We start from the raw sequence: 110,900 nt of genomic DNA on the forward strand, positions 1-110,900 counted from the left end.
AGTGTAACTATGTAAGAAGGAAGGAAATGAGGCTCTGGAAAAATGAGTCTAGCATTTTAGACACTTTGCCCCTGGAAATATCTATTGATTCTTTTAAAGACTACTAAGAAGAAAACAATTTGAATCACATTTTGACAACCTTACAGGGCTGGATGGATAAAAATTAGAGTTGAGGACCTGCTAAGGTGGCAGGTCTCTGTTAAACTTCTGCATATTTTTGGTTGAAATTTTTTTTTTTTTTTTTTTTTTTTTTTTTTTTTTGCGGTACGCGGGCCTCTCACTGTTGTGGCCTCTCCCGTTGCGGAGCACAGGCTCCGGACGCGCAGGCTCAGCGGCCATGGCTCACGGGCCCAGCCGCTCCACGGCATGTGGGATCTTCCCGGACCGGGGCATGAACCCGCGTCCCCTGCATTGACAGGCGGACTCTCAACCACTGCGCCACCAGGGAAGCCCTTTGGTTGAAATTTGAAAGAACTATATCCTGGAAGAGAATGTGCACTCAATATAAACTGGCACTTTCAGGGACTGTAGTCCAACTTCAAATCAACTCAAAAATTTTCAAATATACATGGTCAAAGTAATCAGGAACACATGGCCACAGAATGCATGAATTGCATCCAGCATAAACAAAATGTAATAGAAGCCTATTCAATGGAGCTCCAGATATTGAAGTTGGTAGACCATTTTAAAGTAATTATTCTTAATATATTCAAATAAATAAAAGACGAAAGTCTATAGAGTAGAAATTCTACAATTAAAAGATTTTAAAAGAAAATTAATAACTTAACAATAGAATTTAATAATTTAGACACAGTTAATAATAGAATTTAATAATTTAGACATAGCAGCAGCCATATGTGGAGATAATAGATGAGAATTATCCGGTGATAAAATTTGAGAAGGTATGTGTGATCCAAGCAATTCTGACCTAACTATATTTTACTGATATTCCTGAAAACTGGAAACAATAACAGTGTGTAAAAGAAGCTAAAAGCACACACACAAAAATTTTCAAAATAGCAACAATTGGACTGAGAGCTGAATCTTCAACAAAAGTAATAAAATAAAATAAAATGAAATAAAAAACTGTGAAGTATACTTTTACAGTACTAAAATAAATAAAAATCTAGATTGCTATATGCAGAAAAGCAAAATAAAACAAACATTTTCAAAAATTAATGTGAAATAAAATTACCTTCATATAAATAAAAATTATGAGAATTTTTCTCAACAGATAAAATGAATTACAAGGAGTATTTTTCAAGCAGAAAGAAAATAATTTCAGATGGAAGATCAGAGATACAGGAAGGAATGAAGAGCAATAAAAGTGGTCAATATCAGGCTGAATCTAAAAAACATTGACTATATCAAATAATAATAATGCCTTAGGGTACATAGAGAGAGAGAGAAAGAGAATTAAAATATGTAACAATTGTATTGAGATGAAATGTAGTGGTAAAAGGAGTTAAAGTGTTTTTAAGTCTCTTGGATTTTTTCTTAAGGTAAAAGTGACAGTTAATTTAGACTAAGTCAAGGACATTGTATTCCTAAAGTATTCACAAAAAGAATAACTACGTAAAAATATGTAAAAGTTTAAAAAAAAAAAGAATAACTACAAATAATTTTCACCTAACAGAGAAAAAAAATGGAACCAGATAAATATGTAATCTCCCCAAAAGAAGCAGAAGGTGGAAACAAGAAGAGAGGAGAGATAAATAGAAAGCAAATAGGAAGCTGACAGATTTTAATACAACTATATCAATAGTTATATTAATAGTTATATTACTATTATAGTTATATTACTTATAAGTAGGTAAGTGCTCTAATTAAATAGTTATATTACTTATATATTACTCTTATAAGTAGTTAAGTGCTCTAATTAAAGGAAAGATATAAAAATAAAAAAATAATAATATACTAACTACAAAAAACATTTCTAAAATATGAGTACTGCAAGGTTGAAGTTAAATTTTGGAAAAAGATATAGAATACAAACACTAACCAAAAGAAATCTTCTAAGTTCTATCCGTATCAAAGTAGATTTTAGTACAAAAAAAGAAAATTTTGAAATAAAGCCAGACACATCAAATGGTAAAAGGTTACCCACTAGGATCATAGAGAATAAAGGCATAAAATATACATTTTACAAAGTGTCATTGTCTCAAAATATGTGAGAAAAAAATAACAAATATACAAAAAGAAACAGACAAGTGGCAGGGGATTTTTTTTTTTTTTTTTTTTTTTTTTTTTTGCGGCACGTGGGCCTCTTACTGTTGTGGCCTCTCCCATTGCGGAGCACAGGCTCCGGACATGCTGGCTTAGCAGCCATGGCTCACGGGCCCGGCTGCTCTGTGGCATGTGGGATCTTCCCGGACCAGGGCACGAACCGAGTCCCCTGCATCGGCAGGCGTACTCTTAACCACCGCGCCACCAGGGAAGCCCAACAGGGGATATTTTAATGCAGCTTATTCACTAGCTGATAGAAAAAACAGGAAAAAACAAATCAGTAAATATAGAGAAAATTTGAACAATGTGATGAGCAAACTTGACCCAATGAAATATATGGAACACTGCACCCAACACCTGCAGAATACACCTTCTTTCAAAAACACTTGGAATATCCACAGAAAATGACTAAACAAAATAATTTGAGAACACACTATTGGCATTTTCTACTAAAGTTGAAATAACATGCCCTACCTTATGACAGAGGAATTCCACTAGTATATTTTTAAAAAATCATACATAGAGGCATCAAAAGACACATACAAAATTATTCATAGCAGCAGTATTCATAATGGTCAAGAACTGGGAAATACCCAATAGCAGAAGAATGGCTATTTAACTGAGAGCACATTTATACACTGTAATAGTATATGGTAATGAAAATAAACAAACTACAGCCAAAGGCAACAATGTATTCGAATATCACTAACCTAATATTTATCAAAAGAATTCAGTCAAGGATAATATATACTGCATGTTTCCACTGGTACAAAACTCAAAAACTAAAGGGTAGTAAAAGCTAAACTAAAGGTAGTATTAGAAATCAGTATTATCATTATGTTTATTCAGAGGGAAGAAATAGTGAATGAAGGGAGAATGGGTGCTGACAATATTCCATTTCTTGAACTGGGTGATGATTACACAGATGTTCTCTTTGTCATAGTTAATTGAACTCTGCAAATATGTTTTCTCTGTGTTTTTTTCATATATGTGTTATGCATTACAATTATGTATGGGAATGTATAACTACATATGTATATATAAAGAAAAAATATATGCATATATGTATATACATATTATGGAGTAAGAGATGACATTACTTTCTCTAATTGAAGTCAACATACTATCAAGTCTCTATGACAAGTGATAATGGACAGCACTTGACCTTGACAAATAAAGGTGTCTCAATCTCTTCTTTTTAAAAATAGTCTATTTTGGGTAGTTAGACTAGATATAGCACCAGCTGTCCTCTCTTCTTTGGCCCAGAGCCCTCCCCTCACACTGTAGTCAGCATCTCCTCTAAATTAATATTGAACACATATTTAAAGGCTATAATATTTAACCAGTGCTAAAATAGTAGGCTACATAATACACCTACATGACTTGGTTGAGGCTATATATAAACTATCCGAATGTACCTATTCTAGTCCCAAAACCAATATTATTTCCTTTAAGTGCAGGTTTCATATCTAACATTCCTTTTATTTTTGATTCTCTTGCCTAAAATAATTTACTCTACAGACTAGGCATTCATCAAATTTTTGTATCAACCATTGTCATATGATTTTTAAGTATTAATATCTACATGTTGAATAAGAGGAACATAAAATTTCAAGAGATAAACTACCCATGAGCACACAGGTAGAAAATGGCAGAGTTCATATTCAAAGTCTGACTCCACAGCTTAGGTTCTGTCTTCCAAGTTCTGTACCCTCCCTAAACAGAAAGTTAGACTCAGATCTTTTTTTTTTCTTAGTCCTCTCATTAAGACTCAAGAACATGTTCACAAGAGAAAGGACAAGAAAAATTTCCTCTTCCAAAGAGATTTGAACTAACTTTTTTACACATCTCAATCCACTCTGCTACTCAGAGTTCTTTACTATAAAACTCTTTGGTTTTCCATGCAAAGAAATTCCAGATGAGTTCCTACCATTGATCTTCCAGACGTCCCAAACATGTCTAAATCCTCTAGTGACAGTTTATGCTAAAATATAAACTGAGTCCCTAATACATAAAAATGAAGTTTGTTTTTCTACCACCAAAATAGAAATTTAACTTTGCATCATGTGAATTATTCTAGTATTCTTATTAAAAACTCATCTTTTCATCTGTGTCTCTTCTCCCTCTAGCTGGTGAATTTCTCAAGAGAAGAATGTTTGTTCTGATTTTTCTAATCATTTTCAAAGCACTTAAAACAGTGCCTAGTACAAATAAACATTCAGTTAATGTTTTTTTGCTCAAGTTTTCATAGAAATGAAGAGAATTAAGTCAAGTCAAAAGAGCAACAGGAAAATCCACTGTTGTGTCTTTATTATTAAGGTTAATTTTTTTGGCTTTTATGCTAAATAATCGAGATCATTTTCTTTCATTTTCACCTGCTTTTCATGTGTCAACATATTTAAAAAGGATGCTAAAAATCACCCCTAGTAATACGTGTAGAAATATTTCCTTAAGCAATTATATTTGCAAGGTTTTTCCACTTTTACCCTAAGAATTGGTAGTTGATGGAACAAGAAGGGCCAGTAATAACAGTTGCTAATGGTAACATATCCTGAGGACAAACAGAAGGGAGATCCTGGGAAGTAGCTTGGAGAAAACCATAGCGTTAAGGGAGGATATCAAAGTAAAAATAGAATATGTTAGAAATCGCCATCTTTCGTTGAATGGATATCTTGGCAGTCAAAGTCCATAAACAGTAGCAACTTGAGCCAAGACTTCCTTTGAAACCACTTCTATTTCATGGAAACTAATTTTTAACATGCTCAGTGGTTTAGGAACATGAAGAGTCAGTTTACAAATCATTATGCACTTCATGAAAAGAAAAATAAATTGTCAAGAACCCAGATTTTAAAATCATATAATGGAGTTAAACATTAAGTCATGTGACAAATTAGAGGGACACTAGAGTAATTTCAACACAGTCAAATCATCAGCCTTCAATCTTCATAGTGATTATGCTCTCAGCTTACATATATCTCTACATTACTGTGGTGTCTTAATAACATCTGTTAAAAATCCTGACATGTTGGTAATATGAGGAGAGAACATCCTTCAGTGTACCTATGCCAATAAGCAAATGTCTGTTCTAGTTACTGAGGTTTTTAGTCTTTCTGAGTATATATAGCTCATACTTCTCTGATCTCTTTACTTCAGAATAGAATGTAGTGAATAGCTCAATGAAAATCAGCAAGTTGTGATTATTAACTAATTCATATGTTGGTTTGAAAACCCAGGTCTATGATAAAATGCTCTAATAATAGGAGTGAGGCAAGTATGTAATAAATCTGGCCTTGGTAGGATAATTGCATTAAATTTATCTTAAATATAAGGCAACCATCTTGTTATTTGTTAAGATTTTTTTATTTTCCATTTCTGATATTAAGAAATTACACAATTATTTTATATTCTGGACCAAATATAATACCTTCTTCTTCTAGAACGTGCACTTTAATCCACAAACACCTCTGTATGTGTTTCTCATCACTGAGTACTTGTACACATCCTTCAAATCTTAACTTAACTCATGTATCTCCTACTTTATGAAACCATCGTCCACTCCCTCAGGCAGAGGCAGTTAGGCTACTTCCTTTATGTTACCATTGAATTTACAGCAGCCATAGCACTTGTTATAATAGTGTGCTTATTTTTCTCTTCTTTCGGAATGAGTTTCTCAAGTGTAGAAGTGGCTTGTTTAGCCTAGCTGTGGAACACAGTTGAGAAAAATAATAATTTTTTAAATGAGCCAATCTGCCTTCTGGATCTTATCTCCCATAATACCTCACACCAGTACCATGTATGCATTTCATTATGCTTCAGACACAGAGGAATATTTACCATTTTAAAATCTTTCCACTTTTTGTTACAATAGTTTGGTTCAAAAAGTTGTTTCAGTCTGTATGGTTCATCTCTTGACTGAAACAGAAGACATTCTTTGATAGACAGTACAAGACACCTGTTCTCTGTCATCTTTAAGGAACTCTAGAGAACTGCCTCGGTTGCCAGAGCTTCTTCCATCAAACGTCTTCATTTCCATCACTGCTCAGTCCTATGGTAACTTGCAATTACTTCTGAGAAAGACCAACCATTAATTTCCCTGCATGGTAGTGTGTTGATACTTTCCAAAATGCATATTACCTGAGAGTGAGACCACAATTTGCTCAAAGTTCAAGACGATCTCTACACTGTATTGGGTATGTGATTTGGAGCCGGCAACTTAACTTCACTTTGTCTCGTCATCAGCTGAAAAATTATGATACGGACAGTAACCACCTCAAAATACTACCTATTTTATAAAATTTGACTTAATGTGAAACTGCAATGATAGTCACCATTTATTGAATACATATTAAGCATTTACATTTGCTTTACATACATTATTACATTTAATCATCCCTACAGCATTACAGAATAAGTATTGGTATCCACTTTCTACAGAAATGTGTGTGTATGTGTGTGTGTGTGTGTGTGTGTGTGTGTGTGTGTGTAGGAGACTATATCTAGTATAGTAATCTGGTCACAGTTAATTGAAATATGACAGGTTGGAGTAGGGAGATAAGACCCCTCAACTAATATGGATTTTTATCAAGTGTAATAATACAGTTGTTAAGACAATAAACCAGCAATCAGCTTTCAATTGCGAGCTGTTTTTTTTTAACAAAATAATGTAAAATCTAAGAATATGTTAGCAAATAATCTGGTTTTTCATGCCAGTTCTTTGGATATTTTTCTTTCCAAGCACTATCCCCCTACTTTCTTCACATATCTTACTCCACCTCGTAAAGGAAAATAATAATTTCTATCCCCTTGTCAGATAGAGTATGCATGAAAGGTGATTCCAGATAGGACATGTTCCCTATGACTGAAATAGAGCTCAGAATGGGAAACTTTTACCTTGATAACTTGAAAATAGGGGAAAGATTCCAGAAGTCATGCACCAAAGTTTAAAATACAATGGCAAGTAAAAAATCAAATAGTCAATCCAAGTAGAAAGGTAACCAGTGGAATCAGTAACAAAACCAATTTGTGGTTTAAGAAACAAGAAAAACTAAGGATAAAAAGTTGTGGAGTAGACAAAATGAAGTTATCTGGAAATGTTCCTGAAATGGAGCAAGCATGGCTCCAGTAGCCAAACCCAAGGCAGATAAGGGTTTTGTTGTTCGGGATTGTCTGATTGAGACTGAGAAGAACAGAAACCATATTTATCCTTCATATCAGGAGATATGAACAGTGTATGCCAAAAAGAAAGCCACCTTTTCAATTTCAGTTTCCATGTATTAGCTTGTCTACTTGGTCTGTCTACAGAATCCTTAGAAGCAAATCTCTTCTTGAAGCAGATGCAAGCCTGTCTTTTAAAGAAACATTTGGAGAATCAAAGTTTTTTCTCTGCCCCAATAAGGGTGGTAGAGAAAACAAGGCTTCTGAGAAAGTAAAAGCTAATTTTTTAAGATGGTCTAAATAAGATGAAGTAATAATAAAAGAATTATACTGATTATCATGTTTATACTCCCTTTTAATATTTTTGAATTTAAGCATAAAATGCTACATTTTGAGCCTAGAATCAGTATTTTTAAATCAACTAAGAAAATACTAAATTAAATAAATCAATTTTTGCTTACTAAGTTAATTCAATCAATCAATCAATAAAGCTTTCATTTTAAGACATTAAATGTAGAAAAACATTTCAAATAAACACTTATTTCAGAGTAGTTCAATATACTAATAGTCCTTGCATTCCAAATCTCCAGTTCTACAGAGAGCTTCCTACCTGAGATCTTGAATTCTTTGGACCAAGGTAAAGAGATACTGGGCCAGATTCTATATCCCTATGTCTAATTTTTCCTTCCTTAATCTAGCCAGCCTTGTTTCTAAAAAGAGACTTTTATACACATATGTGATCAGTATATCCTCTTCCATACACTTTCTCCTAATTTTCCCAAATACTTTCTTCATCCTAGCAGAAGGTTTCTGGAAAAAAGAAAAGAAAGAATGAAAAGATACATGTGTAATTCTAGGTAACTTGCTCTGGTTTAAAGGGTGAGTAGAAATTACTTATATTTAGGAGGTTTAAAATATGTAGTTAGAATATGGGCTGTGAAAACATCAGGTTTGAATCTCAGCCCCTACCACTTACTAGCTGGTAAACTTTACTAAGGCATTTAAGCATTCCATGCCAAAGTTACTTCTTTTCAAACTTATGGCTAGTAGTAATACCCGCCTCTTAAATCTACTTTGAAGATTAAACCTGATACGGAATGTAACACTATTAGCAGAGTACTGGCTCTGAGGAAGAACTGAATAGATGTTAATTGTTATTACTATTATTACCAGATGTCATATTGTGGTAATATGGAAATGAGCTATTCTTTGCTTCAATTTCTTTTGTCTTAGTCTAAATATCACCCTTCTGTACACAGGAACAGCGGGGTCATGAAGCTGTTTAGATTAGATAATCATAACCAAATAATTAAATACATAGATAATTTTTCCTCAATAAGACAGGGTTCAATAAATCATGATTATTTAACAGTGTCATGCTCAAAGATCCATGAATAAAATAATTAAGGGAAATATGTTATTGGGAGTTTCATTGCTTAGTGAACTCAGAATCTTTGAAAACTTCAACGTTTATCATCTTGACTGATTTTTACTTGCTTTTGTTTGTTTTACATAAATAATGAAATTAATATTCTTCCAATAATTTAACCTATTTTTGCTGTTATTTCATGTTAGACTTTAAGTATGAGTAAAAAGCAAAGATGAGATGATAGTTCCCCAGTGCTGCTCAGAGAGAACTGGACAAAATTGGAAAGTATTATGGGACAGACTGGGAAGAGGGTGGTTTTCCTCCCAGATTTGACTTTCACTGTCAACCCTCTGCACAGTTAAACTCCAACTTTACATTCAGCTTCATTACCATGTCCACATTTATAATTAGATTTAAGACCAAAGTCTACATTTTAATGAAATGTAGATAGATCTGCTTCACTTTGGCAGGTCAGTGAATTCTAATACCTTGGCAGGCAACTGAGTGAGAGTTTATTTCAGATAATGAGCAAGGTTCACAAATGATGAAACAAAAGTTCAATGTGAAGAGTAAGAAACAGTATTTTTTTTAATATTCTAAGAAATATAAAGGAACAAGGCTAAGCACATGTGATTTCTATTTAAGTAAATAGTTCGTGGCGATAATTGTAGGTAAGACAATTTTAAGGCTGGACTTTAATTTATAGCTTCATTTTTTTACATCCATGGACGCTGAAAGACAATGTGAATCTTGAATATTAAAAAAAAAAGTTATTTTTGCTAATTTATGATTGTAATAATGTGGACCTTAAAGGCTTCTTCTAGTTTTGGCCTGTGGATGGTAAGATACATCCTTATTCAAAAAACATGTGTGCACATACCTAATGTTAGGGTGAGATCTGTCAGCCCTGGCAACTTCAGGTACCCTGGCAACTAAAATAATACGATAGAAGGTAAATATCTCAAATCGTGTTTAAAATATGCTTCTATAAAACTTTTGTTATACCATTTGTATAGCACCAATCACATTGAAATGTTATTATTTTTCAAATTAACCCTCTCCTTGGCAAGACCTTAAATTGAGGTCTTGAAGATGTGGGCTATCCTGTACAAACTCTTTACCCTATACCTTGACTTTCTCAGGACCTGGTACACAAAAGACTCTAAGGAGTGTTCCTCTGTGGAAATGAACACTCAATCACGTAGTCAATGTAGGCATATTTGCAAGTAAGCAGTTATCTGACTTGGTAAGTCAAAGACATTTGACAATTGGAAAATTCCTTAGAGATCACTTGAATAAGCTCCTGAGTTCACAGATGAGGGGCTGGAAGCCCAGAAAATGTAAGACTTGTCCAAGACCTGCACAAGGCAGGGAAGAGCCAGTCTCACTTCCCAATCCCAATTACATCAGTCTGTGGAGGACCAAATGGAGGCAGGGGGGCCATTGTTCCAGTAAGTATTTTACTTCTAATCTGCAAAGGGAAAGCCTGTGGGATACTCCTAAATTAAATCATGCTGGCAGCCAAAAGTCCAGTTTTGCAGAAGACCATGGGATATGAAGATTCTGCATGAAGAAAAAGGTAACTTGCTTGCCTCTGCTAAATATCTACTCACTTCCAGTTCACAAAGTCATAAAAACATTAAAAATGCTAGCGTGTGTGTTTGAGAGAGAGAGAGAAAATGAATGAAAGAGAATAAGATTTGGATAAGAAAATATTTCCCTCAAATAATATTAATTAACTATACAAAAATAAATTAATAGCATTTAGATTAGACATAAACTTTAACTTTAAAAAAGGAAAATATTACCTTTAGTAATTCCTGACTATTTTTTTATGACTGAAACCTATTTCTATTCCAGCTAAAATTGACACTTGTCACTTTCTTGGCACTATGCACTTTCTATATCAATAAAAAGTAATGGCTAGGAATCTGGCCTCTGAACCATACTGAACCTGTTGACTAACCTCAGTATACTTCAGTTTCCTTATTTTCAAAATGAATATAGTAAAAGAATTAACCTCATAGGATTATTGTAATGATTTTAAATAAACTGGTACATGTAAAACACCTTAGAGCAGTATATGGTTCATGGTGAGTGCTCAGTAAATGTTAGATATGTATTTAACATGTATTTAAATAAATAAATAAAATATGTATCTTAAAATTTATTTCCAGTTCCTAAACATTGAGTTATAAACCCTTCCATATACCTCCTAACTTGAAACTTGAAAGGAAAGGAAATTCGGAATTTAAAGAACTTCCAAATCATTTGTACGTCATTCCTTCCTTTGTCCTCAGTTTGAGTTCATTATTAAAAAGACAGAGAGAACTACCATGAAACATTTGTTTTATCTTGAGAAAACAATGAAATCAAACACAAAAAAATTTACTGTAGATCCATTTGCTTGTGGTTTGAATAAATCACTGTTATTTAATATATGGAGGTAGTCATCAGAGAGATGAGTGAAATCTGACAACAAATATTCTTGCCTAGGGCTTACATTCATACCTACACCTGTCTACCCCCATTGGGAATGAAAATATAAGTTTGTGAGCAAATATAGTTTAATAAGAGAACTAATGCTGAACCAAAAGAGATGAACGATTGTATCACATATTACATGTATGTTTTATTCGACCAGTGTATTTGCTTAGGTAGCAAGGTGTAAATTGATTATAGGGCAAAGATGAGCATTATCAATGAAAATTTAGTTTGACTTGCCCAATATGTCTGTCAACCTCACTAGGGTATACGTTTTATATTTTAAAACTTTCATATGGTAATAACTTTGATCAATATATGACAGGTTATATAAGCAAGCCACCTCTTTATCTATTTGAAAGTAAGTCTGTATATACTTTTCAATTTTTTGTTAATGGAATCAAAAAGCTTAGAAGAACATAACTAGTTCTCTAATCTGAGATTAGAAGTGATAATCATTTCTGCAACACCTGTAATAGATCCACTTTTTCTTAAGTATCTTTTGATGTGGAAGATCTTCTTTGAGGGAAATAATTCTATCATCAAAACATCTAAATAAAGTGTTATTGACAGTCTTTTTGCTCATATTGAATTCAAATCTCTCTTCCTGTACTTTATGACCCAAGATAAGGATGAGGACTTTGTATATTTTTTTTTTGTCCTTCAAATTAAACATATCCATTCTTCTAAATTGTTTTTAGAGTAACTGTTTTCCAGATGCCACCCTGACATGGGTCCCCATTTTGGGACACTCTAGTTTACCTGTATCTCTCTCAAAGTATGATACACTCTGACAAGCATAGAGTAGAGTAGGATGATTACCTTCATCCTTTGGATATCATCATGTTGATATCAAAAGTTTTTAGGCATCCATATTATAGTTAATTTGCACTGGGTGTTTTACTTAGAGTAAAGCTTTACTTTATTAGATGCCTAAGAGAATTTAATAATCTTGTTAGTTGTTGTATGGTCACCCAAGATGGCTCTTCTCTTGTTTTCTGTACATCCCCTGCTCCACCAGTCAGTGCCTGCTTCACCTACACCCTACTTACATGACTGGCCTTCCTACATACTTGCCCCAGGCCCCAGCTAGTGACTGTTCTTATCAAAGGGGAGGTGAGGGGCATACCCTTCTGCTAGTTTCCTGGTAACCAATGAGGCCACCTGACATCACTTCCCCCAGAGCTGGTAACATCTCCCTGCCCCCAGAGCAAAGCTTGCCGCCATGTCCTGACCTGCATCCACAGCGCCGGTGGGGTGTTGCTCCAGGGCCTTGCTTCAGACATGTAAGCTCCCCCATCCATTAAACCATTGATATCTCTGTCTCTGACACCAGGCTCTTACTTCAGTCTTGAAGCTGGGCAAGCACAGGACCTGTAGACCTGCAGGGTGCAGCCCAACAGTGGCATTTCCTACTTACATAAGAGGTTCCAGCTTACTTATCTTAGTTATCACAGTATATTGAACAAAATTTATTTATTTTGTGATGCCTGAGGCTTCTTCCCAGTGTGAACTCATAGAGATGAATTTAAGGGATGTATAATTCAGAGACATGACTTCTCCACAATGATGGAAGTTGATGGCCTATATAGATGCATTCCAGGAATGTCAGGGATACCCAGGACTGTCAACAACATCATTGGTGTAACACAGTGGAAAACAGTGTTGAAGAAGGTTTAAAGAAAAGGTTTTGGAGGAGTCACTCATGAACACAAATCCCAGCTCTCGCATTTATACCTGCATGACTTTGAACATATTCCAAACCTCGTTTCCCCATGATTTAATTTTGGATAATTCCTACCTTATAAGATGTGTCTAGAATTAGATGGAGAGACAATATAGTGTAGTTGTTAAAAACATAAGCTTTTAAGGTCAGAAAATTTTGATTTAAATCTTGGCTTTACCACTAACTAGTTTATTCACTTTAGCTACGTTTTGGTTTCTTTGGTAAAAAGAGGATAATAGTAATTTCTCCTTCACTGTGTAGAAGCGAAAATTTAACAATAACACTGTCACATGGTAAGTTCTCAATGAGTTATGCTGATTATTACAATGACCGTTTAAAAAACTGTAATACAGTACCTGTCTCATAGAAGGTCATCAAAAATGGTTATTCTTATTATACAGTGTCCACCCCTATAATTTCCTATAACTTTAACTTAAAATAATAGTTCCTGACTCAACATGAGAGACAAACACACTTGATATGATAATTGGTGAAAAACTTTCTAGAATATCAGGTGATCCATTAGGAAAAGAAGCCCTAAAACAAAGATACAAACAAGAGCTAATCAAGGGTTGAATTCCTCACAGGATAGTATGGAGTCCATCCTAGAGTTATTTGCATTTCAACTTTGCCTTCTCTATTAGAATATATGTTCCTAGAGAGCAGAGTCACAACGTCACAGACACAGCAGAATTCCTTGCACATACAATGGGACAGGTAAATACAATTCTTTAATATTCAGAATTTTCATCTGTATAATGGTGTTAATAGTAGTTGCCCTATTATCTAAGAGTATTGTATCACCAAGAAAACAATGACTACAGCAGTAATATAACTTATAAACAGATTTGTAAATTTTGTTGTGCTATTTGTTGATAGGTTATTATCATTATATTAGTACATCATTGTACTAATATAATAATAATAAAGTTATTTTCTCCTGGAGTGTGTGTGTGTGTGATAAAATGACAGTTTTGTCTTCTAGTGTAGCTTCTGGTGTTCCCTACATTTCCATGTCCTTAAACTGATCAAGTCAGTGATTTGAACAGTTACAATTTAGCAGATAGAATCCTGTAGTTAATGTAACCAGTAGGGGTGATCTTAATAAAGGAAGGGTGTAAAGGGTGAAGGTATCAAATGGCAAGGGCATTCCATCAGGGTCAGCCAATGTTGTGCGGTAAAAACAGTTCTTGAAATAAGGCCAACGAGTCTAGTCGAGGCTCTAGGCCCATAAAATAAAGGTGAAAGCCAATGCACTTTGGCTCAAAGGTGATCTGTAAACCTCCAGTTTGTTTTAAAATCTCCCACAACTGCAACTACATAAATACAGTGTGCCCTAGACATGGGATACATCCAAAATCAATGCAGGGACTTCCCTGGTGGTCCAGTGGTTAAGACTCTTCACTCCCAATGCAGGGAGCCCAGGTTCGATCCCTGGTCAGGGAACTAGATCCCACATGCCACAACTAAAGATCTCTCATGCCACAGCTAAAGATCCCTCACACCACAATGAAGATCCCACATGTTGCAACTAAGACCCAGTGCAGCCAGATAAATAAATAAATTTTTTTTAAATCAATGCAGACCAGAGTAACATGAGGTGTTCTATAGAGTCTAGAGGTAGAAATAAGTCTTCTGACCTGGGAGATTAGAATATGGAAATGTAGCCTTTTGGAGTTCACTTCAGGATAAATACAAGGGAAATATGAGGAGGCTTGTGAATGCAGATCTTACACCTCTGAATTTCATCTTTAAAGGGATGAGTTATACAGATGAAAAATGCAGTGGAAAAGGTAGGACAGGGCTTCCCTAGTGGCGCAGTGGTTGAGAGTCCGCCTGCCGATGCAGGGGACACGGGTTCATGCCCCAATCCAGGAAGATCCCACATGCTGTGGAGCGGCTGGGCCCGTGAGCCATGGCCACTGAGCCTGCACGTCCAGAGTCTGTGCTCCGCAATGGGAGAGGCCACAGCAGTGAGAGGCTGTTTTCACGTCTAAAAAATTGGGATGATAATAAATAGAATATTGTCCAAAAAATGTAAAGGAATTATTGAAATATTGTTATACAGAAAATTAAGCATAACAATATAAGGAAGAAGACTTGTGTTTCCTTTTAGTATATAGGAAGCCACAAGACAACATCACTTTCACTAAATCATGCAAAACTTTTAACTTTTTTTGAGACCATCAGGGATTTGAGGTCAATAGATAACCAGGGTTAATAAATTTCAAATACTTGCAGTTCCTCTGAGGGGAGAGAGGTCACACAAATAGTTTCACCCTTGGTAGAACATTTGAAGAAAAGGAAGCCAACATAAGAGTGGTGAAGAACAAAAGAACCGTTGAAATTTTAACAAATTTTTAAAGTAAATGTGTCAGTGGCATGAGAGTTTAGAGTTCCAAGAGGCCCAAGATATAAGTGAAATCCTCATTCATTTGCTAGGCCTATAATATACTAAAATTAAACACATACACACACACACACACACACACATGCACACACACACATACACTACTAGAGATTAGAATAAGAATAGGAAACAGTAAATGAATTTAAAGCTAGGTCAATAGAAACTATTTCAGCTGAATTATAGGGAGAAAAGATATTAAAAAAATCAGACCTTCCAAGAGGTGTAGGACAATATCAAATGATCTAACATGCATGTAATTAGAATAACAGATGAAAAAAGAAAGAATGAAACAAAAATATCTGAAGAGATAATGGCCATTTTTTTTCCCAAAATTAATGAAAGAAAACAACCAGGAAACTCAGAAACCCTCAGGATAAATATAAAGAAAAATACAACTAAGCACATCACAGGTGAAGAGGCTTCCAGTCAGACTACAAAATACTAAAGAAGAAAAGCTGTCACCTCAGAATTCTACCGTGAGCTATAATAAAATTTTAAAATGAAGATAAGTTAAACACTCTCTTGGACAAAAATACTATGAGAAATGTTAAGGAAAGTTCTTCAAGCAAAAGGAAAGTAGTACTACTTGGAAATGTAAATCTAAACATACACACACACACACACACACACACACACACACAAAGCAGCATCAGCAATGGTAAATATAAGTTTAAATTTTTTTAAGTCACTAAAACATTAACTGTGTAAAACAAATATAGAAAAAAGAATTGGGTTTATAAAATGGAAAATTAAAATGTGTACAATAATACCATAAAGGATGAGAGGGATAACGTGGAAGTATACTACTGAAAGATTGTTACACAATATGTGAAGTGGAAAAATATGATTTGAAGGAAGGCTGTGGCAATATAATGTTGCATACTATAAATCTATAACAACAACTTAAAAAATAAAACACAGGTATAAACTATAATCCAAAATAAAGTAGAATGAGAGGAAATAGATGAGACAAAAAAATCCCAGTTTTTAAGATGGTAGTTTTAAAAATAAGTATATCAATAATTGCAGTAAATGCAAATGATCAAAACACACCAGTTGCAATTTAGAGATTGTCAGATTGGGGAAAAAATAGCAGAAACCAATTCTATTCCATCTATAGGAACACATTTTAAATGTAATGGTACAGATTGACTGAAAGGAAAATGATGTGGGAAAAGATATACCACGCCAAAAATAATCAAAAGAAAGCTATATGAACATATTAATATCACACAAGGTAAACTTCAAAACAAAGAATTTTATTAGGGTTAAAAAGATAAATTACATAATGATAAAGAGATATGCACCTAATAAAGAGTTTAAGCATTCATAAAGCAGAAGCTGATAGAACTGAAAACAGAAATAGAGAAATTTCTCAATGTACTTGAAGAGTTCAACAAGTCTTCCTCAGTAATTGAAAGAACAAGTAGACAAAAATCATTAAAAATATAGATTTAAACATCATCAGCCAACTTAACTTAGCTGAGAATTATAGAACACTCCACTCAATAATAATAGAACACATGTTCTTTTTAAGCCCACATGAAACATCACCAAAGTAGACAGCTATATTTTCAGCCATAAAATAAATCTTGACAAATTTAAAAGAATTGAAATAAAACAAAGTGTGGTCCCTGAGTACAAAACAATTAAACTAGAAATCAATAACAGAAAAATGTATGGAAATCACCAAATGTTTGGAAATTAAATGAAAAATATCTAAATAACCAATAGTCACAATTTTAAAGAAAATTAGAAAAAATTCCAAATCAAATAAAACCTGAAAACAGAGCATATCAAAATGTGTAAAATTTAGCTAGATCAGTGCTTAGAGGAAAATTTATAGCACTACATGCCTATATTAGAAGAAAAGAAATATCTGTAATCAAAAATCTAAGCATCTGTGTTAAGAAAATTGAAAAAGATGAACAAAGTTAACCCCCATCAGAAAAAAAGGAAGGAAACAAAACATAGCCAAAATTAGTGAAATAAAAGGATGAAAATTGAGAAAATCAATGAAACAAATGCTGATTCTTTAAAAAGACAAACAAAATTAATAAAATTCTAGAATGACTGATCAAGAAAAAAAGACTGAAGAAAAAGAATACCAGAATTAAGAAGAAAATAGAGGATATCATCACAGATTGTACAAATAACAAAAGCAAAAAACAGAATAATATAAATCATTTTAATATCATAATTTAATGAAATGGACATATGATTTGAAAAATGTAAACTATAAGAGTACACTCAGGAGAAAAAGATAAAATGATTAGCCCTACACCTATTAAAGAGTTTGAAATTTAGTTAAAAACCTTCCCACAAAGGCAACTAATGTCACAGATGACTTCATTGGCAAATTCTACCAAACATTTCGGGAGAAAATAACACAAATTCCATACAAACTCCTACAGGAAATAGATAAAGGTTGTTATGGGCTGAATATTAGTCACCCCCCCCACACAAAATTTATATGTTGATATCCTAACCCCCAATGGGATAGTATTAGGAGGTGGGGGTATTTGAGAGGTGATTAGGTCATGATGGTGGAACCCTCATGAATGGAATTAGTGCTCTTATAAAAGACACCCCAGAGACCTCTCTCATACTTTCTGTCATGTGAGGACACATTGAGAAGTTCATCATCTATGAACCAGGAACTAGGCCCCCAGTAGACTCCAAATGGTCAGACACCTTATTCTTGGACTTCCCAGCTTCCAGAACATGAGAAATAGATGCTTGTTTTTTAAGCCTTCCAGTCTATGGTATTTTTGTTATAACAACCTGAAGGGACTAAGACAAGGGTATAATTCTTCCCAATCATTTTATGAGACCACCATAACTCTCAAAACCAACACCTAAAAAAATATATTTTAAGGAAGTGAAAAGCCTATCTCCTATCTCCCTCATGAATAAACATCCTTAAAAAGTTTTAGCACTCCAAATCCAGCAATGTAGAAAAAGAATAATATGTTGTGATCAAATAGAGTTTATCTCAGGAAAGCAAGGTTACAATTCACTTTCAGAAAACTAATAACAGAAGGGAACTTCTGCAGCCTGATAAAGGGCAGCTATAAAAACCCTACATTATCATATTTAATGGTGAAAAATGAAAGCCTTCTTCACCCCAAGATCAGGAACAAGGTGGGGATGTTCACCCTCCACTTCTATTCAGTATTGCACTGGCAGAGCTGGCTGAGGCAATAAAAAATTACAAAGATATAAGAGACATACAGGTTGAAATAGAAGATACAAAACAGGTTCTCTTCCCAAACAAGAGAATTTTATATACATAGAAAATTCTGTTTAATCTATAAAAACCTACTAGAACTGATAAATAAGTTTACCAAGATCACAGAATAAAAGATCAATATACAATAATCAATTGTATTTTTCTAAACTAGGAATGTCCACTTGGAAATTGAAATTTTAGAAACTACATTTATAATAGCATCAAAAAACATCAAATAATTAGTGATACGTTTAACAAAATACATACAAGATTTGTACCAATTTGAAATTTAAAGAGAAATCAAAGATCTAAATGAAAGAGAAGTATACTATGTTCACACATCAGAATACTTTTAAGATGTCATTTTTCCTCCGATTGATCTATAGATTCAATGAAATCCAAATAAAATCCCAGCTAGTTCTTTTTTGTACATTGATAAGCTAATCTTAAAATCTATACGGAAATGTAAAGGACCTAGAATAGCAAAAAGAATTTTGAAAACTTCTAGAAAGAAACACAAGAAAAAAATCACTACAAACCTGAGTGAGGGAATGATTTCTTAGGGTATATAAAGCATACTCCATTTTTAAAAGATGGCTAATTGTACTTCATCAAAATGATAAATGCCTGCTCTGTGAAATGAAACTGCTATGAGAATGAAATGACACGCTACAGAATGGGGAAAAATTCGAAAAAACACAAATCAAAAAAATTCTTGTATCTAGAATATATAGCGAACTCTCACAACTGAATATTAAGCAAAAGTTTTAAATAGACACTACACCAAAGAAGATATATGAAGGGGAAGTAAGTATGTGAAAAGATTCTCAACATCATTAGTTTTTATGAAAATACAAATTAAAGATACCAGTATACATTTATTAGAATGGCTAAAGTTTTGAAAATGGCAATGACTGTCCAATGCTAGCAAGGATGCTGAGTGATTGGAACTCTCATTCATTTCTGGTGGAAATGCAAACCGGTAGAGCCACTATGGAAATCAGTTTGCTATACCCTATCAAGTTAAACATACACTTGCCACATGATCTAGGAATCCCATTTCTATGTATTTGCCCAGGTGAAATGAAAACATATATCCACTCAAAGACCGCTATATTATTGTTTATGGCAGCTTTATTCATAATCACCAAAAGCTGGAAGCAACTCAAATTTTCACCAACTGGTAAATGAATAAGCAAATTGTGGCACATCCATCCAATAGAACATTCTCATTATTAAAAAGAAACCAAGTGCTGATACATTTAACAATATGGATAAATCTCAGTCAGAAGCATTATTCTAAGTGAGAGAAGCAAGACACCAAAGACTATATACTGTATAATTTCTCACAGCCTTCTGGAAAAGGCAAAATTATAGGTACAGAATTCAGATTGGTGGTTACCAGGACCTGGGGGTGGGGTAGAAGCTTGCCTGTAAAGGGCAGGAGGGAAATTTGGGAGGGGGGATTATAGACATGATCTTTATCTTGATTGTAGTGGAGACTACATACTGTCTACATTGGTCAAAACTCATCAGACTGTGCACTTTAAAAGGGTGAATTTTGTGTATGTAAATTATCTCTCAATAAACCTGACTTGAGAAAAAGCATTAGGAAGTATGGCATAATAATGTGGGTAATGGTGGCATTTGCAGTCATGTTGATCTTTACAAAGGAACACATTTGTATGTCTCTTAGCGAATTTTGAGGTTAAACAATGTGCTGGGTCCTTTATCTCTCAGGGTTTGACCAGAGGTAGACACAACAGGAGATTGTATCCAGGAAGCAAAGTGAAATCTCAGTGTTTGTTTCCTAGGTTCCCTCCCCTGTAGATCACTCTTGACTACCTGTGTCCCTTGATGAAATGTTACACTTCTGCCAGGCAACTTTCTCCACTAGGATCCCTCTGTTCTGGGTCCCTGTAATCTCACTTTTAATCCTTCAGGTTTAGGAATACCTAGCTATTAATGGGGGTTCAGTATACTGCATGATACTTTCTGGTTCCTCCACACCTGCCCACATTAAATTATTCTCAAATTTCTCAATTTGAATGTGCCACCTCTAGAAAGAGGTGCCAGAGTCCTGACTGATAAAGAAAGCGAGATTCAGCTCCTGTTCTCATCATCAATTTTAAGCTGTGAGCACTTGGGCTATCCCTTTCAAATATTTGAGCTTTAGTTTTCTCATCTGTTATATATGAATAATAATAGCTCATTAGCAAAGTTATTATGAGAATTAAATAATGATATAAGTTTTCAGTAATTTTTTAAATCTTTTTCATCTTAATCTCTTCATCTATTATTGGGTGTTTATTCTCTTTCTATTTCTTCATATGCTTCTATTGTAGTATCTCTTTTAAGTAACAGAATTTCTTTATCATGTATAAATGCATAAGTCATTTACCTAGGGCTTTATAATGTGCAGAAGCCCATATAAATGGCTTAAATGTACCATGGTTATGTTCCTGGAATAAACTGTTGCTAAAGAACAGTTAAGTCGAACTTTTGAATTAGGTCAACGAAATCCACAAATAGGGTGGAATCTTTGGACTGTTTAAGCAGGGACAGATCTGGAATAAATCAGCCACAGATATCACTTGTCAGCATGCTAACGGAGGCATTTCAAATAAGGGTAGAAGGTACGTCAAGAATATTGGCTTCTAGTAGCATTATGATGAATCCGTTAAATCTATATTGAGAGCTTTCCAGCATGTGGATTCAAGTTAACATAATTGTTTTATGGCAGTAATGTCTAAACAAGGACATGATTAGGCTGTATTTTTATCTTGACTTGTGAACTATCACTGCCAACTACTCAAATTTCAAACTTGTTGAGACATATGTTATCCCTGGAAGCCCTTCACAAAAATGAAGCATTTTACTGTCCCACCAATTCAGTGTGCTCTGGTCAGTTTTCCATCTAGATCTAAATTAACCATGTACTAGTTCCTATACAAGTGAGTAGTATTTTAAATGCCTTTTAAAGCAAAACAAAAAAGAACAAATTTATTTCTATTTGTGAAAAAACATAATCTGATTTGGATTCTCTTTTCCAGCTTTTTAAATAGTGAGACAGAATGAAGTCGTGGGAAGAAAACTGGATATGGAATTACGATCTGTGTTAGAAATCTGGCTCTGCTGCTACTTCCCAGCTGTGTGATCTCATTAACTCACGAGACTCAATCTATTTATCTGTTAAATGGGGATCTACTGGTGAATTAAATGAGCTAATAATCATCTGGCAACATATTACCTTTAGGACTTAATAACTTATAACAACTTATTTTTTAGAATTTGTGTATGTAAAGTTACAAATCTGATTAGTAGGAAATGGGAATGAAGGAAAATTTCAGACACAAGCAGGTATGTTTTGGTTAAAAGGAAATTAAAATACTGGAGAACAAGAACAAGATAAAAATGATTACAACGACTGCATTTATAGCCCACATGTCCAGTTCAGTATTTATAGGTTTGTTAGTGACAGCCTTCCCAGTATAGCAATGTTAATTACAAAGTAGCTGTCAGTTTCACTGACAGGGCTGCACACCTGACTGAGGCTGAAACTACTCACCATTTCCATACATGATCATTTAATTTAAGGGTCCAAAATATACATCAATAAATCAGTTTGCATTTCTGATTTTGTTTCCCTAAACCTTACATTGAAATATCCTAGTGACTTTCTTTTTAATAAATCTTAGTGCATCTTATTTCCCAAATGTGATTTGTAATTATCAGAGCTGGACTAAAACCTCAGGAAGAAGTGATGGGTCTAAGCCTGAACACAATACTAAATGTATACTTAAATTTTCCAGAGCCCATGCGCCTGTTGTTACTTAAATTCCATGGTCAAAGCAGTAGATAGAATAAATATGGAGAGGAAGAACAGGAGAGGGAAACAGAGAAAGAGAGATAGAGACTGGGAAAGACAGAGAAAAAAGGATGAGAGAGAGAGAGAGAGATTGAGGAGAAGCTTGGGAAAATGTTCAGTGGAAAATCTGTAGAAATGATGTAAGAGAAAACAAAGGCAGGGATTGGAGTAAGGGGTGTATAACTGAGACTATAAAAACTCAGAGCAAAAACTCACCATCAGAGCTGAGTTTGGGAGAAACTGCACAGACAGGACTCTAAAGTGAGAATCTCCTGATTTTTCACAAGGTAAGTTAAATATAAAAGCTGATAAAGAGTTAGGCTTTTTCCTTTTAACTTTTAAAAAAATTTTCACATACTTTTTAAATGTTTTGATTATATCTTGATTTAGCTAAAGTCAGAAATGTTTTTGGAAATATTTTCCTCTCTAAAAATGAGTAAAAAATCTAAGATATTTTTGTAATACAAACTTAGGGTGGAGATAATTGTTTGCTCAGGCATTTTATATTTATTACATTATTTTTGCTTTTATATTCTATTTTAAAACAAAGAGAAAGGGAACTCAAGATAATCTTATAAGTGTGTTAGATGTATTAATTTTGCTTTCATCAAATATATCTAGTGTTAGGAATTTTCTAAATGTACAAAGTGGCCTAATTTTAAAAACCTAGCTAGAAAAGAAAGATTTTCTCTTATCTGTATTTCTATTATAATTGGAACTTAGGAAACATCCCTAAACAAATAAAATTCTGTATTCTATATTCTTCAAACCCATATTATCTGATTTTATGCTTACAAAACTCAAATAGGCAAGTATAATATTAATAACATAGCTTAGAGTAGACTTAGATCAATGTCTATTCTTCAGTATTTGAAGTGCTCTTGCTATTAAGTTATTGAATTGAGTTAATCTGAAGCATACATTTGAGTTCTGTTTAAGAAGAAATTTAAAATTTTGTTTCAGGTTTTGATCTGTGGAAATAGTGTACACTCAATAAATTAAGTTCTATCAAAGCAAAATATAGCTCCTTTGAATTACAATTATAAATATTATAGGTTTAGGAATTAGATTATTATTTATTTCTGAGTTATCTTTCTAGAAATTAGATAATTTAAACAATGATTTATGATGATTTTATTGTTCATTAAGCTATAGAATTGGTAGCACTGTATTTAATGTTCTCCCACAAACATCAGCACATTTTGTGTCTTCTCTTTACTTTGGTACTACTCTTCATCACTCTTAATAGAACTTTTCTAAGAAGAGCTTCCTGCAGATATACATTCATCTCCTCTTTATAAGTTAATTGTACTGTGGCTTCATTCAATAAGTTGTTTAAGGTATTTAAGGTTATTTGCTTTCACCCTTTATTTCTCAGAATTTTAAACTGATTCCGATACAGTGAATCATGGGCAGTAAAGAAGCAGATATGTTTAGTAGACTAGGTATGGGGACCTCAGGGCTATAATTTTAACGTCTTATTCAAATAATTTCAATGATTTGAACATTAATTAATAAAATTAGATTGGTTGAGCTTGTCTCAAATGAACAGAACTCAAAGTAAGCAGTCTCAAAATATTACCCCAACTGTGTCACTATGTAGATGTGCAACTTCATGCAAGCTTAAGCACAGAGTAGGGCTCGACAACAATTTGTTAATATTGAAAGAGACAAAAGAACTAAAAGCGCCAGTGATACTGAATGTGAGAATGACCTGGGGAAGGTCCCATATCAGTCACTTTTCCCTATATTAGAGAATGAGGACTCAGCATCACAGAATCTTGGGGCTAATCCTTAGACATCATCTAATTTAATCTCCTTGCCAATATTTCATCCACTGTGATCTCTACACATCAGACAATGTTTGCTTAGGTTCAATGGTGTTATCAGAGGAACACATGATTTGGAGTCAGGAAACCAGCTTTCTAATCCCAGTCCTGTCTTCAACAGCTTTTACTCAGCTTCCTAGGGGCATTTTTCTCTCCTCAGTAAAACTAGAGTCTGTGTAGGTACAAATGATGAGTCACAAGTTCCCTCCTAGGCCTAGGCACCTCTCTACACAGGCCAACTCCCATGTGCCTAAAGATCTCTCTGACTAGAGATATTTTTAGCTGAGTCCTCCTTCTCCTTTCTGCAAATAATTTTCAGGGTACCTCTCTGGAGCAGTGGTTAGCATCACTAGCCAGTGATTGCTGGTGCCTTGGCTGGCTTGAACTGGCTGTTGCTCAGCCTTGCCTCTTCACCCTTGTCGATGTCTCATCAGCTCTGGTCTCAGAACAAAGCACCTGCTCTCTCCAGAAACAACCACTCTGCCATGCCTTCTCCTCTTAATCCATTTTACATCTCCCCTTTATTTCCTCTCCCTCGGACAAGTTAATTACCTCTGAGTCTGGCTCTCTCCATCTATTGAGGATGGCAAATTCCACAGTTTCTAATGAGAGCCTCCTTCCCTTCTAAAACCCTATGTTCCTATGACACATAAGACTCTAAACATGTGAAAAATGCACCTTTAAAATATCACCTGGTCCACCACTGAGAACATGGCTGCTGACCTACCAAGTAATAGCTGTGGCTTTCCATGGACCTCTCCGTGGCTTCCCTGTGGTCCCACTTTGGTGGTTGCATTTCCTTGCAAACTCTGACTTGTCCATCCATGCTGGGGCACTAAGAGGTTTAGGAAGTGACATCTCCTCCTCTACCTCCTTGGCAGTCCATCCCTCCCTGACTACTCCCATGCTTCTGTAAGGTCTAGTTCCTGTAACAAGCTCCTTAATTCCCATAACACTCAGGCTGGCTCTGTTTCCACGACACAGCCTGACTATGCTACACTGTCAATATTACAAAAACTATGGGAAAATCACGACTGTAACAACATAATTAGTGATTTTTTAAAAAAATATTTAATAGAGATATCTTATGAACTATAAAACAAAATATAAATCATATAAAATCATATTAAAATTCAATTAAAATTTAGTTTTGTTAATATAATTAGAGTTTGAAGAATAATTATGTTATAAGTATAATAGATTTCTTCCTTTTGTTTTCTTCTCATTATAATATTCTTTATAGTTGTATGCTAATATTTTCATAAAATATTGCGGCTGAAATTAATGATAATGCATAACATACTGTAACATTAAATGTTAAGAGTGATTGCCATTTATAACTCTCTTTAGTAAAATTTCCTTCCCCCAATCAATATTACTTTCTTTATTATATTTTATTTTCTATCACCCTGCTATAATTCTATTTTATTAAATAGTATATATAAGTACAAAGTGGGGTAAAGGGTGAAGGAGGTGGTAGTATTCCACATTACCCTGATGCTAATATATGCCATGTTTAACTGCAGTTATCCAACTTTACCCTTTGAAAGCCTTTTTATACCACATAAAAATGACCTAAGTATCAAATGGCTAAACAGAATGTTTATGTGCAACTCTACCAGCCTTTCCCTATCTCTAGTTTTGAAGATTCTTATTTTTCCCATTATTCATTATTAGAATTAAAGAACAAATTCCCTTACCAGAATTGCACACAATCATACACAAAGTTCTCTTGTCTTTCTAGATAACATAGTTTTATATGAAGAAACTTATAATAATTCAGGGATCTGAGCACAAATTGGTGTTTGATAAGGAGAAATCTTAAACTTTACTGGTATAATGATTAGGGAATAATGATGCAGGTCTCTTTCATTAGAATGAGAATCTGTGATGTGAAACATTAATGAACATACCGGGATTTTGGCATGAACTTCATCATATATTACTGTAGATGTAAAACTTGGGCAAATCTCTTCCCATCTCTAAGCCTTAGTTTCCATATCAATAAAACTGGGAAGTTAGTATCTGTCCCGCATTTCTGTTTACCTACCACATAGGGCTGCTTCATTCATTCATTCATTCAACACATAATGTTGACTCTCTGCCAGGCGTTATGTTGGGTGCTGAGATACAATAGTGAACATGTCATAGTTCCTAGCCTCAAGGAGTTTACAGTAACATTTAAATAGTTTGTTAAACATACATACCTGGGCTTTATGATAGTGGGATCTTACTAGTGTTATTGTAGGTTTCTGCCTTCTTAACTTTGTGCGAGAAAGATACTAGTAGTATGAAAATTCCATATAGAAAAGAAAATTGAGATATTTAACAACAAAATTTTGATTTTGGAAGGCAGTAGTGTCTGAAAAGGAACAAAAATAGTGCCAGACATAATAAAATCAGTTAACACATGTATACCGTAAATAATCATTCTTCCTGAATTTTAGCGTTCAGGGAAATTCATTTCAAATAATTTTTTTTTTTTTTTTTTTGGTTATGTTGGGTCTTCGTTGCTGTACGCAGTCTTTCTATAGTTGCGGCGAGCGGGGGCTACTCTTCGTTGGGGTGTGTGGGCTTTTCATCGTGGTGGCTTCTCTCATTTGGAGCACAGGCTCTAGGTGCACGGGCTTCAGTAGTTGTGGCACTCGGGCTCAGTATTTGTGGCTCGAGGGCTTAGTTGCTCTGCGGCATGTGGGATCTTCCCGGACCAGGGCTCGAACCCATGTCCCCTGCATTGGCAGGTGGATTCTTAACCACTGCACCATCAGGGAAGCCCCCCAAGGAAAGTCTTTTTAAAATGCAGGTGTTTGCCACATTAAGAACACCTCATCCATAAACATTTGATTTTATAAGCAATTTGTTTTGGAGATGGGAAAATGTTTATACTTCTACAAATAAGTTATAATTGAAGAAACATGAAATTGAGAGTCTGAAAGCATTACATTATTGTTCTGGCTCTTCTTCTAACTGGCTATGTGGCTTCGGAAAATTGACTACTGCCAATGGAAGAGCAATGAGAAATGAGAAAGAATACATTCCTGACATTTTCATTTCTTAAAAAAAAAAGGAAATGTTAAATTTCTCAGTCTTAATTTGCACCTTCCTTTCAAAATCATACTCAAAATATAAAGCAAATACCCATCACACAATCTACTGAAAATAGCAAATTTCATAAAGAGAATTTTAAACAAACGGCTAAACACCATGAGTATTTCTCAGATGTATTTCTGTGAGAATGATATAGATGATATGTATGCTAGTGACAGAAACTACCAGTTGTAATTCAGTTGCTCTTGGGTGAAAATCCTCAATGATTTTAAATCTAATATTTGACTTTATGAGGATCCAAAACTAATCCCCACTTCTGAAGTTCTAAGTGCCAAAACCACACTGAGCTCTCTTGTTTGTGGAGCCGATTACATCATAGGCAGTGGAATTGCAGCACCAATAAAGAAGAGACTCCAGCGTCCAAGTCTCTGCATTCTAGCAGGAAAGTGTCTCAAGCATCTCGTTGCTTCTCTCATCAATGAAAACTAGACACAAACTTAACACCCTGTTCAAATGTCACTCATTGAAATATCAAGATTATCTGTATCATGTCAAACTGTTATGTATCCTCTTGATTGTTTAACATAAGCTTTGCTGATTGTCTCTATGAATGGCCCCAGATTCCCTAGGTGGTTGTTGAGCATAAGCTTTACTTTCCTTGGAAGGACTTGTCGTCAAACACTTGCCTTCAGCTCAGAAATAATCATTTTTATATCATGTAGTTAATCTTTCCATATTATCTTATAGTTTTCAAAATGTTTTCATGCAAAATTTAGAGTCTCCATTGAAAAGTTCACCTATGATAAAATAAGAATAAAAGTGATGCAGTGTTTTTTCACAGATAAGTGTATATCTTTGTATGTTTTAATAAATAATATTAAATATGAAAATAAATGTTTTTATTGCTCTTATTTGGCAAACAAGGCAAATCCATAATGATTTGTGTTATTTTTAAATTAATTAAATAATTTTAAATTAAACAAAATTAATTAATTAAAATGTGAGTTTATAAAATGAGTTTTATTAGACAATTTTGACAGTTTAAGCATCTTACTCAAGGTTACCAAGCACAGCAAGGACACTTATCCTTATCCTTCAAGTCTAATTCTGAGTTTTTCCTCACCATCATAGAAATATTTTTCTGATGATGAATGTCTATTTATTGACTGAAAATTTTTATTTTTAAAATACTCATTAGTTTATCTAAAGATTTTTAGAAAAACATTATGTGAAAAAGATATGTACATATGTGAAAAAATATGTGTATATGTGAAACTGGTGGTGTTTCAGATATCTGAAAATTTCTACTTTCAAAAATTCCTATTTTGTAACCAAAATAGGAGCTTTTGATAATAGTGATTTTGTATCCACTAATACTAAGACTTGTGAGTACTCTGAAAATATTCAAATGATTATTTTCCTTTGATAGACTGTTAACTACAAATACAAAGGAATAAGGAATCAATCAAATCTTTAATTTTTTTAACATTATGTGATTTTTAAAATTTATAACTGATAATGTGTTAAATATTGTACAATGCTTTCTTTCTCTGACCCCAAAAGAGCAGATATAACTGCTACATGTTAGGGTATCTGGATCCTCCCTTAGCTCTAACAATGTTTGTTTGAAAGTATGGGGGAATTGAGTATACTATCTTAAGCATGATGAAAAAAGAATCCAAGTAAACATTTGAAAGTAAATATATATAGCATATTTCATCCATTCTGTGCACATTAACATCTTTGAAATTGGAATGTCTTACACTTGATAACATGGTATAATTTAATCGGTAGCATTTTTTCTTTCTTAAAATACATTTATAGGGGCTTCCCTGGTGGCACAGTGGTTGAGAGTCCGCCTGCCAATGCAGGGAACACGGGTTCGTGCCCCGGTCCGGGAGGATCCCACATGCCGTGGAGCGGCTGGGCCCGTGAGCCATGGCCGCTGAGCCTGCGCGTCCAGAGCCTGTGCTCAGCAACGGGAGAGGCCACAACAGTGAGAGGCCTGCATACTGAAAAAAAAAAAAAAAAACATTTATAAAATGGGATTGCTTACCATAAATGAAATCTTAAAATCAAAGATTTGAAGGCCCTGTCTTTTCAGCTAGAAATACTTAAAATTCAAGAGGAACATATTTATGTGAAAACCTAGATGCAAAATCTTATGCATAGACTCAGCTGATTTGAGGGACAGCAGAAAGGTTTTCCCAGCCAAACCTACACCAACTATTATCATTACCTACATACAGAGTCTGTGCTTCCACCAGAAAAGAGCCGGATTCAGAAACAGACTTTACAAAAGCTAGAAGCAACTTTAGAGATCAGGGAGACTAACCTCAATTTACTCAGTCTAGAGAGGAAAGGGTTTGCCCAAAATCATACAGTGAAATAGCAGCCGAGCCAAAGCAGAGCCTGAGTCTCAGAAACCCTAGATCAGGTCTCTTTCTATCACAGCGAGCCACACAGACTTTGTGGTAACCACTGTCCCTTTTACGCCCGTCTTTAAAATAAAAAATGATAGTTATTCTGCTATTTACTATCCTGGAAGCTTTCCTCTATTATCAAAAAGATCTGGGTGACCATGGCTTTATGGGGCAGGGTAAAGAGTACATTGAAGAAGAACTTACTCCATTTTACAGATTTACTGTGGGACCAAGCTGATCCACCACTTGCCTAGAAGACCACCCCCGTTTTCAGAGAAAGAAGATTTGGGGAGTGTTGTGTGCAAGTACACATGGTCATTTCCCACTGGCAGAACTAGAGACCCTTCATAACATGTCCTGTTAAATCTCACTTAAATGTCTGCAATGCCAAAGCAGAAAAACAGGATTAAAAATAATAATAATTACTTTTTAAGTCCTTTATCTTTAATTAAGGCTTTATTTTAAATTTCTGTTGAAAATAGGGTGGATAGAGTCTATTTGGAATAGCTCTAATTAAGAAATTATCCCAGAAGTTATCAAGAATCAACCCCAAAACTCAGTCCTTTTGTGAGTTTCTAATGGTTAGATCTACTATCCCTAAGTCAGACGTTGTTGAAGAGAAATTTCCTTCGTCACCTGAGTGATTTGTTTTTCTTCAACACCAGCCTTCAAAGGCAGATAGTTTGGATCAGTGGCAACCAATCTTTTCTTTTTCCCACCAAGCCCACTTGAGAGATCATTTTTCACAGTAACAATGACTCATTGCAGCACTGATTCTCAATAAAGCAAATGTCTTTCTTCATTTTAACAGACTTCTCATTTAATCCTAGTTTAAATATAATTAAACCAGTTACTTTACTGCTGGACTTTCAGAGCTTAATCTTCTTATAAGGCAGATCCCATGTCCACTGTCTCTTTTGAAGCTCCTCACATTAGAGGAATGTTATTCAAAAATTACTCAATGAAAAGTATAGCTGTACTAAAAAAAATTGCAAACACCTCCACTGTCATGTATTCACACAATGAACATCCTTTGAGTGTTCTTTCTGTGATCTGGAGTGTACATGGGGCTGAGTAGATTTTTAGTCATGGGCTATATTTATCCACTATCAACAAAATGGAAAATGGAGCTGAACCTGGTCTTTTCCTTCCGTCCCTATAATTTCCTCTGTTTCTAATTTTGTAGCAATCAAGTTTCAACTAGTTAATCAAATGTCTTTTGTGTGGCAGGTGCCAGGGTGTTTGTTTTCATTAGTGTACCAAATGCCATATTTAGGAACTTGGCCTTTTGGTTAACTGGCTGCAAGCATGGCTTTAAACCATTAAATGTGTGTATTTAAACTCAGCATTTATTTTTATATCTCCCTATCCAAATAATCAGGATGTGGTTATCTGTAAGATGATACATTATGACATTTTTCCTATATACACCCAAACACAAAAATATATGCCTCAGACATAATCATCAATATTACAAACACTCATCATCCTGTGCCTTTTATAGGATTGCAGAGATGAAGAGAAACCTGGTTAGTAAAATGTGCATAAAAATAGTTGAAAGAAATCCACATGGGAGAACTCATAAAATTGAGCAATTTCACACTTTGTAACCTGTTTTTAGCATCATTAAAAAAAGTGGAAGAAAAACATCACAACTGTAGTTTATCTTTGATTGAATGAAAGAGGTATTTAAAAAAAAAGATATGACAGAAATATGAGCTCATTGTAAAAATACATTTGTTTTTGATATATCTTCCCTTTTACTGAGGAAAGTCAGAGACAGTGCAAAATCAGAAGGAAGAATGATTCAATGGCTGATTTTCTAAAGAAATAACTAATTCAGTTTTTGGTTGGTATTTTTACCAGATATCTTTTACATTCATGCTTGTTATTTTTCTCCTGTCTCAATTTAGAGAAATAATCATGATTAGCTGTTTTTAGATACTTATCAAAAACTCAAATATTAAATATGTTTGTCAGAAAGAGAACACAGAATTTACTGCTCCCTTCCAGAAATTGTGGAATACACAGAAGCAGCTAGTGAACAGCATTGTATGACTAGATTGCAAAGTAGAGCAATTGATGACATAATGAAGAACTAGTTTAGACTGCATTACATGAAAATTAAGATTATATTTGATAAATAAATGTTATAGATAATGCTAAAATATTTTATCTCCATTTTGAGTATTAATACACATTTAATACAGATGCTACTATGTCTAGGTCTTATTTGTCTGTATTCTAGCAGATACATTTTTTACTAAAATCCACACTGAGGTTTCAGAGTAACAATATTTTAAGGAAGTGTCATAAAGAAAATCATGGATCACACCAAGGAGAATGTAGTTATTAAAGAAATATTTAGTAATATCTCATAAATGTTCTTTCATTTACAAATTATAAATGCTATATGGGATAAAGAGGTTATACATGAATTAATCCAATCCTCTCAAAAAGTTCTTCTGAGATCAGAGTTACTCCTCATTTCACAAATAAAGCTCAAGTAGGTTAAATGACACACACTCAAGGTCTCACTATTACTAAAGCAAATATGAGTCAAATCCAGTTCTTCAGATTGATCTTAGGATCCCTTTCTTTTTGCTCCCTGTAGGTTTCCAAATGATTTTTTTTAAGGCAACAGAAGTTTACTGAAACTTCTCATTCATGAAGGATGGCCTGGGGGACTTCCCAATATCATGTGCTAAGTGGTGAAGTCAAGCCCGTTCTGTTGGTAGCCCGTGAGCTTCCCCCAACAGAGCAAGGCCTTCTGCTTTAACCAGTGGCAAGACTGGCATCCAGCAGGCCTGATCTCAGTTGTAGATAAGCTTTAATTAGATTTATAGGGTTATTTAAATGTAAAAATTCATAAATGATACACCTTTGTGCTTACTACACAGAATTAACAAATGTAATATTTTAACATGTTTGCTTTACTATGTATAAATAGAGAGATAAAAACTGAGTCCCGGGCTTCCCTGGTGGCGCAGTGGTTGAGAGTCCGCCTGCCGATGCAGGGGACACGGGTTTGTGCCCCGATCCCGGAAGATCCCACATGCCGCGGAGCGGCTGGGCCCGCGAGCCATGGCCGCGGAGCCTGTGTGTCCGGAGCCTGTGCTCTGCAACGGGAGAGGCCACAGCAGTGAGAGGCCCGCGTACAGCAAACAAAAAAAAAAAAAAAAAAAAAAAACTGAGTCCCTTGTGTTTTCTCCATAATCTCATATACTCCCCACCCTCCCCAGAAGTAATCATAGTCATGAATCAAGTTCCATTTGTTTATATTTTAATTATATGTATAGATATCAAAATATATGAAATTGCTTTACATATTTCCAATTTAGGTAAATGGTAGCATGACATATGTATTGTTCTAGAACTTCTTTTTTTTTTTTTTTTTTTTTTTTTTTTTTTTTTTTTTTTTTGCGGTATGCGGGCCTCTCACTGTTGTGGCCTCCCCCGTTGCGGAGCACAGGCTCCGGACGCGCAGGCTCCGGACGCGCAGGCTCAGCGGCCATGGCCCACGGGCCCAGCCGCTCCGCGGCATATGGGATCCTCCCAGACCAGGGCACGAACCCGTATCCCCTGCATCGGCAGGCGGACTCTCAACCACTTGCGCCACCAGGGAGGCCCCTAGAACTTCTAATCTCCCCTCAAATCTGCTTTTTTAAATCCTTGCATATAATTACACATAATATTCGGTCATTTGTTTTGAAGAGTAGATAACGCCTATATTTAATTTATTTGTATAAAGTCCATAGTATGAATTTACCTCGTTTGATCAATCCATTTCTTCTTGAGTAGGGTACTTGAAATGATTCGTTTTTTTACTACTATATAAAATGAAGCTATGAACTTTCAGATACATGTCTCCTTATAAACTTTGGCCCACTTTACTTAACTTAAACTTTACTTAATTGTGAGTCTGTTTTTAAATTTTTATTTATCAGAGTTATTTAAATGTTCCAAATGTTAATCTTTCTTTTTTTTTTTATATCTGTTGAAAATATATTCCATTTTTAATTTGATTTTTATTGTAATTTGTTTATTGTATTTATCATGTAGAATTTTTCAGTTTTGATATAGTGTAATTCGTTAATTTTTTCCATGAGATTTACCTTTTGAATCTTGCTCAAGAAATCCTTACATATCACAGGACATAAAGATAGTCTCCTATTGGAACTGTGGTGTTTCTGAAATTTTGAATTGAAGTGCTTTTAGACACAGCACATCCTCTCTTGCTCACCACAAATCCCGTCAGGCCTTAGTCTCTCATACCTAGTCAATTTAACACATTTCCCCTTAGGTACATGAGGTTGTACTCTGTGGATTAGAGAGTCAAAGAATAAAGTTACACAAACTAGATTTTTCAGACTTGGGTTAAAGTTAAATTATGATTATTATTGTACAACCCCAGTCTAGGTTTCCATGGAAATGAAGCCTTGATAGAATTCATTCTGGGAGATTGACATCTTCTATTAAGTATTATATAAGTTTTGCAGAAGTGCACTCCAACACATAGAAGCTGAATAACTTGGTTTATTACCTGCCTATAACAAACTTTATAGACATTTTTGTTTTCTATCTTGCCAGACTAATCAATGTTAACCCTGATGTGTATGACCCTTAGATGCTGAACTGGAGATTGGCAAGTGCACATTTTATCCTGGCTGTGACGTTGATGGTCTGGAGCTCAGGAAAAGTGCTCTCAGTGGATGTCACAGAAGAGGTAATGGAAACTAGCTTAAGGGACCATACTTCTTTTATGAACATAAGCCATTTTTACTAATGTCAGAAGCAGGTGTTGCTGACAAGTAGGGAGAAGGTTTGATAACACAAAAATCAAGTAAATGGGCATTTCTTTCTATGCCTTGTCTTCACCATGGATTCAGAGAAAAACAGGTATCTAAATGTTAAAAAAAAAAGCTGTAAGTAACAACAAAGATTTGTATTCCATAAACCAAAAACTATAGGAGAAAATTCATTATAATTTCAGCCATATTTATAATTGAATCAATTACATGAAGATGAAGTGCTTTTATGTGAAATTTGAAGTCATTTACATGTCAAGATTTGAGTAGTTGGGCCAAAATTTTATCACTCTACAGATGTTTTCTTGCTGCCAAGACTAAACTACAAAGGAAAAGAAATGTGAGGACATCACCACACAGAGAAAAGTTAATTTGGCTCATTTGATCTTAATAGAAACATACATTCTTTGTGCTTCTTAAATAACATAAAGTGAGAATCTGAAATGTGTTTTACTGAAGGACAAGTTTTATACAAGTTTTGTGAATTTTTCCTGATGATTAAGAATATCTTTAAAAAGAAACAAAAATCTAATTTGTATATATGTCAGTTGGAAGAATGAACACATAGTTTTTGGAAGAAGCTCTGAGAGATAATAAAAGCTCTCCTAAACGTGCCCTTTGAAGGTTTGCCTCCTGATCTTAAGAGTTTCTTTCTCATGATTATAACATCCTTCCCCTCTTTAGTTTCTATGCCGCCAGGCTTATGTAAGGAAGTAACAGAAGTTGAGGTTTTTTAAAAGATGTGGACTTTGAACTATGAGTTACAAAGAGCTATAGAGATTTTTAATGTTTTTATATGATGAAAGTAGTGTTTGGGGATAATTAACTTCATGGCAGTATTCAGGACAGAATAGAAAAAAGAGAGAGAGAGAGGAGATAAATAAATTATATGGTGATTGAAAGTGTGCACTAAGCAGTGAAGAGGACCTGATATAAATCTGTCCTCATAGGAATCAGAAAGAGCAGGGCAAGAGAGGTTTTCCAGAAAGAACTGGCTAGACTTAGAACAGATTTCACTGGTTTAGGAAAGAAGGAGCTCAATGACTTTAGGTCTCAAGAGCTTTGAGGTGGACTGTAAGTATTGCAAAAGAGAATTGTGTGAGTCAATGATGAAAAGGCTTGGAAAGTACTACTGTTTCATTTTATTGGGAAAAAAATGAAGGGAATAGAAAGAGAATAAGAGAAGTAACTCAAAAATAAAGACAGGAAGTGAAGGAAAAGAGTCGTTCCCAGACCAAGAGTCTAGCAAGAATATGACTAAAGGAGGAAAGGGAAGAGACCCCTGTAGTTATTAACCCTTCTTCCCACAGGGGAATAGTCTCAGGCTCTTGGGAAAGAAGTAGCATCCCCTGCACAACAAAATGATACCAGATTGCTAGCAGGGGCATTTTCTGAAATGCTGTGATTGCGCCTGAGAAAGGAAGACAGACTTCACAAACTGGAAGCTTATATTTTTATGGTTTGGATGACATGCCAGATGGCAATATGTGTAAATAAACAAATAAACAAGAAATCTGACATGGGACAAAAAAGTCCTTGGGATAGCTCTGACTCATCATAGACACTCATTAATATTTGTTAGTAAATCACATGGGTGGAGATGGTAAGCTCCTTCAGGGCACAGACTGGATTTTACTCATTTTTGTATCTCTTGGGTCTAACGCAGGACCTGCACAGTGGATGTTTAGTGGCTTGAATCAGTAAGGAATGAATGAGTGGTGAAAAGAAAATAACATGAGGTTTAGATTTTTTCAGAATTCATTCAATAAATATTAATCAGAAATTTACTGAGTCCTAACTATGAGCAAAATACTGGGATAGGCATTGAATAGAGCAGATAAAAGACTAATTAGACCTAGTCTTTGCCCTCAAGTTACTCACAATCTAATAGGCAATACAAATATATTGTACCTAATCTAATACAAGGGAAAATGTAATAATGGCAGTGATGAAAGAAGTATAGATAAAGTGCTTTTGGAGTAATAAGGAAGGATGCAGTTGTTACTGGGAAAGAATCTGAAAGAATAATCAGTTATACTAAATTTTAGAGGCAGGCCTCCTTTAGAGGAGTTTACCATTTTTTTTCTTTGTGTGTATGTGTATGTGTGTGTGTGTGTGTATTGTTTCCTTTTCATTTCTTTTGGATAAACCTCATCTCTATGTGTTTTTGTCCCCAAAAGTCTTTCTCTCTGGATCATAACTCATGAGAAATCAAGGTTCATGACAGGAAAGTCAGCTAAAAATAGCAAAAAACAAATGCAGATGATTGTATGTATTTTCTTCTTGTTAATGAATGGAATCACCTTTCCTGCCCTATAGACCTTTGATTCTAGAGTCTTAGATGTTCAGTCACCACCCAAAGTCAAGGAGGAGAAATCAGTCACTGATCTGGCAGCAAAACTCTTACTTCTTGATGAACTTGTGTCTCTGGAGAATGACGTGATTGAAACAAAGAGGAAAAGAAGCTTCTCTGGTTTTGGTTCTCCCCTGGACAGACTCTCAGCTGGTTCTGTAGATCATAAAGGTAAACAGAGGTAAGTGAACTCTTAGAGAAGGAACATTTTCATTTTCTAATTCTTTCACTCTGGGTTCAGAAACAGAGAGGTCCACATTAAAAAAAAATACAATGAAACATTGTAGGTAAACAGGTTTAAAAGTGTCTTAGCTAATTTCTGAGTTTAATGGCATCATTTTAGAAATAATGTTTAGGGAGCAAAATAACTGCTATAGTATGCACAAATATTTTTGTCAAAATGTTTTCTGAAGAAGATTCTGTTGCATATAAATATAAAGTAGCTCTTACAAGACATAACAGCATTTGGGAAGCAAGGGGAAATGTATGTTCTATGAGATAAATGTTCTGGTCAGTTGCATTTTCTATTTAATAAAGGTAACCACAATACCATTTTATTTTTACCCTTGTTACACAGTATTCCAAATGATGTGAATAAGTCCCCTCTCCTATACCAAGAAGGCAGTGAAGAGCTCTCAGGAACTGGAGTCAGGACACATGTGTTTAAGTCAAATTTCTAAGCATTTCTAGCCATGTGACTTGTATAAGAATCTTATTCTCTGTGATCCTCAGCTTATTTATCTGGAAAATGGGGATAATTACTTACCTCTATAAAAATCAAATGAGTACTTTGTAAACTGTTAACTATCATAACAGAATTAGAGTAATTAAATCTCTCTTTAATCATTGAGTGTCAGTACTTTAAAGCAGTCATTCCAAACTTAATTCATTTTCTACCACCTCAGTATCTCTTCCTCATGCTGTACATTTCACAGCAGCAGTGTCACAAGAGATCACCCAATTCCCCAAAGTCTGGAATTTGGGGAATTTACTAGGATACCTTTTGCTCACCAGGATTCCATTTACTTACTTTAAACATTCCATTATTCACTAAATTCTCTAAATCCTACTTGTTTTATATGTTTAATATCTCCAGAATATCCTTTTACATTAAGGCTTTCCTAATTCTGGCCTAAATCATCTTTTTGACATGTTTTCTTTCTCCAGTCTTTCCCCATCTCCAGTCTTTCCCCATCTCCACTTCTACCACCATCTTCACCCCTTTATTGGTGAATGCATCCTTTACTCTGCTACCAGGGGGATCATCTAACACAAAAATCTTTTCATGAAAAGTTCCCATTGCTTAAAAGATAAAAGCAAACTCCTTAAGGAAATTCTATGAAAATTTTCATAATCTGGCACCTCTTTTCATCCTGCACTCATTTCCACATCCTTTAGTCCAGTTTCACTTGGTTACTTGGCGTTCTAGGACACATCAGTTTTGTTCCTGGTCTGTGACTTTGCTTTTGCTCGATGATTCTCATCAATACAGGATGCAATTTGTTAGACTTCTGAAAGATTCTCAAAGTTACACTAGGAAATAAAATCATCACTTTGGGACTATAATTTATCCAACATGTACTTGAAAAAAATACTACACATGTATTTTGAAATTCAGATCGTATTCTAATTAAACAAATACAAGTTAGTTCCACTTATGTTCTAGGCACTGTGTTGGGCTACGGTGGAAAAAAGAAGGAAAATATAGTCTTTGTCCCTCAAAGAGATCACATTACAATAAGAAACATAGAAATATTTATAACAAATTATAACACAAAGCAAGAAGAGAGGCAATTTTTAAAGAAGGTTATAGAAAGCCAAAGGTTAAGTGGAGAAAATATTGTGCCTTCTAATCAATAGTATTTCTTTGATTCCTGGATCTTGCAATACAGTCTACAAAATAATTTGAAAGTCAACATGTAAACATTTATGTAAATATTTATATATGAATTTATAATAGCATACATAGCTTATACAGCAAATATTTTTTACATAAATCTTATAAATATATATAATCTACATTGAGATTCCATCATAACAGTTTCTTTAGGAAGTGTCATAAAGAAATACTATATTAGGAGATATAATCTATCTAACATAGCTTGGCTTGTAAGAAAAAGAAATTGGCAAGCACTTAGTCATTTGAACAGATTTTCACATATAAAGGCTAAAAATAAACTATTATAAGTGTGTAAAAAATCAGGGAATATTGTTCTTATGAGTACTTCCTGAGGAAGTTACTGGAAGAAATTCTTCAAACACTCAAAATGACTGAAGAGGTAACATCATAAGAATTGGTGTGAACATAACTTTAGAATTAAAGTGTGATGATGGTTACAAAAAAAAAAGAGTGCCATGTGTTATAGTTATGCAGTCTGACAATATAGATACAGCAAAGTATCAAGCAATTCAGAGACAGTAGGGGGAGCATATGAAATTTAGAATGAGTTTTTTATTGCTTCATGGCTATTAGCTGAGCACAAAAGGATATTACAACAAATAGTTGCTTGCAGACATGGAGAAGAAGGAAAACGTGGAATTTTCTCTTTATAGAATTTGTACAGCTAAAGCAATGAAGAAACAACAGAATTAGTAGATGTAGAAATTCTCCCTTATAGAATTATTCCAGCTAATAAATGAAGAGGAGTGGTAGTATTAGAATGTATCTGTTTTGCAAACCTTAATGAAATGATGGCTCTAGACAATGATTGTCAGTTTCTGCTAGCATCACAAAAGAAAAAACAGTGAGTCATTATATGCTCCCTGATGGAAGAACTCAACACTACCTATATAACAGAATTGAAAAAAAAAAAAAAATTCTTGCCTCTAGTTCTACCTCTCAATTTCCAGGAAATATAGAAGACAAAGAAATGACTTCAGAAACATTATAGGGAAGCAAATAGCAATTCAGACTGTAGAAAACAGCAGAATAAATAACCTAGTTTCTTCAATAAATAAGTTACAAAGATTTGAAGAAAAACAAGAGATGGAGGAGGAAAGGGATCCAAAAGATCAAAGTAGATTTAAGGGACTTATTAACTAGTCACAATTTTGGGGGGGTTCTAATTCAAGCAATTGTCTGTTTAAAAATTAACATGTGTAAGAGACAATTGTGAATGTGCACTGTGGCTACTTAATGATTTTAAGTAATTATTGTCTCTTTTTTTTTTCTTTCTTTTTGGCTGTGTTGGGTGTTTGTTGCTGCGTGTGGCTTTGTCTAGTTGCAGCTAGTGGGGGCTACTCTTCGTTGTGGTGCTCAGGCTTCTCATTGCAGTGGCTTCTCTTGTTGCAGAGCTCGGGCTCTAGGAGTGTGGACTTCAGTGGTTGCAGCATGTGGGCTCAGTAGTTGTGGCTCGTGGGCTCAGTAGTTGTGGCTTGCAGGCTCTAGAGCACAGGCTCAGTAGTTGTGGTGCATGGGCTTAGTTGCTCCGCAGCATTTGGGGTCTTCCCCCACCAGGGCTCGAACCCATGTCCCCTGCAATGGCAGGCAGATACTTAACCACTGCGTCACCAGGGGAGCCCTACTGTCTCTTTTAAATATGAAAATGGTACTGTGGTTACATTAGAAATTAGATTTATTGTTATTTAAATATTTAGTTGTAAGTATTTGTCTGGGATTTGCTTCAAAATAATACAGGAGTGGGAAAGGAATAAATGAAACAAGACCTACCATAATCGGTAATTGTTGACTTAGAATGATGCATACATGGGAGTCTATTATACTATTCTATTTTCGCCTGTGTTTGAAATGTTTCATAACAAATTAAAGAAATGAAATGAAACAATAAGATAAACAAGAGATTAGACTTGGCAGAAGAGTAAATATATTCACCATATGATAACGCTAAGAAAATGACTCAGAATATACCACAAAGGTATGGAGAACAGAATGATAAATTATAACATACAATTTAATCTAATTAGAGTTTAATGGTGATAAGTAGAAGAGAATCACTATTTAAAGAAATTGTGGGTATTTTTTCAATAATTTTCCAAAAATGGTGAAAAAAGATGATTTGCCAAATTCTGTAATAACAGCACAAATAACTAGTACTATTTTTGAAAGGTTAATTGGATTAAGAAAAATTATTCTGTTAAAAGGAAGTCAGGTAAGAGATGGCTTAAAGGCCTGAACATTCAGGGCATGTTCTTGGGATGACTAAATAGCATGGTGTAGGTTCAGTATCAACATACAACCTAAGAAGCAGGGTTAAAAATAAAATTGGGAAGGAGAGTTAAGACCAAACAGGGATGCTGTTTTCAGCAATCATTCATATTGTTGCCCTCTGGACTGTGCAGTACAAAACCTATATAATCTTAGTCAGTGTCTCTGGAACCAGATTGTGATGGTCCCATTGAGTGTTGTATAAAGAAAGGATATTAGTAATTAATGATCTTCAGAGGTCAAAACTGGTCAATTTTCTTCTGCCTTTTTCTCTACCTTTCCCTTCACCTCCAACTACTTCCAGAAGGTTGGAAGTGTTAAGGATAGCTAATGCATTTGCACAGAAGTTTACGCATGACCTTGAAAAACTGAGAATTTCCCCTAATCAAGACACTATATTTTGTTTCATGACTACAGTTAGAATGCAGAGACTCTGCTCCTTTGTACACTATGGCTTAACAACAAAGGTGACCTCCTATATCAGGATTGTTTTATTTAGCATTTATTTAGAATGACATATACAAATTAATAGTTTTCTTTTTTACATATAATTTATTTATGTCTTTTATACTTTTATTTTTGATAGTGGATGTTTTACCCCTTTGAATTAGATTCCAAGGACACTTCCTGTGAGCTTTTCCCTCAGGATTCATTTTTTATTCAGGAATTCCTGTTCTTGGTCTTAAAGCAAACATTAAATCTGTCTATTAGAGATTTGGAAAACAATGGGAGATAAGTAATAGATATTGCATAATATATTTCTATACACATTCTTGAGTTTTAATTGAAAAATAATTTAGATTTCTTTCAAATTATAATGCTAACTCAAAACACATTAAATGTTAAATTTTTCTATCATCTGTTGCAAAGATATTTGAGAATCATTTAAATGTATATGATAAAGTCACAGGACTAAAATGAATGTTTTCCTACATTTAGTAGCAAGAATATATAGTTTAGAGTTTTGCAACTATTTTATTAAAAGATTTCTAAAAATTATAGTAATTTTGCTTGGGAGAGCTGTACATAATGTTATTTGCTGTTCTTTGATTACATTATATGAGATAAGACCTTTGGTCCTTTAGTCCAGATAGCTTTACTACTTCTTTACTTGCTTTTGAATTATTCACAAGGCCAGGATTATCTTGTTACCTTACTATGCATGAACGTATACAAAACAATTTCTTTGTTGCTTACAAACACTTGTGATGTTCATGTATATGCCATCAATTTTTCTCCTTCTCAGGGCATTCATTTTCTATTTTCTCATACTCACCGAGAGAAGGTTATAGGTCTGAGGTCCGTTTTCCATACAGTAGCCCAAAGATTTCATCCATCACTAAATCTAGGAATTCATAAGCTCTTTCTGTGTCGTGGGCCACTGTGGACCCCTTCTCAGAATATTGTTTTTAAATGGACAAATGTCATGAGTTCAAAGGTTACTAATATATAGAAACAGAATTATCATAATACTTAAAATGAATTTGTAATATGACAACATATATGCTTCTTTATTAATGCATAAAATAAGATCTAAAAGACATGTCTAAATACCAATAAATTAAAGTAGTGCTGAACATAAAAACAATTTCAAAGTATCTGTAATGACAAAAATGTGATCCGAATATATCTGTGATTTCTACTGTGACAAGGGTTTACTTACTACTAACACCATGGTGATTTTTTTCCTACATTCATAACTGAAACAAATGCTATATTTCAATTAGAGGATAATGAGACTAAAGGTGTAACATTTCCCATCCATGTTTATGGATCCTTGAATTACATGACCCCAGATTTTAAAACTCTGTCTCACGCATATGAAATGCATTATTTTATTTTCAATTACTATAAAATATTCAGAAAAGAAAAATTTTAAACTCTGCTTTTGAAAAGGTCCATAAGAGATGGAAATGTGAAGAATGAATGAACAGCTAGTGAGAAAGAAAAAAGAAAACAAACAAACATAAAAAATACCAGGGCAAAGTCCATGTCAGATCATCATAAAATGAAGCAAAGAACCATCTGTTCCTATTTTATATCATATTTAACTTTTTTTTTCACCTGAATATGACACTAGCTTCATTTTCAATTGGATGTGCAAGCTATTTTAATTCTCAGGGCAGGGTTATCTCAACTATGCTTTGAAGTTCAAAATATTTCTTCATTCGGTTCACTTGTTTAAAGCCTGAAGTTAATGGTCATTCAGCTTATAAAAAAAAAAAAAAAAAGGAAGCAGCTATGGCCATATCCCTAGCAAAATTATATCTACTATTTGAATGACACTTTAATATTAGAAGGTATTGGAATTTTTCTAAAGGGTGGTTTCTCTCACTTCTTCACACAACACTGAAAATGCCTTGTAAAATATTAACAAAAATAATAATACTTTATATCTGAATTTAATTAGGATAATCATTTTCACAACTGTTATTGTTTTAATTCTCCCATTAATATTTTGAGGTCAGCAAAGCAAGTAATATCATTGTGTCAGTCGGGGTTCCTGCAGGAAACAGGAAACATTTGAGATAGGAAAATTTGAGAAGGATTTAGACACAGGAAGACTATTTACAAAAGGCTGGGTAGAAGCAAATCATAATGGATGGCACAACAGCTCAGGACCCTGGTCTGAAGATTCAGATGCCTTGGGAGAAGCCGTGACCTTCAGTTAGGAGGAAGTGATCTTACAAGGAGGCAGCAAGGAGAAAATTATACTGACTTCACTTCCTCTCTCCTTCCACTCTCCCCTGCCAAGGCTGCCCATTAGGTCTGTCTCAAACCAAAGCCAGGGAGCACAGGCACTATTCTGGGATCCAGTGAGGTTAGTTTCCTGGACTGAAAGTAGGGTGAGAAAAGTCAGAGAGTGTATCTGGAGAACAGATGGAAGACACCCAGCACAGTTATATACATTCTATAGACGCAGGTCAATAAACACTTTGCTCTCTAACATTGTTATTATAACCACTTAATTGAAAGAGAAGACTCCATAGAACATAATTAGAAAAGCAACTTTATCCCTCACCCACATGCATTCAAACACATTCAGTAGGAGTTGTTTCCTATCTCTTGGGTAAAAACACAGGCAGGTACTATGACTCTACAGGTCACACTGAAATAAAAATTCATCTCATCACTTTTATTAGAAAAACAATCATATTTCAGTAATTAAAATAATAAAAAATAATATGTTTTAGCCCAAACTATGAATATTATTAAAGTTTCTCCTTTTCAAGCTGGAAAGCTGCACTGGGAAGAGGTTTGTGGTCAGTTTGTCCTCACCCTTTCCTCTACCACACTGGGCTGCCTTATGTCCCCTCTAGTACTGGGGATGTGGGTGCAGAAAAGTAAAGAAAAGTCTTACTTGACTGATGCTATCATGACTTGACTTTTGTGCTCTCTGGCCTCAGTAAATGTTCAAAGATGACTCCTCACCATGGGCCGTTTTGTGGGGTCACTACATAACCCCCATAGGGAACATTGACATAAATACCTTGCCTCCGGCTATGCTTCTCTTTCAACAGGTCAGTTTTACTCCTCACCTTTATCGTACCCGCTCAGTTTCTTCATTTAACACCACCAGCAGCATCCTGGTGCCTCACCCGTAACCCCTGGCCAAAAGCCCTTCAGGGAAGTTCCCTTTTATAATTAGCCTAGGCCAACTCTACCCACATGCTCGCTCTACATCTGTTCTACAGAAAACCCACATCCTTGACTCTGGTCACTCAAAGTAAAGCTGTTGCTTATATAACCATTTCTTCACTCTGGCATCGAGCCAATTCTTACAGAATCCTGCCCTTTAGATTTCATAGTCTGTTCTGTGAGGTCTACCCTGCTTCAATGGGTATATGTCAAGCTTTTCTTGAAGCCCTTTCTCTATATGAAAGAAGAGGGAAATGTCACTGTTCTCCATAAACTTGCTCCAGAGAAATTCTCTTTCTTTACCTATTCAATATCAATCTTTTTATTGGATGAAGGTTGAGAAAATTAGTTTGTAACAACCTCCTTTACAAACAGTGGATAACTCTAGCACCTTACTTTAGAATGCAAGAGAAAATACCACTGTTTTTTTCCCCCCTTCAACTTTTCTAGACCACAGCCAAAACTGAGATAGAAAGAATCCCATTTTAACATTCTGATACACTGGGATTTTTTTTAAAATTCCTAACACCCTAAGAAGATATTAGCCCCATTTTATTAGTATATTTTCACAGATATAAAATGATTTCCTTGGCATAATGTAGCTAGAATATCAAGTTGTTGAACTCCAAGTCCAATGACTTTCCACTGAAATAAGCTGCTTATGATAAAGAAATTAAAGTTATATGTGAATAAGACACTTGTCCAAGGCCAGGAAAAGTGAGATTCACTTAGAATGCATGCATTAAATAAATCATTTTGAAAAGCCGTACCAACAGTATATGTTTTTCTATCCAAAACCAGACATAAGGTTCAGACTAAAGTTGAGAATAGCAATTCCAACTTCAATTTGTCAGATATGATTGCGCTTCTTGATGACCATGCCAAAGATTAAATGTGAAAATCCTAACATTTCACCTTTCTACTTCATTGTGAAGCAATGTTGCAGGCTGAGGCCAACCTAGGTATCTCATGATTTTTGCTAATTTTTTCCAGCACTTAATTGTTAATACCCAAAGGAGGTAGTTCAAAATGGGCTCCATTTCATAGTGAAGAACACAGAGAAAGGATTCAGAATGTGGTGCCCTATTTCCATGTTTCCTTCCTCATATTTAAAAGCTTGTCTGTACTATAGGAAATGCCCTTGAGCATTGACCTTGGGTCATTTTTCCCAATAATTGTTCTTTACTGCTTGCCTCTTATACCCAGCTCAACTCCATGGTAAAGTTCCTTTACCTTTTCTCTCTACACTAACTCATATATGAAGGTTTAAAACTTTCTCCTAAAAGGGATAATACTTGATTCCATATATGGGCTTTGAAATGTACATTAACTACTCCCCCAAAAAGAAAATTCTAGAAGACACTTTTGTGTAAATTCATTTGCTGGATAGAAGTTTTGAGTGTCATCAGACCCTCAAAGAGGCTCATGAGCCAAGCAAATGAAAATACTTTCTGCCTAATCCTACAGCTCTACGGTAGTTTCCAAATCAAGCATGCCTGGGTTACTTTACATTGAACCCTTTAAATCTCATTTTTTGATTCCAGTGCTCCTGGTTTGTTTCTGCATGCTTGTTCATATTGCCCTTTCCTTGGATAATACTTCAGAAGCTGACATTATGTCTAGTCAGCACCACCATCATAAGTTTAATAGAATCTATTTAACATTGAATTACCACTTTTGACACAGAACTCCAAAAGTCATAAGTCAACTGTGTGCTAATGAAATAGCAGTTTCTTTCATTATTCTAAACATATCCCATTTATTTAGTCATATTTCTCAGCCTCATGTTTCCACATAGAGAAACTCCAGTTAAGGAAAGACTGGCCCCAAGCCCCACCACTTTATTCACTACTTCTCAAAGGAGAAGTAATCATGTACTTGATAGGTCAGTTTGAGAGGAGTAGTTGAGCATGCTCAGCTCATCCCTTTTCTTTCTGTTTTTATTTGATAATTATGACTAATTGTATAAATCCGTCTAATCCTCAGAGGAGATGTAAGAAAGTCATTTACATGCAAATTAAAGTCTTATTCTACATTCAGCTTGATCAAAATGGCATTTTGATTTCTCCACATTGATCATTCATATCTTATTTCTGTATTGTTTCTGAAGATGGACTCAGGAAAAAAGACATTATGTACTGGCCCCTAAAAACTACATCATCACTCAGACTTAATGTGGTCCTTCATCAGAACATTCTGGAATTTGAATTTGAAAACCTAATTGTCTCTTTTAAATTTAAACATGACTGTAGACTTTAATGATTTCTCTTTTCATTCTTTACAGGAACTTGCTGAGTCCCCTTCATTTTACTCTGTCTCATACATTAGTTTTTCCAAGCTCATATATTTATATCTAACTTCCTATAGTCATTTATTAATTCTGTAATTTTAAATTGTGGTAACCAATATTGCAGGACTCAGGGGTCACCATTTGTTTTATTGTTTTCATATGCCCCATAATTTCTTCCTGGAACCTCCAAACTTGGCTGTGATCTCTTCTCTTGTGGAATCCCAAAGCACTTTGAATCTTACCGTATTAGATCTCTATTGCTATGCAAACAAGTTACCCAAAACATAGCAGCTTAAGGCAATAATAAACATTTATGTTCTCACTCAGTTTCTGTGCATCAAAAATCTAGGAAAAGTTTGCCTAGATGATTCTGGTTCAGGGTCTCTCCCAAGGTTACAGTGAAGAAGCTGGCCAGGGCTGCAGTCATCTGAAGGCTACATGGGGCCTGGGGATATCCATTTCCAAAATGGCCCACTCGTAAGGCTGATGACAGGAAGTCTCAGTCCCTCACTAGCTGTTGGCAGAAGGCCTTAGTTCATTGCCATGTAAACCTCTCTATAGGGCTGTGAGATGAACTTAGGAAATGACAACTGACTTCCCCTAGAGTGGGTGATCCAACAAAGCAAGGCAGAAATATTTTTCATTACTTAGCTTTAGAAGTCATTTCCACAATATGCTATTGGTTACAGAGGTCAGCCCTTTTCAATGTGGAAGGAGACTGCATTATAGTAGAATTATTGGGGTTTATCTTGGAGCCTGGCTACTATACTCACCTAAGCTTTAAAGTATATTTATTTAATTCTGTGTTTTACTCATCTAAATTACTGAACTATTTAAATGAACATTCTCTGTTAGCCATTACTATACTTTTCCTTTTTGCTGTCACTCAATGTTGATAGAGCTGCATGACCTTCTTGAAAGGGGCCAAGCATTTTATTGTCCCTTTAAGATGTAACAGCAAATCAGACTATTGTTTTTAGGGAACACCCTCCACACTCTGATTCCTAAGTTTCTTTCCTTGGGACTCAAAACAGTAAGCCGGATCAATAAAAATTGTTGTGTATCCTACAATTGGGGGAAAAAATGTTTAAGTTCACATGAAACAACTATTAAAATTAATGAAGGGGCTTCCCTGGTGGCGCAGTGGTTGAGAGTCCGCCTGCCGATGCAGGGGACACGGGTTTGTGCCCCGGTCCGGGAAGATCCCACATGTCGCAGAGCGGCTGGGCCCGTGAGCCTTGGCCGCTGAGCCTGCGTGTCTGGAGCCTGTGCTCCAAAACAGGAGAGGCCATAACAGTGAGAGGCCTGCATATCGAAAAAAAAAAATTAATGAAGTACCTGTTCACAAAATAAACCTTAAAATTTTTAAAGGCTTGGTTATCATACAGAACATATTCTCAGACCATGACATAATTAAATAAGTAACAAAAGGATACCTAAAAAAAAAGGTACAGTTCTCAACTCATTTCATGAGAATAGCATTATCTGGACACCAAAACCATGTGTGGAGAGAACAAGAAAAGAAAATTACAGGTCAACTTCATTAATAATTATAGATACGAATTCCTACCAAAAACATCAACAAAACAATTCCAAAAATATAGCAAAAAGATAATACACCAATATCATGTTGGGTTTATCACAAAAATACAGTACAATGTTGATTTGCTTTAGAAAGTCAATAATAGAGCTAATAAATTGAAGAAATAAAGCCATATTATCTCAAAAGATGCAGAAATGGCATTCAATAAAATTAAACATCTATTCATGATCTAAATCACCAGTGGACTAATAACAGAAGGGAACTTTTTTAACAAAATAAGGGACTCCTATTTAAAAATGCTACAACGTATATTCTTAAATGATAAGCAACAACAAATCCAATAAATTATTGAAGGTCTTTATGGAGAAAATTATTAACATATATGAAAAGACATTAAAGATAAACTAAATAACTTATCTTGGATAGTAAGATTTAATATTATAAAGATTTCAATTTTCTCCAATTTGATTTATACCTTAGATTCAATACAATTCCAGGTAAAACTGCAAAAGGATTTCCCATGAAACTTGATAAAGTGAATCTAAAATTTATGAATAATTAAGTCTGAATATAGAAAAAAAGGAGAAATATGACCCCTATGTCACTCCATAAATAACAAATAATTTTAAAAGGTTTAAAAATATAAATGTGAAAGGCAAAACTGCAAGAGGTTTTAGGACAACATAGGATAATATTTTTGTAACATTAGAGGTGATTTAATTAACAAAATGTAAAAATATTGATAAATTTCAAAGCAAAATTAAAGATTCTCATAAAAGACACAATAAAGAAGATTAACCACAAATGGGAAAGGATATTTGCTCATAACTGACAAAGCCTAATATTCAGAGTATATGAAATTCTCCTACAAATCAATATTTAAAAGAAAAACAAACCAATAGAAAGACAGGCAGCAGACTTAGGTACTTCCAAAAGAAGAAATCCAAGTGGCCAGTAAGCAAAGGGAAAGGTTAGCAACTTCATTAGTATTCATTGAAAGCAAACTAAGAACACAATGAGATACAACTACAAATGCACTAGATTGGCAAAATTAAAAGTCCACAATGGGAGGGCTGGCATAGATTTGAAACAATAGGAACTGTCATACACTGCTCTTGGGTGTGTAAATTTGTACAACAAATTTGGAAAACAGTTTGGAACTATGTAATAAAATTAAGTATAGGCATAACTAGCAATTCTACTTCTAAAAATATACTGTAGAGAAATCCTTAAATGTGCATTGCAAACATGTGTAAGAAAATTTCTAGCTGAACAGTACATAACCATCATGAAAAAGAAAAAAGAAATACCTCAAATTCCCGTCCATGGTCATGTATTAATAAGCTCTTGTATATTCATTATTCATACAATGAAATACCATACAACACTGAACATAAAAGAGCTACCTCTACACATGACAACATGGACAAATCTCAAAACACAATATTTGCTGAAAGAAGTCAAGAGTGTTTGCACATTTCTTTCAAATAAAATTCTAGAGCTATCTAAACTTACCAAGAGACTTTTGAGCAAAACATATAGGTTATAAAGAAAATGAAGGGAGATATTAGATCAAAATTCATCTTACAGATTACCTCTGGGATGAAGTCATGGGAGGGATTCAACTTGGGAGGAAGAAAACTAAGGACTTCTAAAGTACTGGTAATATTTTATTTCTTAACTTTGTGCTACCAATAGGGATATTTATTTTATTTTTTTAAACTGAACCTAGGTGAATTTATAGAGTCTTTGGTATGTATGAAGTGATTCTAAATAAAAAGTTTAAATATAAGTTTTCTAACAGTTGTTTTAGAATGGTGGACATCTTTAGAAATTGAATTATCAAAGAATATAAATTTTAAAGAAAATCATATTTGGCTCAAGAAGTCTGTATTTTTGTCTGAAGTTTAAAATTATATTTAAAATAATCCATCCTCCTATATTACTTTAATAGGTATTCTGTATCCTTAAACTACTTTCAGAATATTTTAGAATGGAAAAGGTGGATTGTTTTAAATGGATATATAATATAAGCCATGTCATACTGTTATTGTGTCAAAAGAGGGACTAGATAGTCAAAAAGTATGGTTTTCCCTTTTGGTCTTAAAAATATTTTTCTATGTTAACATTTATGTTTTATACACTGTGTATTACTGTCAGTGTATGTGTTGTAGATTGTAGTATGGTTATATATATTTCATATCAGCAAAAATGTTAAGAGAAATACTAGTTTACCATTTTACTTCTGAATAGATAGAAACTGTGTAGAAATTATTTAACTTATTAAGGTATTGTTGTTTTTCAGTAAGTAGAAGTAATAAATAGAATCCAAGTCAACATCCCCTGGTTGCTAATACTTTTTGGATCAAATCTGGGAGAAAGAAGGGAAGGAAAGAGTAGGGAAGAAGGAAGGAGAAAAATAGTTTATTTTTGCTTTTTACCATACCACCACTCCCTCTAGTTTACTTGAGCAGGAAAAGTAGATTAACCATAGTAAAGAAAGAAAAAAAATGTTATCTTCATTTATTTTACCTTGACTTTTGAAAATATACATTGGTAATATGGACCAATAAATGTTCTGCTCTAATTTATAATGATGCATGAAACCATCATACTTCTCTTTAAAAAAGTAAAAGGATTATTTTTTGTGACACTATCCATTCTGCAGAAGCTTTGGGAGGTCAGTTCACATGTGAGGCACTACTCTTTTCCCAGGTGCCATTTTCTTCCTCTTCTCATCAGTCCTTTGAACACCTGGAAGGGGCTGGTTTCTCACTTCTTCTTCTGCTTGTCTGGGACTTTCCCTGAGCATTTTCCTCCATCCTGGGATGGCTTCTACCTTACCCCTTCCCTGGAGTTATAACGGGGAGTTGTCCATGAAGGAATTTAAGGGCTCAAGGAATAAAAATCACATCAGTTTAATGCTTTTATGTATTAAGCATTTATACTCAGACTTCAGCCCTAAATCATACGACAAATGTATTCAGTTTTTTTTTTTTTTATTTCTATGGTAATAAATTACCACAAACTTCTGGACTTAAACCAACACAAATTATATTATCTTACAATTATGTAGGTCAGAAGTCCAGGATATCCTCACCAGTCACCAAATACCATTCTAGACCAGCGGTTCCCAACATTTTTGGCACCAGGGACCAGTTTCATGGAAGACAATTTTCCCACAGTGGAGATGGTTCAGGCAGTAATGCAAGTGATGGGGAGCGGCAGATGAAGCTTCGCTAGATGGCCCTCCCCTCACCTCCTGCCGTGCGGCCCAGTTCCTAGCAGGTCCCGGACGGATACCGGTCCACGGCCTGAGGGTTGGGGGCCCCTGTTCCAGACAACTTTGACATGATTGATGGCTAGCTAGGGGGTTGCCCCTAAAATTCCTTCTGTATGCTGCTATGGGATTTCTCTTTCACCTAGTCTATCAGCAGGATACAGAGGAAGTCAAGAGAGTAGCAGGCTGTGCTCCTTGGAGGATCTAGAGAAGAATTCATTTCCTGCTCATTTTAAGATGTTGGCAAAATTCGGTTCCTTTTGGTTGTAGGATGTAGGTCCTCGTTTTCTTTTAAGAATGTCTAGAGGCCACAGCATTGCTTGATTTGTGACTTTCTCCTGCATCTTCCAGACTAGCAATGGTGGTTTAGGTCCTTCTCTGATTGCAGCTCTCTGACCCACTTTTCTTGAGTCACCATCCACTTTTAAGGACTCCTCTGACTACACTGAGCCCACCTAGATAATCTAGGATAATCTTCTCATCTCAAGGTTTTTATTAATCCCATCTGCAAAGTCCCTTTTGCTATGTAAGGTAAATGATTTACAGATTCTATGGATTATGACACAGACATCCTTTATGGTGGCAGAGGAGGAGTGACCATTATTTTGACCACAAGGAAAATAACTGCTTAAGTGAGGAGTCTGTAAATCTACTTATGTGAATAAAAATTATTTTAAAATATCATGAAGACATTTTTCTTTTTTTTCCAGCAGTCATTATTTATAATTACATCAGAAGACCTAAAGCACAACTATATGCAAAGTTTCCTATGACTCTTGATCATTCATTCTATGCTAATTTTATAGCCCAATATGTTTCCCAATTGAATGTCAAGTTGAAAAATATGTAGTCAATTTATTATCATGAAATCTAGATGTGCAAACAATAGGCACCACTTAGGAGGGTGTGATTTTCAGAAACTTGAAGAATGGAGGCAGAGGTATGGATAGGTGAAGGATAAGCACTGTTTTTTTTTTCCTAGATTTTCCCATATTGATCATACTGTTTGTCTAAAAGACAGTCCTATAAGATCATACATACAATGCTATCTACATTGACTAGCAAAACAAAGGGCCAACCCAAGAAGATAGATGTGAATCAGCAGAAAAGAAGGCTGAATTAGATTTTTTAAAAAAGAATAATAATAACGTGTGTCTATTCCTACCAATATCATTTGAGGGTAAGCTCCCCATCAGGTTCACTTCTTATTTTTATCATCCTTGTATACATAGCACTAAGCACAGTACCTGGCATATTGAACACATTAAATAAATATTAATTATCTTCAAATTAATAGTTTTAATTAGAATTAAACAATATTTATAAAATTTTTATGTGTAAGATACAGTGATAAAAGTCCCTCATGTTTCCATTGTTCTCTATACTTTTCAGAGCTTTTTAAATGAATTATTTACCTAATAATGATATGAGGAACATTGATAAGACCTGGTAGTTAAGGCGAAAACTTGGCGTCAAGAAAAATGAGAGAACTTTGTCCTCTACTATTCGTGTAATATTAAATCCTTGTCATGTAATTGGCTTGTTGGTGGGTTCGAAAAGTTGCTAGGCGTTTGCAGATGCCGGCTCCCTTGGTTTGGTTAAAAACTCAGGGCTTGTGAACAGTAAAAATATTTTTAGAAAAAGTTACCTAAATAAATAAGCATCACTCCCATCTGCTGTAGCCTGTGTGACACTATTTAAGCAGGCAGTTACATGCTGAAGAGCAGGAAATAGGTTTTAACCTGGAGGTCTCGGTGCTTAGTGCAGCTTCTCAGATAAAATACTAAGTGAATACAGGAGAAAATGAGAAACCTGCAGCGTTATGGTAGCAGAGAAATTTGAGCTCCTACTGTGACCCAGGTCCTGAGCCACACTCTGCAAGGTTTCATTTGATCCTCATCCAGCATAAGAGGTTGTGGGATCTTAGTTCCCAGACCAGGGATCGAACCCAGGCCCTTGGCAGTGAGAGCACAGAGTCCTAACCACGGACTGCCAGGGAATTCCTTCAAAGGACAGTACAATCTTAAGCAAAGGTAATGTCGTTTCTCTAGTGCTTCAATCAGCCTGGGAAGAGTCTGCTCATCACTGATATCCAAAATTTCGCAGGATGGCAAAGGTGGAAAACTCTGCAAAACCACTTCTGAAACCAGCGGTTCTGTACTGAGTTATTAAAAATAATAAAAAAGTTACACAGGAGAGAAAGAGTTATTCAAACAAGTTTAATACTGTGATAAGAGTCCCAGTCCAGTTAACATTGTACCTTGTTGGGTTGTCATAATACTTCCTTAAAAACGTGTTATAAAGAAGGAAAAATGAAAAAAAGTTATAGTATATAATAAAAGAAATGTCACATAAAAAAATCCTTGTCATTCAGACAGTACTTAACTATAGGTTTTTGAAAGACTAAAAATGTCTTTTAATTCCAAGGCCAGTGTATATTATGCATTCACAGCTCTTGGACCTCTTCTGTTAGGATTTTGACTTGATAGCACCAAGTGATGGCAATAACAAATCAAATTAAAATGTTTCTTTTTAAAGAGATAATTTATAGAACATACAAACTGTAAGGCCTCCTGTAGGATTTTTTTAACTTTATTTTAATAATGAAATATTTTTTTCCAAGCAATATTTGAGTACATATAACAAACATAGACCATCACATACAAAGCTTCTCTAGGTAAAATCTGAGTGAAGACCTGAGAGACACACTTACCCCACATTCAGTCTTGGCATCAGCATCCTTTTCTCTCTTTCCTTCCCCAGGAGAAACATTCTAAGGGAGAAGTTGGGGAAAACCACTGACCTAGTGCAATCTTCCTCAATTAACAGAGGAATACACTCAAATCTGAAGAGGAGAAAGGGACTTACCCAAACTAAACATTCAGCAGATTGTTATGCTGATAAGACCTGGCTTTTCATCTGGACTATTTGATTTTGGATAAGTTATTTAATTTCTCTAAGCCTAACCTACCTCAACAGATGTTGAATAGATAAGAGATGGTGTCTAATGCATAGTGGGTGCTGATGAACGAGAACTATCACAGTTATTCCAACTCCAGAAGAAAGCCCCCAGATCTGCATGAAATAAAAGAGCAAAACTACTGATTGATAACTTGGACTTTAGCTTAAAAATGTTCTTTTTCGCTTGTTTCAGGAAAGTAGTAGATCATCCAAAAAGGCGATTTGGTATCCCCATGGATCGGATTGGTAGAAACCGGCTTTCAAATTCCAGAGGCTAATTGATTCCAATCGTGAGTATAATTTGAAGAAATATAATACCTGCAGACTTTGATTAACATTTCACAATGGGCTAACTGATCCATCTTGGTTTGTAAATCCCTCTTTTGATTCCTTAGCTTATAAATATGCTTTTTCAAACATTTCTGTACTTTATTAGTATGTAGATGCTAAATAATTTAAATGACATTAAGAAAGATCATTCCTAGACCTACTTCACCCTAAAATAAAAGATTTAGTTATTCTTACAGACTTCTATGTAATTATTGAATATTAATATGCAAAGATTAAAATTCTAATAAACAATAAATCACTTCCATAAATATAAATAAATGTGTAGCAATCCCCCTACTATGAAGAAGACACATTCTAGTGACACTCACAATTTTGTGGCTAATAACTACATTACCAGAATTATCATCATGAACACAGGAGAGAGAATGGTGTCCCAGAAGGCGTATTAGCCAAGGAATCAGGACATATAATCCAAATCCTGGTTCTGTCATTCATTATCTCATTTCTATTAAGACATCTTATTTCTCTACAGCTTGTATGTTTAGATAATAACATAAGGGTATCGTAGAAATTAAATTAGATTCTTGTACTAGTCCCAGAATGTATTGGACACACAATACGTGCAAGTGATAACAGCTTATATTACAGTTCTGAAAGTTAACTCCGTGCTGAGTCCTACACTAGTGCTATACATGCATTGTTTAATTTACTCATCATGTTCCATAAAGTAAGTACTGTTACTATCCCAACATCTTGAGAAGCAGTACAGTATAAGGGGTAAAAGTGCCAGGTAGAGAGGTCAGACTTTTAAGGTCAAATCCCAGATCATCTATCTGTTAGCTGTGGCAACTTGCTTAAAGTTTAAAATCCTCTTTCATAAAATGAGGTTAAAAATAATTTCTATCACAATGCATTGTCCTGAAGATAAATGAATTGATATACATTAAGCACTTAGAATTGTGCCTGACATGTGTTAAGCACTCAATAATTATTATATTATACAAATAAGTGGAAAGCTTAGATATATTAATTAATCCACAATGTCACATAACTAGTAGTTGATACAAGTATAATTCAATCCCAGAAAGCTTAAATTGTAAGCTTATATTTTAAACAATATATTTAATCACACATATTATATGTTTTAAACACTGAATATTTGTTGCATATAAAATCTAGGCAATGTATTTTCTCCCAATAGGGCTTACAGAGGGTGCATTCTTCCTCGCAAATAGATAAGACAACCCATAACTGCTTTGACAATTTCAGGCTACAGAGAGAGAACTCTGCTTTCTGCTTTTCTCAAGATAATCCTCAGACCAGTGATGCCCCAAAAGCATCACGTTAGCCTTGATCCTCTTTGAATTTGTCATGTCATTTTTTTCTCCTCATCAAATACTCTCAACCACAATGAAAAATCAATATCTTACCTCGACTTTCTCATTCTCAGAATGATTTATTTAAAATAAATACTTTTCTCTGTGGAGTCGTTGATCAATGCAGTTAAGAAGTTACTGAGGGCTTCCCTGGTGGCACAGTGGTTGGGAGTCCACCTGCCAATGCAGGGGACACGGGTTCTTGCCCCGGTTTGGGAGGATCCCACATGCCAAGGGGGCAGCTGGGCCCGTGAGCCATGGCCGATGGACCTGTGCGTCCGGAGCCTGTGCTCCGCAGTGGGAGGGGCCACAGCAGTGAGGGGCCCACGTACCACAAAATAAATAAATAAATACATAAATACATAAATACATAAATAAATGAAATAAAATAAAAGAAGTTACTGAATGTCCATAAATACGGGAGGACTTACTGAATACAGCCAATATCACTGCCTTTTGAGCAGCACCATCTTCAAAACTCAGACTGAACTGTCTTTATATCTAAAGATATACCAAGTATGGTCACTCTTGGGGCTGTTAACAATCACCATATTATATTTGAGTAGGAAATAACTGCTATCAAAAATCAAGTAACTCCTTGAAATTCGGGCCACAATCCTGTAGTTTCTTGAAGTATTGAGAACGTTATGACACTGAGGTTAAAATAATTAAGTTCAGCTGTTTTCCACATGTATCCTATCACTTTTGCAACCCTTGATTATCACCCATTTTAGTATTTCTGAATTCAACCAAAACAGGTTATGATTAAAAAAATCATACAAGAGACTCATTTTTCCTATAATTTTTTTTTTTTTTCGGTATGCAGGCCTCTCACTGTTGTGGCCTCTCCCGTTGTGGAGCACAGGCTCTGGACACACAGGCTCAGTGGCCATGGCTCACGGGCCCAGCCGCTCCGCGGCATGTGGGATCCTCCCGGACCGGGGCAAGAACCCGTGTGCCCTACATCCGCAGGCGGACTCTCAACCATTGAGCCACCAGGGAAGCCCCTCCTATAAATTTTTATATGAAGTTTTAGACCATGAAAACTCCAGACAGCTACTAAATTATGAAAAGGCCATTGAATTAACATGTTTTCTGAATCACTGTTGAGTGAAATCCAAATTAGTATATTATGTCCTTCACTTAACAGACTTTACAGAGTATCATGACAATCACTGTCCTTATTATTATAACCTCAAGAGAGTAGTATCACAAAAAAAATATGTTTAGAAAAGAACTTAATATCACGTATTTTCTCTTCCTTTTTCAATCATTGCTCAACCATCATTTCTATTCCTTACTTCCTGCTACTATCACCAAGATTTCTCAGACATTTTTTGACTTCCTCATGTGAAGTTTCATGTTTTATATTTATAAATAATAAAGGCCATCAAAATATATTTCTGATTTACATTCAACTTTTCAAAATTATTTTTGCTATGTTATTTCTTATTGTCACAATATTCCCTTGAATTAAACAGATGTAATATGTGAATCATTTAATAGATAACTTGAGCTATTAAATAGTGTTCACATAATCATGCAGCTAAATCTTTTGAGATTAAAGAACATAAAGTCTCATTTAACCTAAATCTTCTTTTTTTTTTTTTAACGAATGAGAACATGAGCTTTGAGAGGAAATTGAATTGCCCAAAATTTTACAGACTTTTGGACAAAGCAAGAACCAGGACCCAGTCTCTGGACTTCTAAGCCAACATTCTCTTCATGACCTATAAGGCCTGTGTGCTAAATTGTTATTGCCAACTTCACTGATTAACCATTTCTTAAGGAAACTGAAACCATATCTCAGACTTTATGAAAATCTTTGTTTCACTTCTGTGGGAGTTGACGTACACTCATTTGGAGCAATTTTATTTGTGGGTTTTCACCTTCTGGGTTTCAATATAAGTCTTCACACTAAAAACGAAACTGGTAGTAATCATGGAAGTTTTTCTTGGTTTGAAATCAAGTCTAGATACAGCTTCTGTGTGTTACTTAGTTTCCAGAACAAATGCTAATCTCTTCCCTGATAGGCATTTTGGAAAGGAAGATAATCTGATTTTTACACAATGTCCTCCTCAGATCATTAATGTATTGGACCCAAGTTTTGAGTTTTTAATAGGCTTCAGTTCTAAGCAACTTGAATTAAGATTGGTAAAGTTTCATAATGTCTCTAGATGCAATTAACAAGTTAATTGCATCTCTAGATGCAATTAACAAGTTCTAGGTCACTGCCATTGAAATCAGGATGCCCACTTGATGAAATGTGATAGAAGTATGAACATTAATTGTGCTACCCCGGCTGCCACATGCCTTAAGACTTTTAATAATGTGAGGCAAATGTTGCTGTATTATACTGACAATTTTTATTTTAGAACAATATTGACACATTATCATTCAGATAAATTAACGTAACTCTCAAATAACAGAAATATTGTGTTTAAATACCAGTATATGGTTGGACCCTTTAAAAAGAGCAAGATGTACAATAATTATCAACATGCTAATATAACAATAGAAGTAGTAATCAGATTTTCTTTATCTTTCACTTGTCATGGCAACATCCTTTGAACCAAGACTGAAAACTCAAAATAAATAGAGGTACCAGAAGAATGGAAGTGTGGTTTCAGCATAAGCGCCTAGCTGTTACATTAAAAATATCCTTTTTTAATACATTTTGATCTGAAATTATCATTCTGCATTATTGTCTCTGCAATAAAAATATGGTGCATAAGTAGAAGTTATAATGAAACCTCATGTAATTAGAGTTTTAGCTCTTCTCCACTGAAGTTGATGAGTTTCCCCTTATCTACAGAGTTCACATTAGTTTAACATTTTCAACTTTCATTTTTGCAGACACAACTTCCTGGGGTGAACTGTCACAGAAATATGGAAGATGCTGCAGTGAAGTTCTTCACACTCCTTAATGAGTAAACTTATAAGGAACCTTCTGTAATCCTTTCCAGAGATTTAACTTCAGTCCATCGCATCACAGTATTGTTGTAACTTCAATTAAATTGTGCAGATAATTTCAATGTATGGATATATTTTAAATATATATTTTAGTTATTCATGAACGGTTACTTGGCCCCAAACCTTACTTTTCTAAGAAACACAATACAGTGAAATGCTTTCTATGTGCATTTACCATTTACATATATTACTGAAGAATAATAACTGAAGACTGATTTCTTTCAGTAAAATTTAGGTACAATCCATTTGTTCATCATTGGGGAACAAGGAAAGACAACGCTGTATAGTTTCTCTGGAAGTTTTACTTCTCTCATATCCTTTGTCTGTGAGGCTCTTGAGTAATGATTATGAAACTAGGCTTCTCTTATATTCAAATGTCAATCCGGTTCAACCAAATAAAACACAGTCCCAGTTCCAGAAACAAGAGAAAAATGTCTCTGAGCAGAAAAAAACAGCAGTAATTAAGCCCATAAACTTTATTCTCCCAATGAACTGAGAAACACTACAGGTCAGAGTACATTGACTTAGAACTAGGAAATAAAGGATATTACTCATTTGCCAAGTTTGGCTATCTCATGTCCCCTAACAACTTTCCATTTCTCTAAATTACAACTTATAGTTAATTAAGAATAGTGTTGACTGATTATGAGAAAAACTACACACAGAAATAACAGATGAAAGTATGGGGAAGTCAAAGAATCACCAAGTAGGAAACCACCAAAGCACTTGGGGCCAGTTAAGTTCACCTAATTGTAGCACAGTATATTTTAGCACATTACAATAAACAGTATTTTTCTTGTTAATCACTCATCTAAGAATCCATTTAATTTGTTTCATATACTGTGTTTAATAAAGCATTGAAGAATATATGAGAATTATTTCTTTAAAAAGATTCAAATTATTATTATTATTATTATTTTCCGGTACGCGGGCCCTCACTATTGTGGCCTCTCCCGTTGTGGAGCACAGGCTCTGGACGTGCAGGCTCCGGACGCGCAGGCTAAGCGGCCATGGCTCACCGGCTCAGCCGCTCTGCGGCATGTGGGAGCTTCCTGGACCAGGGCATGAACCCGCGTCCCCTGCATCGGTAGGCAGACTCTCAACCACTGCACCACCAGGGAAACCCTCAAATTATTTTTAATTGGCCTATGAAAGCATAGGTTTTGGTATTCTGGAAAGCTCATCTCTCAGCAAAACTGTGTTGTTCTTGTAATTTAGATGCATAAGCTCATTGTGCATTGGATATGCTTTCAAAACATAAAGATAACTTATTCCTTGGACCAGAGGTTTAGCATAAGTCAGCAGAAATTTAAAAACCTTCTGAAAACACTTCTTTAAACCCTAGTAATCACTGTCAAACAGACCTGATACGTGGGAAGAAAAATGTTCGGTCAGCAGAGCAAAGGTTTATTTTAGCCTAAAAAGGAAGACTGTGATGAGAAGGTATAGTCATATTAGAAGAAGAAGAGAGAAATGGGTTGTTGTTTATCTTAACTAAAAATGAATTAATGTACGATCCAAAGAACAAAATAAACTCAGACATAGAGATGACCATATGCATTTAGAGTACAAAGTGGTTTTGTATATAATTTCTCCTTGAGGGGGGAAATTTTCTAACTGCTGAAAAACTTTAAGTTTAGGAAAAAACTGAAAATGAATGATTCTTTTAATTGTAATAGAGGAGCCTTAGCAAAGAGAACTGAATTTTGAGAAAGCTCACTGATTCTTCAATTTCTGTTCATAAACTTACATTAGAAAGTTAGTGGTACATGGACAGATATCCTGCAGGACTCACTATTTGAAAGAATTATTTAAGTTATAATTGCTCGCCCACTTTTCCCAACTTTCTGATGAATTATAGAAATATGGCTAATTCCTTAGAAGCTCTTTCTTTCCTTTTTCTCCCCTTTGGATATTTGTCAGCTACTAATCCAACTGGGTGCTGTTGCTTCACACTTTGACAAAAGGTATTAAAACCTACTTTAACCTAAATATTTCTCATGATAAAGATTTAAAGTTGGATTAAACAAATTGATTTCCTATCTTCTTTAATTTTTAAATTCAAAATTATGCTTATGGGGGCTTCCCTGGTGGCGCAGTGGTTGAGAGTCCGCCTGCCGATGCAGGGGACACGGGTTCGTGCCCCGATCCCGGAGGATCCCGCATGCCGCGGAGCGGCTGGGCCCGCGAGCCATGGCCGCGGAGCCTGTGCTCCGCAACGGGAGAGGCCACAGCAGTGAGAGGCCCGCGTACAGCAAAAAAAAAAAAAAAAAAAAAAAAATTATGCTTATGGCCTCCATTTTAACTAAAGTAAGAAGTCACAGTGTATCGAATTATACTCTATTCTAATGTGTAATGCATTTGTCTCATAGCATATACACAAGACTTACATGAAGAAAAAAAGAAAAGTGTTTTCTCCACTTATAACTATTTTATTTCATATTTTAACTTTTACCACTACTTTATACAGAGTAGAAAATAAGTCAGCGGTATTCTAGTTTAAAATAAGGCATCCTTTTAACATAGCAGGAAATTTAAGACATAATTTCTGTTAAAAACATGACGAGTCATCTCATCTATTTGTATAACGCATTGTATGTTACTAAATCCAGCTATATTTCATTGAAAATCAGCAATTTAAAGGGACTTTTCATTTAGTTTCAAAGAAATAATTATTTTTTTATTTTTCTTTGTTCCTATAAAAAGCTTCATAGAGCAAACTGTGAATATGGATTCCTGAGTTCTGGCGTTAATTATATAACCAGTTTTTCATGGGGGATATTAATTCCTGGCTACACACACACAAAAAAAATATATCAGGCAAATTCTACCTTTAATCTACAGATATCTTTAGGGAATTAAACTTCTTAAAACAAATTATAAAAAGAAAACAAATTATAAAAAGATGACTTTCTCTAAAAGGAAGAAGTATCAAAACCTTTTTTGAATGACATTACCCCTAAAGTTTACAAATGCACAAATATTGTTCAACTGCTCCAAAGTTAATAAACGTGAGATGATGAAAACAGGAGTTTTGTTTTCTTTATGATAATATCATGTTTATGTTCACAACAGGTGTAAATACGTGGGAACATTCAGGCATTATTGAGCAACTAATATTTATGTACATTTAAGTGGCTCCTAACAAGTGTATTTAAAGCACTGCAGGCATGTTACTCAACTTGGTCAGTTTCATGTATTTTTAAATTTTTTTTTTAGCTTAAGCAATATTGTTCATTCTAGCTCATGAGATAGTCTTAGCTTTAAGCACCACACAATTAACATCATGTAGATAAACTGCATTTCCCCTGTTCTGTGATGTAAGGGAATGCTGGTAGGCTCACCTGGCCAGCTAGTCATTGATATTCTTTAATTATAAAGTTACTTCGACTATGCTTCTGTGCCACAACAGGTGGCAAACAAAAATGAAATTGGATCCCCAGCCTTGAATTGATTAAATAAGTTTGCTCAGATGAGATGTAAGCAAGAGCAGTTTGACGTGAAGACATGGGGAAAAAATGAAGGAAAATCTAATGAGTTTTTGTTTTGTTTTACTTAATGTTTTTTGTACACTGAGTCTAGTCTCTCACAGACGTGCTGAGAGGCTCAAATAATTTCTGATATTGTGGAGGAGGCAGAGATGAGAATTAAAGGACCCAAAAGCAAATTGTTCTGTATGAAAATTTTCTTAATATCTATCTCTGAAACTTCTAATACGTCTTTCTCCTAGAGTTCGATAAACAATAGATTTCTGCTTCCCAGTAATGTATTCATTTGGTTGTAATAGTCTCAGTGACAATTGTCCTAATGAACAGAAAAGAGATAGTAGCCAGCATAATCACAAAAAAAGGGAAAGGAAAATGATGCACATTTTCCATAAATTGAGACAATATAATTTAATTTTCCAAGACATTTTCTAAAATATTTTAAATAAATTTAATAAAATATAATTTCTCATATAAATTGGGACAATATAATTTAATTTTCCAAGACAGTGTCTAAAATATTTTAATTGATAGCTCAACAGCCTAGTCATCTCTGGACAAAACTATATGTAGACAATGAATTTATGAAAAACATATAATAGATACAGCACTCCCAACTTTAGGTCTACAAAGCCATTTTGATAGTCCCATGCCATTCAAAAGTGCAACTGATTTGTCATCATTATTCACAACATAAGTTTTAAGCATGTAATATGCTGGATAAATTCTGCCACCATTTCTTTATGCTTGAACTAGTTACAATCTTTAAGCAGTAAAGTGAGTAGATAAATAATTTTGTCTAATGTTCTTATCTTTTTTTGGCATCCAGAGGAAAAACTTTAGACACAGTATTTCCAGAAGCAAGCTAAAAAATAAACAAAACAAAATCTTTATTAGGAATATTTTTGATAAAATAGTACATTTGAATAAAATAGTTTATGTATGCCTGAGTATGAGAGAAAGTTTTCTAAAACAAATGTTCAAATGGTAGTTATTAGCCTCATGTGGATCTTTAAATTAATTAAAATTAAATAAAATGTGAAAATTCAGCTTCTCTATCACACTAGCCAACTTTCAAGTGCTCAATAATGCCTAGTGGCCTGTAACTACCGTAATGGGCAGTGCAAATTAGAGAATGGTCAAATCATCAAAGAAAGTTCTATTGGACAGCACTGTTCTACATTATAATGCATATAACGCAGTTCAGAGAATACAGTAAGACGCATTTAAGAGTTGGGGTAAGTTAAGTCCCAAAGAGGAACTCACATAAGTAAAATCAGTGATAAATATGCTTCTATTTACTGGAGAAAAAAGAAGGAAGAAAATTTAAAGTTTACTTTGCAGACCAAAAAATGATATTTAAATAATTTGATCATCACATTGAGTCTTCACATTCTGATGATAAAGTGATGTTTCAGAAAAAATCAAACCAATCTGAACAGCATTTTAATCTTCAAATGAATGAATGAGTCATTTTAAATCTTCTGTGGGTTGTTCCCAATCAATTGTCCAACTTATGTTAGCTTCATCTAATTAATTACAAATTTCTCTAATTTCCTTCAATCTAAATGGTTTGTAAAATGAAGACCTTGGGGGAATAGGTCTTCAATTCACTATTGATTAATAGGATGCACAATAAAAATGAGTTGAAAAACTCAGTAAAGACACTCTTTGCCATAAATGATAAAAGTCTATCTTCCTGCCTAGGTTTCTCTCCCTACCTCCACTCATTCTGTAAACTGTGACCCTAGTGCTCATCAGCGCAAACACATAGTGTTATGATAGCATTCAGAGTCTACTTTTCATTCCTAAAAGAGCCAGCGTTTTCTTTAAACAAAACCACATTCAAATCCTATGCAAGCAGAAGTTTATTTTCAGACAGTAAACTGAAGAACTTCGCCCTCTAATCCAATCTTCTTTTTATAGTATTTTGGAAAGTCCCTTTCTGTCCCTTTGGATATCTTTGAATATCTCAGTCTGGAAGGAAAAAGAGATCTACATATATCCCAGATTTATACCACAAGAGTAGCTCAATTAAGTATGCACTGGAACGTAGTTAGGAAATTTTCTGGACCAGTTGAAGGGAAATTTCATGAATGGTATCCCCAGTAGAGCCAACTCCTCAATGCTTATTTATCATTTATTGTTTATGTGAAGGAAAACTCTAGCCAGCATTCTGGTGTCTCTTGATGTGTATCTGGTTCACTCTTGTAATCCCCATTTTTAGCATGATATTAGGTGTTGGACAGTTATATTTTTAATGAATGGAAGAATTTAGCAGCTGTTGGTCAACTATATATTAAATAATTAAACAAATTACAATAATTCACAGTAAATGTAAGATACTCTTGCTTTAAGCTGAATCTCTGAGTCCATTTTACCATTACACATTGTTATTTATGGTGGACTGTTTCTAGTTATGCCAATAAACACCACACTTCAGATATGATGTGGGTTGTTTTTGTCACCTAACCTGGGCATCTAATTCATATGTTTATCACCACAAATATTTACTTTGTTCCTACTACATACACATATGTTTTAATATCGCCTTGCTTAAAAACAAACAAACACAAAGCTTCCTTGACCCCCTCAAGCTACTCTAATATCCCAATTTTTACTACCCTTTAGAAAAAATTCCTCAAAAGAGTTGTCTGTTGTTAGTCATTTCTGTTGTTTTGTCATATTCTCTTTAACCATAAGTCCACCAGATAATTATTGTCAAAACCATTAAAACCCTTCACATTGCTATTCAGATGGAAAATCTCAGTTCTCATTTTACTGGACCTATCTTAGCATTAGAACAGCTGAACTATGTCTTCCTGGAAACAATTTTTTTATCTGACTTCCAAGGCATCTTTTTCTTTGTCACCTTTTTCCATGGTAGCTGATCCTCCTCAGCCTCCTTTGCTAATTCTCTCTCATCTGCCCAGTCTCTAACCTTGGTGTGGCCTGTGACTTGGCCTTGGATGTCTTCTGTTTTATATCTGTCTAGAGTGATTCCCTAGACAGTCTCATCACAATACCTAGCAATAGTGATATGCAGATAACTGTCAAATTTAGATCTTCAATCTGGGCTACTTCCCTAAACTCAAATTTATATACTCAGTGGTTTACATAAATCATTACTGGGAAGATTTTGTTATACATGTCATAACAAGCTCAAAATATCTATGGTAGAGGTAGGATTCTCCAACTGTTCCTTGCATTTCTCCACATTCCCCAGGGGCTTCCCCAACCCCGCTAAGTTAGCTTGAGATCATGTGCCTAATTTTGGCAGGTATGGGTACATTTACCTCCATGTTTTTCCTATCCTGCTACAAGGACACACGGTGCAGGGACAAAGTGAAGAAAAATAACCAAGGTACCTAAGGCTTCATGTAAATACAAAATAAATCTTAAACCAAGTCACACCACTGAGATTGTAAGGTTATTTTGTTGATGTGTTTTGCCTAATTTATCCCAAAATACACTTTGAAAACTTGAAGGAGGGTGGTACTCTAAGAAGAACCTAAGTTATGACACAGTCTCAGCAGTTGATTAATGGCAGACAAGGAAATTGATATCATAGGCTAGAAACAGGAAGAGCCATTTTACATAGAAGCATAGTATGTGGTAAAACTGACATCTGCAACAGTTCAGGTTCAGATTGTTCTCCTCTTGAATTTCTAGAAGAAAAACTAGGAAAACAGAATATTGGCAGTATTTTTAAGTTGCTGTTGGATACACTTAGCCAGGTATTGCAAGAAATAGTGAGCTTAAGAAAAAAATGGTATCTTTGCAAATAAATAAAAAGAAATAGAGATAGTTCAGAAATACAAGATCTTGAAATATTGCAAGAGCTGTTTCTGGATCCCAAAACTATAAAATGGAATTTAAAATGACTCTAAGTGAGGGATGCCAGGTAAATGTCAATTGGAATAAGGAGCTCAGGGCACAAATCAGATTATATGTATAGCCTTCAAAGTATGTTCCAGATGTCTTCAAGGCAACTCAGTTGGGGATGAGAAGGCAAAAGAGTTAAAATTGTTTAAAAAAGATTGTGTGTAGCAAATAGCTGAGAAACTTTCTAAGTTGTTACAAGAACACCATTGGCAAAGAAACCATAAACCCTAGAATAAAAAATGTTTTTGACACTTTAAGACTAAATAAACCTTGGGCCTCCAAATTTGTGAGAGTAGGAGGAGACCTGAGAAAACTGTGCAATCCTCAAGAAGGGAATATTCCCCAAGGAGCCCATATGATGTGTCCAGGGATGAAAATGAAAAAGCCAAAAAAGCAAAAACCTCAGAAAGGGTGAAGCCAGGGGAAATAACACAGTGGACAAAGCACTCCACCTACACACTAGCAGGTCCTAATGAAGAAACCATTCTACATCTCCAGGGTAAGAAACTTTTATAATATTTGCCCAGTGAGATTTCAGAATTGCTGGAGGCCAGCATTCTTGATGTTGTGTGTCTCTTGTTCTTTTCCTTTGTGAATAAGATTATTGATTGTGATAATCCAGTCCCTGTTCCAATTATTGAATTTTGTCCTTTTAGCTGATAGGTCTGTGAACGAAGAGGAGATACATTGTATTTGACAAAGATTAGTATCTCCTGGAGGGCTTATTCTTTGTTCTGGGTGCAGCAGTGAAAGGAGTTTGGAGTTGTCTCTAATGTGAGATGGTTGAGTATAGCCTATGTGGTTAAGAAAAGATCAAAGGAAGGGCTTCCCTGGTGGCGCAGTGGTTGAGAGTCCGCCTGCCGATGCAGGGGACATGGGTTCGTGCCCCGATCTGGGAAGATCCCACATGCCACGGAGCGGCTGGACCCGTGAGCCATGGCTGCTGAGCCTGCGCATCCGAAGCCTGTGCTCCGCAACGGGAGAGGCCACAACAGTGAGAGGCCCACGTACCACCAAAAAAAAAAAAAAAAAAAAAAAGATCAAAACAAAGGATTGACTGTGGTTGAGGCAGTACTCTCCAAGTACTGTACGTGCTTTCTAACATTTATTAGCCTGTCTTGCCAATATTTTGGTGGCAGCCCAAGTGATTAATTCTAGGCAATGGACTTCAGTAGAAGTGAAACATGTCACCAAACTGAGTTCTGAACTGAGGCAGTTGAGAGCTGAGATGCATCCTCTATCCTTTCCTGTGTCTTGGTAATCTTGGAGGTAGTCAAGCTACAGCAATAATCTAGACGATATAGCCACAAAATAGAAGAGGGTTGTACTATGTGCATTGAACTTTATGATTGGATTTTATTATATCAGGTCTCTGAGATTTAGATTATAATTGGTAACACATCACAGCCTAGGCTATACTAACTATGGAAAGGTCCAGCAAATCTCTATTTCAACTCTTTTCTACCACCAAACTTACCTCGCTTATTAGGATGGGAAGAAGATAGACCACCTATAGCATAAGACATCTCAGCATCCTTTGCCTCCATGAGCTGCTCTTTCAGTTTTTCCAACTGTTAAAAATCAAATATGAAAAGTATTAATCTTTAATAACAGCAATGGTTTTTTCTATTGAAGAAGAAGAAATATAGACAAAGAAAGGGAGAAGGAAAGATGGGAGAAAGGAAGGAGGAAAAGGGAAATAAAAAGAAATAAAAGTAACAAATGAAAATAAACAAAAAGAATTAAATAGAAAAATATAACAAAACTTGCATTTAGAAACTGGCTGGGAAAGGTCCATGACTTAACAGGTGATCAGGAACAAACCGGCTTATGGTGAAGGAAGTCAAGTCTGAGTGTTCATTAATGGGGAGCCTATAAACACAACCTGTGTAGCTGGTCTTGATATTAAATCACCTATAATGACCAGTCCTTTTCAAGGAGTTCCAAAGAGTTATGTGAATGTTTGGATTTCCTGAAAAATTTGTCCCTTCTAGCAGTAAGTGAGAAGTATTTTGATGCCCTAGGATTTCCACCCAGAGTGTAAGCCATGTTAATTTTTAGCAAGCTCATTGATTGCCTAAACCCTAAAGACCTAATTCTATCAAAATATAACTCAGCCTGAGCTACTGCATGTGTCTGTGTCCTGGATACTAAGAATTGATGGGGCATAACTCTCTCTCACAAACAGCCATACAGTTTGTATAATAGTGGATTTGCATGCAGTTGTGTTTGAGAGAGTTAAGAAATCATCTAATCCAATGATTTTCCAATTTTCTTCATAGCAAGGAGTCAGGAGATAAGGTTGCTAAGGGGCTTTCTGTACCGAGGCCAAATGCAGGTCAAGAAAGAAGCACTTCGGGACCTTCCTTCACCAAACTAGCTGTTTCAAACAGAGCAGCTCCACTTTTATATATTTCATTTACTGAGACCACATACAATTTTGTTTAGAAAAAATTTTTCACTTTAAAAAATAATAATAACTTTTGAAAACCACCAATCTAGTTATAGCCTCCTATTTTACAGATGAGGAGATTAAGGTCCAGAGAAGTTTAATTCTTCCATGGTCTCATAGGTAATTGGAGAGCTGGGTCTAGAATCCAGATTTCTAGACATTTTATCCCATGATCACTTCAGTTATGGCTCTGTTCTGTTTTCTTTATTTTTTAGTAGAATTTGATTATTTTTTTCCTAGCGAATTACTTCACTCTTCCTCTAGCAGGAATAAAGGTTTTATAATAGAGTATTAATAATTTTAACAACTATTATGTCAAAAGAATGTGTCTTTTGGTTATTATTAAAATTGAAGTTTTAAGTATTTCACATTCTCACCTGGTTAAGTCCTTCCAATTTGTTAGCCAGCTCTATATCTGCAAGACACATTTATCATATGAAAAATGTACATTGCAAGTAATATTTAATTCATTTCAGGTCATACATTCAAGGAAGACAAAGGTCTTTTTTGTATGATTTGAGATCACCCACCTGTCCCTAATATAAAGGTCCAAGCATTTTTTCAACGTCTGTAATATTGAAATATAATCAGTAATGTAATGAGCAAATACCTAATTTCTATCAATAAGCACAGAGTTTTTAAAAATAGACCATAGTTCTAACTAGGACTAGTATTTAGAAATAAGCTATTTAACTGACATGGGGAAATTCTCATGAAATGATATTCAGTAAAAAAAGCAGGACACAAGTCTTTTCTATATAATTCAATCAAGAAGGAAATTTCCAGAAATGTTAATATCAACTCCCTCTGGGTTTTACAATTTGAGTATAGCTTATATATATATAATTCTGTTCATTTCCTTTAATAAAAATATCTTATTAATTTTAAAATCCTGTATTTTAAAGTATTTATTAAGGTATTGTTTTAACTGGTACACTGTCCCATGAATAGACAATTTTTTTATAAGAACAGATGTTTTCTCAGAGGGTACCACATTATCATATTGTCACACTATCTCTCAGGTTAGACTTGCTAAGTTTCTGACAGTATTTGTCATTTCTTGGAGACCAGTCTGTTGCATAATTCTAAATCATATTCTCCTGTTCTGCAAAGAAAAAAAATCTCAGTTGGTATAGCCTAAATTTCCCAATGGTTTCTATTCCAATGATTTCCCAAATTGAAAGAATTTGATTGCAAAAAAAAGTGCTAACTTAACTGCCACAAAACCACAGTTAACTTGGGAAATTTTTAGTGGAAACCTGTTTTGAAACATTTAGTGATATTCTTGAAGCATTTAGTAAAAAATAATATTAACCTTACCAGTGGGAGTTGCTTAGGTGAGAGGAAAATACGACTAAAGATAACTATTGTGTAACTAGATAGTTACTGATCTCATTAGGACTCTCAAACTGAACAAAATAAGATTTTAATATTTTTTAATAACGCCATTGCTTTTAACGTGAATATGAGATAAGAAAGACATTTAAGCCTTCAATGCAGCATTAAAATTAGTAATTATTATTTTATTTAATATAAATTAACATGTAGAAAGAACAGGTCAGAAGATGGAATAAATAAAGTTTGACTTTATTCTTAACTCACCAATGTTGGAAGGTCTTTGGAGATCAAAATTTTTATTCAGTAGAGCCAGCAATAGTTCTTCGCGATCTGTATCTTCTTTATCTGGAAACAATTCATTTCCTGTAATAATTACCTCAATGTAGTGAAATCTCCATTTTCAGTCTGTGTCACTGAACATGTTTCTGATTAAATACGTTTTACAGGTAACTATAATCACTATCAATCACTATATGCACTATCAATGTGTATACTCACCAATAAAATGTGTATAGAGAGAGGTGTGTAATCCAAAAAGATGGGCTGTTTTAACAATCGTTGAATGTATGTGAACACTCAAAGAGAGATTGTGAGAGAGAGAGGGAGGCAGAGATAGAGAATATACCTGGAAGGTTACAGAGTAAATTTTACCTGTAATTATTTCTGGGTTAGTAGAATTGCAGGTAAATTTTACTTTCTGTTTTTTCATCTGCATTTTAAAAAAATTTTCTACTATTGTGTTTAACATAAGAAATATGAATTAAAAGTTGTTTTTAAAAGAAAAAATAACATTTGATTTTGAGATTTTATTTGATACACATTAAAATATGAGCCTTTTTGTGTTCTGGGAATTGTCTTTGAATCATCCAAGGCAACCCTGTGGAAGAGGTAAGACAGTGCCTACTTTTTCCATATTGATATCTTTCCATCTTTGTCCATTTACCTCCCAGCCTACTCATTGGTCAGATGCCCAGCTATTTCAGCACTCTAAAAACAGAAAAATCACCCAAATTTTCATAAATACTTTAATTATGGAGCAGAAGTCAGGACAATAGACTTTATTCAAGCTATAAAAAATGAAGAGTCAACAAGATTTTAATGCAAACAAAATAATAATTAGTGTGTTATAAACAAAATGAACTTTGTGAGGTGGCCTAAAAAATCAAACCTTTATGGTACAATTTCTATAGGATCATTCTTCCTTCCATCTCCTCATAATAACTGATATTGTGTGGACAAAAGGTAGATTAGTGAGTTTAAAATTTAAGAGTGGGAATATTGTGGTTTCAGTTAGGGAAATGGCTCATAATTTAGCTAGATTCTTCCTTTAAATTGTTTCTCTTTCCCTGTGTCTACAAAATGTCAACTAATGAACTCAAGAAACTAAGTGGCTAATTAAAGGAATGAAAGCTTTGCTGAGAAAGAAAATAAATGACTTGGGGTAGGTGGCAGCATCAAAATTTTCTGCATTGACCAAAAACACTTATTGTTGCTCAATTTCCTCAATTTCAAAGTTCCTCAATTTCTATTACTTCACAGACATAGAAATTATTTGTGAAATTCTGGGGGGTTTTTTCTTTGAGTAGTTAAAATAATAGACTATCAATGGAATTTTTGCTTAACATCAATTAAACAAGGACCCTTGGAGATAATTTAGTTTAAGAGAAAGACATGACTATGCAATAGTGTAGTAATTTTTTATTATAGCTGTTCACTAAAATGTTAAATTACAATCTTTAAAATGCTTTAATTGAAAAAAAAATAAGGAACATTGTGTAGCCAGGTGATAATGATTATTTTTTTCAGAAAGAGAACTGTGATAAAAGAAACAGATTCATTGCCTTCAGTTTAGGGAATTTATAAGACTAGAAGGAAGGTAACTAGAAAAGTGATGATCTGAAGCTTTTGTTTGCTTAATTTACAGCCCACTTCTCTGCATATTTAAGTGGAACATTTTTTAAAAAGGCAATTAATGTATTTACCATTCTTTACCAGTTTGGTTTCTAGTAATTACACCTGAATGACTGTCCTAAAAAAATTCTTGTCACTAACTTTTAAGAAAACCACCTTTTGTAAGAATCTCTGAGGAAAAAGTTTTTTCAAGAAATTAAAAATTTTTTTATTTCTAAAGTTAAGTAATATATTGCCTAAGAAAAATAACAAATAAGTCTTATTTCTTCTTTTTATTTTTAGTATTAAAACACATACAGCTTTAAAAGAAAAAAATGCATGTACTTTTCATCTTTCTTTGCACTAAAAGTTAGTGTTGATAAAGGAGATGTTTGAATAAAAAAATACTCAAGTGCAGATACCCCTTTAGCACAAATGATGGCAAAGTTGCTCAGACATGAGAGAGTCATTATTTTTGCAAATACACAGGAAAAAACTGATTGATTACTACTTGAGATACTGAAGCTTAAAAGGCAGTTGTCTCCTGCTTGTCATTTGAATGTGAAGATTTTTAAGGGATATAGACAAGAAACTTTACCAGAAAGAAACCTGGAAACCCCTCAAATGATATTATACCAAAAAAATTAAATTGCTGTATCCTTTCTGGTCACAATATTCACTCCTCCACCTTTTGTGGTAGGAAGTTTGCCCAGTTTCAAGCTTATCCACTGAGGCAGGCTTTCGTATGGCCCCAAGCAAATGAAAGCTGGCAGGTTGTGCTGTTGGTCTTGCATGGCGTCTAACACAGAGGATGGCGACCCCTTGGTGTTCTGTCAGCAGACAAATGCATATTTGAAAACAATGTGTTAAAAGACTAAAGTAAGTCAAACATTTTGAAAAATGTGTACATGGAGAGAAGCTCACTCTAATCATCGACAATTTAGATTAGAAAATAATTTTCCCAATAGCTAATCTTCTCCATTTATATATAATGAAACTGAGATCAAAGGGGGTCCCAGAAAGAAACCTTTCCTGTATGTTGCCAATGAAATATACATATCAATATGTGCTATTCTGGGATCAGAGTTGTTATCTAATTATAACCTAGCAAAATGTTTGAGTTGGATTTTACTGTATTTCATATACACATGATATCAGAAGTTACAGTTACCACTAACTAACATCCTAATATTGCAAAGTCCTTTATGAATGGCCAGATGTTTCCCTCCTCACACATATACACTGCATTAAGAAAACTGAAAATCCCATTATTTCACAGGAAAAACAATGAAGTCCTACCAAGTACAATGATTTTGACTGGCCAAAGACAAAATGTGAGTGCCATGGATAAAGTCCAGAATCTTTCATTCCCAGACTTGTATTTAAGTCTCAGGCTTGTATTTGTTTTTCAAAGGGAAAATCCCTATAAATAAATAAAAAGGGTTTCTGCAATTTTATTTCCACTGTCAAAAGAACTGCTCTAATTTTCATTGACTTTTAAAAGCACATTTGAGGCAAAATGGTCTAGTAAAGTTGAATTAGATCTGAAAGGGGAAACTTAATACGTTTTCTCAACCCAGTGTCGTGTAAACAAAATTTATTACATTCTGTCTTGGTTCCCCCAAGTAAGACAAAAGTAAAAGGCTATCTCCCTCTTCCTGACAAGGAGATCAGTTAGATGGTAGATCACCTCAGTTTCAAACTGGAAGAGATATTAAAGAGCAATATTTTTAAGTTACTATTTTTAAAATGTAAAGAAATATATAAAAGTTTCAATGAGGTTGTTTGCCTAATAAATCAGCATTTAATCTGGCTCCACTGATTCCCAGATTAAAAGCTATTTCCACTACAGAATGCACTGAAAATTTTAAAGAAAGATCAAGTTACCATATTACAAGAGCAGAAACTTATTTTCTCTAACTTTATCGTGGCATATGTTTGTAGACATCATAAATCAAATTATTTCATTTAACATAAGTACCCTAAGTATGTTAGAAATCTGATACAGTCAATGCGTAATGTGGCTGTTATCATCATCCTCCTGAAAGTACTATGTAAATTTCCCCATGCATTACTCTCCCCAAATCTCTTCACAAACAAGTTTCCATCTTTTTTTTAATTATACAATTTTATTACAAAACAAAGTGAATAAACTGTGCTTAGATTAGTTGTCATGAGTTTGATGAACACTTTGAATTTTTTTTTTACATCTTTATTGGAGTATAATTGCTTTACAATCGTGTGTTAGTTTCTGCTTTATAACAAAGTGAATCATTTATACATATACATATGTTCCCATATCTCTTCCCTGTTGCGTCTCCCTCCCTCTCACCCTCCCTATCCCACCTCTCTAGGTGTTCACAAAGCACCAAGCTGATCTCCCTGTGTCATGCGGCTGTGTTCTACTAGGAACCACTCTCCTTTCATAAGTAACTTATTAATAATCTCATTGGATGAAAATCTCATTTTTCTTTCCTCAAGATGTATTTTTGAAATATGCATAGCACTGTATCACTATTTACACATTCCCATCTTTGGTCATGGAATAGAAATAAGAAACAGATGCCCCTGGATTAGAAAAAAAGAATGTAGTTGAAATTAATTTAGTACAGTGTCAGTTGAAATTAATTTACTTGAGAAGAACAGCATCACAGATTACATGTAATTTAAAACAGCAACTACTGAAGGGCTGTTTGATGATTCAATCATATTGATGTTTAAAACATTATTGCCATAGTGGTAGAAAAATCAAAGCAATGAAAACAGGAAGATAAGGATTATTTACCCACCTGTAGGATTTTAGATTCGTATGTACATACCTTGGATAAAATATGGCAGCCCATGCACCGATTCTAAAAAGAACATTACAGATAAAGTTAAGAGTCCAAAACAAAGAGTGGTTGAGAGGATCTTGTTCATGTTAAAAATCTTCTGTGCTAGCAGAAAAACTGACTATCCAGGTCAAGACGAATATTTCAATGGCTCTGGAATGCTGCAGAGACCACGTTTAAAAGGTGGCAAATGTGCTTCAACTACAAATGATCTGGACAAAGAGAAAAAAAGCTTACAAAATGTGGTGCACCCTGTCAACATGATTCACTTACTTGGAGAAGTGACAGGTTTGCTACTCAGTCAATGACAAGAAGAACCCAATCAATATATCTCATACTTGCCCATTTCAGTAAAAGCATGAATTCCTAAGCATGCACACGCACTCAAACACATGCACAGCATAAAGCAAAGACTGGGACTAGAGACCTGTGGGTTAGCTTTTCATAAAAATGAAATGGGAACAATGCCCTTCATTTGGCTAATTTAGAGCCAGATAGGTCTTCCGGATAGTAATGTTATTTGCAAGCACCACTTCATTTTCAACCAACCCAATAGATTTGAGCTGGGAAGAGCTCAAATTTGAAATGAATCATAATGGGAACATTAACATCTCACTCTGTTGGAGAAGGATGGTTTCATTTTGCTGCAAGCAGCACTTTTAAAAATTAAGGCTGAATCTAATTAATTCAAAGTTGGCAAATGTCCCATCAATTACTCTCTCTAATACTTGCTTTAATTATGTTGGTTTTCTTTTTAAGTCAAGGTCTTTCAGTATATCTGTGGTTCCAATTTTATGGCTCCGAAGATGCAATAATGACCAATGGCCTTGGCATTTACTCCTTCTCCCAAGAGACTTAAGGTGTACTTGCTCTAAAACTGACTTGGTTCCACGTGCGTGAACTGCAGCACATGATAATGTTAAGGAGATGCAGTAACCAGACTTTTCACCCACTGCTTTAATAAATTTTCTGAATAAAGCCTAAACTACTTAGTTTGATAGGTAGGACTGTTTTTTCTTCACAGACTCATTTTCCACTACATGTCTTTGTGCACAGCTATATTAGACTTCTAATTCCTGAACATATCCTGCACTTTCTACACTCCAGAGCTTTGCTGATATATTTCTGCATTAATGGACTCTTCATCCCACCGCCATTTTACCTTCTCAGTTCTCAAGCCTCTGATCAAATGTCACCAGCTCTGTTTAGTCTTCTGGATCTCTCTCTCTTCTTTTCCCTTATGACCATAACATTTTTTTAAATTTTTATTGAAATATAGTTGATTTACAATGTTGTGTTAGTTTCAGGTGTACAGCAAAGTGATTAAGTTATACATATATATTATTTTTTAGATTCTTTTCCATTATAGGTTATTACAAGAGTATAGTTCCCCCTGCTACATATTTTTTAACCTCCTTTGGACTGCTGCAACACTTTGTTGATAAATCTATCACAACTCAAAAATCCATTCTTTTTATTACAGTTATGCATTTACGTGTCTGCCTCCACTATTAAATTGTCAATACTTTGAGAGCAGTTATTGTTATAGTCATTTCTATTCCTATTTGCAAGTATCAGAGTGATTTAAAGGAAAAATCAGTGAAAACATAGTTGCTATGTGAATAAATAATAAATGAAATGTGTGGTAATTTAAAGACAAAATGGGATAATGCTCTTCAACGTTATAGCTAGTTATAAAGCTAAATAAGTGAATAGTTGCGACCCTTTAAATGTCTGTTTTTTCTTGAGCCTAAAAAGTTAAGAATAAACATTGTCTTTGAAACCTGATTTTAAAAGTTTATCATGTTTCTATCATTCAAATATACCTTGATGTTATCTATCATAGTTTATTCAGTAAGTTATTTAGATTAGCTTTTTGAACTATTTTCTAAAAACTATATCAATATGGAAAATGGTATATCAGTATCACTTGATGAACAAAGAATATACAAATGTGATGAAAAATAGTTACAAGTTAAATAGTAAAGAAAAATCATATATAAAATATATAGATAATAAATCTGATAAATCTTATATAAAATATACTGATAAATTTAATAATCCAAAATGAAGAAAGACCTGATAATAAATTATTCAATGAAATTAGAAAGTGAAATATGAGCGAGCCAATATTAAAGACATGTTTAGCTCATGGTTCCTTAATTTTAAAAAATATATATTTTTAAATGTAAATAAGATTGTTCTGATTTTTTTAAATTTTGTTATATAGAACAAGGAACCCCATTTCTTATGGGGTTTGCCTTCTTAACAGAGGCAAAATAATTGGCTTGCCTTCTCTGATAGGGCTGGGTACTGAGTTGTTTCTAAACAAACTTATATGTATGACTTTTGTTCCACAACGTTTGTTTCAGGAAATCTGATACAGTCGTCTGAATCTTTTCTTCTGTTATATCTTAGTTGATGTTGGCAAGGTGATGAAAAATTAGTTCCTTTTTCATTATCATCCATTCACTGTGGGAAAAAGCTTACAAAGCCCTTTCATTAAATTATTCATCCATTTCTCCCTAATAATCAAATTATTCTACTAAATTCTTCTCATGAGTGTATAGCCAAATTAATTGTTCAAAGAAAAACAAATTTTCACTATTGATTGTACTGAATAGGTAAATGAAGTCAACATATTTGTTCCTGGAGCCACTAGTATGCACAGTAACATAGCAAGGTTATTGCTGCCATTCATTGAGCAATCATCCCATGTCAGGCCCTGTCCTAAGCACGTCACATACAGTATCTTATTTAATTCCCACCACAGTCCTTCAATAATTATGTAATTGTCATATTTCACTTTTTCCAGCAAAGGGAGAAAGTTGTGGAGACAAAAGTGAAACCTAGACCTATCCACTGAAAAGCCACACTCTTAACCCAAGTTGTCTCTTGCCCACAAGTGGGGAAAACCAGAGATGAAAAGTCATTGATTGTGCCAATAACAGAGACCCCAATTTTAAGAAACTTATGACACTTTCACTTTGCATTTTCAAGAGCAATTTTTCATCACTTAAACTGTATTTCAATTATAGCATATACATAACATTTCTATTTTGTCAGCAAAGACATTGTCAAGTTATAATTTACAGAAAGCTTTAAGATTTACATACATTTTATCTATTTCTCATAATGAGTGACGGGAAGAGTCAGGGTCCATATGGTGACTCAAACACTTTTGAATACTTACTTTCTGACCCTATTAAAGTATTGGGCTCTCTTTCCAGTAAGTAGAAAAAAAATGAACAATTTCATTTTGACCTTTCTGACCCTGTTAGTTCTTGGTACAATTCCTGACATATAGTTAAATGAGTGAATGAAAACAGCAGGCAGAAGGAAGAAGGCGAATACAGAGACTTTGACATTTTGACAAGTGAGTACATGGATTTTTTTTAAGAGTTCAGAATTGGCTTTATTTGTCAAAATTAAATAGAAATGTCTATTCAAATACCTTGACAATATTTTAAATTGAGTTATTTGTCTTTTTATTCTTAAATTGTAAGACTTCTTTATATTTTGGATACTAGTTCCTTAACAGATATATACTTTGCAAACATATTTTGTATTCTGTCAATTGGCTTTTCACTCTGTTGATAGTGTCCTTTGAAGCACAAAAGTTTTTATTTGGATAAAGTCCAACTTATCTATATTTTCTTTTATAGTTTTGTGTTTTGAGTATGGTATCTAAGAAACCATTGCCTGATCAAGAGTCATGGAGACTTATGACTATGGGTTCTTTTAGAGTTTTATAATTCTAGCTCTAAAATGTAGGCATTTGACCCATTTTGCATTAAGTTTTGCATATGAGGTGAGCAAAATGTCCAGACTTATTCTTTTGCATGTGGACATCTAGTTGTCCCAGCACGGTTTGTTGAAATTTCCCCATTGAATGGTCTCATCATTTTGTCTAAACCAATTGACAATAAATATGTGGTTTTATTTCTGAATTCTTAATCCTATTTCATTATTCAATTTGTCTATCTTTATATTTATACTACATTGTCTTGACTAATGTAGCTTTGTAGTAAGATTTGAAATCAGGAAATGTGAGCCTTCCAACTTTTTTCTTTTTTTCCGGATCACTTGTATTTCTATATAAATTTTTGGATTAACTTGCCTATTTCTGTGAAAAAAGGCAACTAGGATTCTGATAGGAATTGCCTTGGATTTGTAGATCAGTTTAGGAAATATTGCTATCAAGTCTTTCAATCCATAAACAAAGGATATCTTTTGAACTATTTAGGTCTTTAATTACTTTCAAAGTTGTTTTGTAGTTTTCAGTGAACATCTTACACTAATTTATTCAATTTATTTCTACGTAGCTTATCTTTTTGTTGCTATAGTAAATGGAATTATTTTCTTAACTTAATATTAGCATTGTTCATTGCCAGAGTATAAAATACAATTGAGTATGTATAATGATCTTGTTTCTTGCAAACTTGCTGACCTCATTTATTAGCTCTAACATTTTTGTTTGTCTGTTTTGCAGATTGCTGCAGATTTTCTATTTAGAAGACTGTGTCATCCACAAATACAATTTTACTCTTTTCTTCCTAATCTAGGTGCCTTTATTCATTTCTCTTACCAATTGTTTTGGCTACAACCTTTGGTACAATGTTGAATAGAAATGGTGAGAGTAGATCTATTTATCTTGCTCCTGACCTTAGGTGGAAAAGTTTTCAATCTTTCACCTTTAAGTATGATCTTAGTTCTGGACTTTTTGTAGATGCCCTTTACCAGGTTGAAGAAAGTCCCTCAACTCTTAGTTTGTTGAGTGTTTTTATTGTAACAGAGTGTTGGATTCTGTCAAATGTTTTTTCTCATCTATTGAGATGATCATGTGGTTTTATTCTTTTTTTTTTTTTTTTTTTTTTTTTGCAGTACACGGGCCTTTCACTGTTGTGGCCTCTCCCGTTGTGGAGCACAAACTCCAGACGCATAGCCTCAGTGGCCATGGCTCACGGGCCCAGCTGCTCCACAGCATGTGGGATTTTCCTGGACCAGGGCACGAACCCATGTCCCCTGCATTGGCAGGTGGACTCTCAACCACTGCACCACCAGGGAAGCCCTGGTTTTATTCTTTATTCAATTACTGTGGTGTATTACATTGATTGATTTTTGTGTGTCAAATGAAACATGTATTCCTGGGGTAAATCCCATTTGTTCATAGTGTTTGATTCCTTTGAATATGTTACTAGATTCAGTTTGCTAGTATTTTATTGATGTTTTTTACAATTATATTTATAAGGCATATTGTTCTGTAATTTTCTTTTCTTGCTGTGTCATTGCCCACCTTTAGTATCAAGAAAACACTGGCTTCATAGAACTAATTGGGAAGTGTTCATTTATCTTTTAATTTTTTAAGACTTTCTGGAGGGAGGAGTCAAGATGACAGAATAGGAGGAGGCAAATCTGCCTCTCCTCACAAGTACATCAAGAATACATCTACAGATGGAACAGTTCTCACAGAGGACCTGCTGAACACTAGTGGAAGATCTCAGACACCTAAAAGTACAAGAAAAATTCCCACACAACTAGGTGGGATGAAAGAAAAAAAAAAAAAAGAAAAGAGGAAATGGGAAGCACCCCTGGTGGGGAAGTGAAGGTGAGGAGAGGTCCCCACACTCAGAAAAGCCCATTCACAGCAGGGAATTCAGCTGGGACAACAAAGAACCTTCGGGGGATTGGAGAGGAATGCAGCAACCGGTCTGTGGAAGGCAGGACAAAGTAAGAACTGCACATATGGTCCATGTCACAGCCCTGCACACCTCCCAGCCTGAGTCATGTGGAGGGGTGCTGGGTGCTGGAAAGTAGTACTTGGAGAGTGGACCCAGGGAGGGGACAGCTTTTGGCTGTGAAGAGACAGCCTGAAGGGACAGGAATAAGGAGCTCTACAGCCAGGAATGTTTTTGGAAGAAGCTCAGGCCATTATCGAAGCAAGGTGCTGTTGTTGAGTGGTGTGTAAGGGGTGGGGCCACTATTGCAACCCCCTCCTCCACCCACTAACCCCACGGGCATGGGGAGGGTCACCCATCTGAGCAGGCTCGCCCACCCCTCAAGCCAAGGCCTCCTCTGACTGCACAGGCTCCGGTGGGCTTGCACATGCTGCCCATGCCAAGGCCTTCTTCAGAATCAGATCTGGGCACCCCAGTCTGAGACGGGAAGCCACCAGTGCTGGCAGCGGCTGAGTGCTAAAGTGTGGGGTTATGAGAGCAGATCCAAGTAGAGGACCGCTGTTGGCTGTGCAGAGACAACCTGAGGGGATGGGAGTGAGGGGCTCCACAGCTGGGAATGTTCCTAGAGGAAGCGTGGTCTGCTTTGGAAATGAGGTGCCATTGTTGAGTGGTGTGCAAGGGCCGGCACCGCCACTGCAAACCCCTTCCTGACCTACCAGCCCCTGCCTTCATGGCACTGAGAGGCACTCCCAACAGAGCGAGTGCTCCCCAGTATGTTGCAACTTCCTGCCAGTCTCTGTCACAGGCATTTCACACACACCCCAGTTGTGCCCACTTTATCCCTCCCCGGTCTGAGTGAGTACGTGCCCCAATAAGCTGCTGCTTTTGACACCACTTGGCTGGGTGGGGAACAGAGGCCTGAGGGTGATGCACTTGCAGAGGTGTGGCCAAAGCCAGAGCTGAGCCCCAGGGGTTGTGAAACTAAGGAACAGAAACTGAAATCTCTCTGTGCAGCTGCACAAGCCATGGATTAAATCCCCATGATCTGCTTGGTAAACTCTGTGTCTGTGGAATACTTGAATAGATAACAAGTGCTCCCACAACTGACACTGGTCTAGCTTTAGAAGCTGACTTTGGGGACAAGTACACATGGGATTTGGGTGAGGTTAGAGTCTGTGCTGCCCCCACAGTGCTCATAACAGTTCCAGAGACCTAGAAGTATATAAGGGCTATGAGTGGATGCAAGGGTTGGCTGTGGCTCATTGTGGGTGCAAGGATATTGACAGCAGAGGCTTCAGGAAAATATTATTATTACTATCATTATTTTGTTTTGTTTTGTTTCATTTTGTTTTGTTGTTAGTTTTGTGGTTTTTATTTTTATTTTTTATATATTTTTCTTTTCTTTTTTAAAATTTTTATTAGATTTTTATTTTTCTATTTTTATTTTAGTTTTTGTTGTTGCTTTGTGTTTTATTCTTGTTTTTGGTCTTTGTTTTGTTTTTTGCTTTTTTTGATCATTTTTGTGTGTTTGTTTTATGTTTTCTTTATTTTAGTCTGCTTCCTGTTTTTGTTTTGTTTTTGTTAGTTTTTTGTTTTGTTTTTCTTTTGTTTTTTTGTTTTTGTGGTAGGTGGGCCTCTCACTGTTGTGATCTCTCCCATTGTGGAGCACAGGCTCGGGACACGCAGGCTCAGAGGCCATGGCTCATGGGCCTAGCCACTCTGCGGCATGTGGGATCTTCCCATACCGGGGCACAAAACCATGTCCCCTGCATCAGCAGGCAGAGTCTCAACAACTGTGCCACCAGGGAAGCCCATTAGTTTTGTTTTTATTGCTTGTTTTGGTTTTGGGGTTCATCTGTTTGTTTGGCTGTTCTCTTGTTTTTTGTTTTCTTTGGGTTTTTTGTTGTTTTTGTTTGATTTTGTTGTTACCATAGGTCTTGGGTTTCGTTTACCTATTTGTTTTCTTTTTTTATTTTCTTTTCTTTTCGGCCACACCATGCAGCTTTCCAGGTCTTGGTTCCCTAGCCAGAAGTTGGGCCTTAGCCTCCAGGGTAAGAGTACTGAGTCCAAGACACTGGACCTCCAGAGAATTCTCAGCCCCAGAGAATATTAATTGGTGAGAGCTCTACCCGAGGTCTCCATCTCAACACCAAAACCCGACTCCACCCAACTGCCTACAGGCTCCAGTGCTGGAGACCTCATGCCAAACAACCAGCAAAACAGGAATACAGTTCCACCCATCAGCAGACAGGCTGCCTAAAGTTGTACTAAACTCACAGACACCCCAAAACACACGACCTGATGTGACCCTGCCCTTCAGAGGGACAAGACTCAGCTCCACACGCCAGAGCTCAGGCACCAGTCCCTCCCACCAGCAAGCCTACACCAGCTGCTGGACCAAACCTACCCACAAGGGGGAAGACACCAGAAACAAGAGGACCTGCAACCCTGCAGCCTGCAGAAAGGAGACCACAGAAACAGTAAATTAGGCAAAATAAGATGACAAAGAAATATGTTGCAGACAAAGGAGCAAGGTAAAAATCCACAAGACCAAATAAATGAAGAGGAAATAATCCATCTACCTGAAAAAGAATTCAGAGCAATGATAGTAAAGATGGTCCAAGATCTCTGAAATGGAAAGGAGGCATGGATTGAGAAGACACAAGAAACGTTTAACAAGGACCTAGAAGAACTAAAGAAAAACAGTGATGAACAACACAATAACTGAAATGAAAAATACACTAGAAGGAATCAATAGCAGAATAATTGAGGCAGAAGAAAGGATTAGTGACCTAAAAGATAGAATGGTGGAAATAACTGTCATGGAGCAGAATAAAGAAAAAAGAATGAAAAGAAATGAGGACAGTCTCAGAGACCTCTGGGACAACTAAACACACCAACATTCGAATTATAGGGGTCCCAGAAGAAGAATAAGAGAAAGAGAAGGTGTCTGAGAAAATATTTGAAGAGATTATACTTGAGTTTTCAAGTAATATGGGAAAGGAGATAGTCACCTAAGTCCAGGAAGCACAGAGAGTCCCATACAGGATAAACCAAGGAGAAACACACCAAGACACATATTAATCAAATTAACAAAAACTAAATACAAAGAAAAAATATTAAGAGAAGCAAGGGAAAAGCAACAATGGAATCCCTATAAGGTTATCAGCTAATTTTTCAGAAGAAACTCTGCAGGTCAGAAGGGAGTGACAAGATATATTTAAGTGATAAAAGGGAAAAATATACAACCTAGATGATTCTACCCGGCAAGGATCTCATTCAGATTGGATGGATGGAGAAATCAAAAGCTTTACAGACAAGGAAAAGCTAAGAGAATTCAGCACCAACAAACCAGCTTTACAGCAAATGCTAAAGGAACTTCTCTAGGTGGGAAACACAAGAGAAGAAAAAGACCTACATAAACAAACCCTAAACAATTAAGAAAATGGTAATAGGAACATACATATTCATAATTACCTTAACAGTAAATGTATTAAATGCTCCAACCAAAACAGACTGGCTGAATGGACACAAAAATGAGACCTGTATATGTGTTGTCTACAAGAAACCCACTTCAGACCTAAGGACACATACAGGCTGAAAGTGAGGGGATGGAAAAAGATATTCCATGCAAATGGAAATCAAAAGAAAGCTGGGGTAGCAATACTCATATCGGACAAAATATACTTTAAAATAAAGACCATTACAAGAGACAAGAAAGGACAAGACATAATGATCAAGGGATCAATCCAAGAAGAAGATATAACAATAGTAAATATTTATGCATCCAACATAAGAGCACCTCAATACATAAGGGAAATGCTAGCAGCCATAAGGGAGAAATCGACAGTAACACACTAATAGCAGGGAACGTTAACACCCCACTTACACTAAAGGACACGTCATCCAGACAGAAAATTAATAAGGAAACACAAGCCTTAAATGACATATTAGACCAAATAGGCTTAATTGATATTTATAGGACATACCATCCAAAAGCAGCAGAATACACTTTCTTCTCAAGTGCATACAGAACATTCTTCAGGATAGATCACATCTTGTGTCACAAATCAAGCCTTGGTAAATTTAAGAAAATTGAAATCATATCAAGCATCTTTTGCAACCACAATGCTATGAGATTAGAAATCAATTACAGGAAAAAAAACTGCAAAACATACAAACACAGGGGGGTTAAACAATATGCTACCAAATAACCAAGGGATCACTGAAGAAATCAAAGAGGAAATCAAAAAATACTTAGAAACAAATGACAAAGAAAACACAACAACCCAAAACCTAAGGGATGCAGCAAAAACAGTTCTAAGAGGAAAGTTTATAGCAATACAATCCCACCTGAAGAAACAAACAAAAGAAAAATCACAAACAAAAACCTAACCTTACACCTAAAGCAAGTAGAGAAAGAAGAGCAACCAAAACCCAACGTTAGTAGAAGGAAAGAAATCATAAAAATCAGAGCAGAAATGAATGAAATAGAATTGAAGAAAACAATAGCAAAGATCAATGAAACTAAAAGCTGGTTCTTTGAGAAGATAAACAAAATTGATAAACTTTTAGCCAGACTCAACAAGAAAAAAAGGGAGAGGACTCAAATCAATAAAATTAGAAATGAAAAAGGAGAAGTTACAACTGACACCACAGAAATACAAGACATCCTAAGAGACTACTACAAGCAACTCTATGCCAATAAAATGGACAACCTGGAAGAAATGGACAAATTCTTAGAAAGGTACAGCTTTCCAACACTGAACCAGGAAGAAATAGAAAATATAAACAGACCAATCACAAGTAATGAAATTGAACCTGTGACTAAAAATCATCCAGCAAACAAAGTCCAGGACCAGATGGCTTCACAGGGGAATTCTGCCAAAAATTTAGAGAAGAGCTAGCACCTATCCTTCTCAAACTCTTCCAAAAAATTGCAGAGGGAGAAACACTCCCAAGCTCATTCTACAAGGCCACCATCACCCTGATACCAAAACCAGAAAAAGGTATCACACACAAAAAAGAAAATTACAGACCGATATCACTGGTGAACATAGATGAAAAATCCTCAACAAAATACTAGTAAACAGAATCCAACAACACATTAAAAGGATGATACACTATAATCAACTTGGATTTATCCCAGGGATGCAAGGATTCTTCAATGTATGCAAATCAATCAATGTGATACACCATATTAACAAACTGAAGAATAAAAACTATATGATCATCTCAACAGATGCAGAAAAAGCTTTCAACAAAATTCAACACTCATTTATGATAAAAACTCTCCAGAAAGTGGGCATAGAGTCAACCTACCTCAACATAATAAAGGCCATATACAACAAACCCACAGCAAATATTATTCTCAATGGTGAAAACCTGAAATGGTTTCCTCTAAGATCAGGAAAAAGACAAAGATGTCCACTCTCACCACTTTTATTTAACATAATTTTGGAAGTCCTAGCCATGGCAATCAGAGAAGAAAAAGAAATAAAAGGGATCCAAATTGGAAAAGAAGAAGTAAAACTGTCACCGTTTGCAGATGACATGCTACTATACATAGAAAACCCTAAAGATGCCACCAGAAAACTACTAGAGCTAATTGAATTTGGTAAAGTTGCAGGGTACAAAATTAATTCACAGAAATTGCTTGCATTCTTATGCACTAACAATGAAAGGTCAAAAAGAGAAATTAAGGAAATAATTCCACTTGTCATTGCAACAAATAGAATAAATTACCTAGGGATTAACCTACTTAAGGAGGCAAGGTACTCAGAAATCTATAAGTTACTGATGAAGGAAATGAAAGATGACACAAACAGATGGAGTGCTCTACCATGTTCTTGGATTGGAAGAATCAATATTGTGAAAATGACTATACTACCCAAAGCAGTCTGCAGATTCAATGCAATCCCTATCAAATTACCAACAGCATTCTTCACAGAACTAGAACAAAAAATTTCACAATTTGTATGGAAACACAAGAGACCCCAAATAGCCAAAGCAATCTTGAGAAAGAAAAGCAGAAATGGAGGATTCAGACTCCCAGATTTCAGACTATACTATAAAGCTACAGTAATCAAGACAGTATGGCACTGACACAAAAACAGAAATATAGATCAATGGAACAGGCTAGAAAGCCCAGAGATAAACACATGCACCTATGGCCACCTAATCTATGACAAACGAGGCAAGAATATAAAATGGAGAAAAGACAGTCTCTTTAATAAGTGATGTTGGGAAAACTAGACAGCAACATGTAAAAGAATGAAATTAGAACATTCCCTAACACCATATACAAAAGTAAGCTCAAAATGGATTAAAGAACTAAATGTAAGGCCAGATACTATAAAACTCTTAGAGGAAAACATAGAACACTCTTTGACATAAATTGCAGTGAAATCTTTTTCGAGCCACCTCCTAGAGTAATGAAAATAAAAATAAAAATAAACAAATGGGACCTAATGAAACATAAAAGCTTTTGCACAGCAAAGGAAACTATAAACATGACTAAAAGACAGCCCTCAGAATGAGAGAAAATATTTGCAAACAAAACAACTGAAAAAGGATTAATCTCCAAAATATACAAACAGCCCATGCAGCTCAATATCAAAAAAAAAAACAACAACCTAATCAAAAAATGGGCAGAAGACCTAAGTAGACATTTCTCCGAATAAGACACACGATGGCCAACAAACACATGAAAAGATGCTCAACATCACTAATCATTAGAGAAATGCAAATCAAAACTACAATGAGGTATCACCTCACACCAGTCAGAATGGCCATCATCAAAAGATCTGCAAACAATAAATGCTGGAGAGGGTGTGGAGAAAAGGGAACCCTCTTACACAGTTGGTGGGAATATAAATTGATACAGCCACTATGGAGAACAGTATGGAGGTTCCTTAAAAAACTAAAACTTGAACTTCCATATGACCCAGCCATCCCACTCCTGGGCATATACCCAGAGAAAACCATAATTCAAAAATATACATGCACCCCAATGTTCATAGCAGCACTATTTACAATAGCCAGCACATGGAAGCAACCTAAATGTCCATCAACAGGGGAATGGATAAAGAAGATGTGGTACATATATACAATGGAATATTACTCAGCCATAAAAAAAGAATGAAATTGTGCAATTTGCAGAGGCATGAATGGACCTAGAGACTGTCATACAGAGAGAAGTATGTCAGAAAGAGAAAAACAAATATCATATAATATTGCTTATATGTGAACTCTAGAAAAATGATACAGATGAACTTATTTGCAAAGCAGAAGTAGAGACACAGATGTAGAGAATGGACTATGGATAACAGTGGGGGAAAGGGGTGGAATGAATTAGGAGATAGGGATTGACATATCTACACTACTATATATAAAATAGATAACTAATGAGAACCTACTATACAGCACAGGCAACTCTGCTCAATGCTCTGTGGGGACCTAAAGGGGAAGGAAATCCAAAATAGAGGGGATATATGTATACGTATAGCTGATTCACTTTGCTGTACAGCAGAATCTAACACAACATTGTAAAGCAACTATACTCCAATAAAAATTAATTTTTAAAAAAATTGTTTCTGAAGGAATGGTGTTTATTCTTCCTTAAATATTGGTAGAATTTGACAGTGAAGTCTTCTGGTCCTGGACATTTTTGTGTGAGGATTTTTTCTGAAATACTAGTTCCAACTTCTTATTTCTTATAGGTCTATTCTACTTCTTGACTTGGCTTTGGCAGTCTTTGGTTTTCAAGGAATTTGCCCATTTCATCTAGGTTATCTAAATGTTGGCATAAAAGTCTTCATAGTATTACTTTATATGCCTTTTTTATTTCTGTAAGATTAGCAGTAGTTTGGAATTTGATTATATAAGTTTTAAATCTAGAAACAAAACACTGAGATATTTGTCACTTATTTAACAAGAAGAGCTATGAGATACAAAGACCTCTCTGGCACAATCCAGGGGAGAGTAATAGTAATAATAACATATACAACTCATACTGAACACCAACAAGAATTGACATCTAGAAGAGACTACTCCAGTGGATGAGCATGGCATCAGGAATTTCTAAGCACCAACACAATATAATGTGGGAGTTTAGTCTGTTTTCAAGTAGCATTTTTGATAGTGATTGAGAGCATGGTAAGTGTCTGAGTACAAGTTAAGTAGGGGCTTAGATTCTGGTCCAGACAGGGAACTTAGAATATATGCTTCTTCACTTGTAGCACTTAATGCAAGACAGAACAGCATTCAGAACTGTAACTGAGGTGAAATCACTGAGCAAGAAATCATATGAAATATAGCCTATGGGAACAGAAAGAGACAAGAAACTGGGTTCAAAATCCATGCTCTACTAGAGGATGCAAAATTAAATTAGCAGGGTCTCTGTAACAGAAAGGATTCTCTAAGCTTAAAGATGTTATAAGCGGCAGGAAGCCAGACTCTTAGAATTGAGATCAGAGGAAGAAACTGTTAAAAAAAAAAAAAGGTTTGGGCCTCAGTTTAAAGAGTAGACTCCTTGGCCAAAAGGGGCCCTTGGTTATAACAAATGTTTCTAAAGTCATCTTCTTTTTTCAGTTACCATGGAGATGGTAGTTGTAAAGACAGTCTATCCTTCTATCATGGACCAGGACCTCCATGTGCCACTAACATTTAATCAAACCTTTTTTCTCTCCCATCTTAAAACAAACAGCAAATAAACTTTATTAGACTACTCACATAATCTTCCACCTACTGTTCCTAGCCTCTCCATCCCACCATGGCCAAACTTCCTGAAGTAATTTCCTGCCTCAACTTCTTTCTCATATATTTACTTTAGCCTGTTTCAGTCTTGCTTTCACCTTCCTCTTCCCAACTCCACTGAAATAGCCTTTCCCAATAATCTTATTGCTGCTAAATGCAGTGAACACTTTAGCTTTTCCTTTTCCTGGATATCTTTTCAGAATCTCCTTGGTTGACCACACCCTTCTTACTGAAAAACTTACTGTGTTCTCCTACTTTTCTTGTCATTCTTCTTCAGTTTCTTTTACCATTTCCTCCTCCTCTGACTTTTAAAGATGGACTTTCTCAGGGTTTGATTCTAGAATCTCTTTTCTTATCATGCTTCACTCTCTTCTAGGAAATGTTTGACTTTAATTATTATCTACATACCAGTGACTCAAAAATGTATACCTCTCACCTCACCTTTCTTTTGACTACCATACCTGGACTTCTTACAATTTTCTCAACCACATCTAGAAGTGAATCATTCATTTTTCACTCTAATGTTTCACTTTTCTTCCAATGTTTACTACCTGAGTAAGTAGCAGGGCCATTTACCAAGTTATTCATTCAAGAAACCCCTTCCTCTCTCTTCCTTTCCATCTTTTCCAACCAACTGCAAAGTTCTGTCTAAATGTCATAGGTATTTTTTCAAATCTTTCCATTTCTATCTTTCATACCACCTCCCTAGACTAAGAAGCTATTATCTCACACCTACATTATTGAAGTACCCTTATTACCAAGTCTCCTCACATCCACTTTTGTCCCCTTCAATACATTTTCCAGAAAGCTTTTGGAGTAATCTTTTGGAACTGCAAATACCTGTCTGTAATACTCCTACTTAAAACCCTTCAGTCTTTTCCATTACACTTAGGATAAAGATCAAAAGTCATAATACAGTCTATGAGGTCCTGCGCTATCTGCCTCTACCTACATCTTCCATCTTGTCCAGACCCATCTTTCTCTTTCCACAGTTCAGCCACAATGACCTTCTTTCAGTTCTTCAAAAATGTCATTACTTTCTGCCATGAGGACTTTGTACCTGCAGGGAGGCACACTCTCTTCTCTCCACTTACACACACACACACACACACACACACACACACACACATTTCCTTTTAAGCTTCAGTTAAAAGTGTCACTTCCTCAGCAAAATCTCCGATTTTCCAGACTAGGCGTGTCCTCACATCACAGCCTCTCACTGTGCTGTACTTTTCTGAATAGTGCATATCTTAACTCTAAATCGATTACTCATGTATGTTTTTGTGCATTGTCTGTCTCCATTGCACAATAAGTTTCAATATGCTTGTAAGATTTATGTTTGCCTTGTTCATAACTATATCCCCAGCAACCAGAAGAAATCCTGGCCCACAATTGTCGCCCCCAAAATATCTACTGATTAAACAAATGAATAGATAAGAAGAATGAGTCCATTTGTAGCCCTATTTGTGCTTGGGGTACTTTCTATTATTTTGACTAATTCAAACTCCACCTGCTAGAGGGAAGAAGGGTCCTTATTATTCTAGACGTAGAATAGGGCTATCTCAAGAAAGGTGGAAGGATGTGTATCTCTAAAACTAGTCAGGGCTGAGATTTCCAAATTGAGAATCTCCGTGCCCAGAGGAAAAGAGGACAAGAGGAGACAAAGGCTGGCATATAGTATTCTTTGATTTTCTCCTAAATGAGGAAACAGCTGGCACTGAGCACATGAGGTGAAGGGAAACTGAACATGACTTTGAATTAATAGGCAAACTAATTAATAATATTTGAACACCTTAATGTGTATATAGACCAGGCAATAAACTATAATGGTGTTTGCTATGCTTGAGAAAGAATGTCATTATCTGTGAGGAAGAACAGTGTTGGAAACCAAGTGATGTCAGAAAAGGAAACTGGCAGGCATGCTGCAGTTCACTTAGAATCTGAATCAAGGCTTCATCCAGAGGAGCTCAAGAGCAAAAAGCATTTTTCTACGAGAATCTCTTCAAATGAAGAGCTTCCCTATAAGTTCTTTGCCTTTTCTCCTTGTGTGTGACTTTGGGATTTGGACTGCAGATTAGCCTAAAGGTTTTGTCTGTTATGAGTGTCTGACTCATAGAGTAATTCATCTATGTTTGGCCATTTTCCTGACTTTACATTTATTAGGAACTAATCTCAGGAGTCCTATTTGCTCTTCTCTGCACCTGATTTCAGCTTTTTCCTTTCTCTTACTCTGAGAGCTGGTTTAGAACTTGCCTCACTATGCAAAGGAGATAGGAGAATACTTTTAAGAGATCATTCTTTTGTTCACACAGGTCCCATTGTCTAGCAGGTCCTTATCCTTCATTTAAGCTACCTGGAAAACTTATTTTTAAAAAATCAGAAGTCCAAGATTGTATTTTCCAATTAAGAATGCCAAGAACTCCTTAAGGCAGAATAAATTGCTTCTTCTTCCATATACTTAGAGTATAATATAATTCTATGTGTTACTGTACTTGTGGCATCATACTGGTTACTCCTTAAGTCAGTGTCTGGATTGCCTTCTAAATCTGAGTTGCTTGAGGACAAGGAGAGTAATTCCTTATTTTTCATTGTAATATATATCTTCCAGCCTGTGGTAAGAATTAAGAGAGAAAATATGAGATGTAAAAAATTTAGCATGATGCATTCCACATATTTTCTCTGGGAAGGAAGAATTTAAGACAAGAATCTGGACAGAAGTATCTAGGAACATATTCCCTTTTTTAAAAAATCTCACAGTTAATTCACAAGTACCTATTTATCAATCCCCAACCAGGTAAGCATCAGTGAGCCAAGAGATATGAGGGATGAAAGCATTAAGAAGCTGTGTTCCATAATGTTTATAAATGTTGGTTACAATGAATAATTATACCACCATTCATTATCTTTATTTAAACCATCTCTATTTACTAAGAAATTAATTTTAAGAAAACATTATTCATCATAAAATGTACTTAAAGAAATATTTGCATTGTTATCCAGCCAGGTTAAATGTGCTTTGGTCACCTACCTTAGAAAAAAAAAAGTAATACATTTTGCTCTACCATACAATATTGAGACTTCCAAGCTATGGACTCCAGTCTCCCCCATATAAGATGCTGAGATTAGTTATGTCTGAGATCCTTTCTGCTTAAACATTCTGTTGCAATATTCTGCTGAACACTTTCTTTTTTTTTTAACATCTTTATTGGAGTATAATTGCTTTACAATGGTGTGTTAGTTTCTGCTTTATAACAAATTGAATCAGCTATACATATACATATATCCCCATATCTCCTCCCTCTTGTGTCTCCCTCCCACCCTCAATATCCCACCCCTCTAAATGGTCACAGAGCACCAAGTTGATCTCCCTATGCTATGCGGCTGCTTCCCACTAGCTAGCTATTCTATATTTGGTAGTGTATATATGTCAATGCCACTCTCTCGCTTCGTCCCAGCTTACACTTCACCATCCCCGTGTCCTCAAGTCCATCCTCAACGTCTGCATCTTTATTCCTGTCCTGTCCCTAGGTTCTTCAGAACCCCCCTTTTTTTTTTAGATTCTATATATGTGTTAGCATACAATATTTGTTTTTCTCTCTCTGACTTACTTCACTCTGTATGACAGACTCCAGGCCCATCCACCTCACTACAAATAACTCAATTTCGTTTCTTATTATGTCTGAGTAATATTCCATTATATATGTGTGCCACACCTTCTTTATCCATTTATCTGTCAATGGACACTTAGTTTGCTTCCATGTCCTGGCTATTGTAAATAGAGCTGTGATGAACATTGTGGTACATGACTCCTTTTGAATTATGGTTGTCTCAGGGTATATGCTCAGCAGTGGGATTGCTGGGTCATATGGTAGTTCTATTTTTAGATTTTTAAGGAACCTCCATACTGTTCTCCATAGTGGATGTATCAATTGACATTCCCACCAACAGTGCAAGAGGGTTCCCTTTTCTCCACACCCTCTCCAGCATTTATTGTTTCTAGATTTTTTGATGGTGGCAATTCTGACTGGTGTGAGGTGATTCCTCATTGTAGTTTTGATTTGCATTTCTGTAATGAGTAGTGATGTTGAGCATCCTTTCATGTGTTTGTTGGCCATCTGTATATCTTCTTTGGAGAAATGTCTATTTAAGTCTTCTGCTCATTTTTGGATTGGGCTATTTGTTTTTTGATATTGAGCTGAATGTGCTACTTGTAAATTTTGGAGATTAAACCTTTGTCAGTTGCTTCATTTTCAAATATTTTCTCCCATTCTGAGGGTTGTCTTTTCATCTTGTTTATGGTTTCCTTTGCTGTGCAAAAGCTTTTACGTTTCATTAGGTCCCATTTGTTTATTTTTGTTTTTATTTCCATTTCTCTAGGAGGTGGGTCAAAAAGGATCTTGCTGTGATTTATGTCATAGAGTGTTCTGCCTATGTTTTCCTCTAAGAGTTTGATAGTGTCTGGCCTTACATTTAGGTCTTTAATCCATTTTGAGTTTATTTTTGTGTATGGTGTTAGGGAGTGTTCTAATTTCATTCTTTTACATGTAGCTGTCCAGTTTTCCAAGTGGCTGTCTTTTCTCCATTGTATATTCTTGCCTTCTTTATCAAGATGAGGTGACCATATGTGAGTGGGTTGATCTCTGGGCTTTCTATCCTGTTCCATTGATCTGTAATTCTGTTTTTGTGCCAGTACCAGACTGTCTTGATTACTGTAGCTTTGTAGTATAGTCTGAAATCAGAGAGCCTCATTCCTCAAGATCCGTTATTCTTTCTCAAGATTGCTTTGGCTATTCGGGTCTTTTGTGATTCCTTACAAATTGTGAAATTTTTTTGTTCTAGTTCTGTGAAAAATGCCATTGGTACTTTGATAGGGATTGCATTGAATCTGTAGATTGCTTTGGGTAGTATAGTCATTTTCACAATGTTGATTCTTCCAATCCAAGAACATGGTGTATCTCTCCGTCTATTTGTATCATCTTTAATTTCTTTCATCAGTTTCTTATAGTTTTCTGCATACAGGTCTTTTGTCTCCTTAGGTAAGTTTATTCCTAAGTATTTTATTCTTTTTGTTGCAATGGTAAATGGGAGTGTTTCCTTAATTTCTCTTTCAGATTTTTCATCATTAGTGTATAGGAATGCAAGATTAATTTTGTATCCTGCTGCTTTACCAAAATCATTGACTAGCTCTAGTAGTTTTCTGGTAGCGTCTTTAGGATTCTCTTGGTATAGTATCATGTCATCTGCAAACAGTGACAGCTTTACTTCTTCTTTTCTGATTTGGATTCCTTTTATTTCTCTTTCTTCTCTGATTGCTGTGGCTAAAACTTCCAGAACCATGTTGAATAACAGTGGTGGGAGTGGTCAACCTTGTCTTGTTCCTGATCTTAGTAGAAATGGTTTTAGTTTTTCACCATTGAGAATGATGTTTGCTGTGGGTTTGTCTTATATGGCCTTTATTATGTTGAGGTAAGTTCCCTCTATGCCTACTTTCTGGAGGGTTTGTATCATAAATGGGTGTTGAATTTTGTGAAAAGCTTTTTCTGCATCTGTTGAGATGATCATATGGGTTTTATTGTTCAATTTGTTAATATCATGCATCACATTGATTGATTTGCATATATTGAAGAATCCTTATATTCCTGGAATAAATCCCACTTGATCATGGTATATGATCCTTTTAATGTGCTGTTGGATTCTGTTTGCTAGTAGTTTGTTGAGGATTTTTGCATCTATGTTCATCGGTGATATTGGCCTGTTGTTTTCTTTCTTTGTAACATCTTTGTCTGGTTTTGGTATCAGGGTGATTGTGGCCTTGTAGAATGAGTTTGGGAGTGTTCCTCCCTCTGCTATATTTTGGAAGAATCTGTGAAGGATAGGTATTAGCTCTTCTGTAAATGTTTGATAGAATTCACCTGTGAAGCCATCTGGTCCTGGGCTTTTGTTTGTTGGAAGATTTTTAATCATAGTCTCAATTTCAGTTCTTGTGATTGGTCTGATTATATTTTGTATTTCTTCCTGGTTCAGTCTTGGAAGGTTGTGCTTTTCTAAGAATTTGTCCATTTCTTCCAGGCTGTCTGTTTTATTGGTATATAGTTGCTTTTAGTACTCTCTCATGATCCTTTCTATTTCTGCAGTGTCAGTTGTTACTTCTCCTTTTTCATTTCTAATATTATTGATTTGAGTCTTCCCCCTTCTTTTCTTGATGAGTCTGGCTAATGGTTAATCAATTTTGTTTATCTTCTCAAAGAATCAGCTTTTAGTTTTATTGATCTTTGCTATTGTTTCCTTCATCTCTTTTTCATTTATTTCTGAACTGATCTTTATGATTTCTTTGCTTCTGCTAACTTTGGGTTATTTTATTTTGTTCTTCTTTTTCTAATGAACACTTCCTTATAAGCTATTTGTAACATGCAAAAATCATCTTAAAACAAAGGATAATTCAAGGTTCTTGTCATACTTTTTCACACCCAATGTAATACTGAACACAATAATAGATCCACAGTAGCCTCACAAAAAATCATTGATTTAAATTATGAAATCATCACTGCTTTGCTTAACTTAGAATGATTACTCTTTTTTCCCAGTAAATCTATTTTCTGTGTGTGTGTTCTAGTTCATTTTTCCTTTTCTTCTATTTTTAGTGGTGGCTTTCTGCTTACCCACAATATGTCACTTTCCTCTCCTTGACTGAGCCATCTCCTCCCCTTTTGGTGGATTCCAGGAAGTCTTTTTGGGTGACTAATCAAACTTAAGAATTTATATAAGCCTTCATCAAAGCAGCAAAGAAATGTGTCTCTTTCTAACGGGTGGCCTGAAAAGTTGAATGGAAAACAAAATCATTTAAATATGCTTGGCTTGGACAACCCATTTTGCTCAGTCTTGACTGATTCACAATGCTACCTTGCAACAACAAATTTCCAATTAGTTTGCACCGCAATATTTTTCAAGATTTCACTGTGAGAAATCTTCTATGTTGTCAATACATTAAATAATGGATGAAGTTAGATATTGAACAATTCAGTTTTATTAACTAAATTCTTGATGAACTTAATACTCCTAGAGAAACTCAGTGCAAAGAGCAGTGTTTTAGGGAGAAAATGCCATTATCATAATGAGATTTCTTTCTTTCACACAAACCATTAGGTGGAATCAATATTTATGAAGCTTTTATCCTGACGTATAATTTGTAACTCCTGCCTGGGTATGACTTTTTAGCTCAACTGTTCTTAAGTCCACTAAGTACTATAACAGGATGAACTCAGAATTATTGCTGCTACTGGAAGCTTTGCTAGGAAATGTGAGTCGAGAGGAAAATAGTCCCTGGAAAGAGGGGGATGTAGAAGCAATCCGTTTTGTTGACTGCTGAGCGTCAACTCCATACTTAGCTTTGTTATGAGACATCTTCATCAAGCACCCCTTACAACCCATGAACAGATTAATGTCTCTGGGGAGGGAAAATTTAAGACAAGAATTTGGACAGTAGTGTCTAGGAATATATTCTCTTTTTAAAAAATATCTCACAGTTATTTCACAAGTACCTATTTATCCCCAACCATGTAACCATCAGTGAGCCAAGAGACATGAGGGATAAAATCATTCAAGAAGCTGTGTTCCATAATGGTAAGAACTTATTACTAAGATTCAGAATGCATAAGTTCAATCTGTGATGCACCACTTGTGAATGTCATGGCAATTGGTGAGTCCTGATTTCTTTATCTTCTTCCTCATCTGCTGTTCTTCCCAGTATTTCAAGCTGATGGTACAATCAACAACTGTTCATTGTCCGTGGAGTACTATGTACGTTATTCACCCACACCAAAGCTGGAGTTGTACTTTTCTGTGTAGCCAGACATAGAATAGGATGGGACATACTCATTTAGGTACAACTTGGTGAAAAATATATTTCAGAAGAGAGACTTAGCTGATGACTTTAGAATGAAATCTAGTAGAGTTCCTGAAACAGCCTTCATCCAGTGAAAGGAATTTGAAAAATAATTATGTTGGTTTTCTTGACCTTGATTGGGAAAACTCTGAAGCATGTTCTTCACCGTCATCCCAAATTCCCTAGTGGATTACACTCCAGTTGTCCACAATCGTATCTTGCTTGATAACATACTCTATTGGCTTTCTTCCCTTCCTAGGCTCACTTCTCCTCTCCCCATCAGTCTCTTCTGGTATTTCCTCCCCAATAAACTACCTGTACTTGAATCCTTGTTTCAAGGTATGCTTCTGCAGAAAGAAAATTAAGACACCTCTAATAAAATATAATATTCACATATTGTTTTTAACCTCAAAACTCCATTGTACAGAAACTCAACAAACACAAGATATGTGTAAATTGCTTACCTTTTCCCTCACTTACCATATAAGACAAAGAAAAACTACATTGCTGTAAAAACATAAAGAGCACAAATTAACTTCAGAGACATATTCAACCTGCTCACTGACTTCATCATCTATAGATTAGGTATAATGATGGTTTAACTCTAGCACATTTACAATTTGCAAATAATCTATTTGGGCTAGAAGACATTTTGTGCTATCTAAAATATCCATCCGCATATTTGGTCCGTGCCAAATGGCTTTGGACAGGATCAAATAGTTCTGCAAATATAAGGACATTTTGGCATAGACCAAATATCTAATAGACCAAATGTCTTATGGACATTTTGGACAGGACCAAATGTCCTGCAAGGATCTACTTGTCATGTATTTTGTTAGTTTATGTCTATTCTTGTTTTATCTTGTATGCAAGTCAGAAACATAAAATAGCCACTATATTCCATTGCAGTTTCAGAAATTGCCTAAAGCACCATGGAGATATTGATAACAGTTCAAAAGTCCTGCTTTGGGGTTCTTTAGCTGCTTGAGCACTAAATAGTCCCCTCCAGTAAGCATGGGGAAATTTCATGCTTGTAGTTGCTGCAGATTTCTCTTTAACTAATTCCCTAAAGAAGCTTTGCTTCACCTCTGGCAGACCTTTCCTCTCCAGCACATGAGAGACGGGCTACTGACAGGAATGAGAGTGCAACCCATGAAATTAAATGAACGAGAGACTCATAGGAATTATGTGAAGAGAAAGAATCAGCAATCTTCACTTCCCATTTTAATTAGCTAATGAAGGCCTGGACAGGCACTGAGTCATTTATTGAGGCAGAATTCTGTTCCGACCACTCTGTGTGAATACAGAATCATAGATTCTTGGAACCTGAGCTTGCTTTGAATACTAAGCTTGACATTGAAGGCTCTCCATATCTAGCCTCAACTTATCCCTATAGTCTCCTTGCTGACCACATTTCCTCCATATTCTAGTATACTGTGTTTTAGCCTGAGCACTTTAGAAAAGAAAACCTGAGGCAAAATTACATGCTGATGTTTTATTGGAGGGTACTGAAGGGTGACAGAATATGCCACCTTAAAAATATGCCATTTTGACATAAGGATTATTTTGAGCTAAAGACACCTGAAAAAAAAATCAGGTGAAAGAAGGGCACTGTGACCTCCTCTTTTTCTTCCTGAAATCAGGAGATAAACCCGCTTATGGAACATGCCCTCCTAATACCAAGAGGAAAGTAGCATTCTTAGCACCGAGAGAAATCTATAAAAGTAAACCTTGTTAAACTACACTTATCTTTCTGGTCACTTTTCTACCCAATGAACTATCCTAGTTCTAGCCCCACTACCTTGCCACATTTTCACGATTTACTACTCTTTGCCTAATTCAGTATATATATGCATTCAAGTCTAGCTGCTTCATTGGGTCTTCAGTTATTTATGAGGGCTCTCCGTCATGTAAAACTCATATTAAATTCACTTTTATGCTTTTCTCCTGTTAATCTATTTATGTCAATTTAATTCTGAGTCCCAGCCAAAATCCCTAAGAGGTTTAGAGGTACCATTTGCCTCCTGAATGGTACAAAGGATCACGAGACAAAAAGGGAAAGTAAGGCATGGAAAGAAGGGAACCAAATACAGAGTAGTGTGTTGCTGTGCTGGCCACAGTCTCCCATTACTCACCTGAGTCCTGCAGGATATATCTGGACTGTCTTCAAGGAATCACTGGACCTCAAAAGAGTCCTTGGTGGATTGGTAGGGCAAGGGATTCTCTGTTACCTCCATCTCATCTCTTGTATCTTATTAGTCTACTCCATGGAGTGTTCCCTCTCCTGAACATTCAGGCTGTGTTATTCCCTGAGGCTTCCAGTAGGGAAGCTAGGACCTCCTCAACTTCATTTCACCAGTAAGCCATGGCAGTTGTTTCTCCTTGTTAATCAGTATGAAAATGAGCAGGGCCTTGTAAGGCTCCTGGGCACGGAGGCCCTTTTGTCCCCCATTTCTTGTAGGCAAGACTTCAGCCTCCATGACCTTCCCTGAGTTCCAAAGGACAGATTCAAACAGTTGTTTTCAAGGTAGGAACAACCAAGAAACCACCTGAGGCAAGATTAAAGGGACCAGAGAAGCTCATCAAGATTAGGAGACTGCCCACCTAAGATGATATTTAGGGAGTACAGGTCCTGCTCACACTTTAGTCTTGTCAGCAACCCCACCCTCAAACTATTGCTATAAAACCCTCCACCAAATCCACCCAGGTGGGGACACGTAGTTTTTGAGGGCAGGGATCCGCTGTGTCCCGCTTTGCCTGGCAAAGAAATAAAGCTATTCTCTTCTGCTTCACCCCAACCTCTGTCTCCCAGATTAGATTCTGCAAGGGTGTACAGAGGCTGAGATTTCGGCCTCAAGTACCTTATGCAGGGGGTCATTCATTTGTGTTTGTGGGAGAAGTAGAAATCGTTGTACCTTTACCATCATGGAAAGGGCAAGAACTATTGCTAAAATCTCTGTGGCTTGGAAGCAAGTGCTAGGGCCAGGGATAAAGGTAAAGAGGAGACACATAAAGATGTTCCAAGTGACAGGGCAGCTTGAATAGCAACATGGACCCAGTACAGAACACTCTCTTATACAGGGCTACAGGCAAAACGTGAAGCCCTTAAGTCACAGTTAAAGGTCACAGTAGTATTACCATTTGCTATAAATGTTACCACCAAAATTTAAAGGGGCTCACACGTACTATATCTCTTTTTGTCATGTAGGAGTTGCAAGAGGCAAAATCATATTTATTACTTTCATTTAAAGCAATCTCAATCTTGCCATTACTGAGAAGTAGGGTTGAATACTTCTTTGTTAGAGGAGGCTTTCTTGTGCATTGCAGCATGTTTAGTTGCTTCCATGGCTTCTATCCACTTTAGTTATTTCCCCGACTTCTACCACTGATGCCCACTAGATGCTACCCACTCACCTTGATTTTTGAAGACCAAACATGCCTCCAGACGTTGCCAAATGTCTCTCGGGAGCAGAACTTTTCCCCGGTTGATAACCATTGCTTTAAAGGGAAGGACTCAGTGTGCCCCAGATCACCAGACCCAAAACACAAGACTCCTGAATCTTTGTAGGGTCTCCTTCCACTCTCTGGTATATATGTGTCTTACTAAAGTATTGAGAATACTTGTTCACTCTTGCTTACCAGGGCAATCAGAATGATTAGAATGATGTCATCTATAGAGTAGACCATTGGGATATTCTGTAGAATGTGAGAATGATCATCATGGTCAAGACACTTGAGGACTAGATCCCGAAAGAGTATCACAGTTAACATAAACATGTAAAGGCAAACTGTGCTTGATCTTCTATGGTAAATGGATCGTTAATTGGATAAGAGTGCACCAAATGTCAGAGACTGGGTTAATAGAGGGAGTCAGTTCTCAATGAGTATCTCACATATCTGTGTAATTTGTAAGCAGAGACACAGACCTTTTTTTTTAACATCTTTATTGAGTATAATTGCTTCACAATGGTGTGCTAGATTCTGTCCCACAATAAAGTGAATCAGCCATACATATACATATATCCCCATATCTCCTCCCTCCCTCATCCCCCTCCCACCCTCCCTATCCCACCCCTCCAGGTGGTCACAAAGCACAACTTTCTTTATTCTAAACTATCTTTCAAAGGATGATTGTATAGTAAACAGCTTTGGAAGATAGATAGAGAAAGCATCCCCTTTCAGAGCCAACAGTAGGTTTATTTACAGTCCAGTATAAGAAAGACAGTATCTCCCATCAAGGCAAGGGGCAACCAGGCTTACTTCACATTATAAAAGATTCAGGATCCTTAAGCTTGAGGTTCCTTTCCTATAATACACCCCATTGAGTGTGAAGGAATCACCTGGTTGTCTTTGTAACATCCTGTGTGAACTGGGGTTTGGGGAACTGGTGCAAATGTTGATACACTGTCTACTGTTATTTCTGTAAGTAATACATTATTTTTGTCTCTAACCCAGGAATCTCTTATTTTCTGCCAGTGTCCAAGAAACTGTGACAGGCTAACTTATTAGCTTGCAAGTGGAGTAAAATCTCACACTTCCCAGTTCTTGATGTCTTGTAAGATAGCAATAATTGGAGTTATAATCTTGTTAAGGTCTCCCATCATCAGTCTCCCATCATCCACCATGACCCATGGTTTTTACAAAGGTCAGACAAATGAATGGATCAGAAAAATGCTCGTGGCTAATTTTGCTACATCTTTTATATATTTGATGGTGGCTCAAATCGCTTCAATTCCTTTGGAATGTGATACTGTTTCTTACTTATTGTTTTCGGGGTGATGCTATAGGAAACTGATTTAAAATTTTTTATTCTTTAATTGTTGCTAGTATATAAAAATACAACTGATTTTTGTATATTGACCTTGTACTCTATGCCTTTGTTAAATGTATTACTTCCAGTAGTTGCTTGGCTTCTAAATAGTTTCTATGTAAACAATCATATCAACTATAAATAAAGTTGACCTTTTTTCCAATCTGAGTGAACTTTATTTTCTATCCTTCTTATTTCACTGTGGAGTGTTCCACAGTAAAATGTTGAATAAAAATAGGGAGAACTGATATCCTTCCACTGTTCCCAACTTAGGAGGAAACAGTGCAATATTTCACCAAGCTCTTTATTTTTTCTTCTTTATTTTTCATAGATACCTTTTACAACATTGAGGAAGCTTCCTTCTATTCCTGGTCTGGTAAGAGTTGATTTTCTTAAAATTATGAATTGCTGTTCCATTTTGTCAAAATTGTTTTTGATAATTTCTATTGAGATGATCAAGCTGTTGAATTACAGTGACTGATTTTTAAATATAAAATTAATTTTACATTCCTGGGAGTAGCCTCAATTGGTGTTTATGTGTTATTCCTTTTGTATATTTCTATTGATTTACTAATATTTTGTTGAAAAATTTTGCATCTATCTTCATCAGGGATGTTGGTCTATATTGCTCTTTTCATATAATATCTCTATCAGGTTTTGTATTCAGTGCTATGCTAGACACATAAAATAAATTGGGTCATGTTTTCTCCTCCTGGCTTATTCAAGTCTTTCCACACCTAAACCTCATAGCACTTTAATTTCATTTTTGCATCCATTACTTTGTGCTTCTGTTGTCATGAATCTTACTTTTACACACTTTATAAACACTACCTTATAATGATTTTTTTTTGCTTTAAACAATAAATTGTCTTTTAGAGAAACAAAGAAATAAAAGAAAAGAAGTTAGTCTTCTGAAAACCTATCCTCATATTTAGATCTTCTTTCTTTCCTTTAAATCTGAAATTCCATTTGTTATCCTTTCCTTCAGCCTCTTGAACTTCTTTTAGTATTTCTTGCAGTATAGATATGGTGGTTACAAATTTTCTGAGCTTTCATTTTTCAGAAAATATCTTTATTTTGATTTTTGAAGGACAATTTTGTAAGGTATTGAATACTCTTGACAGGTATTTGTTATCACTTTACAGTTGTAATTTTATTATTTTCTGGCCTGTATTGTTTCTGGTTAGAAGTCAGGCAACATTTATATAACTTTTCCCATGTATAAAATATGCCATGTTTATTTAGATGCTTTGAAGATTTTCTGTTCCTCTGTGGTTGTTGTCCATTTTGACTAGAGTGGTCTAAGTGCTTTTTCTTTGTATTTCTCCTTTCTGGGGTTTCCTGAGCTTCTTGGACCTGTAGATTGAGGTTTTGAAATAAAATCTGGGAAATTTTCAACCATTATTTTCTCAAGGGTGGTTTTATTTTTCCTGCCTCATTATCTTTCTCTCCTCTCCTGGGTCCTTATGTACCTGTGTTATAAACAGTATGGTATTATTCCACTGCTACATGAGTCTCTTTTTTAAAAAATCTGTTTTCTGTTTTTTCATATGACATAATTTCTATTCATCTGCTCTCAAGTTCACTGAGTCTGTATGTGTCATCTCCAAAATATTATTAAGTCCATCAGTGATTTTTTTTCACTTCAGATATTGTACTTTTTGTTTCAAGGATTTCCATTTATGTTTTTGGTTTTTATCTACTAAAATTCTATATCTGTTCACTGTTTTTTAGTGTAATTTCTATTTCGCTGAGAGTTTCTAGTCATTTATTCATTATGACCACATATCTTGCTTTAAGTCCCTAAAAATATTTCTAATAACAGCTTAAAATAGCCTCTTTATGTCCTTGCCTGCTAAATTTAACATCTGAGTCATCTTGGCGTTTGTCCCCTCTGATTGTTTTTTTCTTGATTATTCATCATATTTTCCTACTCCTTTACATGTCTAGTAATTTTTGGTGGGAAAACTTTTCTTTTTTCCTGAATATTTTGAATGATACTTTGCAAGGAGTCTGGATTAATTTTTTTTTTTTAATGATTGCTGAGTTTTGTCTCAGCAGGCAGTTATTTGCTAGAAGCTCTTCTGTCAAAGCTTGGTTTTAGACTGTGTTAGGTTAGCTACAGAATATCCTTTTCAACTAGGCTATCCACAAAACTTACGGCCTCTTTGGTAGCTTACCTGAATACCAGACGTGTTAATGAGGTCTCTCCACTCTGAGTGGGTCTTTAACATTTCCCAGCATCTAGTGCCCTCTAGAGTAGCCATTCCATCCTCTATTCTGTGGAAACTGCTTTCTGTTAGGCCTCATAGGGTTTCACCTGGCAGATATGCAGTGCAGGCTTTGACCAAGGACTTGGGAACTCCTGTGTGCAGCTCCTGCTTCTTCAGTCCCCTACCCCAAAAGTTCTAATTATATCAGCAGCCTTGTACTCTATTTTATGCCTCCCCAGAGAGACTCTGCTTGGACTCCACTCCCTTTATAAAAGTTGGAAAATTGTACCAAGCTACAAAGTTAATAAGAGCATGGGAGCTCACTTCATATATTTCTCTTCTCTCAGGGATCATACTCCCTAAAGCCCAGGACTTGTCAACATTGCCACATACATTTTCTCCAGCTTTATACTTGTTTATGGATTGGAGGACATGTTTGGAACTATTTACTCTATCTTAGCAAGAAGTGCAAGTATAAATATGCTTTTAAGTTTCAAATTATTAAATATGTGATATTTTGTATGTAAAGAAAACAATGGAAAATATCATGACACACAGACCAAGGCCAACATTTTCCATATTTGTCTCAAATATGTGGCTTTTCAAAGAACTGAAACTTTACAGATATAATTGAAACATACTTTTTTGGTTATTTATTGCTATATAATATACCACTCTACAGCTTCTTAGTTTTAAATAGTAACATTCATTTCTTTGTTCAATATTCAACAAATTGGCTCAGGTCAGTGAGGACAGCTTACCTCTGTCCCACCTGGCTTCATCTGGAATGTCTCAGCTGGGTTTTGAAGATCCATATCCAAAATGCTTGGTAATCTTCTTGGTGTTGGCTGTCAATTGGGAACTCCACTAGGGGTTCAGGCTGGGGATCTTTATTCCCTTACAGATAGCCTCTCCACATGGCTAGTTGAACTTCTCACAACAAGGAGATATTAGGATAGTCAGATTTCTTACAAGGCACCTTACTTCTTTCAGAGCATCAAAACAGAAATTGCCTAGTCTTCTTAATGCCAGAGCTTTCAAGTTTCAGAATATTACTTCTGCCACGTTTTACTGGTCAATGTAGTAACAGATCCAGCACAGATTCAATGCGAGGAGAATTAGACTCTATGTTTTGATGGAGCTCTACAACATCATAGTGCAAGAGGGCATGTGATAGGAATCAATATTGTGGTCATTTTTGCAAATGTAATCTACTACTCACAGTTTCCTGCATCCCTTATTCTTTCCCCTTCTCCCACCACTCAGAGGTAGCCACTGTAGTCAATGTGTAAACTTCTCATTCATATTTTTATATCTTTAGTACAGTTCTCTCTAGCACTGAACAGCTTTCATACTTCAAGCATTCTCCACAGAGCCAAGCAAAATATTGAAAACTCTCATAAATGTGTTATAGGACAGGAATTCCCTATATGTGTTTACCCAAGAATCTACTAAGACCATTACACTGCTGACAGCTTGAGTTACACAGGTTCATCTGTTTCCTTCTCTCAATTTGAATTTATAGTCCTGCCCTTTTAGTTATAGGTATCATGGGGAAAATAACACGTGGAAAGAAGATTCCTAAATTATGGGTCTCCTGGAGAAAACCTGACTATGTGGTTCATCTTTAAGAGTGGATTCCAATCTTTTCTAGGTTGAAGATCTCCTTTTAATTAAGACCTTCCTCCATACATAATATTTTTTAGTCACCTTTAGTTGAAAAAAATACATAATCACAGAAAGCTATGCTGATCTTAGTAACATTTGTAAATAATTTTTTGTATATGAATCACAAATGCACTTGAGTTCATCTAAAAACTAGAAATATGCTTTATGAGAGATTTATAATTTATGCAATTTGCAGATAATTCCTAATATATATATATATATATATATATATATATATATATATATATATATATATATATATATATATATATATATATATATATATATATATATATTAGTGGAACTTATGAAAGTAACTCCAGCATACAAGGTATTTGTCCCCCAGAGGTTAGAAACCTTTTACCATAGCTCACACTGCTGAATCTTGCTTTAGCTCTGTATTAGATCATGATCCTCCTTGCACAAGTCAGAACCTATGCCAGTGTGCTTAATATCCCTGGATATGAAGCCTACCTTAGTCCTTGCCAAGTCTCTTGGATGAGAATCCCTTGCTCTGGCTCCATATAGACTCACTTTCTTCATTACTGTTCTTGCCTGCACTCTCGTGGTAGTCATGAAAAATCTCCCAAACGACAGTGGTATCCATACTTATTTTTTATTTTCCTTATTTTTTTCACACTGGAAATGTATTTATATGTAACAAATAAATGCCCTGTAAACAAAAGTTAGACTTCAGGACATGGTGTGGTATGTAAGCTAACGTTTCCTCTTGGCAAAATGAGATTACTGTCTTTTTAACCCAGTTGTTTCTCTAACTTCTTTTTTTTAAATGATGTCTACTGTCTAGTAAGGTCTAGATTTTTTTTTCTTAAAACTCATTTTTGAAAGAAACATTAAAAATTTACTTTAAAAATTATTGTTTGATCAGCACGGTCATGATCTGCTTTAATACTTCTTTACCAAATACTTTATTCAACAGTGTATTCAATACATATTTTGTGAACAGCTATTATGTGCCAACACTATTCTATGTACTTAGGATACAGTAAAAATTCACATAGGCAAAGTTCCAATCCTCTTACTAGACTAGACAGACATAATAAATAAACATATAAACAAATAATATCTGCAGGAATAACTAACTGACTTGGATAGAAAAAAAAGACAAGATATGGAACGACAGGTATTGGATTACTATTTTAGATAAGGTCAGGAAATGTCTCTCTGAGAAGGTGGCATTTGAATAGATACTTGAATGAAATTGGGGGAGCACATCATGAGGTTGTTTGGCAAGGGGTGGGGTGGGGTGAAGGCTTTCCAGGAAGAGGGACCAGTTAAGTGAAAGGTCCTGTCGCAAGAATATGCACGGCCTAGGAGGAAAATCAAGGAGGAAGGGATGAGAGAAGGCCAGTGAGTTAGGGTACAAGAGGAAAGAAATGAAATCAGAGTGGTAGGGGTGATTCTAGCAGATTATGGTAAGCACTTTGGATTGTATTCTAAAGATGAGATGCCACTAGAGATTTAAGTGCAAAGCAGTGACATTCTCTGACTTGTATTATAAAATGTAGGTGATTCTGTAGATATAGAGAACAATCTAGTGGTTACCAGTGAGGGGGGGACAACATAGGGGTGGGGAATTAAGAGCTACAAACTATTAGGTATACAATAAGCTACAAGGATATATTGTACAACAGGGGGAATATAGCCATTATTTATAATAAATATAAATGGAGTATAACCTTTAAAAATTGTGAATCACTACACTGTATACCTGTAACTTATATAATATTGTAGATAAACTATAACTCAATAAAAAATTTAAAAATTGATTGATATTTCAATGGGAGTGTGGCTTTAGTGGGTTTTCAGGAGAGAATGAATTAGATACATAGGTTCAATCCACCATCTTTACTGAAACGTCCTCATTCATTTTTTAAACTTAGTAATCTGGTTACCGGCTCTCAACTCTACAATTGCTCTTTCCCTGTGAATAACCTAGATGTCAAATCAAAAGTCCTCTTTTCCAGTCCTTGTTGCCCTTATTTTTTCAACAGTATTTGACACCACAGACAATGAAACCTTTGAATGAAGATGAAACATATGAGTAGGATACATGAATATGGAACTCATGGGAGAGTCTGGGTTGAAAATATAAATTTTGGAGTTGTCAGAATATTAGGTTGAACCATATTAATTGTCAGTCAAAATAGTTCCATATTGGCAATTTCATTTACCCAAGAGTTAATAATTAAAGCAAAGAGACTGAATGAATTACCCAAAGTAGTAAGAATAGTTAGGAAGGAATAGTTTGAGAACTGAAGTGCTGTCTGAAACACTCCAGCATTTAAAGGTCGAGGAAGGGACTTCCCTGGCAGTCTAGTGGTTAGGACACCATGCTTCCACTGCAGGGAGCTCGGGTTCCATCCCTTGTCCGGGAACTAAGATCCTGCATGCCTTATGGTGTGGTCACCAAAAAAATAAATAAGTAAAGTAAAGGTCTAGGAAATTGGGAGGAACCACTAAAAAATGTGATATAGGAGTGTGTGTGTGTGTGTGTGTGTGTGTGTGTGTGTTTAGTTTTGGTGTACATTCTAGGGGTGGTCAGTTGCCTAACTAGGAATACAAACTGCAGGTGTTGTAACCTAGGATTTTACCAGAAGGCTACACTCTAAAGAAAATTATGAGAACTTAAGCTATTTTTTAAAATCTTAGATTAATAACAGAACTTTTATAGCATAATTTAATGAAAATTAAAAATGCATTTAAAATCGGGGGCATTTGAAATATGTAGATATGTGGATTGACTGAAATATTTTACAGAAATTCCCCACTCTTGTTTGAAGAGGGTATAAGAACCAAGAGAGCCTTTCAGCCTTTAATCTGTGCAACGATACCCAACGCATGATTCCAAAATAATGGCTGTGTTTGCACAAATCTTTTATGGACTGTGTAGTTAGAACCTATAAAAGGATAAAGAATTGGGACTGTATTAAGTTTTCAGAGCAGGTTTTATGACTTTGTACCTATTTGCTAATAAATGTGTATATATATGAATTTGGACATACTTTTTTGGTAACCTAGTAGAAACAATTTGGGTGGAGCTGCTAGCCTATAACTATCTCCAATAATTGGCAGATACCACTATCCAGAAGAACCCTCAAAATGAGCTTTCATTGGTTTGGATAATTTTTGAACAAAGTGGCTAGTGGTGTAGAACTGTCTTGGGAGCTAAATGAGATAAGCAAAAATACAAAAACCAAAACAAAAAATGTTTCAAGAAGATGAACAGAATCATATCTATTACATTGTAATAGTTAGCCAATAGGAGGAGGGCTGAGAATTGACCACTGGATTTGGTAATATGGAGGTCATCGTCATTTCTAATAAAAACAGCTGTTTTTGGAGCGGTGAGGCTAAAAAGTATGATTGGAATAGATTCAAGAAAGAATGAGAGAATAGGAAGTGGAGATCATATGAATAGATGAATATGGCTTATGATCTTATGAAGATCATAAGAAATGTAGATATTTTTAAGGAAAACAAAGCAAGGACCCTTTGGCATATCTTAACCATATTAGTCAGTCTAGGCAAGAAACAGAAGCCACACTCAAAACGGTTTAACTGGAAAGAATAAAATGCAGGGACTACTTACAAAGACGTGGGTATGGTTAAGGGAACAGCAGTGAAGCCATTACTATCCTAGGCCTGAAGGGGCACTGGAAAGAAATGGTATTATTAGAGACCCACAAGAGCTGGAACAATGGGAAGGAGGGCTCTAGACAGGCATTGTAGTCAGAGGGACACAGTAGGACCAAAATTTTGGCCTAGCATAAAGGAAAGGAGTGTAATACACACCCTGATATTTCTCTCCTCCCTTTTTTGATCTTCTGCCAGTGCTGTGCATTAGTCTAACTCAAAAGGAAGAAGCCAAAGGGCAAGGAAGCCCTGGTGATATATTCATAAATGTCAGCCTCCGAGGGCAGAGCATGACAGAGCAGTGAAGACAATGGGTTTGGGGGAGGGAAACAGACAATACTGCTATTATAAATATTCTCTATGACCACAGGAAGTTAAAAAAAAAGTCACAGGAGGCAGGCAAGTTAAAAATCCTCACAAAACTACCTTTCTAATAGTACTTCCTTTCTATTTACACATTTAATTTACTGGGTGTTCTTTCTGCCTAGTAATAGGGTTGTCTAACCTTTTCTGAAAAGGTCCAAGAGTAAATATTTTATAATTTGAGTCCTAAGAGGCAGAATTGAAAATATTATGTTATTTCTATAACCACTTAAATGTAATCATTTAAACACATAAAAAGCAGTCATTCAAATCCAGTGGGCTGGATTTGGCCTATGGGCCACGATTTGCCACCCTCTGGCCTAGAAAATCTTAATTTTTCTCTGGCCTTAGTCAATGTCAAGTCCAAATAAAACCTCCTACATGTGGCCTCTCATACTGTGACTCTGAGCTGTGAGTGACAGAAAATCAACTTTTACTAGTTTAAGATAGTAAAATTACTAGCTTAAATTGAGAGGATGCTGAGGGTAAATCCCAGAATGCAGAGCAGCAGGAATCCCAGCTGCTCCAGGGACCAGCTGGTTT

The 110,900-nt window shown here is 35.4% G+C and overlaps 2 protein-coding genes across 2 annotated transcripts; one reads left to right on the top strand and one right to left on the bottom strand.

Moving 5' to 3' along the window:
- Positions 1-34,396: 34,396 nt before the first annotated feature.
- On the top strand, positions 34,397-55,086 carry OSTN (osteocrin). The gene is made up of 3 exons (XM_060100131.1): positions 34,397-34,495; positions 36,897-37,111; positions 55,002-55,086. Exons 1-3 carry the CDS (start codon positions 34,397-34,399, stop codon positions 55,084-55,086), a joined length of 399 nt encoding a protein of 132 aa, XP_059956114.1.
- An 8,686-nt stretch (positions 55,087-63,772) lies between these two features.
- UTS2B (urotensin 2B) lies at positions 63,773-75,417 on the bottom strand. Its single transcript, XM_060100258.1, has 5 exons — positions 75,318-75,417; positions 70,873-70,971; positions 69,648-69,685; positions 68,296-68,389; positions 63,773-63,798 (listed from the first exon to the last, which is right to left on the bottom strand). Exons 1-5 carry the CDS (start codon positions 75,415-75,417, stop codon positions 63,773-63,775), a joined length of 357 nt encoding a protein of 118 aa, XP_059956241.1.
- Positions 75,418-110,900: the final 35,483 nt, after the last annotated feature.

Source organism: Mesoplodon densirostris, chromosome 5, assembly GCF_025265405.1.
Source record: "Mesoplodon densirostris isolate mMesDen1 chromosome 5, mMesDen1 primary haplotype, whole genome shotgun sequence".
NCBI lineage: Eukaryota > Metazoa > Chordata > Mammalia > Artiodactyla > Ziphiidae > Mesoplodon > Mesoplodon densirostris.

Coding starts and splice junctions, on each gene's coding strand:
- OSTN (XM_060100131.1), top strand. CDS start 34,397: ATGCTGAACTGGAGATTGGCAAGTGCACATTTTATCCTGGCTGTGACG. Junction 34,496..36,896: donor CAGTGGATGTCACAGAAGAG/GTAATGGAAACT, acceptor CCTGCCCTATAG/ACCTTTGATTCTAGAGTCTT. Junction 37,112..55,001: donor GATCATAAAGGTAAACAGAG/GTAAGTGAACTC, acceptor CGCTTGTTTCAG/GAAAGTAGTAGATCATCCAA.
- UTS2B (XM_060100258.1), bottom strand. CDS start 75,417: ATGAACAAGATCCTCTCAACCACTCTTTGTTTTGGACTCTTAACTTTA. Junction 70,972..75,317: donor GCTGCCATATTTTATCCAAG/GTATGTACATAC, acceptor TAATTATTACAG/GAAATGAATTGTTTCCAGAT. Junction 69,686..70,872: donor CCAAAGACCTTCCAACATTG/GTGAGTTAAGAA, acceptor TGTGTCTTGCAG/ATATAGAGCTGGCTAACAAA.